Here is a 144179-nt window from a genome sequence, read left to right on the forward strand (position 1 = left end):
AGTGAACATTTCTTGCTTCTTATTCTACACATTTTGTCATTTCATGTAAACAATTAAATATGTTATTTTCCGAGGAGAGGAAGGAATTTGTGAAACGAAATATTTTGCCTTTAGTACTGTCAAGTTATATATTCACAGGAGTGTTGTTGAATAAATGAACATTTTCCCTTTTTTTACATTATGCTACCTTTATGCTACAAAGGTAGCATTTCCATTCTCAAGATATACAAAGATATTATAGAGTGGCCTTCCAATGATAGTCATACATGTAAATCATTGTCTCATTGGCAATCATATTACATCATCATATTGCTATACATGTATGTAAAAATTATGTACATGTATACTTTGTAAACGTAAAGAAGACAAATGAAGTTGAACACAAGATATTTATTTGCATTTTTATCCGTATAGTCTCTGCACAACTGCCACTTCTGTTTCAAATTCAACAGATTGAATGCGGAGTCTTGTATTTATTCTTAGTTCAATGATGTCACCATCACTTGCACAAAAATCGCATACACATGTACATCAAGTTTGGCATATGAACTATGATATTTGAACTACAATAATGTGGTGTTTTCACAGTCAGGATAAGCACATGTCATTTTCTCTCTTACAAAACCATTTTTTAGTATCACACTGATAGTAGTACATGTAATCGGTCCACTACATGACTGTGCAGTAAGATTTGAAAAAAGTCATCACTAATAGTTGTTCCTGTCTGCCAGGGAATCTTTTTTTTCAATCAGAGAGGCTAGGGAGTCCTACATTCAGCACATGTATGATATTACATATCTTGTATGCTGCACTGTTAGCTAAATTTGATCAACATCTTTGTTCTTTTATAACATGCAGGATCCTGTTAAAAAAAAAAATGCTGTCAGATACTGAATGTAAATATACATGTATATAAACTTGTAAATGTCATCAAAGTGGTGGAAATAATGAAAAAAACAATTTATATACACAAAACAGGTATGTCTTGGGAAAGTAATTCCTGTGATCAATGGTGATGGGTACATTTGTTCTTTAAAGATGGACAATTTTATAAACTGTAGCCATGGACAGGTGCCTGTCTTTATAATGAAGAGAATGAAAATGGCCGACAGCTTGAATGGTCATTTTTAATTGTAAATTGCATCAAAGCTGGTGAAAATATGGAAAAAACAACTGTTATACACAAATCCAGTATGTCATAAGAAAGTAATTCATGTGCTGGGAATAATTTTTCTCTAAAGATAAAAAAGTTTATTGACTGTAGACATGGACAGGGGCCTGTCTTTATATTGAAGAGAATGAAAATGGTCGACAGCTTGAATGGTCATTTTTAATTGTAAATTGCATCAAAGCTGGTGAAAATATGGAAAAAACAACTGTTATTCACAAATCCAGTATGTCATAAGAAAGTAATTCATGTGCTGGGAAAAATTATTCTCTAAAGATGAAAAAGTTTATTGACTGTAGACATGGACAGGGGCCTGTCTTTATATTGAAGAGAATGAAAATGGCCGACAGCTTGAATGGTCAATTTTTAATTGTAAATTGCATCAAAGCTGGTGAAAATATGGAAAAAAAACTGTTATACACAAATCCAGTATGTCATAAGAAAGTAATTCATGTGCTGGGAATAATTATTCTCTAAAGATGGAAAAGTTTATTGACTGTAGACATGGACAGGGGCCTGTCTTTATATTGAAGAGAATGAAAATGGCCGACAGCTTGAATGGTCATTTTTAATTGTAAATTGCATCAAAGTGGGTGAAAATATGTAAAAAACAACTGTTATACACAAATCCAGTATTTCATAAGAAAGTAATTCCTGTGCTGGGAATAATTATTCTCTAAAGATGGAAAAGTTTATTGACTGTAGACATGGACAGGGGCCTGTCTTTATATTTTAAAAATTGAACGTGGCCGACAGCGAGAATACTGAATTTTAATTGTAAATTGCATCAAAGTGGGTGATTTAATGAAAAATTCAACATATTTACACAAAACCAGTATGTCTTGGGAAAAGTGATTCATCTCATAAATGATTTTATTCCTTTTCGAATGAAAAGGTTTTAATAAAAAATACGTCCGTGTAAAAAATTTTCATAACGTCCATGTCGGCCAAGCTTTCCCCTTATTATTGACCACAATAAAACGTTAATCGTCACAATATTTTAACTAATAATTACTACAAACTGAATAAAACAAGGTAAATAATTTACGAAATTGAAATATATACTTACATTATGCTGTTTTGAAAAGCTTGATGTAAAATAAAAATCGAAGCGGTGGTGAACTTGTCATGATCAGATGCAAAATGGCGATCTCGTTAAAGTCTCGTGTGATGCGTGTTTTTAATTGGATTTCGCTGACCACTGTTACAGTTGCCAATCTCTGTGTATATATGTCTCTGGTTTAAGTAAACAGTTTTAACTTAAAGTTTATTTAAAAAATACATTGAACACCGTACTGTGACCTATAATGGTTTACTTTTATAAATTTTGACTTGGATGGAGAGTTGTCTCATTGGCACTCATACCACATCTTCTTATATCTATGACTAAGATTAAGAAAAGAAAGTAGTATTCTTTATATAGTTCAATGTAATTACTTTAAACAATTACATCCTTTAATAACATGAAGACGTAAATACATATTTCAGAAAAAGAAAGTAAAAACTTTAACTTAGGTCAAAGACGTATATACGTCCTTGCTTAGGTGAGACAGAACAAAAATGGACCACCTGTGGTCCTTGTATGGAATAGTGTGTATAATAATGTGGACATTTGTTCTAAATGAAGCCAAATTTATCAGATTTAAGCCTGGATATGAATATGAATATAAATTTGAATCAAGTTCAGAATTAACAGATTACGGAAATTTTAACATAAAAGCGAAGGTAAGTTTTCTAATAAGCATGCATCTGTAAAATGTATTTTATATTACATTGTATAAAGACAATAAAGTGTGTGATAAGGATCGTATTTGGCCAAAGTTTTCATTGAAATTTTAACTGAAAAAAGGAGTTTTCTTATATATCTATTAAAAATAGAAAACCGAATACATTTATGATAATTGACGGCACAATTTAGGTAGTTTTATAGAAAAGTTAATTTAGAAACTTTTTCTAAACACTATTTCCTTTATATTTTGTCACTTTTAGAATAAAAAATCGATCCGTACAATTCATTGAATAACTGAATAAATGTGTTATAGATATCAGGTTCGTTAATTCGTGTGTTCGTTTTTCTCACTCATAAATACGCATCAAAACTATGCTTTTTTGTCACCTTCTGTAGAATTTGCAATTTATATCATCTTTTAACAGACTATTCAAATGTTAAAAACAATGATGATATAACTAATGAAAAATACTATTATGTATGTCCCTAAATATAATGTAGCAGGAGCAATTCTGCTGGAGATTCGGGGATGCGGACCACAGCTTATTCTAGTTTGTGAACTGATTTATACGGAGACGATGGATGCCAAATGTAAAAGCGCTATAAAATATCTACTAGTATATAAAAGAAAACCAAAAACAGTGAAAACAATTTATAATTTAATCAACAATTACAACTTTTATTATGTAAATCCAAAGTAGAAATGGAGCAGTCAATGACTTCAATATTATACCCGTATTAAGAAGGCATATGGCAGATGCACTAACCTTGTAAAGGGTGGCTGGAAAGCACGGCTTTCTTATTTTTTTTTTTATAAGTTTTCCGAAGAAGGTAATTAAAGGTTCTGCAACGATGCAAATATTAAACTTTAGAATAAAGATAAATATCTTTAAACAATGAATTCAAATAGCAAAAGCTATGCAATTTAACAAATATATACTTAATAAGCTTCATGTAAATTATTTAATAATGAAATATGAAATTTAAAGTTTAAACAAGGGAGATAATGATTACATAATAATGCTGTCTGCCACAATAAGCTCAACATCCATTAAAGAGCAAGCATACAAGTCCCTAGTTAGACCATCACTAGAGTATGCTTGCTCTGTTTGGGATCCATACTTACAAGACATGGATAGCATTAATAGCAAATACAGAAACACCTCAAGCGTTGGTAACATGTAACAACAATGGCGCAGCCTTTCTGACAGGAGAAAAGATTCAAGATTGGTAATGCTATACAAAATAGAACACGAAAAGGTTGCAATACCTAAAAATAATAAATTAATTCTACAAAAAAGACTAACAAGACATTCAAATTCGAACAGCTTCCAAATTCCATCCTGCAAAACATAGTACAGAAAAGAATCCTTTTTTCCAGAAACTATAACCGATTGGAACCGTCCGATTGGAACAAACTACCTGATAACATTGTAAATTGCACATCAGTAGACTCTTTCAAATCCTCAATTTCAAAGCATCAATATTAACTCAACCATTACATCAAACTAATTATACATTGCATTTTTCATTTTTCCTCTATTTTTGATCAGTTGTATATATATCAATCCATGTCTTGCTGTAGGTTTCCTCCTGTGACATAATCTTCAATTTGTTGAAGGCGGTCTCTATTTGGTAAAGGTAGAAGAGTTGGGACAGACAAATAAACTTGTAGCGTGGTTGAAGTTGTCTTTTTTTATCTGTTTATATAAGTCGAAAAACAAAAGGTACATAAAAAAGGACCAATACAAATAACAGGATTTGTTTTTATCTTGATTCGCATATGCCGTAAATGTAAAAATCCATATCATTCCGTGGGTTTATACATCTATGCATATCTAAGCAGATTTACGAAATTTGTACGTTGGGAAAATAATGCTTCTTCTAATTTTGTTGGGAGTGGTTTCTCAGAAAAATATAAAGTGTGCACTTGTAAGTATATAATTAAAATCACTGAACGGAAATTAAAGGTCAAATGAATTAACATATGAGTATTATTTTCCGTTTAATGCAAAAACTGGTTATCAGTGTGACACTTGAGGCCAGTAGACCATCAACTAGTATTTCAAATGTTGTATGACATTATTTCATTAAACATGTAGAGCTACTTTCCTAATGCATGTAGTGTAAGAATTTGGTTAGCGTGTTTGCTTTGTCTGTATATAGTACAATTGTAATTGGGATAACATATATCAAATTTCAATATAATATAATATAATATATACAGGTTTAACTATACTTGTTTTCCGATGTAAATATTCTTTACAATGTTTGAGCTAACGTTTATACAAACAAAGCAAGCAAGCCAACCAAAGTCTTACTCTACAAGCATTATGAAATTACTCTAAAAGGTTCATTCAACCTATGCCAACATTTTGAAATTTAGGTATAAAATTGTATGAAAAAATGTTGGCATAGGTTGAATAATTTGTAACGGATTAAACGTTATAACAACATAAATTGATCAGGAGCTAATCAATTTACAACAAGTTTAAACTTAGCTTTTAATACCATTTTTGTTATTACATGTAATAGTAAAAATGTAGGTATAATTGTATTTGTTGAGGATCTCTATTTCATAAGGAATTGATATAAAATAATATATCAAAATAATGGAAAATAAGTGTTAATTTCTATAATTTTATTAAATGATCATCTATTCACATAAAATATATACCAGTGTCAATCTAATGAATTATATAAAATATTTGATAAAAATATTTAATTCTATTTCAAATAGATTCCTTCAAATACATAGAAATACTGACTATCATGACTATACTATATATAGTACACATGTACTATTGAAACACATAGTTCTGTATTTTTGATATTTAACTATTTTTTCATAAATACTAACTCGTGTAAAATATCTATTTTGAATGTTCATTATTGAATCCTACAATATTGACACAGACAGAGAATTGTACAAAGTTCACTATGATTATCTCAAAAGTCATACACTTATTAAAACGAAGAAGATATGATGCTGCATCTGCATACATAACTGCTGAGTACTCAGTCTGGATTATTGTAACCTCAATAACTGTTTGCTGTTTCTTCAGTAGTTTTACTTTGTGGTTGTCATGATTGTACCAATTTGGTAGTTTTGTAGGTATGTTATTGCGAGTATTTTAATGTTACTGGACAATTACGTGTAGTGCATATCGTGTATATTTTATCATATAGTCTGGATTTAACTCTGAACTGGTACCCACTGTGGATTAGATTCTGCTGCCTAGTCTATTGGTAACAAACTGAATATCTATATCTAAAACATTTGGTCTTAGATGCATGATTTTTTTTTATTAGTTGTTAGTGGCTTTGAACTAGCTGTCAGGAACAGCCAGTACTCTCAGATTTGTACTTAATGTCTTTTTGTTGTTGGGATATACAAGTACCCGGCCAAGTCCACTCTGTGTTTTTGTTAGATGTATTTCTATTTGTATCCATCGGATGAGTTAAGCTTTTTTCAACTGATTTGTTTAGTTAGTTCTTATGTTTTACTGTTAAGCCACTGTTCCAGGTTAGGGGGAGGTTTGGGATCCCGCATGTTTAACTGTATGTATGTGCCTTTCAAATATGTTTAAATAAAAAACAAACCGACACCAAGCACGTATTTCTAAAGTAAAACTAATTAAATAAAGGCTGCACTTTTTTACTGGAAAGCCGCTGTTAAATAATTGAAATTTTAAAAAAAAATTATTTGATACTTATTTTAAATTTCATTTTGCTAAATTAATTTGATTTAATACTATTTGTTATGGTATTATAATTGCATATAGTGTTGCTTTTTTATTTGTATGTTGCATATTTAGTATAAGAAAGTTTATCATGAAAATTCTCAAATAAAATAGCTTAATTTCATTCTTTTTCTGTAGTACTACATGTACGTGTTCATTTTTTTTGTATTTTTATAATTAATTTAGTATTTACTTCAACACAATTTTGCTAGAATCAAGTGTTCTATTTTATCATTTTAGTCTTTTTTTTTATTTAAATCATTTTTACTTAATAGTAACAAAACACTATTGCACATATTTTATTCTTGTTTTTTTTTTATTTTTCAAAGAGTAATATTTTAATGCTTAAAAATACTGACTGTATTTTACCTGTTACTAATTAGTAATAGTTATAACAACACCTATTGTATTTTGTTTGTAGGCATAGGTTGAATATATATTTATCAAATGTTGGCATAGGTTGAAGACACCCTCTAAAACAAGTTTTTGACCTCACCTAAGTCCCTAATTTTGGGACAGGTAACTGCATGAACATGCAGCGTGGTTGGAATAGTTTTTTTTCAAATCTTACCTGTATTTAAAGGTACACAAAAGTGGCACACCGTTAAAATGAAATCTTATGGTAATAATAGAGATAATTTATATATAATCTAATATCAATAGGCTAAGAAACATTTTTGTTTACACGTTTTTGTGTACTTTTATATAGGTTAGTATAAAAAACCTATTCAAACCACGCTAAATGTCCAAATTAGGGACATATTCAGTAGCTGTCTTTAATATAATAATAAGGAGATGTGGTATGATTGCCAATGAGACAACTACCCACCGAAGTTCAAATGAAGGGGATGTTGGCAATTTTAGTTATATATTGTGTCAAAAAGAATCCACCAATTATTGTATTATTGTATCAAACGAATGAACTACCATTTATTGTAATAAGAAGTTGGTTGATATTTGCGTAATGTAACATGGTCTGCTTACTGTTCTTTTCCCTCAGACTCTCAACAGACGAACTACATCTGTGAGAGCTGGTTCTGATTTTTACATGTTCGGGGAAAACTAGCTTAGAACAATGCCTTTGATGGTGTATGGCATTGCTGCCGATGTAAAGGCAGGCCGGGCGTTGTTGCCGATGTAGAGGCAGGCCGGGAACAATAACAGGAAAGAAAACCAAACTAGAATATCAAGAAACTCGCTATTATTTTAATAAAGAAAACATTGAAATAATTACAATATAATTTCAAAGTACAAAGTTTGAATGTCAAAATAAATTGAAAACAATAATAAAATACTACAAACAATTCAAATTAAATATCAAATAATAACAATAATAATTACTGTTAAATTCAACATTTGAATTAAAATATTAGTTACTTATAAACTTTATTTATTCTTTTTCCAAAATAAAATTAAAAGAAAAATAATTTAAAATCTAAATTGTTTTCAAAATCAAGAGACTCACCTAGAATATCAAGAAACTCGCTATTAATATTATAGCGGCTTGATCAGTTTATATACTAATTTCTGAATGTCCTAGTAACCTTTAACTGATTGCAACAAACAAAAGAATTTATGCTTTATGAGTTATAAATAAAGTTGCTGACGCAGGTTGACCGCTGTCTAACTTCTAAGGCTTTATGTTGAACTCTGCCAGACATACAACTGGAGGTCAGTCTGGCATCAGCCGAAGTTTTATAGAACAGATAAGTTCAATAGTTTATTAGTCTAAGAGTACTTATCTGACACATTTGAAACATCCTACACCTCTCAAAGTATAGAACAGTTAAACAATAATTTTATATAAAATATTTTACACAGTAGATCTTACATACATTAACTAATAAACTGCATGAAATAAAATAAATTGCATTTTTCTATAACAATAATATAAAACGTGATAAACATAAAATCGAAGGAATAATTGTAACGTCATCTATATCCAAAATTTATGTCAAATATCTGTCACAATATATATTTTTAAATTGAGAATGGAAACGGGGAATGTGCTCGACCAGGGTTAAACATGTTTTGTGAGATCTCAACCCTCCCCTATACATCTAGCAAATGAGTATGTAGAACAAGTTGCTTTCTTTAAAAAAAGAAATGCAATCGTAAACCCAAATGCTTGTTTGGCATTAGATATAAGGTAACTGTTTAAAAAAAAAAAGATTTATTGTTTTATATCATTTTTGTTATATAAGAATTAGAAACTGACAGTGACTGTTTACTTAAAGTAAATACTGTTCAATGTGGGGTGAAATATTCTTGTTAAAGGAATATTTTTATTCTCTCCTCTCTCCCGAAAGACATCATGTTAAGTCACCCACTTGATGTTCCATTCTAAGATGCTGGTTTTTGTTTTTAAATTAGAGTTAGTTTTTAGGCTAAAGTTCAAATGCAAATGTGAAGAAATTTAATCAATTGATGATTATATGTGTTTAAGAAATGCAATACGTGAACCTGTAAAATAGCCGTTTTTATTGGAATTTGAGATATGTTCATGGTTATTTGAACAATGGCTTGATATTGATCATTATTAAGATCCTTACACCTGCTCTGCAAGGTTTTTTATGCTTAGGGTAGCAAGCATTGGCAATTTTAAGTTCTGTGCTTTGTGTATGCTCTTAAAAGTTTTAGATGACAAACCTCTTTTGTTAAAAACAAACACTTTTAAAACCTTTAACTCGCTTTGAAGATATTTTCCGGATGTCCCTTTTTATTTTGATGTTTTCTTATATTTTGAATTGTGGGTCATGAAAAAAGGCCTGCAAGTTTAATTGTAAATATATACAATTTGAATCGCACTGTATCCTCTTCACCTTGATGACCGAAATCAATTCATTAAAAAGATATTTATAGCCTAGACAAAACAGCTTACACCTTGTACTTATAAACAAACAAACAAAATTGAAAACAACAAAAAACTAACATGGTCAAACCTGAAATTACCACTGACCAGTATACCCATCACCTAAATATGAGTTTGTTTAAAGGTCACATTTATGAACTGTTGTAAGGTGTTCCTTTTTGTCGAGCCTTCGACTTTATTCGTTAAAGCGAGACAAAGCGATTCTACATTCCGTCGGTGTCGTCGGCGGTGGCGTCCACAAATATTCACTCTGTGGTTAAAGTTTTTGAAATTTTAATAACTTTCTTAAACTATTCTGGATTTGTACCAAACTTGGACAGATGCTTGTTTATGATCATAAGATAGTATCCAGAAGTAAATTTTGTAAGAATAAAATTCCATTTTTCCGTATTTTACTTATAAATGGACTTAGTTTTTTTCTGCTGGGAAACAATACATTCACTCTGTGGTTTAAGTTTTTAAAATTCTAATAACTTTCTTAAACTATCCTGGATTTGTACCAAACTTGGACAGAAGCTTGTTTATGATCATAAGATAGTATCCAGAAGTAAATTTTGTAAAAATATTCCATTTTTTCCGTATTTTACTTATAAATGGACTTAGTTTTCTGCTGGGATACAATACATTCACTCCGAGGTTAAAGTTTTTTTTAAATTTTAATAACTTTCTTATACTATCCTGGATTTGTACCAAACTTGGACAGAAGCTTGTTTATGATTAAAAGCTAGTATCTAGAAGGAAATTTTTTGTCAAAATTTTGTACCTGTTTATCTGTATTTTACTTATAAATGGACTTAGTTTTTCTTCCAGTTAACATTACATACAGTCTGAAGTTAAATTTTTTAGATTTATAAACTATCCTGGATTTTTACCAAACTTGGACAGAAGCTTCTTAAAATAAAAAAAATAGTATTGAGAGGAATATTTTTATTGATGTTTTTCCTTATTTTTGTTGAGCCTGCGATTTACAGCAAAAGTAGGCGAGACACTGGGTTCCGCGGAACCCTTACGATTTTCTTTATCTGAACACGATTTTTTCATTAAATATTAAAGGGTGTCTTTTACATGGTAAAATTACACTACTGTCTTATGGTATGTATGTAAATTCTTTTAAACCAGGAGTATTCATAAGCACATGTCCCAAGTCCGAAGCATGTTGTTTAGTGGTTTCTTTTTTTGGTGCAGTTCATATTTGCTTTTTGTTTCTGGTTTGAAGTTAAATTAGATCTGTTTTTTTCCTGTTTAAATTGTTTTATAACAGTGTTTGGGGTCCTCGGTAGGATGCTGTCCAATGTGAGCCAAGCTTTTGTGTTGAAGGCTGAATTATAACCTATAATTGCTAATTTTGACTACACTGTGTTTTGATGGAGAGTTGTCTTCCTACCACATTTAAAAAGATATTCCCTGACATTTGACAAATCCATTAGAATAATCGAGATATTGAAATTGAACTGAAGTTGCCTAGTAGGTTTCTTACGTTGACCCGGCTATCCTTTTTCTCTCTTGCTGGATAGTTTTATACTGGTCATTTGGGGGCACTGTGTAGCCTACTGATCAGTCATGAGATGGCTCAAAATCTTCTTACACTATTTTACATTTTCGTACTTAATATATTAAAACCGAAAATTCATCATCTGATCGTCTTTATGAAATAATAATTATTTATTTTTATTTTGACGAACATTTTGAAGAGCATTAATTACTACAGGCCGAACTTATAGTTAGATAATGTGTTCCCTGACCAAGATAACTATAAATAGAAATTATTTTTTCTTATCTCTGCCTGCATCTGTCATCACTCGGTGTCTATTAATTAATAGGCATTTGATAAGGAAATAAAAAATATTTAAACAAAGAAAATTGCAATTTTAAAGAAAATAAAAACTATTCAAGGACGTATATCAATTTAGATTATATACGTCCTTGGTCTATCCTAGACGTAAAATTTCAATAAAGTGCTAGAAAGACTTCATTTTAATTTCAGTATTGTCCTTTAGTTAGTCCCACAAGGACGTTGAGGTATGAAAATTATGAAATAGCCTGCTTCGTACATTATGTACATTTTTCCTAGACTCGGAATCTTAAGTGAAATGCTAGTAATACTTCTTTTATAGATTTTAGTTTTAACAAATCTCGTTTCGAATATAAATCGCATTGTTTACGTGAAATCTTAACTCATATCTAAACACAGCTGGTTTCAACGTTTGACTCTAATTAGAATAACTACGCGTACATGTAAGGTAAATATTAGCAGCTTGTAATTGCGTGCAAGGGAGTATTCAAATGCTTACTAAAGTAGCTTGCGTCATAATAAATTTCGCATCATATGTAACATATCTCTATAGCAACTTTAAGATGCTAATGATTCAACAGGTCAAATAATAAGCTATTGCGCATGTATATGAAAGGTGGCCATAGAAAGAAACAGATGTATTCCGAATAACATCCGGTGTTCCGAAAGACTACGGACATCGTCCAATATATACTGCGTAAACCCTCAGGGGTTTACGCAATAAACAAACACATGTGCAATACGCACGGTAAAACTCAATTCAAAAGAAACTTCACTGTTTATGTGATTTCGGTAGTCTCTTAATTTTATTCACATTTTTTCTACACGCGCTGTGATTTGTAATAGCTTGACATATAAAATAGGCATGCAGTTATTGTTTTTGTCGTCCTGATGCTGTGATAGTGACGTAGGCTACACATTTCCCATTAGGAATATTGCATAAATTACTTCGACATGAACATTTATTAGCATATTATGAACCTTAAAGACCAATTTAATGATTAAATTGTTGAAAAAAAGTTTTTTCGGACGTTATTGTGGCTTTGTTTCCTTGCTATTTCTTTAAAAATAACGTGCTATATTCATAATTTTAAAATTTTTATAATTCAAAACTTGCAAATATCTTTCAATTATTTTCAAACAAAAACTGCAGTGATCTGATTTGGAATGGGACATATTCAAGAAAAGTGCAATATTTTTTTTCAGAGGAATAGTCTCACATATTTCGATATGACTAAAAGCTGAAAATAAAAATGGTATTCGTAAAAAAATTGTATTTCATTCTCTATACTAAATGATTTTCATTTTATAATCCCCTCCTATTCAGCTCGAATGTGACCTACAGAATTGATATACTCGGTAGAAATAATGGATGTAGTGACGAACTTTATAATTTAGATGTAAAAACTCATACGAGTAAATATCCCCCATCAGTTGGATGGTTCCAAACAATTTTTAATGAACCTTTTAAGCTTTGACGGTATGCAGAGATTTTCGATCGTTAAACAGGATGTGAACAAAACCAACTATCATCGAGAGATAACCCCTTAAGATAAAAGACTATCCATTAGATAATGTACATGTCAAGGGTTGAAGATGTTTTGTGCATTATGACTTAAAGTCTTTTAAATTAAAAAGAGTGAATTTTGCTTTTACTTTAAAAAAAAACCACCATGTATATCTTAACAAAGAAAAAAAATCCACAACATGAATATTTAAAGTTTGAAATGTATCTTCCCTAACAAGCAATTCTCTCAGTTAAGAAATTGTTCCTTTATCTAAGGATTTCCCAATATGATGAATAAAATGAGAAGAGTCTTTCGCTGTTTCATTTCTTTTAAATTGTCTCATGTGCATCTTTATTTTAGTTGTACAATTCTTCATAAGCTCAAATATGCTGTTTTGTTGTTTAAAGAGGAACATTATAGATATATTTTCGCCTCGGCGAGGACTTTAAAATTTATAATTTAACTATCGAGATTGGATATATACGATAATCCACGAGTTACTATGTAAGAATCTGTTTCTCTAATGATTAAAAAATAAATTTTCCTTTTTTGCTAAACTAAAATCCCCTTCGAGTGCCTTCCACTTTCCATAAAGTTGTCAATTTCATTAACACCTGTTAGCATATTTTGATGCATCCAGTGAGCTGAGAAAGGTTATGCCCGATACCGAAATAATTGAAAATCAAAATATTTTCGAAATGAATGAATTCTTGTTTGCAAGAAACAATAACATTCTTTTTAGTGATTCCACAATCAATGCACAACGAAAAAAAGATAAACAAACTTAACACAAGCACATTAATTTATTTCAAAATATATTCACTCACGCATTATTGCACCAAATCCTTTTTTAGACAATTCATGTCTCTTCATTGATACTCGATACCGAAATAATTGAAAATAATTAAAAATCAAAATATTTTTGAAATTATTCCTATCTTGATTGATTGCTTTACGCCACATCAACACAAAAAGGCTATATCGGCGGCGAGAGCTATTTTAATTATTATAACAAGACGGTTTTTTTTCACAAGAAGGCTTTCAATTTACTAAAACTTCAGTTTAAAACGAAAATACTTATTAGCAGATAAATATATATCATAAAGGATAACATGATAAAAAATCTAAATCATTTTAAACTAAAACAACAAATTCAAATTTTGGAATGTATTCAAAAATTTCGTTTAAAATGAAACAATTGTTTCAACAGGAATATTATTAAATAAATCATCATACATATTATTTACATTAAAATAGGTTTTTTCCCGGATATCGGAAAAGTCTATACATCCATGCAAGTAAAATATGTTTTATTGTATACTTGCAATCGCAAGATATACATACTGGTAGAATTTCGTTCTTTAAAAAATACTCTTTTGCTATTCTAGCATGACCAATACGACATCTAGATATAACACACCGATCTCTCCTGCTTATAAATTCGTTACAGCTCTTTTCATAATGCTAGCAAGACAAATGTTTGTTTGACTTGCTTGCTTTGTTTGTATAAATATTTGCTCAATCATTGTACTTAAGATTGACATCTGCAAACAATATAAGTAGGCGGAGTTAAACCTGTGTATAGGTAAATTTGATTATTTGATAATGTCCAATCAAATTTAAATATAATGTATTCAAGTTTAAATCCGCCTTTTTATGTTGTTTTCAGATGTCAATCTTAATTACAATGCTTGAGCAAACATTGATACAAACAAAGCAAGCAAGCCAAACAAACCTTTGTCTTGCTAGCATTATGAAAAGAGCTGTAAAAGGTTTGCATAAAGTTGGTTTTAATTTCATGAAATTTATTGTTATTCTCTTATATTATATTTAAAATCAGTATATGGTATTTCACATTTAGATATTAGGTCGTTCAGGGCATTCTCTGCTTCCTGATCTACGACTGTGTTTCCGTCAATAACTTGGCACCAATATAAATATAAGTTTCTTTATCGAGAATTTTAAAATTTCTCATTACGTAAAGGGTTTTTAGAATTAACGGGTTATTAATTTTGGTATTTTGTATTGCTTGAAGACATGATAGCGAATTAGAATTTTGTATTGCTTGAAGACATGATAGCGAATTAGAATTTTGTATTGCTTGAAGACATGATAGCGAATTAGAATTTTGTATTGCTTGAAGACATGATAGCGAATTAGAATTTTGTATTACTTGAAGACATGATAGCGAATTAGAATTTTGTATTGCTTGAAGTCATGATAGTGAATTAGAATTTTGTATTGCTTGAAGACATGATAGCGAATTATAAGTGTGTATTGGTTGAAGACATGATAGCGAATTAGAATTGGAACAAACTTTGATTTGTCAGAAGTAGCAATAAACTGTGAAACAGAATTATCGCCTTAGCTTCTGCAGTACAGATGGATGCAGCAGAAGGTAAGCGGAGAGTTGCAGCTCTGTCACAAAAGACAACAGCAGACGACATTTGTCATCCTTCAATCCATCAATAGTCTGTTGAAATCAAATGTTGAAAACTTAAATCGAATTTTGACTGTAAAATTCGAATGTTGAATATTGAAATCGAATGTTGAATATTGAAATCGAATGTTGAATATTGAAAAATGAAAGTTGAGATAAATAAATGTTGGCAATCAAATGCACAATATATTAAAAATCAAATACTGAGATTTGAAAGTTGAACGTTTAAACGAATTATAAAACATAACGCCAAAAACTCTCAGGACTGGTAAAATAAAAAATATGTACTGAAGTACATGTATTAGTTTGTGATTAGGTCAGCTAATAAGGGAACCACTAGTGGTAGGCCAATGATATTTGGTATGCATTCGCACATCTCATTTCAGTGGAGATTGTTTGGTCGTGTATCTTCAGTCATGGTTCATTGACTTTGAATATTTTTTTCATAATTTACATGTCATAGTATTGTTATTTAACTTCAACATTTGAATTTTACTATATCCTTGTGCCGTATATTTTTGATCAGACATAGATCTTTAATCCGGGCCGCCCCCTTATGGAGCTTCATTTATGCTTAATCCAGACTTTTGATATATATCAGCCCAATTGTGTCTAGTTTGGGGGCCCCGCGGCAGTCTTTTTCTTTGTTACCATAACTCTATAGCACAACCTGTAAGTTATCTGTAAATAATGTTTTCTTATTTGGCTATGGTATTGTATTTTCCATGATTTTTGGTTTATGATTGATATCTTAGTGTACCTTCTATCTCTATTATTTAGCACTTATGACGGACAGAAGCATCTAGTTTCACATCGATTATCAAAGAACGTCATAATTTGACAGCATTAGCCAAACCGTGCTCTTAGATAAAGCAATATATAAATAAGAAGATGTGGTATGATAAAGCAAGTATAACTTATTAGACATGCATAGTTTATTACTTACATTTTTGTCTCGTTTTCTTACAGATCAGTTTTACTAATATTGATGAAAAGTATGGCTACCAGGAGATTTTATTGAAAATCTATTCGTTTACTTTTTATGCAAATGATCCAGGTAAGGCATAGTTAGATTGTTCGTCTGACCTCTTAAAAACAAATATGCAAGTAAAACAAGACATAATATAATGCTAATATACAAATATATACCCCTAAAAAAACCTACAAACAAATATCCAATATTGAGTTAATAAGTTTTTTTTCAAAATAATTGCTTTTAAGTGACATCTTCGCATAGTCTGAATTGATTTTTGTCGTATTGTGAACCTTAAAGAATCGGGGACAGACATGACCGTTGTCTGTTTGGCATAAAGTGTTGATTTTGCAATGGTCCGTTAAGTATGATTAAGCTTAAGCATAGCCGCGTCGGCCGTTTGCTGAAGTTAAGTTTTGCGTTTGTGTTTGTCCATTTAACCAAAACCTGATGGTATCATTGGCATACCATTGCCACTGCAATAGTTTGTATAACAGTTCATAGTCAACATGGTCGGGACGGCCGTGACTTACATTTCATGGCTGAATAACTTTCTGTTGTCATGTCATCGTATATTTGTTCCGCCTAACAGAAGTTCCACTGGAAACATTGTTATAAACAATGTCATAATATCTGTTCCTGTTGGAACAAATATTCTATACCATTTATTCCGTTAGGAACATTTACTGTAATATTTATTCCAGTGGAAATAATATTCCAGAATATTGTTTCCATTTGGAACTTATATTATGAAGGAACTTCTATTCCGTGACAGTCATACATGTCCAAGGCTACTCCACCTGTCGATATCGTCGATACACAATTGGACCATAATTTTTCGATATGACTCGATGTCGTCGATATCATGCGACATCTTAAGCAGACGAACCAGCAGAAACGAAATTGTCTATGTGGATAACTGAAGCAGATAGGCATTCGGAACACAATATGTTGATATCGACAATATCGACGACGACATCTTAAACAGACGAACCAGGAAAAACTAAATTGTCTATATATATATAGATAACTGTAGCAGTTAGAATGTGAAACACGATTTATCGATATCGTCGATATCGAAACTACATCGTGTCTTGGACATACCTCTCTGTTGTTGAATCGTTCATTAACATGTGCATGGTCTTTTTTTAATGTTACATTGCGCTTATTCATTAGGTCAAAAATGCATTTTATGTCTGACTTATAAGCAGTGATCATTAATCATAATTGACATTGTATTACTATTGCAGATACACCTGGACATGATATGGACTTGAGTAAATGGTGAGTTACAGCGCTCTCAAATTATAACTATATATATACACAGAGAAATAAACCTATTATATTCATTTCTTTGCCATTTATAGGTGTCGTAGGTTTTTTTTACCCCTCTATCCTGTCTGGAAAGTAAACATCAGTACGTTGATGGTTTTCTGTAACTGAAGAAGAAGATACATTAAATTTGTATGCGTTACGAACGAATATAGTCCCTAGTGTGAACAGTGTATAACTTGCAAACTTTTTTCATACACTTTCCCTATTTATTTCTTGATATTTTGTGCATGAAATATTAAGTAAGGGGATGAAATTACATGTTTAAAAAATTTGGGTGCTGCATTTTTATGTTAAGTAATGACTCGGATTAGGTCCAGTTAAAAAAGGTCAAAAATTAGTATGTCTGAAGCTGTCAAACTGAATTTTAGACCCCCTTAACATAGAATTGTCCATATTTTGAGTTAGAGCTGGTAGACTTTCCTATAATTTTGATATTATTTGTCCCAATAGTAGTACACTGCACTGTAAAAATCTTTTTGAGATAGAGCAGGTGCGATTGTTTTTAATTTGAATTTATTGTCTAAAAGAAATGCACTACGAAATAACTGTGTTCCTGGGCCATTAACACATAAAGGGTTGTTATTTCTTTCATCCCGGATCTAAAAATTAATACTTTTAAGGAAGTTGAAGAGTTTGTGGTTGTCGGGATTTGATGGGCGATCGCTTTTTTGCAGTTTTACTGGCTAAGCAGATTCTAAAATCCACGGACCTTTTTTGCAGCTTTCAACTATTCAAGCGAATCTTTTTTTCTCAAAATCAGGCGATTAATGTTTTATGAGGGTTTGGGAAAGATTTGTTTTTAATCGATTGTTTTTGTTTTTGTTGTTGTTTTCTTTAAAGAAAATAAAAGAAGTTCATATGTGGGTGTGTGTTAAAATTTCCTTCAATGGGTTAAAAATTGTCATTCTATTTTATTTTTATATTTTTTGGGGAAAGAAATATTCACGAAGAATCGTGTTAATGTTTTATTTCGAAAACGCTTCATGCTCCGAAAAGTTTTATCGTTTTGAAGAGGTGTGACAATTTATTTTTGAGCTAAACTTTATATTCAAAACTATCTTATTATTTTGATTTTTTACAGTTTATTAGCGTGTACATTTGGGGTGCACCAGGCATATATAACTTTTTTAAGTAATCATAATGATCTCGAAATTCACTATGTATTTGAAATGTCCGAAATATTTGATTACACCTGAAACATGTTAGATTATGAATTTATATTTGTCAATATTTATGCTCAATATTAACGGTTATTCAATATTACTATTTGATCAATAATCTTAACTTTTGATAAATACGCGTGTAAATAATTCTGTTTCATGACCGGAATCAATCCGTTTTCCCCCCCTTTCTGATGACAAAAAGACACATCTGCTTCGTTGGAAAATCCGAACGCAGTTTAGTACTCTCGTTGGCAATACCAAAAAGAGTCCCCGAATAATGATTGAACTTTCCGAGTTTAAAAACCAAATAACGTTGATAACAACAAAGTTTGTAATATTGTTTTTGGTTTAAAATTACTGATTTTTAATACCGTCTCATTTCTTTATTTGGACTCTATTAAATAAACTGAGAGTTGGGACTTTACCAATTGGTTTATGTTTACTTGGATTAAACTGCCGTCTTGGATGTGATAGGACTATGATCTGGATTCCCATCCATTAAATGCACATCCTCTAGTAATGGACTAGCTTCTGCTAAAACCCAATATCTTATAATTGTTACCGAAACATATAACCTGATGTTACAAGTGTGTATCTTGTTTCCCCAGCATACATATCAACCCCACAAACGGGATCCCTCTCAAAGCCATGTCCGCAATGTTTACCAAAATTCTTTCCTGATACAGCATTTCCACCTAGTATGTACATAACCCACAAACGGGATCCCGCTAAAAGATGATTTCGGCAATGTTTATGAACATTCTTTCATGATACATCATTTCCCTCTAGCATCTTCATCCCCCCCACCCCACACACACGAACGGGATCCCACTTAAAGCCATTTCGGCAATGCCAGTTTATCAAAATTCTTTCTTGATATATCATTTCCCCCTTAGCATTTACACCCCACCCCCCACAAACGGGATCCCACTTAAAGCCATTTCGGCAATGCCAGTTTATCAAAATTCTTTCTTGATATATCATTTCCCCCTTAGCATTTAAACCACCCCCACAAACGGGATCCCACTTAAAGCCATTTCGGCCTCCAAATAAGAGAAAATATGGAAGAAACAGAAATTGAGCAAGCCACATCCAAATTATGCGAACTAAGGGAAACAGCTAACCTAACATCATCATCAAAGACAAAATTCAATGCAAAGCCAAAATTAAAAGTATGGACGCCCGAAATACAAGTAGCATTCAAAATTGCAAGGCAAAAATATAACGTTTGGAAACATCACGGGAGACCCAACAACAAAAGTAACGTAATGCTCCAGGAGAAAAATCAAACAAAGTAGGACTTTCGTCGGTCAATAAGAATAGAGATTGCTAAAATAAGAGATAAGGAGAGGAAAATATTCTAGAAACAAGAGTAAAGGATACAGAAATGTTCCATAAACTCGTACGTAACAATAGAAAGAAAGGAAATGTTGTAATCACGGAGCTAGAGGTTAACGGAGTCAAAAACATGGAGAGTAAAAATATCATTACTGGATTTGAGGAACACTTTAGAAGCCTCGCAACATTTAACAACCAGACAGACATATATAGCGCACATCATAACCAAGTTGAAAATGATATTCAGAGTATAAACAGACTTGAACAACGTTATAACATCAGAAACGTCACGCACAACGAAATTACAAACGCCATCAGATCAATAAACAGAGGTAAATCTGCGGATTTCCAGGGCATAACCATCGAACATATTACCCATGCAGGATCTGACATAGCAACATCGTTAGTCACACTCGTGGGATGTATCTTCAAGCACGGAAGTGTATCAGCATTGCTAAAAATGGGACTTCTAACACCAGTTTTTAAAATAAAGGAAGAAGACAGCAAGCTTCCAACTATAGAGGAATTACAGTGCTACCAGTCATTGGCAAAATAATTGAAACAGTCATCATATAGTAAAGAGCGTACGAACAACAAAGTATTAGAAACACAAAATAAAAGACAGAGAGGTTTCACTGCAGGATCGTCACCAATGAACTCGGCGCTGCCAATAGATCATATAGGCCTACCCAGGAATATTACTTTAATTTGAAGAATTTATATTAAATATCTTTTTCCTAACCGAACAAAGGATATAGAATATTCAGTTATCCCTACATGTACAGATATTATGATTCATTATAAAAAAGTTTCCGCAGAAGAACTTTAGTTTGGAGGGACAAATATAATTATGTTGACTGTTAGATGTTGGATGAGAGTCTAACCTCGGTTTCATTTACATAGCATCAGAGACATATAGGTACGTCTCTGATAGCATGATAAACTTTCTTCTGTTATATCTGTTTGTCTTTTTCTTTTTTTAGCCATGGCATTGTCAGTTTATTTTCGTGGATCTCATGATGAGTTTGACTGTCATCCTGGTATCTTTCGCCCCTCTTTTAAACTTATCATATTTCGAGAATCCCATTCTCACTGCCTAGTATTATTTATTTTTGATTTCGTTCTATTAAAACGGTTGTCTCCGCCAGGGAAAGTCTGTACTAATTTGCTTGTTGTATGTAGACTGTTTCTCTCGGTTTCCGATAAGGTCTCAACAGCAGCTTGTTTCGTATCGCAAAAACAATTCGTAAATTATACCAACGTATTGAAGCTGAGGAGTGGGAGTTGAAACAGGTTTCAGTTCATACGTGCATGTACCATGTGGAACGAAAATAAACTGCAGCCCATGTTCTGCAAAATTTTAAGAAGACCTGTGTAAAAATAAACTATTTATTTAAAGTTGATTAATAGGTACGTAAATGTGTGATCTCACGGAATGTTATGAAACTTTGCACACAATAGTCAATACTCATTATACTGTAATTACTGAACTAGCTGCCGAACTTCATAACTCTAAGACTAAGAGAGAGCAACCATTTACTTCAAAGGGGGTTTATGTTTTATTTTGTCTAAGTCAGAAAATTTTAACGCTATCAATCAAATTAGTTATTTCAATATTTAACAGTATAACAAGGTATGGAGAAATCTGGATTCAGAATAAATGTTTTTTGTCGTCTGCTTGACCAGATTATTTTTTTCATCAAATTGGGGATCAGAATATTTTTTTTAGTAAAAAACCATGATACCAATGGGGGGAGGGGGGTGGTCTTATATGCGCAACCATGGCAGTATAATCAGTTCGTTGATTGTGCCATTATCTGGCAGAAGCAGAAGCCCCCCCCCCTTTTGAAGTTAAATGTTTGTTCCCTTAGGCAGAGACATATAAATACAATGAAATTGATTGCATGAGGAAATATGGTACATTTGTACTTAACAGTCTTTTATTATAGAACACAATTTGCCAATGATTGAAGGATGCACATATATATATATATTCATTAAAATTTCAATCGACCATTGAAGTAAAATGTATAAAACGCATAATTTTTATTTTCTGTTTTCAAGTGTTTGATTTATTCACTAGAACAATGACAAATTAAAAATATAAAGCCTCTGTTTTATACAAATGATCATTGTAAACTGTGTTACACATTTACCAGATTCCTAATCTCATTTAATAATTTCTTTTTTTTGCTATATTTAAAAATGTAAGTTCTTATTTGATATACAATAGTTTGATGCATTAAATACATCCTTTGTCTTTACTGAGATTATTTCATTGTAGAATTTTTATATTAAAATTGAATAACTTTAATATAAATAATTATATATATTTTCCCTTTGTGTTTTAAAAATTAATTTCTTTAGGGCCTAAATGTTTTCATAATATTTTGAACTTATTTTAGTTATTTTGGGGAATATGATTTATTTCTTTTTAAAAAGATAGAATTTATAAAAAACTGTTGCTTGATTTTTATATTTTTTCCAAGAAAAATAAATAAATTTATAAATAATTACATTTCCCCTTTAATTGTGTTTTAAAAATTTATTTATTTTATCTGGTTTAAAAACATTTTTATATTTTTCCCCCTTCTTTTTTACATTATTTATAATAACTTCTTGAAAAATTAAAAACCTTTTTCATTCATTTTTGGAGCATAATTTATTTCTTTAATTTATTTCTAATTAAAAAGATGAAATAAAAAAAAACTATTTTTTCCCCCTAAGTTTACCTTTCAAATGTTTTCCATGTTATCTTGAAGTGTGTCCACGGAACCCAGAGATAGATTTTAGAATCTTGTCACAGTTGGGACATTTGTAACCATTAGCAACAGTTCCATCTGCACCTAAACTCTTGTCAATTACCTTGACTTTTTTGGGGGGGTGCACAACTGTCTCTAGAACAAAGTCGTCATCACTATCTACAATTGGGTCAGTATCTGTGTATTCCCCTAACAATATATCTAAATCTTAGTCGTCGACCCATGATAAAAAATCTGTCTTGGACATCGTGACAACAACCACCAAGCATCAATTTTAATATAAATATAGATATTGAGATGAAAGTTAATTTCAGAGGAGGAAATTCGCTTGCTGACATCTTTGACATTACACAGTAATTTCCTGTAAAGGTAATAATTTTCAATATACAAACCTAATCATGGGACCCCCCAATTAACAGACCGATTAATGCTACACGTGAACATTGTCATTATCATTTTCCTGCGAATTTGTTTACAATATCATTATCAGCTGATTTTAATTCTGAAAGTCTTTTTCCTTTTCCTTAATACAAAGAAAAATAACAGGATGTTCCGAGTGATTATTTATCGATTGTCTAGACTACCGCTTATCTCATCATATGATTAGAGGATGCTGGGTACGAGTTTACACGGGTGAAGTCAGCGAGATTTACAAGTCGCGAATCTCTTTAGTATACATGTCTCTGCCTTAGGTCTTTAATGATGATATTTTTTTACTATTTGCAGACTACAGCTGTGATCACAGCTATTGCATGGTCATGATGGTTAGGTTTCTTTGGAGAGCCACAGTTTTTGTAGTCCAAATAATGATGACGTCTTGGAAGGCTATTTTAAATTTTTGCTTTGACGCCTTCCTGCGTCGATGTAAGGCGTCAAAGAAAAAAATATAATAGCCTTTCAAGATGTCATAATTATTTGGACTACAGTTTTTGTATTGCTTGCGACATTGCAGAATGCAGAACATAGGGCAGGAGCGGATCATGCCATTTTAAAAAGGGGGGGGGGGGGGGGGGGGTTCCCAACCCAGGATAAAGGTAAGGGGTGGGGGTTCAAACTATATGTCCCCATTCAAATGCATTGATCGTCCAAAAAAAGGGGGGTTCTAACCCCTGGAACCCCCCCCCCCCCCCCCCCCCCCCCCCTTCTGGATCTGCCACTGTAGGGATTACAATCCTGTGATCTGTGATAAAAGTTAAGTTTTCATGGTCAAATCTCTATGGGTCAAGTCAGTATCTCAGAAACTAGAAGCAATATTGTTTGCCATAAAAGTGTACTGGGAAATACTTTCCACCCAGACACTTTTTCAGGAGTGAAAAAGTGTCCATTCAATTGGACATAATTTCATGATACAATACTATTATAAGTCTTATCAATGTTTATTTTCAATAAAAGGACACTTTTTCACAATTAAAAGTGTCCTCTGAAGGGAGATAATAAAAAAGTCACTAATAGTAATATGTTTTAGCTATATTTAATTTTCTATTACAAAACAAACCAATTAAGATCCAACCAGTTATAACTTGATATAAACAAAACTGGAATGTGTTGTATTCCAATGAATTTTTAATTGAATGAAATTATTTTAGCTATAAAGATGTTGACAAAAGTATTCACTAGCCTCAATTGACAATGAGAAAAAGACTATCAAAAGAAAAGCATCCAACTATAAAATAAAAAATGATGAACTGTACTTTACAACTATTGAAAAAAAAGAGAGAGTAGTGTTTATTGTTTAACTTATGTTTAATAACACATGGTGATATTTTTCATATGATATACATGTATTGTGCTTTCTTTGAAGGACAATTTTTCACATCTGTGGGCAGGATTTCATAGGTAAATGCAGGGGTTGAATTTAAGCTTTTTTGTGTACTGGCCAGCCGGACCAGTGGACTGAAAAATCTACTGGTCAGGCTCCAAATCTACTTGACCTGCAAAAATGACATTCATTTGACAAACACTAGTATAAATGAAAGATGTTTACTTTTATTTTCATGCTTTCTTTTACATATGTAAGACAAGAAAAAGAGAGAGTCTTTATCCTGATTTTGATAAAGGCTTTGATAATCTCAATGATTTTCTTTATCAAAATCAGGATCAAGGACAGAAACAATGTCAACATTGTCCTCAGGTGCTTTCCCCTCCTTTATTCCCGTACATTTTTTGTGCTGTTCTGATTGTTCATGAGCAAGTACAGGATCTAACTTAAAATTTGAAGATCCCGTTACAAAAATACATTTCTTATCTAGGTCTGTCACTGCAAATTTTTCACATGTTATACAATTTATTACATTGCAATCGGATATATAATTAAAACATTCACGATCTTTCTCCCAGAATTTTTTATATTTACGTTTCCTTTTGTCAATTTCATAAACTTTATTCTGATCTTCCTTTTGAATGTTACTTGTTTTAATTTTTTTGTCCGGCGGTTTAACTCCTTCCAAAAATTTCCACATTTTGTGTTGTTGTGAAGGACGCTCACCAAAGATATTAATTAACTTGATCAATTGTAATACTAAATACTACCCAGTACCGAAGGAACGGTGAGCTTTTGCCATCATGTCGTCTGTCTGGTGTAAACTATTTCAAACACCTCATCTCTGAAACTACTGAACCAATTCCAACCAGACTTAAGCTGAATGATTCTTAGGGTATCTAGAATAAAGTTTGTTTTTTATTTTCTGTTTCCTCAAAAAACATGGCCACCATGGTAAAAATAGAACATAGGGGTGCGGTCGTATATTGGTATGGCATTGTCGTCGTCCGGCGTCGTTGTCTGAAAACATTGATTTTCGCACAATAACTTTAGTTTAAGTGAATGAATCTCTATGAAATTTTACCATAAGGGTCAATACCACTAAAGAAAGGTTGGGATTGATTTTGGGGGTCATGGTACCAACAGTTAAGGAATTAGGGGCCAAAAAAGGGGCAAAAAACAAGCATTTTTCTAGTTTCATGACAATAACTTGTGTGTAAGTGTATGGATCTTTCTGAAACTGTCCTACAAGGTTCCATATCACAAAGGGAAAGCTGGAATTGAGTTTGGGGGTAATTTCACAAAACGTTTAGGAATAAGGGGCCAAAAAGGGGCCAAAAATACTCTTTTAGGTCATTTTTTAGTAGCAATAAACAAAAAAACTATGTCAATTGGACATGCTTTGATACTATATATGCCCTTGAATTTTTACTAGATAACATTTTTGTTCGCTTTGGAGATTCCGTATATCGTCAGGTTATCGGAATTCCAATGGGGACTAACTGTGCACCACTTATTGCGGACCTTTTTTTGTATTGCTATGAGTTACAATTTATGACAAAAATCAGCAAAGACCCATCGAAACAACATCTGATACACAAATTTAATAATACTTTTAGATATTTGGATGATATTTTGGCTCTCAATAATGACGACTTCAGTATGTATACTAAACAAATTTATCCTGTTGAACTTACTTTAAATAAAGCTAATACTAACAATGACCACTGCCCTTTCCTCGATCTTGATATCTATATCATTAACGGAAAGCTTAATACTAAAATATATGATAAAAGAGATGATTTTTCATTTCCTATCGTTAATTATCCATTTTTAGATGGTGACGTTCCCTTGTCACCATCTTACGGTGTTTATATATCTCAACTTGTACGATTCGCTCGTGTATGTAACAATGTTTTAGATTTTAACGAGAGAAATTTATGTATTACTGAAAAATTATTACACCAGGGTTTTCGATATCACAAACTAGTCAAAACATTTACTAAATTTTATCATCGGTATAAGGACATCATTCGTAAATATAGCTCAACATGCAGACTTTTTATACGTTCAGGTATTTCACATCCAATTTTTTATGGAAATATTCTTTATAAAGCACAAAAATGTCAGTATTCACCTCTGAAGCTAACAAAACCTTTAAATAGACTAATTAAGAAGGGATATAGTTACGATACTGTTGTCAGGTCATTAAAGATTGCATATTTTGGCGTTAATATTGATTCACTTATAGGGTCTTTGCATCGGCACTAAACACATTTATTTAAAAACCAGTTGTTGGCATGACACGGGTTATGTTCTTCTCATATATGTTATGATGGTATGATACTAAACCCCTAACGGGAAGGATTGTGCCTGATATTCATATGATGAAGACATAATCTTTCAATCAGTTTAATTGAAGTCTGGAGCTGGCATGTCAGTTAACTAATAGTAGTCTGTTGTTATTTATGTATTATTGTCATTTTGTTAATTTTCTTTGGTTACATCTTCTGACATCGGACTCGGACTTCTCTTGAACTGAATTTTAATGTGCGTATTGTTATGCGTTTACTTTTCTACATTGGCTAGAGGTATAGGGGGAGGGTTGAGATCTCATAAACATGTTTAACCCCGCCGCATTTTTGCGCCTGTCCCAAGTCAGGATCCTCTAGCCTTTGTCAGTCTTGTATTATTTTTAATTTTAGTTTCTTGTGTACAATTTGGAGTTTAGTATGGCGTTCATTATCACTGAACTAGTATATATATTTGTTAAGGGGCCAGCTGAAGGACGCCTCCGGGTGCGGGAATTTCTCGCTGCATTGAAGACCTGTTGGTGACCTTCTGCTGTTGTCTGTTTTATGGTCGGGTTGTTGTCTCTTTGACACATTCCCCATTTCCATTCTCAATTTAATAATGTAAGCATTTTTCTAGTTTCCAGACAATAACTTTTGTTCAAGTGTATGGATCTCTCTGAAATTGTACTGCAAGGTACCATACCACAAAGGGAAGGCTGGGATTGATTTTGGGGGTAATTTCCTCAAAATTTTAGGAATAAGGGACCAAAAAGGGGCAAAAAACAAGCATTTTTCTAGTTTCATGACAATAACTTGTGTGTAAGTGTATGGATCTTTCTGAAATTGTACTACAAGGTTCCATATCACAAGGCAAAGCTGGAATTGAGTTTGGGGGGTAATTGCCCAAAACGTTTAGGAATAAGGGGACAAAAAGGGGCCAAAAATACTAATGTAAGCATTTTTCTAGTTTCCAGACAATAACTTGTGTGTAAGTGTATGGATCTTTCTGAAACTGTCCTACAAGGTTCCATATCACAAAGGGAAAGCTGGAATTGAGTTTGGGGGTAATTTCCCAAAACGTTTAGGAATAAGGGGCCAAAAAGGGGCCAAAAATACTAATGTAAGCATTTTTCTAGTTTCCAGACAATAACTTTTGTTCAAGTGTATGGATCTCTCTGAAATTGTACTGCAAGGTACCATACCACAAAGGGAAGGCTGGGATTGATTTTGGGGGTAATTTCCTCAAAATTTTAGGAATAAGGGACCAAAAAGGGGCAAAAAACAAGCATTTTTCTAGTTTCATGACAATAACTTGTGTGTAAGTGTATGGATCTTTCTGAAATTGTACTACAAGGTTCCATATCACAAGGCAAAGCTGGAATTGAGTTTGGGGGGTAATTGCCCAAAACGTTTAGGAATAAGGGGACAAAAAGGGGCCAAAAATACTAATGTAAGCATTTTTCTAGTTTCCAGACAATAACTTGTGTTCAAGTGTATGGATCTCTCTGAAATTGTACTGCAAGGTACCATACCACAAAGGGAAGGCTGGGATTGAGTTTGGGGGTGATGAATCATAAGGGGGTTCAAAAAATTGGGGAGGGGGGGGGGGGGTCGTCTCCTTTTTTTTTCCCCTTTTTTTCCTTTTTTTTTTTCTTTAAAATTTTTCAATTTTAAGTTGGTTATTTTTGATTTATATATATTTAAGCAAATAATAATGATAAGGTTTGATTTCATCAAAAATTGAAATATTGGGGTTCTTTGATGTGCTGAATCTAACCGTGTATTTAGATTTTAAATTTTGGTCCAGTTTTCAAATTGGTCTACATTAAGGTTCAGAGGGTCCAAAATTAAACTTAGTTTGATTTTAACAAAAATTGAATTCTTGGAGTTCTTTGATATGCTGAATATAAACGTGTATGTATTTAGATTTTGGATATTAGACCATAATAGGTAAATTAAAATTTTTTAAGTTCTTAGACCACATTCATATTGTGTCAGAAACCTATGCTGTATCAAATATTTAATCACAATCCAAATTCAGAGCTGTATCAAGCTTGACTGTTGTGTCCATACTTGCCCCAACTGTTCACGGTTCGACCTCTGCAGTCCTATCAAGCTGTGCTCAGCGGAGCATTTTATTGGCTTACATCTCAAAAACCAAAGTATTTAGAGCAAATCTGACATGGGGTCAAAGTGTTCCTTTTGGTGAATTATCAGATGAATCTAATTACCCAATGTTGGGTTGCTGTCACTAAATTGGTAATTTTGAGGCAAATTTTGCAGTTTTTGGTTATTATCTTGAATATTATTAATGATAAAGATAAACTGTAAAAAGCAAAAATGTTCTGCAAAGTAAGATCTACAAATAAGTTAAATATGACCAAAATTGTCAATTGACCCCATAAGGAGTTATTGCCCTTTAAAGACAATTTTTCACAATTTGTTCATCTAGTTTGCTTACTTTAAAAAATCTTGTCCTTTGAAACTGCTGAATCAATTTCAGCCAAACTTGGGCTGAATGAGTTTCAGAGTATCTAGTATGAATTTTGAATTTTATTTCCTTGTACGTCAAAAAACATGGCCACTATGGCTAAAATGGAACATAGGGGTAAAAAGCATTTTTTTGCTTTTGAAGAAAATATGAAAAATATGACAGATACACAGAACATTTAAATGGAATTTTTAAAAAGCAAAAATAATCATCGATGAAAGATTTAAGCAAAAAATTACAGGTGAGCGATTCAGGCCCTTGAGAGCCTCTTGTTTTGTAAACAAACCGAAATTGTGATGCAATCAGTGATTTTATCAACAAATGTCTACTGGTCTGCCAGACCACCCGCTGACAAAATCTACTGGTCCGACGCAAATTCTACTGGTCTCAGATCTATACTATAAGTAATAGAGCAACTATATTTTGTGTATGGAATGATTGTAAGGTATACGTGTACATGTCTGTCTGGCAGGTTTCATATTTCATTGACCTCATTTTCATTGGCCATTGATCAGTTTTAAGTTTAAGTGGTTTGGTCTTTTTCCAAGTACTACATACATTAGCAATATGACCACAATATTTGATGTATGGAATGATTGTAAGGTGTAAATGTTTGTTTGGCATGGTTCATCTGACCTTGACTTATGTTTCATGGGATATTGATTATAAAAGTGCTTGTGATACTTGTAAAAAAACCTGTATATTGTAGACTTTCAACATAAATTCAATGACAAGTAAATTTTTTAAAGCAGACATTTCAGCATTTGCACTTTTGTTATAATATGTCATTCATTTTGTATTCATGCATGGCTTGTTTGCTTCAGTTCATTTAGAATTATTTTCAATTATTGTATAAATGATTTATAATAAAGTTTACATGTATACTTCATGAAAATGTAGTTACAACTTACATGTAGTTTGCCCAAACCTGTCTTTGTTTGAATTAGACTCAACATTGGCTTATGTTCTATTTGGTCGCTGTATCCTTTGGGTGTATCCTTACCTGATATAAGAAGCAAGTCAAACACATTTAACCTTAGCAGGGTGGCTGTAAGGAGGCAGTGTGAAAACACCATGGACAACATAAATAGCTGTGAAAATCTTATCAGTTTTCTTTGAGACTAAATCATTTGTATTTTTTTTTATTTGACATTAAAGAAATCTTTTAAAATAGGTAAATATATTCAAATATACAAAAAACGTTGACAGTATATATTTCAACAGATGTGAAGCACACTGGAAAAAGTAAAATCTACAGAACATTGACATGCTTATTAATGTTCACGAAAAGTCATCTTTTAGAAATGAGCAAATAAAATATGTTACAAAGCATCTATTTCTTAAAAAATGAATACTAAGCATGGACTAATGTCAAATTGTTCTAAATATTTAAAGAAATAAAACAGTACATGTGTTATTTGATTTTTAAGAATGTGAATTTAAGCATGGGTGCAATTTGGGTACTCCTTATTACAGAATAATGGATCGTTTGGAGGTCGGTTCAAACCCATTTTTTCTATGTACCAATATATGAATTCAAAATTAACTTGGTTTAACTATGGTATATAGTAAAAAAGGATACATCTACCATATCTACAAAATAAACACAGAATGGTAACTTTTGTCTCGATCGTAAAAAACATAGGTGAAAAAACTGTCAAAATTGGTGCAATTTGGGTACCCCCAGGTTACATATGTTTAAATGTTGTTCTAATTCCTTTATATGCCTGTTAATATAAGTCATGAGGTCAACACTTTTCATAAAATTTTTGAAAAATCTGGAAATGTGTTAGGTCTGACTGCCATAGTCAGTAACTATCTAATTAATGCTTTTCTTTTTAGGTTCTCTTTTGAGATTACACCTGTCGGCCAAATTTTACGTGTGTACCATCCAGAAGAAAAAGATGATTTGGTCTTGGCCACGAAGAAAGGATTTGCTGCTCTTCTTGCATCAAGACTTCATGAAGAAGGAGAAGTACATGTCACTTATATTGTTTACTTAAATACATAGAACTCTTTCATCCTTTTCAAATTTAATACATTCTAGGTAATATGTTAGCTATGGAATACCCATTCTTTTAATTCTGAAATTGCTAATTGTTAGGTAGCAGCTGCAGCACACTAGATTTTCATCTTTGAACATTAATGCTCAGTGAAGTTAAAACAATTCTCACTATATTTTTCTTCTACGGTAATATTGAAATATTTGAATATACTATCTTGTTATTTTTCAGATATCTGGAAGTCCATCACATGAAGGTTTTACTTACCAAACACAAGAACTTGGCCATGAAGGTAAATAATAATGATGTAAAATTCCAGAAAGTTATTAAAAGTTTATATATCGATAGATTAATTCACCATCTATCTTATTCACCAGTTTCAACGACAACCATTGATAATCAGGCTCTTGACTTGTAACATGCACATACAAAATGAAGTGGGGTTAACATGTTTGCTGGCACCAAACCCTCCCGCTTACCTGGGACAATGGTGTAACAATACAACATAAAAACAAACTATAAAAATCAGTTGAAAAAGGCTTACCTCATCAGATTGATACAAAGCAGAAAAAAAACCCCAAAAATTAAACAACATATATGAGCTTGTGCAATGCCAAAATATCGGTATCAACAGATTGAAGGACTGTGAATGAACATACAGTTGACTCACATTATCTCAAAGTCAGTTTTATATCAAGCAGAGTGTTCACTCTCCTTCTCATATATACTCATTGCTTGTATTATCTGTTTCATCGCATTTACTTCATGAATTTTAATGATTTTCTAAAAACTTTTAAAAACAATTTATGGAATGCAGCAGTTTAAAATTGAAATGATTTTAATGACTCAAAACGATAAATTTCTCCATAATCATCAATGCATCTTTTGATTTTGAAGACGAAATAAAAACAGGAAGTTTCATGTTATTACTTAGGTACAAGTGATTCGGTATTCATTTCCTGGATTCCTTTTGTTTATCAAATGACAGGCAATCAACAGACTTCGTCTCTAATTGTAAATAAAAAAATAATTTAAAAGTGGATGTGTTTATGATGTCAAGAAAGAAAAGAAGATGGTTTCAATAGTCATGTGGTAATTTTTATTCAGATAGCTATTTATCTGCACTACATTTTGCTATTCAATTTTTTGAAAATTTAGTTGTAAATATGCAATACATGTTCTCTCAGATTTTCCATCATTTTGTGAGCTATAATTTTGGTGTCTATTAAGTACAGATCTTTGATTGAATGAATGGAAAATAAAAATGATATATTTTCTCGGGTGACAATATTTTTATCTTGAAACTTTGATACATAGTAGTATATTTATTGCGATAACTTTTTATGCCCCATTTGTGGGCATTATGTTTTCTGATTATCGTCCGTCTGTTTGTCCGTCCGTCCATCCCGCTTCAGGTTAAAGTTTTTGGTCAAGGTAGTTTTTGATGAAGTTGAAGTCCAATCAACTTGAAACTTGGTACACATGTTCCCTATGATGTGATCTTTCTAATTTTAATGCTTAAATTAGAGTTTTGACCCCAATTTCAAGGTCTAATGAACATAGAAAATGATAGTGCGAGTGGGGCATCTGTGTACTATGGACACATTCTTGTTTTTCTGATGTCTAAATAATGCTGTGGTTATTGTTTTTTTTTCTTTATAGGACCTCATAATGCCACATACATTGTTAAACAGACAAGTACTGGACTGCAGTTCACTAAAGTACGACACGAACCACTGGTTAAAAACGCTGGTGGAAAATACCAAAAGGTTAGTGTCATTATTTCTTTAAAAAAATCATACCCTAAGCTTGGGCCATAACAAGATAAATGTAAGGTTCTTATTATTTTATCGGATTAGTTGACTAGGGAAAGTCATCTTGGAGACATTTTTAGTAAAGGAAAGATATTTGCTTAAACAGTAATTTTTCAAAAACTGGAAAGATTTTAGAGTTACAAGACTGCTGATAATTATACACAACACATTTTAAAGAAAACTTTTATTATATAATATACTATTCTAAACATCATTATCCAAATTAGATACCATTACATAACAATATACATTTCTATAACTTAAAATGTTACATTATTGGCTTTCTTGTGGCTACTCATTCATTGAAAAATTTAACCTTTGAATTTTTTAAACCTAATAAAATACATGTAAATTGAAAATGCCTAATGGTAAAATTATGTGAGTATTTGTACAAAAAAATTAACATAAATACCTAACAATGCTGGGGAGATCCCTGCAGCAAACTTAAAACTGTATGAAATTTCACCTGGGGAGATCCCGTCAGGTGTGAGTTTCTTGACTAGAGAATTTACCGACCTGTGGAGATTCAGGCAGGAATTAACCTATATGATGTATTATTGAATTTGGGGAGTATAATTCCCCTTGAATTATTAAGGCCTGAAGCAATTTATCCATAATATGAGTAGCCCCTAAATTAGTGAGAAAACAAGTCTAAATATACAATGTACATATATATGAAACTAAACTTAATGACTAAGATAGTTATTAATGATTAAAACAATTATTAAAGAACTAGTATCATAAAGTCAATATTATGTATAATTATGTGTTAAGTCTCGTGTGAAAAATCCCTTAGGTTCAACAAATAAAATATGAAGCTTCACTATCTATCTATAAACTAAACAAATACATACTGGTAAGATACAATTATATTATTTGAAACCCAGATTGTGTAGCTGGGGACGGTGGGAGGGATAGCTGATTAAAAAACATATGCCTAACACACGCATCAGCATGAAAGCTTGTTAATTTGACAATGAGGTCATCAAAACACATACCCCCTCTAGGTGTAAACAATAATAGAATCTAAAAATAAATTTACCTAAAAATAGATTGATGTACTTAGATAGAAGATACATGTGTCCTGAATAAACTATAATTTAATAAATCAAATTTACTTTGGTCAGATAGCTGTAATGAAGATGTTGTTATTTGTGCAATTACATGAAAAAGGTTTTTCTTGGATAAACAATACATATATAGATATAGGAAGATGTGATATGAGTGCCAATGAGACAACTCTCCATCCAAGTCACAATTTATAAAAGTAAACCATTATAGGTCAAGGTACGGTCTTCAACATGGAGCCTTTGCTCACACCAAACAGCAAGCTATAAAGGGCCCCAAAAAATTACTACTGTAAAACCATTCAAACGGGAAAACCAACGGTCTAATCTATATAAAAAAACGAGAAACGAGAAACACTTATGAACCACATCAACAAACGACAACTCCTGAACATCAGATTCCTGACTTAGAATATATCTTATAGTAAAAATTCTTTTGATATCAGATATTAGAATGTCCTTAATATCTAGCACAACATAGAATCTTGTTGATGAAAATTACAAAATCTATCAAATTTATAAGCTTCAACAATTTACTGACATATATAGTGTAAAATTAATTTTTAGGCAGTTAAGCTGCCTTATGCTACCACCCTAGATTTGTGTTCTTCCCACTGAATGGTGTAAAAAGTGCTATTGTTATTATCTAGCTGGTTAATATGTTATTAATAACTAATTGGGCACTTTTTTCATACTTTCAATTCTGGAATACAAAAAATATGACCAGAAAAACCTTAAATGATCGTCAAACCACCCAAAATTTTTGAAGTTGCACATAGGAAGAAGTGCTCAAAAGAAATCCATACGTAGTTTATTATCCCATGTGCTTTGGGCTAAGATGTCAAAGAACAATTGTATGAAATATTTCATCGCCGAAAATCTCTAATTATAAGTCGTTTACATTTCCCAAATGGCAAAAGGCGCAGGAATATTGTTCATGTACACCAAATCTCTATGATAGAGGAAATAAAGTTATATATAGTAGTCTAAGTTGGCGGTAATTTTAACTTACACGAAACGTAAGCTAGTAAGTATTCTGATGTTATAAAGTAAGTTTTGTTAATCACTATGTTCTTTTCGTTTAAGAAGGTTGTGATTATAAAAATTGATTTCAATTAAATGTATGCACATTTAAATTCCTTTCTTTTATTGTATTAATCCATTTATCACTGACCTTTCAAGACAAATAAAGTTGTTGTTGTTTTATGAATGAAAAAGATCCAAAAATCGACATTGATGGGATGTTTTAAGATATGAGGACAACTCGTCCACGAGACAAGTCGGACCGAGTCCACTCGGACCGTCTAAGTAGACAACTCGGACCGCTTGTCAGATTTACTTAGGGTTTCATAAAATGTTAGACTAACATGTCTAGCGGAGCCATCAATCTTTCGCTTGTGCATTGGGGTCTATTAAGGGGTATTTTGATTGGCCTAAATAAGGGAGGGGTTTACTATAGAACCCTATGGGATTTTATTTTTTTCAATTTTCAAATGACAATTACTTGAAAACAGTAAGTGATAGACACACACGGTCTTCAGTAATGATAACAGGACAATAGAACAAATAAAATAAAATATAGGGTGAATCTCTGGGGGTCATCCCACCCCCTTCAATTTGAAAATGTGCTTTTATGTTGTAAATGGTCGCGATCCCCACCCCTAAACCATATATATACTTGTACGGGACGATAAAACAAATCAAATGAAAATTTAGGGGATTCCCCAGCGTCACCCCACCCCCTTCTGTTTGAGAACTTGTAAACGGTCGAGATCCCCACCCCTACTGCATATATATTCTTGTATGTGACAATAAAACAAATCAAATGAAATATAGGGGAGTCCACAGGGGTCCCCCCTTCTTTTTGAAAACTTGTAAACGGTCGAGATCCCCAACCCTTAACTGTATATATTATTGTATGGGACAAGATAACAAATCAAATGAAATATAGGGGGAGTCCCTGTGGTCACCCCACCCCCCTTCTTTTCGAAAATTTGTAAATTGTCGAGATCCCCACCCCTACACCACATATATTCTGGTATGGGACAATAAAACAAATCAAATGAAATATAGGGGGAGTCCATGGGGTCACCCCAACCCCCTTCTTTTTGAAAACTTGTAAACGGTTGAGATCCCCACCCCAAAACCATATATATTCTTGTATGGAACAATAAACTAAATCAAATGAAATAAAGGGTGAGTCCCCTGGGGACCACTCCCCCCCTTTTTGAGAACTTGTAAACAGTGTGAGATCCACCCCTAAACCATATTTATTCCTGTTCGTCATTTCAAGAAGATTTGAATGACATGCAGGGTCAATCTCCTAGGCGTCACATATGCATATTACTTTACTAGACCTAACCAATTTGTACTGTACTTTGCCCAATGTCAGGCGACCATGGGAATGAGGAATTATGGGAGCTCTGTTTGGAAGACTTTGTAACAGCATCCTATTATTATTTTTATAAAATTTAATTGATGCAAAAATAAGTCTAGGTTAATTGAATTTACTTTAATTATTTTTTTGAATTATTTCTTGGCCTATAAAAATTTTCATTTATAGCTCATTTTAAAGAAATATAAATTTTTCAAGCAGTGTAAAGCCCAAGAATGTTTGACCAACTGTTTTATAATCACCTGTCATTTTATTCCAAACTTGGGATGGAGTGACATCAAAGACTTGGTGAAGGTAAGGGTCATTTACATTTACTATGGGCAGGTCAATCAGACCGCACCTTTGATCCCTGTAGTAGTAAACCTTTGGCTGATTTGTGTCTAATAACTTTTGTACTGTAGAACCCAAACTCAGTGTTCCTGCCAGGGAATCAAGTCCATTCATACTATTACAAACTCGTACTACGTCAACTTGTACCACTAAAAGTGAGCTGGTACCAACGTTAACTACCAACTAGAACAACTGCAATCATTGCGAACTTGTACCACTGCAAACTCATCATTAAAAATATACATTGATATATGCATTGCTTTTGAAAATCTTGATAAAATATTAATCAATTTGCCTTTAAATATAATAATCAATTCATTAAATAAACATACATGTACAATATATGAATGTTTAATGTTTGTTCTTTCAAATCTTTTTAAAAAAATGAAGCAACACTGCCAGTTTTCATAATTACATTTGCCTTGGTTTTTGGTTAACTGCCTATAGCGCTTACAGTGCTTTGATTTATAAATAGTGATGTGCAGGGGCGTGTTTTATTGGTCTCTTCGGTACATCTCCAGAATGTCTTCTGGTGAAGAGTCCAAAAAAATGAATCTGGACCACTTCTGGAGATATTCTATGGAAGATTAATAAAATAAAAATGCAATTTACCGCCGAATGTAGCAGATTTTTTGTTATGTTGGATGACATAAATGAAGTTTACAATGATTTTAAAGAAATTAAAATACGTCCGTACGTAGACATGACTGTAAAAGTGTGCTCTGTTCGTGACATTTTTCTTTGTTCTTTCCTCTAACTCAATTTTGCTAGACAAATCTGGCTTAAACACCCACTATTTGATTTTTAAGAATAATCTTAAACTGCACAAAAATTCGTCAATGTTTGTCTCGAATATGGTCAAAAAGGACGTCTTGTCTATCCAATTTTTTTTAAATGTACCAAACTGGATTATTTTTGTATAAAGCAAAGATATCTGAAAGTTCTCGAAATCATTTTTCTCTGGTGGTCCTTGAAGAAAATCTTCTGGTCCTAACTATTATTTCTATTTCAAAATTTCGATGGTCAAAACCTTCGGACCACCACTTTTCAAAAATTTTCATTGTATATGTATCAATATGCAAGTATACAATGTATACCAGACATTTCTCAGACTTTTTTTTTTTTCTTTTTTCTTTTTAATAAATCCGTTAGTTGTGTACTGATTGATACTTCAGTCTGGGAGAACAAGATTTATTTCAATATAAGTTGTTATAAGCTTTGAACAAACTTCCAGTAATTGCAAATACTCTTATTTCGGTGCTTTGTGTCTATTGTCTTAATGTAAGTTTTTTTTTCTCTTTTTTTGTGTGTCTCGTACCCGGATCTTTTGAGTTAATGTAATTGCAATTGATTTGTGCAGGTTGTTCTTATATTGTACTGTTACACCACTGTCCCAGCTTCGGGAAGGGTTGAGCCCTCACAAACATGTCCATGTACTGTTACACCACTGTCCCAGGTTAGGGGGCGGGTTGGGCCGGATCTCGCTAACATGTTTAACCCCGCCACATTCTGTATGTATGTGCCTGTCCCAAGTCAGGAGCCTGTAATTTAATGGTTGTCGTTTGTTGCTGTGTTACATATTTGTTTTTCGTTCATTTTTTTGTACATTAATCAGACCGTTAGTTTTCTCGTTTGAATTGTTTTACATTTGTGATTGCGGGGCCTTTTATATCTGACTATGCGGTATGGGCTTTGCTTATTGTTGAAGGCCGTACGGTGACCTATATCTGTTAATTGCTGTGTCATTTGGTATCTTGTCTCATTGGCAATCTTCGTTTTTATATCAACCCTGCCATATTCTTTGTGTGCCTATCCCAAGTCAGGAGCCTATAGTTTAGTGGTTGTCGTTGGTTCATGCCTCGACTCATATTTGATATTTTGTAAATTATTTTGTTATGTATAATTAGGCCGTTAGTTTTTTCGTTTGAATTGTTTCTCACACTTTTCACTTTGGGCCTTTTATAGACGACTTTTAATACAGTATGGGGTTTTGTCATTGTTGAAGGCCTTAATTACGGCTGCCTATAATTTCTTACATCCACTTCATATTTGAACTCCGGTGGATAGTTGCCTCATTAGCAATCATACATCTCTTCGTTTTTATATTATATACCTGACTTTTAAACTCGTGTTTTCCTGAACCGAGTCCTGAACAGGCATGACATATTTGTCACTGGGCGTTACTTGAAAAATTAGCAACAAACAATCAATCAATTTAAACTTGTGTTAAATAAGAAGAAAAACCATTTGATATTTATTCATTTATTGGGGTGGGGGACAGGAGGATTTCATATATGAATATGGTTGCCTGGTAAGAGCTGAAAAATAGACATAATTAGTGACAGATTAAAAAAGTTAATAGAGCCCTCTTCCCTTCCCCATCCTTCATCTATAAATTTAAACTGACCACCACGGAATAGCCCAACTTAGTGTTGAAAGTAGCGTTTAACAACAATCAATCAAAATCCCTTCCCTAGAATATCAAATAGTCCTCCCTGAACTGTTATTGTCCGTGTAGTTCTTATATTTATCCAGCTTATCGTCCTACAGGGATGTCCGACTAAGGCTGTCATACTATAAAAACGTTTATAACACAGCTCACATTCTAATATATCTGCATTCATAAATTTATTAATGTCATTTAGACTAAACGACGCCATGTTTTTTATGTGCCTCTGCCGTCTAAACTACCTATAAAAAAAGAAGAGGTGGAAGAGAGCCAGAAGATCTTCCCTATTCAAAAAAACAGAAGTGGACCTCTTCTGGCTCACTACCGAAGTACAAAAAAACACGGCCCAGTATTCTTCCATAAAAATTCAAATAGCATTCCAGGGGAATATAGAAACTTGTACCTGACATTTACCATTAAGTCCGATTATTTCATTCATCAAATAACTCTTTTCATTTGTAATTAACATAACATTAAATGAACATTCAGGAAGGACCAATTAACCAGCCAGCATCAGGTTAAACTCTGCTGAGTTCTAATGTCTCTTTACATGTTTTCTTTTTTTTCAGAATTTTTATACCCCAGCTTTGAAAAAGTGGGGGGAAACTGTTTAACCTCTGTCTGTCCATCTGTCCCTCCATCCGTCCATCCGTCAGTCTGTCCTTCAGTCTGTCCGTCCGTCCATCCCATAAATATTTTTCGTCACATCTTTCTCAGGAACTACATTACAATGATTTCTGAAATTTGGTTTGAGGGTTTATATAAGTCAGCTATACCGTGTGATGCATTTTCAGATTCATCACTCAACAACTTCCTGTTTACCGAACACTTACATCATTTTACACATGACATCCAAGTTGAAAATTTTCGTCACATTTTTCTCAGGAACTACATTACAAGGATTTCTGAAAGTTGGTTTCAGGGTTGATATAAGTCAGCTATACTGTGTGATGTGTTTTTAGATTCATCACTCAACAACTTCCTGTTTACCAAAACACTTACATCATTTTACACATGACATCCAAGTTGAAAATTTTCGTCACATTTTTCTCAGGAACTACATTACAAGGATTTCTAAAATTTTATTACTAGGTTTATATAAGTCAGCTTTACCGTGTGATGAGTTTTTAGATTCATCACCGAACACCTGTTTACTGTCAAGTATTTGGGCGAGGGTATCATCAGTGAGTAGTATCTCGCAGTTTCACTTGTTTTTTTCTCTCATTGCAGGTGATGCATTACCACAAAGACCTTGAAGTTATACACAGTGTTTTAATAGAAGAAGATTTCATATCACCTACTAAACCGTCTGCAAAGTAAGTACTTGTGATATAGCTGATTGATTGTTAGTTACTTGTGATATAAATCAAAGGAAGTATTTTTAGATATGATATAGCTGATTGATTGTTGGCTACTTGTGATATAAAAACAAAGGAAGTATTTTTAGACACAATATAGCTGATTGATTGTTGGCTACTTGTGATATAAATCAAAGGAAGTATTTTTAGATATGATATAGCTGATTGATTGTTGTTTACTTGTGATATAAAATCAAAAGAAGTATTTTTAGATATGATATAGCTGATTGATATTTTTCTTGTGATTTAAATCAAAGGAAGTAGGTTGCTATGCTGACATTCACCTCTTAAATACAATTTTCGATTATTTACTATTTTTGTGGACATTGATTACATAGGCGGATCCAGGGGGAGCCTGGGGGGATCAGGCCCCCCACCCCCCTTTTTGGAGGAAAAATTTGGTTGATTATATATGGAATCACTGAAGCATGACTGGAGCGGGCCCCCCTTAGATCAGTCAGCCAGCCCCCCTTTATAAAAAGTTCTGGATCGACCACTCTGATTAGACGTTTTGGTCTTCACTGGGTTGACTTCTTTTAGGTTTTGTCTTTACTTGTATAATGATGGGAGTATACGATCTTGGCTTTTGAATTGTATGACCTGCAAGATATAATTATGATTGACAGAAATACAGTATATGTATGATTTTCCTTTCAGGTTTGATGCCTTGCATGGAATGAGGAAAATTAAAGCAGTAAATGAATTTAGTTCCATGGGTATGTATTGCACTTTAACTGCCTTCTTTAGGTTATTATTAAAAACCTACTTGCATGAAATATTTTTTTGCAACTTTATAGGATTGCAGAAATATATTTTCACCAAATTATTTTATATGTGAATCCATGTTGTTTGCTAACGTTGTATTTGAAAACGTCACAATATTCAAACATCATGCCAAACCATTGCACTTCAGTGAAAGGACCACTGTTCTTCAAATTTTCAAAATATAAATTCATACAAAAGTATCCAATAAAGTTTTATTGTTGAATTTATTATGGGTTTGTCAACTCTGATGATGTGAATTTCTAAATCCTGCTCATGGTAAGGTGTGTTTGATTCCAGTCTTTATTGGACAAGGACTGCAGGTTTTGCTGTCAAAGGACTTGGTTGTTACGCAATATTACCGGTACTTTATATCAGGGCTTCCAAAACTGTTGTACTGTCCGGCACTTCACAATATCTTTCTTATTTAGATTCACCAGGTAAATTATATTTTTGACTTGTTGTGCCAAGCCTGAACTGGACATATAAGGTGGGTTTGCTATTTTAGAATAATTTAGAAAAAAATTGAAGTTTATGCGATTTTTTTACCTTGCATTATATTTCTATATTGACTAAAAGATATGATTCTTGCGTTCATCATTAACTAAGAATAAGTATATAACATTTATTGAATGACCGTAATATTTTTTTTTTGTCGATGAGGAAATAACCTAAAAAATGTGGTGCACACTCAGTCTTCATGCTGAACCACAGGCCCAGCAGCCCAGGCTTGTAAAATTCCTTTCGGGCCTGTAAAAATCATCCCTACAGGCCAACAGAATCTAACTAAAATTTTAAAAAAATTGAGCTCTGGGCCTGCAGATTTAAAAGTTTATCGTGAAGACTGCTGACACTGAATAAAACGAGATGCTGGTTATTTAAAAGTGTGCACAACATTTTTTATGTTATTTCTAATTGACAGAAAAAATATTACATTCATTCCTGATACTTTTGTTCTTAATTCAATTTTTAAAGAGAAAATCATGAAAAAAAGTTGACTTCACAGTCACATTACAAAATTATGTCTATGGGCTGAGAGACAAAATACTTTTAGCCAATCAGAAGACAAGGTTTCATCCAAAATAATTTTTTTGAAAATTGAGTGAAAATAAGAAATTTTGAAATTCATTTTAATAGATATAAGAAGATGTGGTATGAGGGCCAATGAGACAACTCTCCATCCAAGTCCGAATTTGTAAAAGTAAACCATTATAGGTCAAAGTACAGTCTTCAACACAGTGCTCATGTGACCCAAAATTTGTTCCTGTGAAAATAGTTCCAGTGGAACTAATATCACAGGAAATATGGTCTGGGAGAACTTTTTTAACAGATGATTTCTATATAATTTGTTCCATCTCTATAAAATAAGTTCCACACTTTACGTGGTGAAATAAGTACCGGGTTGGTGAAATTTGTTCCTTATCTGGTGAAATAAGTTCCGGGTTTATGAGATTTGTTCCTTATCTGGTGAAATAAGTTCTGGGTTTGGGAAATTTGTTTCTCACCTGATGAAATAAGTTCCTTGTCTGTGAAATATGTTCCACTGGTTAAACAAGTTATCTTATATACTGAGCATTTGTCATCAGTGAGTTTAAAGTTATCATTCAAGTGCATTATAAAAATAAGTATTATATCAATAATAAAAAAAGTAAAAAGTGTAAATCATCCAAATTGGATCCTGTGGAGTATAGCAAATGTTTAATTATATACTCCATAAAAAATATCAAAATGACACTTTTGAACCAGAAAAGAGTAGAATAAGTAAAATCAATCATTCAGAAAAAAAGTATAGTTAAAGATGAACATATGTACTTATTTGAAAAGGACAAAGTGACTGATCAGTTATATCAAAAGACATGTAGAAACAAAAGACACACTCTTTTGAAACTGTGCTATGACCTAAATACATGTATGACTAGAACACGCGGCCATGACAGTTAACAAAAACCAAGGAGGAATACCACATAAAACATAAATACAAATTAAAAACCAATTGTTCAGAGAACAATTGAAGGTCTTTCCACCCGAAAAGATCCATTTTGATACAAAAAAATTAAAATTCGGTTTAAAATGTTATTTCCAGCGTCAATGATAGCTTATAGTAAGCTGGTTTAAAAAAATATATGGTTTCTAGAAATTTTTTTTTAAATAAGGAAGATAATTTGTTACTTCTGGTTTGAAAAATGTCACTTCTGGTATTATTTGCTAGTTTACCTGACACTGATTCAAAAAATAAATGGTTCTATATACTTGTACATTACACAAGTACAAAAATAGCTACTTCTGGTTTACACAAGGTCACTTCCGGTTGACTTTTCCAAGGTCACATGGCTTGCAACCTTATGCATAAAGTCCCATGGCTTTATCATGTATACATATGAAGTAAAAGCAAAGGTCAAAATCTAGAACGTCAAATTTACCAATGACCTTGAGCTCAATTTGAAGGTCATAAATCAAGGTCCTAAAATCAAAAGACACTAGGTCTTTATTATATATGGTGAATGAGTTATATCACTATACGCGTAATTTTAAATCTAAGAGGGGAGAAAACTCCAATTTAATGTTAGCATACCTTTTCAACCAAAATGTATGTGTTACGACATGTCGCAACTAACAATTTAGTAAAAATATGTTGTTGATATTATATACGGTTTTTGAAAAGAAGTGTAATTAAGCCAAAATCTAAATTTAGAATATGACCTTGACCTCTGACCTTGACCTAATTTTCTTTTTTTTGGACCAAGGACCTCAAATCAAAAGACCTTAGGTCTTTATCACTTATGGTTTACCAGTTAGAAATGCATATCACTTATATCAAATGCATAAGGGGGAATAACTCTCATATGGAGTCTCCGGATAGCTTCAGTCAAAATAAAACATAACACCCTGATATAATGAGCATTTTGGAAAAATAAATTTGTTGCTTTCTTTTACGGTTGCGAAGGAGATCTCATAACAAGAAAAACAGTGTTTGGGGAGATAACTCTTACACAGAAAAGTGTTCGGTTCAACAGGGTCAATTTTAAAAGCCTATAGGCTGTATGATATTATATACAAAAAAAATAAGCGACATCTTTTGAAACAAAAATACAGCGCAAGAAAAAAATTTGGCGGAAAAAAAATAAAAAAATAATCAACACAAAACCAATAGGTCTTTCCATGGAAAAGTGGAGTGACCTAATTATGATACATTACCATCACTTTTATTTCTTATCTTCATCCTTTAGTTACAGTCATGCCTTCAATTGCAAATGTATTCCATGCAAGCACACTCAGTACAGCACTCAGCTTGCATTATAATTTAAATGTAACAAGAAAATATTTCGCTTGCAATTTGTTGCAAAGGTACTTATTTTCTGTGAAAATAGGTTTGAGGGAACTTATTCATTGATTTCTATGAAATATGTACACGTTCGTTTAAAACAAATATCACAGGAACTTATTTAACTTTTTAAAACTCTTAATATTAATTGGAACAAAATTCAGGGAGCTTTGATTTTTGTTCTGGAACTTATTTCACATTTGGTCATAAAATTAGTTCTGGAACAAATTTTACAGTGCTGGAACATATTTTCTGTGATTTAAAGTCCGGTGGAACACATTTCCTATGAAATTTGTTCTGGCGGAACAAATGTCACGCTGGAACAAATTTTTTGTTACACTCACTCCTAACAGCAAGCTATAAAGGGCCCTACAATAACTGGTGTAAAACCATTAAAACGGGAAAACCAACGGTCTAATCTATATAAAAAACAAGAAAGGAGAAACACTTATGAACCACATCAACAAATGAGAACACTGTGTAAGCGTAATTTCATTCCACCCTGTTTTTATTTCGGGTAACTGTTTTTCACTAGAGAATATTGGATGTAAATAGTGTAAAAGCGTTGATCTTGGTGTCATTGTTTTGTTTATATTAGGCCAATTTTTTGTTTACATAAATTAATAGGTTAAAATAAGAAAAGTTTGATTACTAATAGATATTGACATAGAAGATATGATTTTATATCGAAGTCTACCAAATCGCAAATGCACAGAAAAACTTCTGCAATCCAGTATACATGAATATTACAATTAGTGACAATTTAAAAGCTTATGATTTGATGGATTTGATTAGAAAAGTTATCAAAATTTAATTCGTAAATAAAGCATTATATTGTGTTATCATGTGTTCAAAGTGAGTACTAAAACACTTCATCATTGTATGAATCTTAAATACTAGTGTAATAAATCCCGGTTCAAAGTAACTAGTGCAATCATTCCAGGTACCCAATCACTTAGTGTTATAATTCCTGGTTCAAAATCACTTGTGTTATAATTCCTGGTTCAAAACAATTGTGTGAACATTTCGTGGATGAAAAACACTAGTTTACTTTGTCCGTTTTTTACATAAATCAGCTATGCAAGTTTTAGCTAATTCAAATACCCCCAAAAAATACCAAGCCCCATTTTTTATATATTTCCCCTTCAAAAAACTTTTTATAATCTTATCAAGAGTGGTGGATATTTTACACTGGACCCGGATTAAAAACCCTAGTGAATTTTTGTAGGTGGATAAAAAACACTAGGGATTTTCATCCTCCGGATAAAGTACACTGGCGGAATCAAACCACTGTTACACACTGAACATCAGATTCCTGACTCAAGACAGATGCAAACAAATGCAGCAGGTTGAAACGTTTTAATAGGAACCAACCCTCACCCTTATCTAATTCAATAGTGTAACATCACAACATTGGAAGACACACAATAAAATATCAATTGAAATGGCTTAACTCAATCAAGAGACATATTAACACAAGTGAACATACACTAATTTGTAACGTGTATTCCTTAATTTTATTTTATAGAATTTCCTGAGATGAAAACCATCAGTAAAGGAACTCTATCCTATCTGACGAGGAGGTTCGAAAGAGATTCTGTCACTAAACCAATGCTGGGATTAGAGGAATCAACAATCCATGTAACCAAGGTCAGAAACTTACAGTGTATATCAGGCTTAGATACCATTATATATTCTGACAAGGCCAACAACATTCCATGAATGGTTAATGAATTTGTTGTGGGATCCAAATATGAAATACTGTGGTTTCATTAATATTCGTTGGATACCAATTTTCGTGGATTTCGTGGGTACAGGGCAACCACGAATTTAAATGTTGAACGAATTACAAATTTTCTAAAGGAATGTATGCAGACTTTGCCAAAACAACGAAATTAAATATCCACGAAAATGCAAGTTTTCCTCAATCCACGAAAATTAAATGAATCCACAGTAGAATATATGAACAATATATGGTAACTCACTAGGGCTTATTCAGATGATACAGCAATTATACAAGTACAGTTATAATAAACAGTCAATGCAATCAATATACAATCAATACATGTGGTTAAAGGTAAATAGTCAGAATGTATCATTATGCAAACTACATCATTGGTTCATTGGTTCATGATGAGGTCCACATAAAACATGGACTGGTTTAGTAGTATACATTGGTGTTCACCACCACAAATTCAACAAAGATGACCAACAATAAAGTATGTAAATGGACATGAAAACTTAGACAGCAACAACTATTTGGTAGAATCGCATACTAATTTGGCCAAATTTTGTTGTTGTAAAGCTCATCATATATGGTAAGAATAGAGACATTTCATTTGATCTCCCAAAGGGCCAAGTGAGCTTTTCTCGTCACTTGGAGTCAGTCGTCCGTCGTTGTTGTCGTCAGTCGTTAACTTTTACAAAAATCTTCTCCTGAAACTACTGGGCCAAATTTAATAAAACTTGGCCACAATCATCATTGGGGTATCTAGTTTCAAAAATGTGTCCGATGACCTGGCCAACCAACCAAGATGGCCGCCATGGCTAAAAAAGAACATAGGGGTAAAATGCAGATTTTGGCTTATATCTCTGAAACTAAAGCATTTAGAGCAAATTTGACAATGGGTTAAAATGTTCATCAGGTTAAGATCTATCTGTTCTAAAATTTGCAGACATATCAGACAAGCCATTATTGGGCTACTGCCCCTGAATTAGTAATTTTAAGGAAATTTTGCAGTTTTTGTCTTGAATATTATTATAGATAGAGATAAACTGTAAACAGCAATAATGTTCAGCAAAGTAAGATCTACAAATAAGTCAACATGACCAAAATGGTCCATTGACCCCATAAGGCGTTATTGCCCTTTAAATTCAAATTTAACAATTTTTTGTAAATTTTTGTAATCTTTAACTTAAGTCTTTTCCTGAAACAACTGAGACAAATTTAACCAACTTAGCCACAATCACCATTAGGGTATCAAGTTTAAAAATGTGTCCGATGACTGAGCCCTGCCTGCCAACCAACATGGCAGACATGGCTAAAAATAGAACATAAGGGAAAAATGCAGTTTTTGACTTATATCTCTAAAACTAAACGAAGTATAATGGTTGCATTATTTCATGCATCAATTGTAAATAAAACTAGATTTGCCATTGCAAGCAATAGCGGATGTCACCCTTCCCCTAATTGCCTCTAAGCGGCAGCCATTTTGAAAATTTTAAACAGTGAATGGACATATATGCATGGCTTTACATCTTTCTGTAAATTTTCAGAACATTTGGAGCATTTTGAAATTTTTACACAATTTTGCTGTTTCCATGGCAACGACGGCCATTTTGGAAATTCCAAAGCCAGAAGTCTCATTTATACTTGCCAGTTAACATTTATATTAAGTTTCATAAAGTTTGGAGCATTTTGAAATTTTTGAACATTTTTGAATTTGTGCTATTTCCATGGTAACAGTGACCGATTCTAAAATCTTAAAGACAGATGCCACTTTGGCAGATGACCAGGAATATACCATGAAAGAATCATGGAATTTGACCTACCATTATAAGTGAGTAAATGCTACTTTTAAGAATTTCCCATAGGGGCTAATGGTAAATGTTTCTCCAGTTTCCATGGTAATGGCAGCCATTTTTGAACTTCTAAATATTGTCAACACATCTTGGCATGCCAAGCTACATTCCACTAAAGTTTCATCCAGTTGGGTCTCATAATGAAAGATTTAATGGATTTGCAATTTTTATTTTTTTTTCACATTTTTTCTGTTTCCATGGTAACGGCAGCCATTTTTTAGTTCCAAAGTTGCACTGCAACTCGAAAGTCAGGGTTCCTTGTTATAGTGCCCCATCATTTAGATTGGTTCCTTTGGCTCTGAGAAAACAGGCGGACAAAATTAGGTGGAAGAAAAATAATAATAACTAGATTTGCCATTGCAAGCAATAGCGGATGTCACCCTTCCCCCATTGCCGCTGAGTGGCAGCCATTTCGAAAATTTAAAACAGGGAAAGCACATATTTGCATGACTAAACATCTTTCAGTAAATTTTCAAAACATTTAGAGCATTTTTGATCATTTAAGATATTTTGACATTTTTGCAGTTTCCATAGCAACGTGGCCACTTTGGAAATTCCAAAGTCAAAAGTCTCATCTAGACTTGCCAGTAAACAATCACATTAAGTTTCATTAGATTTGGAGCATTTTGAAATTTTTTGACTGTTTTGCAGTTTCCATGGCAACGGTGGTCATTTTGGAAATTCCAAAGTCAAAAGTCTCATCTTACCTTGCCATTCAACAATTATATGAAGTTTCATGAATTTTGGAACATTTTGAAATTTTTGAAATTTTTGACATTTTTTTTCTCATCACTTGGCGTCCGTCGTCCGGCGTCCGGCGTCGTCCGTCGTCGTCCTTCGTCGTCCGTCGTCGGCGTTAACTTTTTACATTTTGAACTTCTTCTAGAGAACCACTGAATGGAATAAAACCAAACATGGCATGCATGTTCCTTATGAGGTGCTGACCAAGTGTTGTTACTTTGTAGCCGATCCATCATCCAAGATGGCCGCCAGCGGGGGACTTAGTTTAACATAGGACCCTATGGGAAATGCATACAAATGACTTCTTTTAGAGAACCACTGTATGTAATGAAACCAAACATGGCATGAATGTTCCTTATGAGGTGCTGACCATGTGTTGTTACTTTGTAGCCGATCCATCATCCAAGATGGCCGCCAGCAGGGGACTTAGTTTAACATAGGACCCTATGGGAAATACATACAAATGTCTTCTTTTAGAGAACCACTGAATGGTATGAAACCAAACATGGCATGAATGTTCCTTATGAGGTGCTGACCAAGTGTTGTTACTTTGTAGCCGATCCATCATCCAAGATGGCCGCCAGCTGGGGACTTAGTTTAACATAGGACCCTATGGGAAATACATAAAAATGTCTTCTTTTAGAGAACCACTGAATGGAATGGAACCAAACATGGCATGAATGTTCCTTATGAGATGCTGACCAAGTGTTGTTACTTTGCAGTCGGTCCATCATCCAAGATGGCCGCCAGCAGGGGACTTAGTTTAACATAGGACCCTATGGGAAATACATACAAATGTCTTCTTTTAGAGAACCACTGAATGGAATGAAACCAAACATGGCATGAATGTTCCTTATGAGGTGCTGACCAAGTGTTGTTACTTTGTAGCCGATCCATCATCCAAAATGGCCGCCAGCGGGGGACTTAGTTTAACATAAGACCCTATGGGAAATACATACAAATGTCTTCTTTTAGAGAACCACTGAATGGAATGAAACCAAACATGGCATGAATGTTCCTTATGAGATGCTGACCAAGTGTTGTTACTTTGTAGCCGATCCATCATCCAAGATGGCCTCCAGCGGGGGACTTAGTTAAACATAGGACCGTATGGGAAATACATAAAAATGACTTCTTTTAGAGAACGAATAAATGGAATGGAACCATACATAGCATGAATGTTCCTTATGAGATGTTGACCAAGTGTTGTTACTTTGCAGTCAGTCCATCATCCAAGATGGCCGCCAGCGGGGGACTTAGTTTAACATAGGACCCTATAGGAAATACATACAAATGTCTTCTTTTAGAGAACCACTGAATGGAATGAAACAAAACATGGCATGAATGTTCCTTATAAGGTGCTGACCAAGTGTTGTAACTTTGCAGTCGGTTCATCATCCAGGATGGCCGACAGCGGGGGACTTAGTTTAACATTGGACCCTATGGGAAATACATACAAATGTCTTCTCTTAGAGAACCAGTGAACTGAATGAAACCAAACATGGCATGAATGTTCCTTATAAGGTGCTGACCAAGTGTTGTTACTTTGCAGCCAATCCATCATCCAAGATGGCTGCCAGTGGGTGACTTAGTTTAACATAGGACCCTACGGGAAATACATACAAAATGTCTTCTTTTAGAGAACCTCTGAATGGAATAGAACCAAACATGGCATGAATGTTCCTTATGAGGTATTGACCAAGTGTTGTTTCTTTGCAGCCGATCCATCATCCAAGATGGCCGCCAGTGGGGGACTTAGTTTAACATAGGACCCTATGGGAAATACATACAAATGTCTTCTTTTAGAGAACCACTGAATGGAATGAAACCAAACATGGCATGAATGTTCCTAATGAGGTGCTGACCAAGTGTTGTTACTTTGCAGTCAGTCCATCATCCAAGATGGCCGACAGCGGGGGACTTAGTTTAACATAGGACCCTATGGGAAATACATACAATTGTCTTCTTTTAGAGAACCAGTGAATGGAATGGAACCAAACATGGCATGAATGTTCCTTATGAGGTGCTGACCAAGTGTTGTTACTTTGCAGTCGATCCATCGTCCAAGATGGCCGCTAGGGGGGTGGGGGGTGGGCTTAGTTTAACATAGGACCCTATGGGAAATACATACAAATGTCTTCTTTTAGAGTACCACTGAATGGAATGAAACCAAACATGGCATGAATGTTCCTTATGAAGTGCTGACCAAGTGTGGCTACTTTGTTGCTGATTTACTGTTCAAGATGGCCACCAGGATATTTTATTAAATAACGGGACCAATATTAATCCAAATTTGGCCTCAATCATTATTTGGGTATCTGTTATGATTTTTATCTATCTTTACATGATTTCTAAGACCAAAGTAGAGTCAGGTGAGCGACACAGGCTCTTGAGAGCCTCTAGTTTATGGTTCCTTTGGTAACAGAGACCATTCCCAAAATGTCATGACAGATGCCACATTGGAACACGGGAGGGAATATACCATCAAAGTTTCAATCGATTTGACCTACCATTTTAAGAAAGTAAATGCTACTTTTAGGTTTTTGGAGGACTTTGACCTGTTTTGCATTGTTTCCATGGTAACGGCAGACATTTTAGAAATTCCAACGCCAAATTCCACATCTACCAATGTTGCTCATCGTTACTGTGAAGTTTCATTAAATTTGGAGCATTTTGATATTTTTGAAATTTTTGGTTTAGTTTCCATGGCAACAAAGTAGTTCCAATGATTGCCAAAATCATCCAAAACCAGTATATAGTGGGCACCTACATTGTATTAAAAGTTTAAGCAATCTCAAATAATTCAACGAACTCCAAAATTATATTTTTTCATCATTTTTCAATTTCCATGGTAACGGCAGCCATTTTTTAGTTCCAAAGTTGTACTGCAACTCGAAAGTCAGGGTTCCTTGTTATAGTGAACAATCATTCAGATTGGTTCCTTTGGCTCTGAGAAAGCGGGCGGACAAAATTAGGTGGAAGAAAAATAATAATAATAATAATAATAGGGAAAAAGAAACAGAGGAAAAGCAATATGTCACCCGACATTGTCGATCGGGTGACATAATAATAGGGAAAAAGAAACAGAGGAAAAGCAATATGTCACCCGACATTGTCGATCGGGTGACATAAATATCAGGTGAGCGACACAGGCTCCTTAAAAAATATACTTGATCTGAACATGAATGAAATATTTGCCCCTGGACATTAGGCTACAAACAAAATCAATCAACCTACATCAGTTTTGGTTGATGCGGTCAAATATGGTCAGTTTTGGTTGATGTGGTCAAATTATTTTGTTATATGACTCGGTCTGAGATATCAAAACTACTGAAATTTGTTTACAATTCAAATTAAAAAAAGAGGACATGCTGGCACTCTAAATTGATGCAAACAAAATTTTGTAGTCATTGTGTTCCAATATTGCTATTATTTGTATTATACAATCCATCCTTACATGAAAATATTACTGATTAACTATGCAACTATAAGATTTACATAATAAAGTGCAAATATGGTCTGGTTTGGTTGATGCGGACAAATAATTTTGTTATACAAGTCAGTCTGAGGTATGAAACTACTGATATTTGTTTACGATTCAATATTTTGAATGAAAAGAGGACATGCAGGCACTCTAAATTGATGCGAACATAATTTTGTAGTCATTGCGTTCCAAAATTGCCATCATTTGTATAATACAATCCATCCTGACATAAAAATATTACTGATTTACTATGCGACTTTACGATTTACATTATAAAGTGCAAATATGGTCAGTTTTGGTTGATGCGGACAAATAATTTTGTTATACGAGTCAGTCAAGGTATGAAAACTACTGAAATTTGTTTACGATTCAATATTTTGAATAAAAAGAGGACATGCTGGCACTCTAAATTGATGCGAACAAAATTTTGTAGTCATTGTGTTCCAATATTGCTGTCATTTGTATTATACAGTCCAATGAGTCCATCCTGACAAAAATATAACTGATTTACTATGCGGCTATATCGATTTACTTGATAAAGTGCAAATATGGTCAGTTTTGGTTAATGAGATCAAGTAATTTTGTTTTACGAGTCATCCTGAGTCAGCCAGTTTGAGATGTGAAAACTGTTGGATTTTGGTGATGATTAGATTATTTGAATAAAAGAAGGACATGCTTCAACTATTTACTTGTGAAGAAAAAGATATTTACTATGATTAATTTCCAATTAATTAAAGAGGTGTAATTGCATTATTAATTAACTGTAATTGTCAATATGTCAATCCAAAATGACCAGTTGGTCATTTAATTTTGATGTACCTTATCATTTGATATTTAAGGTCAGTGTATCCAGGATACAATAACAATCTGCGTTAACGTGCGTTTACTTTTGCCGAAAATAGAAGATGCGCCTTTTTTCACGATAACGCGGAAGTAAACGCAAAAGTAAACGCTCGTTTACTCTTTACAAAATTGGAAGACTCACCGTTTTTGCATTAACGCGGAGGTAAACGCGAAAGTAAACGCCTGTTTACTTTTTATGTCTACTGAAATTTCAGAGTTAACACACAGTTAACGCGGCGTTGACATGAAGTGACAAATTTAACCAACTTAGCCACAATCATCATAAGGGTATCTAGTTTAAAAAATGTGTCCCATGACCCTGCCTGCCAACCAACATGGCAGACATGGCTAAAAATAGAACATAGGGGTAAAATGCAGTTTTTGGCTTATATCTTTGAAACTTAAGCAAAATTATAATGGTTGCATCATTTCATGCATCAATTGTAAATAAAAATATCAGGTGAGCGACACAGGCTCCTTGGAGCCTCTAGTTACAAGTAGCAATAATAAACTCTGGACTTATCTTGTCAAAGTGTATTTGTTCCGCCTAACAGATGTTCTCTTGAAGAAACTTTGTTATAAACAATGTCACAATGTTTGTTCCTGTTGAAACTAATATTCTATACCATTTATTCAGTAAGAATCCATTTATTGTAATAATTATTACAGTAGAAATAATATTCCAGAATACTTGTTCTTATTGTGAAATTATATTATGAAGGAACTTAAATTCGTGACAATCTCTTGGTCTATGAACTTCTTACAACCTACCTAGTTGATATATTGTATAGTTTGGTTTTGTTGTGAATATGCATGTAATATTTGCCCCTTGACTTTAGCAACAATCATTTATTTTTTAGATGACAAGACAAACTCCAATACTTGACAGGGCTAAAGCTTGGCAATACATAAAAGGGAATATAACCTGTATGTGGACCCAGCCGGAAAATGGTAAATATTATAATGACAGAAATAGTAACGAATCTCTTAAAAACAATGATTATTGATGCCCAAAGATCAGAAACTCAGTATTGGCATTATTTGACCACAGCTTTAATACAAATTACACATTTATTTATAAACACATATATCTAGATAAACAGTTAAGATATATATATATATAGTACGTGAATAGATAATTAAATGAATGTAGTCACCTTTCATTTTTGCAAACTACAAAAAGAAAACTAGATAACTAAATATTTATGATAAACAATAAGCATCCAATTACTGTAAATGAATCCTGGGATACAGAGACCCAAAATGTCAAATGTTTCAGATGCTAAATAAAATATGACGCAAAATGACGCATATTTAAAGGAAACACATCGAAACGTGCCCATAACTAAATACAATATGTTCATATAAATGGGTGTATTCAAGCATTGATCTACGTAATTGAAATGAAATATACAAAAATCTCTTAACTCTTGAAACAGATACATGATTAATTTGCAATACAAATTCTATTTTACCTTACTGATGAACAATGAGAGTTAACAAATTTTAAGGTATTACTGATCCTTTATGGAAGCCTTTGCTTTTAGGTTAAGCATTATTATAACATTGATGAACTGAAACAAGAATCAAATAGTTATGAAAATGATACCAAAATGCTGGCATATATTTGTAGCATTATATTTATTAATTTGTATTGCTAATTTTGTTTGAATTTATAAAAATATCACAAAACATTCCATCTTACCATTGTTCTTTTTTAATTTTCAGGTCGTACATTGGAAGCACATACTTGTTTCTTTAAGATAGTGGATGTACTAAAATCGATACCTGAAGATGAACTTGTGAAGCTTGCTGACTACTATTTCATAAAACTTAAACCAATGTAAGTCAGGTTCCTGTTCTAAGTTTTATTGTTTAAATGATTTACAAAAGTTATATGCTAGATAACTTATTTCTGCGAGTGATTTATTTCACGTTTAGAAAAACCATGCGAATATAAATCGTGGCAAATATTTTTGACTTGTATCTTTTCTTACTAAACTACATCAATTTAATTAGAAAATCGTGAAAATAATTAGCCACGAAGTGGACTAGAAAGGATAAGATGCGAAATAAAGCATCCACGAAAATAAGTTGGTTTACAGTAATCAAGGTTTTCTTTTAGCTTTACTTCAAAATCTTGATGTTGAATTGGAGACATGAAGCTCATTGGCTGAGGGGTGTTAGTATGTCATCTACAGTGATCACTAGCATGTCATCACTATTGTTTATCATGGCAAAGTGTGTTCGACTTCGATCTTAATTGACAAGAATTTCAGGTTTTTCTGCATTAGGTCTGATTTATCCAATTTTCTCCACCAACAAAAACAGGCTGCCATGATATTACCAAGAGTTCTAAAACACCAGGGCATTCATTACAGTTTAATTTTACAGTGTTTATTTTTATGAAAATTACTGCTAAGTTTTTTTTACGGGATCAATTCAAATATGTAATAAACAATATATCTTCATGTGCTATGTTTGAAAATGAACAGTTTTTTATACCCCTGTCAAAATTTTGACTGGACGTAAGCATGTCGCACCATAACTTGAGAACAACTTATCCAAATTTCATGAAACTTATATAGTTGTTTCTTATGATGGTCAAACGATCTGTATACTTGTTGGTGAAAATTAGATTAAAACTTTTTGAGTTACGGTACTTTGTAACTAAAACAGGGGTGTGTTTTTTTCACATGTCGCGCCGTATCTCAAAAACGATTTATGATTATTGCTTTAACTTTACACACTTCTTAGTTATATTAATCGTAAGATCTGTATACTTTTTGGAGTTGATTCAAAATTTTATTTTAAGAGTTGTTGAGTTTTTTTGTAAAAAAAAAGGGGGGGTTCACATGTCGCTCCATATCTCCGAAACTATTTATGATTATTGCATAAAACTTCATCACTTGTTAGTTATATTAATCTGAAGATCTGTATTCTTTTTCATGATGATTTTTTATTTTTTTTTTGAGTTATTATAAATTTTAGATTTTACGTTTCCTAGTTTTGTGGTTCTATTCATTACAAAAAGGGGAATTTCCAGTTTTTGAACAATTACTCAAAAATGCTTACAGCAGTTTTCATGAAACTTTAATTAATTGTTTATATCTGTTGTTGTAAGCTCCCATTCAACTCTTATATAAATTTTAGATTTAAGTTTTCGAGTTATGAAATTTTATTCATAAAAGAGGGGTGATTTTCAAGTTTTCGAACAATATCCTGGAGTGCTTTAAGCAGTTTTCTTTAAATTTTGGTGACTGATTTATATCTATTAAGATCACATACCTTTAGTTTTTTTATAAATTTCTGATATGACATTGAGAAGTTATTAAACTTTATTCTTTGAAAATGCGACGGGCGTATCATGCGCTCATGGCACAGCTGTTTATTTAGTTATTAACTCAAAAGTTTTGTTTTTTACATTCAATTCTTTATGAAATGTTTCATATTAACAACTTTTTTTTTAACATTTCTAACCTTAATGAAATACTTTATTATTTCAAAGGATATACACAAGCAATTTGTTTTTTTTATTTGAAAACTATTTGGAATATCTTCTTAAGATAAGTAAGCTCTAAATTTGTTTAAAAATTCTTTGGAAATAATACATACTTAATAAATTTGCAAGATTTTAGCAAAAAAATGCATTTTTTGCGGTATATTTATCTTATAAAAAATTCATCTGACTAAAGATTTTTTCATAAATAATTTGTACAGATAATCTTAGTACATTTTCCCAATATGTCACATTTTGATGTCACAAAACACATCATCTTAAGTTAGTAACTTTATTTCCTCCCATGTAAATGTATTGTATGCCCTAAAGTCAAGTCATTCTTATGTACTGTGAATAGTTTTAAAGAAAAAAAACTAATGGCTATTTACATAATCATAAACCCATTTAAGGCTGACACTAATAAGTGTCCTTACAAACAAAAGCATACGATCAAATATCTTAATTGCCTTATTTAAAGCAATCTTTTTTTTTTAGTCGTAGCAGGTATGTAGGAGCAATGAACATCATGTTGGATGCCTTTGGAGTCATCTATACAAACTTCAGTGAGAACCTCCTGGCAGATTATATTCTAAAGAGTCCTGATCCTAAGCCTACACTTATCTTAAGGCTGCTGACACACATTGTAGGAAAAGACAATCCACCACATGATGTATGTATTGTACTCGCACAAAGTTAATGATACATTGAAACACATAAGCCTACACTTATCTTAAGGCTACTGACACACATGGTAGGAAAAGACAACCCACCATATGATTTATGTATTGTACTCACACAAAGTTAATGATACATTGAAACACCTAAGCCTACACTTATCTTAAGGCTGCTTACTCCCATTGTTGGGTAGGCAATCCACCACACGATGTATGTATTGTACTTACACAAAGTTAATGATACAATGAAACACCTAAGCCTACACTTATCTTAAGGCTGCTTACTCCCATTGTAGGGTAGGCAATCCACCACACGATGTATGTATTGTACTCACACAAAGTTAATAATAATTTTGTGTGTTACTTTTGAATTTTGTGTTGATTGCAGATGTTCGATATTCTCTGATAAGTTATTCCCAACTTTTTAGACTATGGTTGATTTAAAGCCTGAAATATTTTATAGACACCTGTCTATAAACATATTTACCTTTTCGGTATTTAGCCATTATTATGTCTCAGAATGATCCTAGATCTATGACTGTCTCCAAATAGCCTTCTGAAGTCATGCACCAATACTTTTTGATAATGACGTCAAATGTGTTTTATTGTGATGCTATATTTTGCGTGAACTTGTGTGGTTTTAAGTAATGGCAGACAAATTTGTATACAAATCAAAATATGTCTGCTGTTTAGGATTGTAGATTGACCTCTAGATATTTTTGTTTAAAGTCAAACCTCTTTATGTTGAAGTGAAAGGGACCAGAAAAAAGTATTCGACATATCCAAGGTTTGTCTCATCAGGGGTTGAGTGTATCATTATAAATTTGGAGTGAATGAAATACGGCTTGAGATTTGTATAAATTTTTAATTTGAAAAGTGTGCCTTTTTGATGTGACACATTATGAGCGTGTATTCAATTTGAAACTTCAAGACATGGGGTCAATTTACATTAACTTTATATCAACAGGACTATAAAATTTACTTGACTTAACCAAATATTCAAATAAATCAAGTCCAACTCATCAGAGGTAAATATTCATTATTCAAACTGGAATTTTACCAGGACCGAGAAATTACTTCGACTTATCTGAGTTTTTGACACAACCTAGTTGGACACAATGATATTCGACTGTATTTGGTTGACCCACTGTCTCAGTGACATATACCCAGCATATCATCTTATTTATTTTAAGAAAGTATACACTGTAGGTTGACTCTTTCATATTTCAGAATATGATAGCTGCATTGGAAGACCTTGTATTTAACAAAGATAACCATCCAGAAGAGATGTACAAAGAGGATCTCCATGAAAGGGTCTTACTCTGTCTGGGTTCAGTGTCTCACAAGTTATCAAAAGCTGGACGGGTAGAGGAGGCTATCAAAATAACTGTACAAGTTCATCAATGGCTTGGAATACATGGTAATGAATTCAGAACTTGATTTGTGTTACAACAATCTGTGTATAAATTTGTGTTTTCTAAATACAAGAAAGGAAGAGCTGTTCCATTTAAACATACATGGGATCCAGGGAAGGCTTTTCCAAATCTCAACTATTGGTGGTTGTCATCTATGTTTTTGCATTGTGGAAATGCCAGTGAAATTTTAATTTGCCTCTATAGGTGTTTACCCCATTTTAAAGTGCCTTCCATGGGTCCCATGTCTGTTTTAATGGAACAGCCCTAAGGAAATATGCTTTCTTGTATTTAGAAAACACAAATTTATACACAGATTGTCATAACAGCCCTAAGTTCTCTTTGTCAAGTTCATCCCTTATTCAGAAGAAATCTTTCCTAAAAAATGAAGTGATAGGGTTTAATTTATTAGCATTAGCTTAATCTTTAAGAAATGCTTTAATAGCTATAAAATCCGGAGATTGTACCTCCATTTAGAAACCCTATTATACAGTGGTAAGAATACAGATTGGTTAGCAGACTGGCAGTAGACAATTTTTGTGTAAATTACCCAATTTAGTCTAGAACTTACTGTTGCAATTTGTTTCCTTGTGCAAATGATATGAACAATTTCAGTCCTAATGTACTACAAATGTCTGAAAGTTGAACGAATGGATCACAAAAATGCATGAGATTCTCATTCCAATGAGAAAATCATTTAAGCAGAATTCAGGAATTATTGCAAGTATTTTTTAATATGATCTTTGATGAAATTGTGGTATAAATTATTGCGATTTCAAAAAAATCGGCATACAGATATATGTTTCTGATATCAGAATGTGAGTTCTTATTAACATTAGCGAAAACCTCACAAGTTTCTGTATTTCCATTACATTATAATTCAGATTTTAACATGTATATTTTATATTTTGTTAGATCCATTTAAATTCAGAAAGAAAAGAGAAACTCAGAGTGAACAAGAACAAATTGATTACGATCATTGGAGAGTGATTCTGTTAGAAACACTAGGAAATGCCAGAATGGACTTCTCTTTTGAATATATTGTTTCACATATCAACTCGACTAACTCAGCTTGGATCAAAAGAGCTGGAGTTCATGCTCTAAGGAAATATGAACATGAAATGGTGAGTTGTTTGTAATGAGACATCAAGCAAAAAAAACATGTTTACCTATATACAAAACCAAGCATATTACCTATTTGCACTATTTCTTATCCCATTTGATTGCCTGACTGAAATAGAAATAATGTATTTTAATATTTATTGACATACAGGCTGTTACATAAACACATACACTGGACCCAGGGAAGCCTAGGCACTTTGAAATCTCCCCTATGGGTGGGTGTTGAGTACAGTTAAAATTTAAGTAACATTATAATTTTCTTCTGTATTTGGTTACACCCTTTTGAAAGTGCTGTTCCTTGGTGGTAAATAAGTTAAAATGGAAAAGCCCTAAGTCATAAGGTCTTAAAAGGAGCACCAGCTGTATATTAGACAAAAAAATAAAATATGATTCTTTTTGTTTCAAGTGTTAATAAAAGCAGAACTTTGAAGCAATATTTCATTGTAGGCAGATCCTTAGGCCCTAATTATGCCCCCGCTGTAGCGGAGGGGGCATTGAGTTTTACCCTTGTCCGTCCATACGTCCCAAATTTAGTTTCCGTTCTCTAACTTTAGTTTGCATTGACCAAATATTATGAAACTTATACACAATGCTTATTACCACAAAACACAGGTCAACTATGAATTTTGGTGGTGTCACTTTTACCATTCTAGAGTTATGCTTCTTTACAAATGAACAAATTGCTGAATTTTTGATTTCCGTTCTCTAACTTTAGTTTGTCTCAACCAAATGATATGAAACTTACATCCAATGCTCATTACCACAAAACATAGATCTAGTTTGAATTTTGGTGGGGTCACTTTTACCGTTCATTTTTAAAAATAAATTAAAAAAGCATTGCTAATGTATTATTGACTTGCAAGTGAATAATTTGACCTCATGTGAATCCATATTCATGTACTTCAATTAAACCCCTTAGCTTGAGATGGGTTATGCAATGTACTGGGGGTGTTCAGCTATTAAAAGAAAAAGAATGTCAACATTGAAAGTGCAACAAGGATGAATCATTTCGTTGACTGATTTGATCCACAAAAAATCATTTTTTCTCGGGGGAAAAATGATGATCAACATATTTTTTTAACCTACAACATGAAATCAAACAGACCCAGAAAAATTCAATTGCATTAGGTTGCTCTCTATTTCTTTTTGTACTTGTGTTTATATTTGGTTGTATGACTGGCGGCAGTCTTTGGAGGTCATCTCAATGGTTTGTTAGACAATGTCCGGATTCAAATTACATGAAATTCTGATATATATTAAGTGAGTCCATGCATTTATAATTGTTTATTTTAGACTTTGAAATTTCAATACATGTTTTAGTATGTAAAAAATCAAATATGAGAATCTGAATCAAATCGTTGAATATGAATTTGACAGTTAATGCCCCCATAATATTGTGATAATATTAATGAATCTTTGTCATTAAAAAATTATTTTTCAGGCTGCTGATGAGATGTATAAAACTGCCATGTATGATGAAGATGAAAATGTCCGTTACGAAGCTTTACTGCAGTATCAAGCACATCCTCAAGCTAGGGTTATTGCACCTCTTAATGCGTAAGTAATTAGAACTAGAAATAAGGCCTTGGAAAGTAAGTAAGTTGCTCATTGAAATTTTAATATCAAATCACTTGCCTCCCACTTGTCAAATAATTTCTTGCATAGATATTTATATTTACTAAATTTCAGTGATTTTATTCTGTTTGATGTTTCCAGGCAAGAAAGTGTTAATGGAACTGGTATTATTGATCCCTATGAGTCTGGAATCATGGAAATGGCATCTCAACTCAGAGAAAAACGAGACTTGGGAAGTTTTCTAAAAAAGTTTCCAAAGTTGAACTTTAAACTCGAGGCTCCAAGTGTTGATTGGAGAAAAATGTTAGGATCTGAGTCTGTAGGTGCTGCCTTCGGTATCATCATGTATAATATGCTGGATCTGAAAATTGGTAAGTTGATTCTTCCTAGAAATATAACAGTTACACTTCAAAGTTTTAAGACCTCTGATATTGCAGGGATCACATACGCTTAAGTACTTGAAATTAAGAGCACAATCTGTCAAGAAAAATAAATACTGTTCAAATCAAGGAAGCAAGTGACTACTTATTATTGAAAATTTCTAGATTTTATATTTTTTAGAGTGCATGTTAGAATTTAAGAACAACAAATCAATTTAATGATATGACTTAGATTCAACATTAAACCTAAAATATAGGACTATGAGTGAACGTAATATATTTTCAATGTTTCAAAGCATATGAATACGTGGTTGTCTTCTATGAAAAAGTAAGGTTGTAGTTCAGCTATAATATGTGTATTTACTAAACATCTGTGTAATATTTTGTAAACATCAATGTAATATTTTTTTTGTAGAACCTCTAAGTGGTCATTTGAGAATACATGTTCATGATGAGGCCTATGCCAGAGTGCTTCTTGGTATTTTGGATACAACCTTGGATTTTTTTGTAGCCAGACTTTGTTTTAAAGGAGGCACCCGGTACAATCTGAATATTCTACAAGTATGTTAATTGAAATTTAGATGCCAATAATAAAAGGCACTTTGAAGACTCTACTTTGTAGTGACTAATGCATACAAGGGATTTGCTTCTGTCTATGTTTAACCCCACTCTCAGCACACTATTTTAAATCGTGGTGGCCAGGATTTGATTAGGATTCACTTGAAAGTTTTTCTGTCGAAGGTGGTGATTCTCTCTAGGTATTCTGGCTACCTTTGTCGTTATAAAAACTGGACACCACGATTTAAGATAATGTGCTGAGAGTCTGGTTTAACACCAACATAAATCAATCAATCATGAGTTGATATAGTTATAATTGACAGTCACTTGTTTTTGTTTCTTTATAAACTTTTATTACTCAAAAACAACTTATTTTAAGTACACAATTTTTTCACAGAGTTTAGTTTGATTATAATATTGTTTGAATTCATTAATATTTTCCACTTGTATAACATGTTTTGGAAATAGTTCCCAAACAAGATTTCAAGGAGGCTGCAACATCAGAAGAATACATCCTTAAATAAAAACACATTATGAAACCAAATGGACTTATTCAGATATGCAATTTCTATTGTACATTATTTTGTGCATCCTTGTTATTGTTTTGTCCAAATTAAAATGTTCAGAACATGAATGGTATCACATAATTTATTATATATTGGTGTTAGATTGTCTAGGAAATTGTAATTGCTGTTTGCTTTCAGGAAAATGACATGAAGAAGATTGTTCAATTGGCCACACAGTTTGACAAGAAAGTGAAAGAGATTGTTGAGGGCATTGCAACAGGAGTGCAGATGTTTAAAGACCTGATTGGTGGTCAAATAAGCATGAAAGAAATTGTTAATGAATTCATAGATGCCTTGAAGGAGTTGCCGGTCAAGGTAAGTTGATTTCTGACAAACATTGTTCCTATTGAATTTTGTTTTTTCGTGTTTGACTAATAAGGACTGGAAAATGATAATGTTTAAATTGAGGTCTTCTTAATCTTAAATGTATTCTATAACTAAACAAAAACAAAATAATTCAAATTTTAAAAGGAACAATGCTAAAAAATTTGTCAGAAATCAACTTTTTATGTTTGAACATAACCTCCAGGATAAAGTCCAATAATATTTACAAATAATATAAAAAATAATATAATCAACTTTTTATGATTAAATTTTGAACAGATTGAAAATATATCATTGATATTTAACACAAGCAGTTTTGTGAGGTGAAACATGTATTTTCATCTTTAAGAAGATATTTTTTTTTTACTCAGATGAATTAATCAAATAGTAATGGATTTTTGTTAGAAGAAATTTAAAGGTCCCAGTTAATAAATTACACAGAGAACAATAGCTATTGTTTCTCTTCAATGGAACAATATAGAACTGATGGAAAAGTTTCATTTGGTTGGCAATAATTATTGTATTTGTTGATTCCTAATGTGGTCTTATGATTTTCTTGATTTTTAAATCAGGTTAAAGATCTTAGAAACAAAGCAGCCAATGTGATGAAAATGTTAGGACAGCTTGATGAGGAAGAGTTACCTCCCTTTTTAAGACCACTCAGAAATCTGATTGTTAAAGTAACAACAGTCTTTAATGATGTTAAAACAGACATCATGAACTTTTATAATGTAAGTTGCTATTTAAGAAAACTGATGAATACTTAACATTCTCAAGCATAAATTTACTTATGTAAGCATTTATCAAAGAATAAAAATCTTTCAGTTAGCATGACACTTGACCTGATAAGATTTCCATATGTAAAGAAGATACCAATCAGAAACCTAATAAAATTAAGAAAGAGAGTATATGCCCTGATAAATATAAAAAGCATAAAACAAAACAATTTTCCAAAAAGCATTGTACAGAAACAAGACTGAGAGCAGAAGTAATATCTAGATGAAAAAAATAATTTATCTATCTTTGTAACGTTGATTTTTTAATCCCCACCTATGATAGTGAGGGGCATTATGTTTAATGACTTTGCATGAAGTTATCGTCTCTCAACTTTAAAAGTAGTACACATTTCTTTATCATGTGAACTTTTATTAGCTCAACTGACCCTTTAGTGAGCTTTTCTCATCACTGGACGTCCGGCGTCCGGCTTCCGTGGTCCATCGTTGTCCGTTAACTTTTACAAAAATCTTCTCCTGTGAAACTACTGGGCCAAATTTAACCAAACTTGGCCACAATCATCATTGGGGTATCTAGTTTAAAAAACCAACAATGATGGCCGCCATGGCTAAAAATAGAACATAGGGGTAAAATGTAGATTTTGGCTTATATCTCTGAAACCAAAGCATTAAGAGCAAATATGACATTGGGTAAAATTGTTTATCAGGTCAAGATCTATCTGCCCTGAAATTTTCAGACAAATCGGAAAACCTGTTTTTGAGTTGCTGCCCCTGAATTGGTAATTTTAAGGAAATTTTGCAGTTTTGGTTATTATCTTGAATATTATTGTAGATAAAGATAAACTGTAAACAGCAATAATGTTCAGCAAAGTAAGATCTACAAACAAGTCAACATGACCAAAATGTTCAATTGACCCCTTAAGGAGTTATTGTCCTTTATAGTAAATTTTTAACAAATTTTTATACGACCGCAAAAAATATTTGCAGTCGTATATTGGTATGATGTTGGCGTCGTCGTCGTCGTCATTGTCGTTGTCGTCGTCGTCCGGCGTCGTCCTGCGTTGTCCGAAGACACATTGGTTTTCGCACTCTAACTTTAGTTTAAGTGAATGGATTTCTATGAAATTTTACCATAAGGTTCAATACCACAAAAGGAAGGTTGGGATTGATTTTGGGGGTTATGGTACCAACAGTTAAGGAATTAGGGGCCAAAAAGGGGCCAAAAATAAGCATTTTTGTAGCTTCCAGACATAACTTGTGTGTTAGTGTATGGATCTCTCTGACATTGTACCACAAGGTTCCATATCACACAGGGAATGCTGGGATTGATTTTGGGGGTAATTGCCTCAAAATATTAGGAATTAGGGGCCAAAAAAGGGGCAAAAAACAAGCATTTTTCTAGTTTCATGACAATAACTTGTGTGTAAGTGAATGGATCTTTCTGAAATTGTACTACAAGGTTCCATATCACAAAGGGAAAGCTGGAATTGAGTTTGGGGGTAATTGCCCAAAACGTTTAGGAATAAGGGGCCAAAAAGGGGCCAACAATAAGCATTTTTCTAGTTTCCAGACAATAACTTGTGTTCAAGTGTATGGATCTCTCTGAAATTGTACCACAAGGTTCCATATCACACAGGGAATGCTGGGATTGATTTTGGGGGTAATTGCCTCAAAATATTAGGAATAAGGGGCCAAAAAAGGGGCAAAAAACAAGCATTTTTCTAGTTTCATGATAATAACTTGTGTGTAAGTGTATGGATCTTTCTGAAATTGTACTACAACTTCCATATCACAAAGGGAAAGCTGGAATTGAGTTTGGGGGTAATTGCCCAAAACGTTTAGGAATAAGGGGCCAAAAAGGGGCCAAAAATAAGCATTTTTCTAGTTTCCAGATAATAACTTGTGTTCAAGTGTATGGATCTCTCTGAAATTGTACTGCAAGGTACCATACCACAAAGGGAAGGCTGGGATTGAGTTTGGGGGTGATGAATCATAAGGGGGTTCAAAAAATTTGGGGGGGGGTTTCCATTTTTTTCTTTTTTCCTTTTTTTTTTTCTTTTAAAATTTTCCATTTTAAGTTGGTTATTTCTGTTTTATATTTAAAAGCAAATAATAATGATATGGTAGGAGATACACACCAAACAGGATGTGTAAATTATTATATAATAAGTATTGTGCAATAGCAAGAAATTTTCAATTGCACAGTATTGCACAATAGCAAGAAATCTTCAATTGCACAGTATTGCGCAATAGCAAGAAATCTTCAATTGCACAGTATTGTGCAATAGCAAGAAATATCCAATAGCACAATATTGCGCAATAGCAAGAAATTGTAAATTGTACAGTATTGTGCAATAGCAAGAAATATTCAATTGCACAGTATTGTGCAAAAGAAGATACTTCGTATAAATTGCTTATTTCTTGACCAATTTCAATGGGGTTTTATTCTTGAATTCTTGGGGTTCTTTAATATGCTGATTCTAACCGTGTATTAAGTTTTTGGATATTGGGCCCCGTTTTTAAATTGGTCCACATTGAGGTCCAAAGGGTCCAAAATTAAACTTTGTTTGATTTTAACAAAAATTGAATTCTTAGGGTTCTTTGATATGCTGAATCTAAACATGTATTTAGATTTTTGATTATGGGCCCAGTTTTCAAGTTGGTCCAAATCGGGGTCCAAAATTAAACTTTGTTTGATTTCAACAAAAATTGAATATATGGGGTTCTTTGATATGCTGAATCTAACCATGTATTTAGATTTTTGATTTTTGGGCCCCTTTATCAACTATGTCCACATTGAGGTTAAAAGGGTCCAAAATTAAACTTTTTTTGTTTGATTACATCAAAAATTGAATTCTTGGGGTTCTTTGATATGCTGAATCTAACCATGTATTTAGATTTTGGATATTGGACCATAATAGGTGAATGTCCAATTTAAAATTTTTAAGTTCTTAGACCACATTCATTCTGTGTCAGAAACCTATGCTGTGTCAAATATTTAATCACAATCCAAATTCAGAGCTGTATCAAGCTTGAATGTTGTGTCCATACTTGCCCCAACTGTTCAGGGTTCGACCTCTGCGGTCGTATCAAGCTGCGCCCTGCGGAGCATTTTATTGTAAATTTTTGTAATCTTACAAAAATCTTCTCCTCTGAAACTACTGAGACAAATTAAACCAAACTTAGTCACAATCATTTTTAGGGTACCTAGTTTAAAAAATGTGTCCGATGACCCCGCCTGCCAACCAACATGGCGGACATGGCTAAAAATAGAACATAGGGTCAAAATGCAGTTTTTGGCTTATATCTCTAAAACTAAAGCATTTAGAGCAAATTTGACATAGGTAAAAATATTCATCAGGTTAAGATCTATCTGTCCTGGAATCTTCAGATGAATCAGACAAGCCGTTGTTAGGTTGCTGCCCCTGAATTAGTAATTTTAAGGAAATTTTGCAGTTTTTGGTTTATCTTGAATATTATTATAGATAGAGATAAACTGTGAACAGCAATAATGTTCAGCAAAGTAAGATCTACAAATAAAACAACATGACCAAAATAGTCAATTGACCCCATAAGGAGTTATTGCCCTTTAAAGTCAAATTTAACAATTTTTCGTAAATTTTTGTAATCTTTTACAAAAGTCTTCTCCTGAAACAACTGAGACAAATTTAACCGAACTTGGCCACAATCAGCATTAGGGTATCTAGTTTAAAAAATGTGTCCGATGACCCTGCCTGCCAAACAACATGGCAGACATGCCTAAAAATAGAACTTAGGGGAAAAATGCCGTTTTTGCCTTATATCTCTGAAACTAAAGCAAAAGTATAACGGTTGCATTATTCCATGCATCGATTGTAATGAAAAATATCAGGTGAGCGACACAGCAAGGAGCCTCTAGTTTTAACTCTTGCCATACAGGGCCGTAATAACAGGGTCATATCTATAATACTGTTATTTGGCTCCAATGGCTCGCCATACTTTTTTAGGTTCATCTTGAGCTCGAATACAAACTTCGAAATTAGAAATCAGATAAAACTGGATCTCCTGGAGGGGTGGGCTTCCCTTTGATGTCTTGACACATGAAGTTCAAAAGCTGAAAACTTCAAAAAATAGTGTAAACCCTCAGGCTTATAACTACTGATCATCTTTATTATTGATATAGGCCTAGGAAATAACTACTTCCGGTTGCGGGACCAGTTGTAGTCAAAAATAAAAAAAAATCAGGAAATTCATGATTTTTTGTGGAAATTACCTTCTTTGGACTGCTGTACCTAGATCAGTTTCACTCCCAACTAAGAGCTGTGGTGGTTAATGTGTTCATTGGGGTTCACTCTACATGTAGACTACAGTTGGATACATCTATCAGTATCCCTCAGTCTTTCAGGTCAAGAAATAGGACGATTAATCATCAAAATTGACGCTTTTTGCACCTGATGACCAATTTTTGGGGCAAATTCCCATCCACCCACCCCTACTTCCTCACCCAACCACCCCATCCATGCAGTGATCACCTATATTGGCTTTAATAGGTACAGCTCATTTGCATGTAACTCTCTTATTTTTGCAAATAAACAAAAATTATACATTTTCAGAAAACAGTTCAGCATATATATTAAGGGTTTAATATCATATGCCAAGTTATGGTTTTGGTCCTTATTTCATGCTTCATTGAACATGGAAAAAGTGTGCGTGGGGCATTGTGTCCTATGGCCTCATATTATTGTTCAATAATTTTTAATAGAAAAAGTTTCACTATCTGATTTACCCATGTATTTAGGCAGGTGGATATATACTTCAAGACTGGATGTTTATTTATGATTTTTATTTCATTTTTCAGACATTGGTTCAGACCATCACTGTTATAATTCCACAGAATGCCAAACTTATTTATGAAAGTATTGTTGATATCATTGATGCCTTTAAGTTAATAATGAAAGATCCTAAAACTGCATTAACTAAGATTGGTAAAGGTGTTGTACAGTGAGTAGAATTTTTTTGTTTAGGGTACTTTGATACTGATATAAGAGATGATTCCATTTCTCTTTTTATTGTGTTTCCCCTATTTTTAACCTCAATTTGTGCATTATTTTCTTTATTTAGCATAGTAATTGTCACCTGTTTCTGTGTTTATATTTGTTTTTTTTATAAAGAGTAATATGTAGAAAGACGGGTGTCATATGATCTTGACCTTAGTTAAGTAGTTAGTTGACCTTCAATTAAACATTTGCAGTATAAGTATTCAAATATTTCTGAAATCTGGCTAGACTTTTTAGCTCACCTGGCCCACAGGGCCAATTGAGCTTTTCTCATCACATGGCGTCCATCGTCCGGCTTCAATCATTAACTTTTACAAAAATCTTCTCCTCTGAAACTACTGGGCCAAATTTAACCAGACTTGGCCACAATCATCATTGGGGTATCTGGTTTATAAATTGTGTCCAATGACCCAGCCAACCAACTAAGATGGCTGCCATGGCTAAAAAAAGAACATCGGGGTAAAATATAAATGTTGGCTTATATCTCTGAAACTGAAGCATTTAGAGCAAATCTGACATTGGATTAAAATTGTTTATCAGGTCAAGATCTATCTGCCCTGAAATTTTCAGACAAATCGGACAACTGGTTGTTGGGTTGCTGCCCCTGAATTGGTAATTTTAAGGAAATTTTGCAGATTTTGGTTATAATCTTGAATATTATTGTAGATAGAGATAAACTGTTAGCAGCATAATGTTCAGCAAAGTAAGATCTACAAATAAGTCAACATGATCAAAATGGTCAATTGACCCCTTAAGGTGTAGTACCACCATTGATTTTCCCCTATTAGTCTTGTTAAATTTGCACTTTTCAAAAAATTGTGCAGAATTTATCTTTATTTCAAATAAAGAAATACTTGGCATGAGTAAAGTTTTATCCTGTCCAGTACTATAGAAAAAATTTCACATACATTTCATTGCACAAAAGAAAATAACCATCACTGGAAGTTAACCAATCAAATTTTCCCCCTTTTTTAACCTGTGTACAAGCTTTAGTAACCATGTAACCTCAAGTTTCCAAAATATTCTATAGAAACCCCAAATAAAGAAATAATGGTGCTTTGAAATACCCAAGATATATGTTTATGACTCAGAAATGTTTTACTGCAATGAAATGTAGGATCAATTACCTACAACTGTCAAATTCAAGGGAATATTTTTTTCGACCTATTTTCGTATGCAACCGGATGTGACGTACTATGATTTGGTGGTATTACACCTAAAGAAGACTTTTTTGTTGAATAAACTGAATGTGACTTTTTTCCTTTGTAATACTGGTTATTTCAAGCATTCCTGTCAAGTTTTGTCATAATCAGTTCAATAGTTTGAGAAAAATCTAGTATAATGTAAGACGACATCTACAGCGATTCGAGCAAAATTTCTTCGAAAAATTCAAACCAAGCCACATCATGATAGAATATAGTGTGGACCAATAAATGACTAAATATTTATCTCATCTGCCTACAAACAGTTGAATATGATACAAAAGATGACTTTAGGATGATAAATACTACTAATGGACCTCTTATTCTTCCTTATAAAGTCTCTTTTGGTCCATTTATACCTCTCATTTCCTCAAAATTTCTACTTTTTAGGCCAATAAATAAAAATTTTGATGTAACTTTCACTCATTTATGATAGAAATGTTATTATAAATGATTAATTGAAGTATTCAAGCTGCTTGAACTATCCGTATAAAAGTTTACTGTCTCCAAGGAGGTTTCAATAAGTCCTTGCGTAAAACTTAAATTTACGCCGCGTTCCAGAGAGGGACATAAAAAACTTCTCTTTTGGTGAATAATTTGTTGTTACTACTTTAAAAATAATTTCATTTACTTAAAACTATATATTTATTAAAGTATTTCCTAGGAAAATTTTTCTAGTATAGCAGAATATAAGAAATAAGGAGAAAAAGCTCCCCAAGACTCTAAGTATGGCTTGTTCTGTCAACTAATATTCATGGTAAAGTCCTATTTCAAGGAAATTTTCTCATAAAATGTATTTTGGAGACTCAATCCACTCAGAATATTTCATTATTTGTAATATTTCACTTAAATAGCAAGAAATTTTAACACATGAGAGTACTCACAAGGTCAAAGGTGCATGTACAGCTTCCCATATTAAAGAAGACTTTTTTGTTGAATAAACTGAATGTGACTTTTTTCCTTTGTAATACTGGTTATTTCAAGCATTCCTGTCAAGTTTTGTCATAATCAGTTCAATAGTTTGAGAAAAATCTAGTATAATGTAAGACGACATCTACAGCGATTCGAGCAAAATTTCTTCGAAAAATTCAAACCAAGCCACATCATGATAGAATATAGTGTGGACCAATAAATGATCAAATATTTATCTCATCTGCCTACAAACAGTTGAATATGATACAAAAGATGACTTTAGGATGATAAATACTACTAATGGACCTCTTATTCTTCCTTATAAAGTCTCTTTTGGTCCATTTATACCTCTCATTTCCTCAAAATTTCTACTTTTTAGGCCAATAAATAAAAATTTTGGGGTAACTTTCACTCATTTATGATAGAAATGTTATTATAAATGATTAATTGAAGTATTCAAGCTGCTTGAACTATCCGTATAAAAGTTTACTGTCTCCAAGGAGGTTTCAATAAGTCCTTGCGTAAAACTTAAATTTACGCCGCGTTCCAGAGAGGGACATAAAAAACTTCTCTTTTGGTGAATAATTTGTTGTTACTGCTTTAAAAATAATTTCATTTACTTAAAACTATATATTTATTAAAGTATTTCCTAGGAAAATTTTTCTAGTATAGCAGAATATAAGAAATAAGGAGAAAAAGCTCCCCAAGACTCTAAGTATGGCTTGTTCTGTCAACTAATATTCATGGTAAAGTCCTATTTCAAGGAAATTTTCTCATAAAATGTATTTTGGAGACTCAATCCACTCAGAATATTTCATTATTTGTAATATTTCACTTAAATAGCAAGAAATTTTAACACATGAGAGTACTCACAAGGTCAAAGGTGCATGTACAGCTTCCCATATTAAAGAAGACTTTTTTGTTGAATAAACTGAATGTGACTTTTTTCCTTTGTAATACTGGTTATTTCAAGCATTCCTGTCAAGTTTTGTCATAATCAGTTCAATAGTTTGAGAAAAATCTAGTATAATGTAAGACGACATCTACAGCGATTCGAGCAAAATTTCTTCGAAAATTCAAACCAAGCCGCATCATGATAGAATATAGTGTGGACCAATAAATGATCAAATATTTATCTCATCTGCCTACAAACAGTTGAATATGATACAAAAGATGACTTTAGGATGATAAATACTACTAATGGACCTCTTATTCTTCCTTATAAAGTCTCTTTTGGTCCATTTATACCTCTCATTTCCTCAAAATTTCTACTTTTTAGGCCAATAAATAAAAATTTTGGGGTAACTTTCACTCATTTATGATAGAAATGTTATTATAAATGATTAATTGAAGTATTCAAGCTGCTTGAACTATCCGTATAAAAGTTTACTGTCTCCAAGGAGGTTTCAATAAGTCCTTGCGTAAAACTTAAATTTACGCCGCGTTCCAGAGAGGGACATAAAAAACTTCTCTTTTGGTGAATAATTTGTTGTTACTGCTTTAAAAATAATTTCATTTACTTAAAACTATATATTTATTAAAGTATTTCCTAGGAAAATTTTTCTAGTATAGCAGAATATAAGAAATAAGGAGAAAAAGCTCCCCAAGACTCTAAGTATGGCTTGTTCTGTCAACTAATATTCATGGTAAAGTCCTATTTCAAGGAAATTTTCTCATAAAATGTATTTTGGAGACTCAATCCACTCAGAATATTTCATTATTTGTAATATTTCACTTAAATAGCAAGAAATTTTAACACATGAGAGTACTCACAAGGTCAAAGGTGCATGTACAGCTTCCCATATTAAAGAAGACTTTTTTGTTGAATAAACTGAATGTGACTTTTTTCCTTTGTAATACTGGTTATTTCAAGCATTCCTGTCAAGTTTTGTCATAATCAGTTCAATAGTTTGAGAAAAATCTAGTATAATGTAAGACGACATCTACAGCGATTCGAGCAAAATTTCTTCGAAAAATTCAAACCAAGCCACATCATGATAGAATATAGTGTGGACCAATAAATGATCAAATATTTATCTCATCTGCCTACAAACAGTTGAATATGATACAAAAGATGACTTTAGGATGATAAATACTACTAATGGACCTCTTATTCTTCCTTATAAAGTCTCTTTTGGTCCATTTATACCTCTCATTTCCTCAAAATTTCTTCTTTTTAGGCCAATAAATAAAAATTTTGGGGTAACTTTCACTCATTTATGATAGAAATGTTATTATAAATGATTAATTGAAGTATTCAAGCTGCTTGAACTATCCGTATAAAAGTTTACTGTCTCCAAGGAGGTTTCAATAAGTCCTTGCGTAAAACTTAAATTTACGCCGCGTTCCAGAGAGGGACATAAAAAACTTCTCTTTTGGTGAATAATTTGTTGTTACTGCTTTAAAAATAATTTCATTTACTTAAAACTATATATTTATTAAAGTATTTCCTAGGAAAATTTTTCTAGTATAGCAGAATATAAGAAATAAGGAGAAAAAGCTCCCCAAGACTCTAAGTATGGCTTGTTCTGTCAACTAATATTCATGGTAAAGTCCTATTTCAAGGAAATTTTCTCATAAAATGTATTTTGGAGACTCAATCCACTCAGAATATTTCATTATTTGTAATATTTCACTTAAATAGCAAGAAATTTTAACACATGAGAGTACTCACAAGGTCAAAGGTGCATGTACAGCTTCCCATATTAAAGAAGACTTTTTTGTTGAATAAACTGAATGTGACTTTTTTCCTTTGTAATACTGGTTATTTCAAGCATTCCTGTCAAGTTTTGTCATAATCAGTTCAATAGTTTGAGAAAAATCTAGTATAATGTAAGACGACATCTACAGCGATTCGAGCAAAATTTCTTCGAAAAATTCAAACCAAGCCCCATCATGATAGAATATAGTGTGGACCAATAAATGATCAAATATTTATCTCATCTGCCTACAAACAGTTGAATATGATACAAAAGATGACTTTAGGATGATAAATACTACTAATGGACCTCTTATTCTTCCTTATAAAGTCTCTTTTGGTCCATTTATACCTCTCATTTCCTCAAAATTTCTACTTTTTAGGCCAATAAATAAAAATTTTGGGGTAACTTTCACTCATTTATGATAGAAATGTTATTATAAATGATTAATTGAAGTATTCAAGCTGCTTGAACTATCCGTATAAAAGTTTACTGTCTCCAAGGAGGTTTCAATAAGTCCTTGCGTAAAACTTAAATTTACGCCGCGTTCCAGAGAGGGACATAAAAAACTTCTCTTTTGGTGAATAATTTGTTGTTACTGCTTTAAAAATAATTTCATTTACTTAAAACTATATATTTATTAAAGTATTTCCTAGGAAAATTTTTCTAGTATAGCAGAATATAAGAAATAAGGAGAAAAAGCTCCCCAAGACTCTAAGTATGGCTTGTTCTGTCAACTAATATTCATGGTAAAGTCCTATTTCAAGGAAATTTTCTCATAAAATGTATTTTGGAGACTCAATCCACTCAGAATATTTCATTATTTGTAATATTTCACTTAAATAGCAAGAAATTTTAACACATGAGAGTACTCACAAGGTCAAAGGTGCATGTACAGCTTCCCATATTAGGTGTAATACCACCATTGATTTTCCCCTATTAGTCTTTGTTAAATTTGCACTTTTCAAAAAATTGTGCAGAATTTATCTTTGTTTCAAATAAAGAAATACTTTGCATGAGTAAAGTTTTATCCTGTCCAGTACTATAGAAAAAATTTCACATAACATTTCATTGCATATAAGAAAATAACCATCACTGGAAGTTAACCAATCAAATTTTCCTCCTTTTTTAACCTGTGTACAAGCTTTAGTAACCATGTAACCTCAAGTTTCCAAAATATTCTATAGAAACCCCAAATAAAGAAATAATGGTGCTTTGAAATACCCAAGATATATGTTTATGACTCAGAAATGTTTTACTGCAATGAAATGTAGGATCAATTACCTACAACTGTCAAATTCAAGGGAATATTTTTTTTCGACCTATTTTCGTATGCAACCGGATGTGACGTACTATGATTTGGTGGTATTACACCTTAAGGAGTTATTGTCCTTTATTGTAATTTTTTAACAATTTTTCAATCTTTTACAAAAGGTTTCTCCACTGAAACAACTGAGACAAATTTAACCAAACTTGGCCACAATCATCATTAGGATATCTAGTTTCAAAAATGTGTCCGATGACCCTGCCTGCCAACCAATATTGCTGACATGGCTAAAAATAGATCATAGGGGTAAAATGCAGTTTTTAGCTTATATGTCTGAAACTAAAGCAAAAGTATAATGGTTGCATTATTTCATGCATCAATTGTAAATAAAAATATCAGGTGAGCAACACAGGCTCCTTGGAGCCTCTAGTTTATTTGTCTTATGTTGTTTTCAATTAAAGAACTTAATAATGTTATGGTTACTTATTTGCATATTTTTGTTGCAGGATTTATACGTCTATAAAGGCTTTACTAGATGTGAAGAATAAAACACAAGAGGCTTGCTTCTTCTTGAAAGGTAAGTAAATATACAAGCAACAATATTGTCTTCCCAATGCAGACAGAGCATATAGATTTAACTTAGTCTATCCTCTCTTCGTCATTGTCAAGTAAAGGCAAGATTTATTACACTGTTAAAGTTACATAAATGCAGCTTTTATGAATGAAATACTGTAAAATAAAGACCTTAGTTTATTTGTGTAGGCAGTATGAATTCCTGAGGTAACACTTGTAACAAAGTTATCATCAGATATAGTTTTAAGCTCACCTGGCCCGAAGGGCCAAGTGGGCTATTCTCATCACTTGGCGTCCGTCGTCTGTCGTCCGTCGTCCGTTGTTGTCCGTCGTCCGTCATCCGTTGTTGTCCGTCGTCGTTAACTTTTTAGCTCACCTGGCCTAAAAGGCCAAGTGAGCTTTTCTCATCACTCGGCGTCTGACGTCCGTCGTCCGTCGTCTGTTGTCCATCGTCGTTTACTTTTACAAAGATCTTCTCTGAAACTACTGGACCAAATTTAACCAAACTTGGCCACAATCATCATTGGGGTATCTAGTTTAAAAAATGAGTCCAATGACCAGGCCCCCTAACCAAGATGCCTGCCATGGCAATAGAACATAGGGGTAAAATGTAGATTTTTGGCTTATATCTCTGAAACCAAAGCATTTAGAGGAAATCTGCCATTGGTAAAATTGTTCATCAGGTGAAGATCTATCTGCCCTGAAATTTTCAGACAAATCAGACAACTCATTGTTGGGTTGCTGCCCATGAATTGGTAATTCTTAGAAAATTTTGCAGGTTTTGGTTATTATCTTCAATATTATTATAGATAGAGATAAACTGTAAACAGCAATAATGTACAGCAAAGTAAGATCTACAAATAAGTCAAACATGACCAAAATGGTCAATTGACCCCTTAAGGAGTTATTGCCCTTTATAGTCAATTTTTAACAATTTTTTGTAAATTTTTGTAATCTTTTACAAAAATCTTCTCCTCTGAAACTACTGAGACAAATTTAACCAAACTTGGCTACAATCATCATTAGGGTATCTAGTTTAAAAAATGTGTCCGATGACCTGGCCAGCCAACCAAGATGGCCGCCATGGCTAAAAATAGAACAGGGGTAAAATGCAAGTTATATCTATTATTTTAGCTCACCTGGCCAGAAGGGCCAAGTGAGCTTTTCTCATCACTTGGCGTCAGTCTTCTATCGTCCGTCGTTGTCGTCGTCCGTCGTCGTTAGCTTTTACAAAAATCTTCTCCCCCGAAACCACTGGGCCAAATTTAACCAAACTTGGCCAAAATCATCATTAGGGTATCTAGTTTAAAAAAATATGTCCGATGACCCCGCCAACCAACCAAGATGGCCGCCATTGCTAAAAATAGAACATAGGGGTAAAATGTAGATTTTGGCTTGTATCTCTGAAACCAAAGCATTTAGAGTAAATCTGACATAGGGTAAAACTGATAATCAGGTGAAGATCTATCTGCCCTGAAATTTTCAGACAAATCTGACTACCCGTTGTTGGGTTGCTGCCCCTGAACTGGTAATTTTAAGGAAATTTTGCAGTTTTTGGTTATCTTGAATATTATTATAGATAGAGATAAACTGTAAACAGCAATAATGTTCAGCAAAGTAAGATCTACAAATAAGTTGTCATGACCAAAATTGTCAGTCGACCCCTGTAGGAGTTATTGCCCTTTATAGTCAATTTTTAACAATTTTTCGTAAATTTTTGTAATCTTTTACAAAAATCTTCTTCTCAGAAACTACTAAGACAAATTTAACCATACTTGGCCTTAATCATAATTAGGGTATCTAGTTTAAAAAATTTGTCCGATGACCCCGCCTTCCAACCATCATGGCTGATATGATTAAAAATAGAACATAGGGGTAAAATGCAGTTTTTGGTTTATATCTCTGAAACTAAAGCATTTAGAGCAAATTTGACAGGTGGCAAAAATGTTCATCAGATTTAGATTTATCTGCCCTGAAATAACCCGTTGTTGGTTTGCTGCTCCTGAGTTAGTAATTTTACAGAAATTTTGCATTTTTTTGTTATTATCTTAGATATCATTATAATATCTAATATCTAATACTGTTAATTATGATTTTAACCTTATTTTACATGATTTCCAAAGCATCAGTAAATACAGGTGAGCGACACAGGCTCTTGAGAGTTTGAACAGTTATAAATAGAGAAAATCTGAAAGGAGCAAAAATGTTCAGAATAATGAGCTCTACCAATTGTCCATATACGTCAAAACTGTTAGACGAATTCTTAAAAACCCAAGTAGAGTCAGGTGAAGGGTACATGTCAGTCTGTCAGATTTCATCTGACCTCGACCTCATTTTCATGGCAGGCCTCAGCCAAATGTTGTCCGTGCATTTACTCATGAAACGTTCAACCAAAGCTTTTAAAATTTTAATATGTTGTTACTGACAACAAAATGGAGGTCAAGTTTAATAATGACGATTTTGACTTTTACCGTTCAGGAGTTATGGTTCTTCAAAGATTGAAAAATTGGGTTTCCAGTCGTGTCCATGCATTTACTCATGAACCGTTCAAACAAAGCTTTTCAAATTCAAATATGTTGTTACTGATGACAAAATGGAGGTAAAGTTCGATGATGTCGATTTTCACTTTTCCTGTTCAGGAGTTATGGCTCTTGAAAGATTGAAAAAGGGCGTTTCCAGTCATGTCATTGCATTTACTCATGAACCATTCAACCAAAGCTTTTCAAATTTTAAAATGTTGTTACTGATGACAAAATGGAGGTCAAGTAGGGTAATGACGATTTTCACTTTTACCGTTCAGGAGTTACGGTTCTTGAAATATTGAAAAGATGATATTTTGAAGTTCATTACATTACTAATAATTATATATATATGTAATGTAGAGTACTATATTAAACCATAGTTCTGTTCAAAGGGAAATAACCCTTCACATTTGCAAGTATGATTTTCATTATTAATTTTATTTTTATTTTTTTTTTGTAAATTGTTTGAAGAATTTTATGGTGTGTTTGTTATTCTGTAAAAACTAATTTTCTGAGTAATATATGTATACCATTGTTTTGTTGTGTCTGTTAATTTTAATTTTTACTTGGTCCTGTTTGGGGTTCCAGATTCAAAAATTCATTAGATAATAATCTATTATTTATAAGTTAAAAAGTTAAAGTTAAGATAAGATAAGTTGCAGATCTATATTAGTATGTTACAAATCATATTTAATTTTAGATTTACATTATTGGTTCATGGAAATAAAGTTTGAGTTATTTCCATTTGAACAGAAATGGTTTAACTAAGAAGTATTTCATCAAAAATTGAATTCTTGGGGTTCTTTGATATGCTGATTCTAGCAATGTACTTTGATTTTGGATATTGGACCATAATAGGTAAATGTTCAATTTCAAATTTTTCAGTTCTATTAGGTGTAATACCACCATTGATTTTCCCCTATTAGTCTTTGTTAAATTTGCACTTTTCAAAAAATTGTGCAGAATTTATCTTTGTTTCAAATAAAGAAATACTTGGCATGAGTAAAGTTTGATCCTGTCCAGTACTATAGAAAAAATTTCACATAACATTTCATTGCATATAAGAAAATAACCATCACTGGAAGTTAACCAATCACATTTTCCCCCTTTTTTAACCTGTATACAAGCTTTAGTAACCATGTAACCTCAAGTTTCCAAAATATTCTATAGAAACCCCAAATAAAAAAATAATGGTGCTTTGAAATACCCAAGATATATGTTTATGACCCAGAAATGTTTTACTGCAATGAAATGTAGGATCAATTACCTACAACTGTCAAATTCAAGGGAATATTTTTTTTCGACCTATTTTCGTATGCAACCGGATGTGACGTACTATGATTTGGTGGTATTACACCTTGACCACATTTATTTTGTGTCACAAACCCATGCTGTATCAAATATTCAATCACAATCCAAATTCAGAGCTGTTTTAAGCTTAAATGTTGTGTCCATACTTGCTCAACTGTTCAGGGTTTGACGTCTGCAGGAAAATCCGGTTTGCTGTCTCTCTGACAGCCTCTTGTTATGATTTTATCTGTTTTTATGATACTACAAGGAATAGATCAACCATATTTGGAGAATGAATTCATTATTAGGTGTTCCTATTCATATAAGATATTTATGACAAGGAAAAAGTCAAAGGTATAGTACTTATGTTTAATTTTAGACAATGGAATCTTAATATTTTGCAGATGAAAAACCATACTGGTGGGACATTTCAACAGTTTTTGAAGAAATTTCTGCACTTGCACAACAAGCTGTAAAAGCATTGGCAACAGGTGGACCCACCTGGATATCAGCTTCTGCTATGAAAGGAGAAGATCCAGTTGCAATATTCACCAAAGGCAAAGTTTCACAAGTAAGTTATACTTATTATTCCTATTATGTAACTTTCTAGGTTTTTTTTAAAGATAGTATATTTTCAATGAAGCTGATATCAAAGAACCTGCACAGGTGGTGCTGTTTTGCATCTAGGCAATTAAACATTTCATTATCTAGAGGATTGTGGGTAATTTCATTGTTTGTACCCCAATATGAAAATAACATCATGTCATTGGTTGAATACCCATATTTTAGGACTTGTAAGCCAATCACAATGTTATGGTGTAAGCTTTTGAAAATACTACCCAGAATTAATTAGATTCTGAAACGGTGAATTACTGTAAGGTCTTCAATGATGAAATAAAAAAAATCACATCTTACAGTATCAACTGAAGCATGGACTGTTAAATTTTGTAATATACTTTTCAAGTGTTTTTTAAAAATTTAATTAGAATATGTTTTGGGGCGAAAAAAGAGTTGATAAAAGCTTAATTGTTATAAAGCGTGGAAGTATGCAAAATATATGTATGGTTTACATTTTACAATTTAATAAAGCTTCAAAAAGGAGGCATTAAATTTTGTATAATTACAATTATATTCTACAACAAGGAAATATAAGTTAAATCACACTTTCTGTTTGTTTTGTTTTAAATATTCCTGCACATTAATTAACATTGTTATGGAGACCTTGTGTAGTCAATAAATGTTTTATTGAATTGGGGAAATAAGTATCACTTTCTTATACCACATAGATCATTGTTGTCAGCCAATCAAAATGATGGAAATCTTATGATATATTATTTCCAAAGAACAAGCCTACATGACAACAAACAATACAATTGATTGGTAGAAATTCCTTGCTACCAGAAATATATGTAGAGCTAAATGTGCTGTATAGATCTATTGCCAACTGTACCTAAAATACTTATAATTATATATGGCTTATTGAATATTCTTAATCTTTTATTTACAGCAACAAATAAAAGAACAGATAATTGATAATTTAACTAATGTTATTGATCAACTTCTAGAACCTTTTGATGGACTGAGGGGAATAGCAGATAAATTTATAAATAAATATATGAAATTCTTTGGGCTAGTGAAATCAGTGAAAGAGGCATATGTAATACTGAAGGACGGGTATGTTTAATTTTTATACAACTGTATATTGGTATCACTTCCTCGTCGTCATCTTCGTCCGCGTCGTCCAAAGACATTTGGTTTCTGGACAATAACTTTAGTATAAGTAAATTTAAATCTATGAAATTTAAACACAAGTTTGATGACCACGAAAGGAAGGTTGGGGTTGATTTTGTGGGCTATGGTCCCAGCAGTTTAGGAATTAGGGGCCAAAAAGGGGCCCAAGTAAGCATTTTTCTAGTTTCCAGACAATAACTTGTGGAATAGTGTATGGATCTCTCTGAAATTATACCACTAGTTTCCATACCACAGAGGGATGGTATATAAGAATTGGCTTTGGGGGGTTATGGATCAAACTGTTTAGGAAATAGGGGCAAAAAGGGGGAAAAACAAGGGTTTCCTAGTTAATGGACAATTACTTAAGTACAAAACATAATTTAAAAGCAGTGTAAGGGAGGTAATTCAAACACAACATTGACAATATTGTGTTTGAATTACCTCCCTTACACTGCTTTTAAATTATGTATAAAGAAATGTTGTATTGTTTTGTGGTGATTAGCTGTCAATTTATTTTTAGAAGCCCTTTTTTTTTTTGGGGAGGGGGTAGGGGGTAGGGGGTCAATTCGCAACAGCATGGTATATTGCACAAAAGCAAAAAAATGAATATAAATTCATATCACATAGCCAATTCAAGTTCTTTGACTACAGTTATTCTGTGTCAGAAACCTATTATGTGTCAAATATTTAATTACAATCTAAATTCAGACCTGTATCAAGTGCAAATATTGTGTCCATTTTTGCCCCAACTGTTCAGGGTTGGACCTCTGCGGTCGTTTCCAGCTGCCCTCGGCGAAGCAATTTTTTTTTTAATGATTTTTAAGAGACTAGTTTTTATGTAGGGTTTTGATTTATCAGCTGAGGTCGCAAACGGACCATTTTTGATATTAACAAACAATATAGAACAAAGGGATGAGACAGCAAGAATGATGATCTTTTTAAATTTAGTTGTCTCAAGTCAAAATTTCACAGCAGCAGCTAAAATGCAAGTATGGAAAGTATAAGTCCGCTATTTAGACAGCTGTAGTTTTCCCAGATGTTACTCCACTGACTACAACAAAACAGTTTAATTTCTTACTAACCTGAAAGCTTACATTTGTTTATTGTTTACATAAATATCTTACCTATTTTTAACTGTTAACAAGAACATTACCAGTAGGTTTCTTAAGGATATCATCGATACATATATTTTAAAGGAACTATTTAATATTGTTTTAGATATGAATTAGGACAGTCTATTATAAACTCACTTTTTGGACCCAAATGCCACATAGACTTTCCAAGACTGTATAGATTAAATGCAGGGCCTTGTAAAGGAGAAGGATTTTATCCTTCAAAGATGGAAATATTTGGCCAAGCAGAATACGCTGTAGCAGGTGTGGACCTTGAAATTGATGTTGGACGGATGGTAAGAAGCTGTAGGGCTTTTCTTTAAGAATAGGAAAAAACATTTTATTTTGGGGTGATTTTGATATAATAGAAAAACAAAGGATATGGGATATCCATCCATGACACAAAATATGTACATGCACAGCAAAGAGCAAAGGAAAAGTGTTATTATTCATCCCAAAGTCACATTGAGGCCTTCCAACATGGAGCATAAAAAAAAACCTCTCACCTCATTGCAAGTTTACGATGGCCCCTAGCATTGGTTTGAGTCAGATTCTTTGCAAAATGATTCTTATCTTTTGTAAGATGTAACAACACCAACACGGGTCCTGTCAAGAAAGAACATACTGGAAAGTACTACATATTTAAAAAAAAAAATAGTTCCATCTAACCCACCCACATCCATTTTAAGGAATAGCTATCATTTTAGATGGAAAACTGTTTGTATCATTTGAGCTGCGTTGGATAGAAAATGACCTTATGCAAGTGCTCTAATATATGTACATGTGATACGATGATTTCCTGTCATTTGAAAAACAGAACAAATCCTGTAAATTAATCAGGCATCACTCAAAATTTAATATTCAATTGAAACTTCTGGTTTTTAATTCGTCTTCAAAATCGAAGAAGCATTTGTGATTCCTTAGAAATTTACCGTTTTCAGTCATTAAATATCATTCTTTGTCACTTTAAACTTTTTGAGCTCAGTTAATTTCATTTAATCATTTTCAAGTGAAAAATTGATTTAAACAAAACTACTATTATATTTCTTTTACAGGTGGTTGCTCCTTTTCCTGGGATTGTTTATAAGGGAGACAACCCTGATGAGGTTATTATTGAGGCAAACACAGCTGCCTTAAAGGGAATAAAAATCTATGTAAATGGTGTTAAAGTCAATACAACTATTCTGCATCCATCAGACGAACTTTACATTGAAAACAGGGTAAGATTTATTTGAAAAGCTTCAGACAAACCAATTTAATTTCTGGGTCATTTGAATTTTTAAAGATAAAGAGAAAGAAACTGAATTTGTTCTTAAAACAAAAAGATTTTTTTTTATAAAACAGTTCCAAAATGACAAGTGACACAACATAACAAAATAAAGACAAACAATATTAACAAGATCATTAATGTCAAGGGTCCCCTGTCCTCTGTTCTATAGACTGTTACAAAAAGGATCCGAGCTCATTTACGTGAATGTGTGATCTTGGGTTAAGTATATTTGTAATTTTATCTATATCATTTAAATCTGTAAAGTGTGTTTTCTCTTTTATTAAAAAATTAAGATAACTTTTCTAATTTGAATTTTAATATAACAATATCAAAAGAAATGTCCAAATAAACAATATTTCTGAAATTAGTAAGAAATCTATTAATGAAATTAATTATTAGAAATCCATGAATTTCTTCATCAATTTTTTGGACTTTTTTGCATTATCTTTCTTCTCTTTGCATTTTTGTTGAGCCTGCAACTTTTGTTGCAAAAGCGAGACATACTAGTGATCCTACATTCTGTCGTTGTTGGCAGTGTTGGAGGCTTTCACAAATATTCACTCTGTGGTTAAAGTTTTTGAAATTTTAATAACTTTCTTAAGCTATCCTGGATTTCTACCAAATTTGGACAGAAGCTTGTTTATGATCATAAGATAGTATCCAGAAGTAAATTTTGTACAAAAAAAAATCCTTTTTATTCGGATTTAATTTATAAACGGACTTAGGTTTTCTGCCAGTTAACATTACATTCACTCTATGGTTAGTTAACATTACATTCACTCTATGGTTAAAGTTACCAAACTTGGACAGAAGCTTGTTTATGATCAAAAGCTAGTATCTAGAAGGAAATTTTGTAAAAAAATATTTCCTGTTTTTTCTGTATATTACTTATAAATGGACTTTGTTTTTCTTTTAGTTAACATAACATAAAGTCTGCAGTTAAAGTTTTTAAAACATTTATTAGATTCATAAACCATCCTGGTATTTACCAAACTTTAACAGAAGCTTCTTACAATCAAAAGATAGTATCTATAGGAAAATTAAATAATTTTTTCCTCATTTTTGTTGAGCCTGTGACTAATAGCAAAGGAGACGAGACACTCGTTTCCGAGGAACCCTTACAACTTTTTTGAATCCAGAGTTAATTAATAGATTTCTTACTAATTTCAGAAATATTGTTTATTTGGACATTTATTTATTCAATTCAACTAATGTAAAGTAAAAGATGAGCTTTTAAAGTCACCTAAAGGCAGAAACAATACTTTTGAGCAGTATTATTTTAGTATTTTAAATCTAGCACAGATCGTCAATAAATATAGGTTAAGTAATTTCTGCTGATCAATACAAATTTACAAGAATCTGCTACATTGCACTTTAGTGTTTCTATCACTTAATTTTTTTTAAAAGATTTCAAAGGATGGAACTGGGACAATTAAGTAATTTCTCTCTAAACACAAGTAGACTAGTATGAATAAAAAAATATAGGAGACCAAATGAATAAACACACACATAATATAGAAAAAAGAAGATGTGGTATGATTGCCAATGAGACAACTCTCCACAAGAGACCAAATGACACAGAAATTAACAGCTATATATAGGTCACCATACAGCCTTTAACAATGAGCAAAGCCCATACCGCATAGTCCGCTATAAAAGGCACTGAAATCATAATATAAAACAATTCAGACGATATTACTAACAGCCTAATTAATGTAAGTCTATTTTTGTCATTTTATTCCTTTTTGAATTAAAAGTACACAAACTTCATTGTTAACTTACTTTGTACTTTCCTGAAATATCCTCTCAATTTCTATTGCAAATATTCAAAATACCTCACCTTTTTATCTGTATTGTACACCCTCAAAGACATGTAATGAGCTTTCTTCACAACCTCTAGCTTCAAAAAAGGCATGGTGACCTATACTTTGTTTTATATTTTTTAAAATAGTATGTCAGAAACCGGTTTAACAAAGAATGAAAATAAAATTATCAATTTTTAGCTCACCTGGCCCGAAGGGCCAAGTGATCTTTTCTCATCACTTGGCGTCCATCGCCTGTCATCCGTTGTCCGTTGTCGTTCGTTAACTTTTACAAAAATCTTCTCCTCTGAAACTACTTGGCCAAATTTAACCAAACTTAGCCACAATCATCACTAGGGTATCTAGTTTAAAAAATATGTCCGATGACCCAGCCTGCCAACCAAGATGGCCACCATGGCTTAAAATAGAACATAGGGGTAAAATGTAGATTTTGGCTTATATCTCTGAAACCAAAGCATTTAGAACACGGGGGTAAAATTGTTCATCAGGTGAAGATCTATCTGCCCTGGAATTTTCAGACAAATCAGACAACCTGTTTGTTGGGTTGCTGCCCCATAATTAGTAATTTTAAGGAAATTTTGCAGTTTTTGATAATTATCTTGAATATTATTATAGATAGAGATAAACTGTAAGCAGCAATAATGTTCAGCAAAGTAAGATCTACAAATAAGTCAACATGACCAAAATTGTCAATTGACCCCTTAAGGAGTTATTGCCCTTTATAGTCAACTTTTAACAATTTTTCGTAAATTTTTGTAATCTTTTACAAAAATCTTCTCCTCTGAAACTACATAGACAAATTTAACCAATCTTGGCCACAATCATCATAAGGGTATTTATTTTAAAAAATGTGTCCGATGACCCCGCCTGCCAACCAACATGGCAGCCATGGCTAAAAATAGAACATGTGGGTAAAATGTAGTTTTTGGCTTATATCTTTGAAACTAAAGCATTTAGAGCAAATTTGATATGAGTAAAATTGTTCAGCAGATTAACATCTATCTGCCCTGAAATTTCCAGAAGAATAAGAAAACCTGTTGTTAGGTTGCTGCCCCTGAATCGGTAATTTTTTAGGAAATTTTGCAGTTTTTTGTTATTATCTTGAATATTATTATAGATAGAGATAAACTGTAAACAGCAATAATGTTCAGCAAAGTAAGATCTACAAATAAGTCAACATGACCAAAATTGTCAATTGACCCTTTAAGGAGTTATTGCCCTTTAAAGTCAATTTTTAACAATTTTTTGTAAATTTTTGTAATCTTTTACAAAAATCTTCTCCTCTGAAACTACTGAGACAAAGCCACAATCATCATTAGGGTATCAAGTTTAAAAAATGTGTCTGATGACCCTGCCTGTCAACCATGGCTGAGAAGGCTAAAAATAGAACATAGGGGTAAAATGCAGTTTTGGGCTTATATCTCTGAAACTAAAGCAAAAGTATAATGGTTGCATTATTTCATGCATCAATTGTAAACAAAAATATCAGGTGAGCGACACAGGCTCCTTGGAGCCTCTAGTTGTTTCTACTAACTGTAGTAATTACAAACCCATATAGATTCCTCAACAGTATGTAGCTAGTGATCAATTTTGAAGTACTAAAGAATCTAAATGACCCTATATTTCATCTGCTGAACCCAAATGATATTATGAATTTGCTATTATAGATTGGTGCAGGACATCCCATCGGTACTGCAAAAGAGTCACCTTGTTATCCATTTAACCATATCCATTTTGCCATGAAGAAAGGAAATGGAACTGTCGATCCTACTAAGTTCCTGTCTCCAAGATTCTTTGAAGTTCCAAAGTGGATACAGACATGTGATGACTACAAATTAGTTTATAAGGTAAATATAAAATACTGATGAAAGCGTTCAAAATCAGTTTATTTTTATAAAACTTTGTATGGAGGCCAAACAATAAATATTTAAAAAATTATATCTGATGCATTCAGATGGGAGCATTGTTTAAAACCATTTTATTTTTTTACTTTTTATGATATTTATTTGCCTTGAATTTAATTGCTCAAGTCTAACTATTCTGAAAATTGAGCACATGGATTTGTTCCTATAAAAATATATACAGTTAACTCTTGTCTCAAACTTGGTTGACTCAATTTTGAATGAGTCGAAGTTTTTCCTATAAAGATTTATATTTTGAATAATAGCATTGAGTTGTTAGGACTAAGGACTAAGGTTGATATGGTCAGAACAACACAAGCCCTAAGTTAGTAGTAATATAAAGTTTGATATTAATTTTCAGTTTAATACAATAGCAGCTGGAGTAATTGTGGGACTTGGTGGACAGGCTCAAAATAACACAAGTCCAGACTTGGACCTCAGTAAGATTTCACCACCTGTTGCACTAGCTACTAGTGAAGACCCAGGGCAAGGAGTAGACACCATTAAAAGTATGTTACCACTGCTTCAATAAATTTTTGAAATCATGAAAAAACAGGATGATGCAAACCAGACTTTATAACTCTTTGAAACCACAGAATAGTATTTTATGAAACTTGGTTGATAATGGGACATAATTATAATGCAGATGTACATTTCGACAAGAAACGTTTTATCAGTTGACTTTTGTACAGTTATGAGTCTTTGCACTTAGGAATCTGCTGAAATTGTGTGTGCCCTATGACAAAGTAGGGGTGTGGGGTATGTGATCATACTCTCAAAGGTTCTTTAATTTCAAATCAAAAGAAAAATAAATTCAACAAACAATATTTAATAGTAATCAGTCTTGGGGTTCATGTACTGTAAATTCAGAAATTATTGTGTGCATTTATTATTGCGATTTTGTCATTTTAGACTAAAATGCGATTTTAAATTTTGCGATATTGAGAAAAATCCTGTTTAATTCATATGAAAAATTTCAAAATGCGAGTTTAAATTATTGCGATTTTAACCCTGTCGCATTTTTCATAATAATAAAAACATCGCATTAATTTCTGAATTTACAGTATTGCTTTTCTTTCTTTTTTTTTTAAAGAAAACAACTTGTTTTTACATCTTTTATGCTTTTATTAGTTATATACTTTATTTGATAATTTACTCTATGCTCCATACTAACCGTATCTTTTGTTTCAAACACTAAAACAAAAAATGAAGATACAAAATAAATTCTTGGAGAAGATTTGTAAAGTGTTAAGCAGGAGACAACATTTACAAGATGTTGAAAATAAGACAGAGGATATCAAGGGGACAATCAAAAATCATAAGCTATAGGAAAGCAGACAATATCATGGCCAAAAAGAAAAAAATAATGAAAAGACAAACAATATTCTACAAATAGTGCACAGAAAACTAAAGACTGAGCGACATTGAACACCAGGGTTGATTTTAGGTGCTCAGGAAGGGTAAGCAGATCTTACTCCACTGGTGGCACTCCTCATGCTGATCTTTGGAAGTAAAACTTTGGTGGTAAGTCCCATTCCTTTTGTCATAATCAAATAAAAGAGGACATTGTGACATGAAATTCCATTATTGACCAAATCATGGCACGTGTAAAACTTTTGAAGAGATGACTTCAAACTACTGAAAGCAACCCTTGATTCAATACCTTCATATGTTAACAATATGGTAGTTAGTTCAGTAAAACATATAGAAATAGATATATATTTCCAGGTTTAAATTTTTTTTCAAGTATCTATACTAATAAAACGTTTACATTACATGTATATGCAAATTTGAAAGTTTCTGGTGTTTTGAATACACATGCATAAAATTTTATAATGAAAAAAAAAAAAAAAATTTATGCATATCTAGATATCTAGTATATTTATGTTATTATAGGTGACACAAATGGAATGTATTCAAAAACTAAGTCTAATCCAAACTACCTAACTGATGACTCCAAAATCAGGAAGAAAGGTAGGTTTGGTAACAAACAATTGAATATGCAATAATGTTATTTACATGAAGTAAAATGATATCATTAAATATTCATATAGCACTATGTGAAACTTTTACCAATGGAAGTAATAAAAATCAGTCAAGATAATATTTAGTTCTGAATTTTATTTACTTTATTTAAAAATTGTTTGCTGAATTTTAGCTTCTGAATGTCAGAACTACTCTTAAACTGTTACGAGTGTTCCACTTGAGTAATTTTGGTTTTAGAAGCCAATAGGTATTTGAAAAAACAGTTTTTTACAAAACTAAGAGGATATCATTTTGCCAGAGTTAACTAACACCTGTTTTGTTGTAATGATTTGTAAGAAGTTTGTTTAATTAGAGGACTATAAAATGGAATCAACAAGAGAAGACATTGAAGCATTTTTCAATTTTTTAGAAACATTTTATTTTTCATTTACTTCCAACATATATTATAATTATTTCATTATGTATAATGTTTAGATCCATTTACAATCCTGATGCGGAAAGCAGACAGCTTCATGAAGAAGTTTTCTCTACGTAGACTGAAAATGGGGACTATTATGAATTTTTTAACAAAATTGGGAATGACAGACAGCAGGAAAAAGTTTGTTCAAGCTCTCAAAACTTTGGAGGTAAGTAAATATTTATAATATCCCAGTTCCACAATCAGGAACACAAGGATTTATTTTAGCAATACCAAAAAGATATGAGCTGGTGTGGTGGTCTAAAAACATTGGGATTAACATAAATTCAAGAGATAAGTATTAAAGGCGATCTGGGGTAATCATAAAAATACAGAAACCAAACAATTTAAATAATTAAATAAAAAAAAAATATACAAGTCATCATATTGTCGTATTTGTCTCTTGATATATTTACAAATATGGTCATACTTCAAGTGTTCTAGTTGGAATTACCTGCTTTATCATTAATGATATAGTTAATATGAATGAATTCATGCTCCATGCAACACACAGCTCTATTTGGAGTTGTAAGAAAGTTGTAAATACGAGTGAAAGCAAAACATGTAAAGTAACAATCCTAATAATAAGTCCAAGGAGAATGAAAGTCAGTGCAAGATCGATCAGCTAACCTCTGTTTAACTGTGAAAATTACTGTTTCAGTTTGTTTTTTTAAAAATCGAACATTAGTCTTAAAAATAATAAATTCTTGTTATCATTTCAGTTCAGCTGTTGCAATTTTTTTGAAAATAAAGAAAATCTTGCCCCTTTTGTGTTTGAAATTTAAGAATTGACAGTAAAATTTGAAAACTGTTTCTTAAATTCTATTATCCAGCCTGTGACTTTTGTCGCAGAAAGCTCGACATAGGTATAGTGATTCGGCAGCGGCGGTGGCGGCGGTGTTATCTCACTTCTTAAAAGGTTTATATTTTAGAAGGTGGAAGACCTTGATGCTTCATACTTTGTATATAGATGCCTTATGTTACGAAGTTTCAGTCTGTAATTTGTCCATTGTCCTTAACCTCATTTTCATGGATTAGATACTACTTGAAAAAAAAGTTAAGCTTTTTTGTAATGTTAATTTCTCTCTTATTATGAGTAATAATCGGATAACTATATTGAGTATGTGCCTACCTTGTTAGGTTCTCATGCCGTCAGGCAGTTTTCATTTGACTTCGACCCCATTTCATGTATCAGTGAACAAGGTTAAGTTTTGGTGGGCAAATCCATATATCAAATACTGTATAGAATAGTTCTACTATATTTGGTGTATGGAATGATTGTAAGGTGTACATGTCTAACTGGCAGGTGTCATCTGACCTGAACCTCATTTTCATGGTTCAGTAGTCAAAGTTAAGTTTTTGAGTTTTGGTCTTTTTTTCTAATACTATATGCAATAGGTCAACTATGTTTGGTGTATGGAAATATTTTATGATGTACATGTCAGTCTTGCAGGTTTTATTTGACCTTGGCCTCATTTTCATGGTTCATTGCTCAGTGTTCAATCAATCAATTAATCCGTGTTGAGTTTTTGTGTTTTAGTCTGTTTTTCCTCAACTATAATCAATAGGTCAACTATATTTGTTGTATGGAAGGATTGTAAGGTGTATTTGCATTGTCTATCTGGCAGGTATCTTTTGACCTTGACCTCATTTTCATGGTTCATTGGTCAATGTTAAGTTTTCATGGTAAAGTCTGTTTCTTAGATACTATAAGCAATAGGTTAACTATATTTAATGCATAGATTGATTGTAAGGTGTACATGTCTGTTTTGCAGCATGGTTCATCTGACCTTGACCTCATTTTAATGGTTCATTATAATAATAATAATAATAAATTCTTTATTTAAAGAGGGTAAACTCAGTTAGTTACAATAAACTAATCTTCCCTGAGGCCCTCACATACAAATTACAATACAATCAAAAACAGATATTTACACAAAGTTAATTTACAGTCAATTAGTTCAATGTAATATTACTAACATGATAAGATATAAGGCTGTTCAAGATGTACATGTAGTCAAAAAATCAAATACAAATAAAAATAAAAGAATATACAAATACATTGTAGAAAATATAATCTTATCAGGACTGTGTTAAGTACTTCTTGATACTTTGTTTAAAAGTATAAGTGTTTTGAGCTTTACGCATTTTGTGTGGTAGTCCATTCCATAACACTGATCCAGAATAAACAAAAGATTTCTTAAATAGCTCAGCTTTTGGCTTAGGAACTATCAGATTACCTTGAGTGATGCCTCTCAGGGAGTAAGGATTTTTATCTGATTTCAGTTTAAACTTTTGAACTAGGTACATTGGTGCTTCCATATGCATACATTTATATAGAAGTAAATATTTGTGGTATTTTATTCTATTGTCAACTGTCATCCACCCAAGTTTTTTAAATAAGGGGGCTGAGGGGGATAAAGGATCTGCATCTAGAATTAATCTTGCTGCCCTTTTTTGGAGTTTTAAAATTCTTGCTATCCCTTCATTTTTACATTGGTCAATGTTGTTTTTGTTATTACTGTTTCTTTACATTGGTCAATGTTGTTTTTGTTATTACTGTTTCTTAGAAACTATAAGCAATAGGTAAACCATATTTGGTGTATTGAATGATTGTAAGGTGTACATGTTATTCTCGTTTGGTTTATCTGACCTTGACCTAATTTTCTTGGATCATGTTAAGTTTGTGATACTTGTAGTAAAGCTTTATATTAAGGACTAGCAACAGAAAATCAATAAATAGTAAAGAAGGCGAGACATTTCTCTGTGTGCTCTCTTGTTTTCACAAGATTTTTGACCAATTACATCATTATTGATGTATATCGGACATCATAAATGTACGTCAATTTGTGAAAGCCTGATTTTTTGCATAATTTGGTGAAATTTATGTCAGCTTTCTGAAAAATTAACAGTTGCGCCACCCCTCACCAACTAATAATTTTTCTTGAAATATTTAAAATATACCATATTTGTATTTTGTAAATGTCAGCTGGTATCATTTCTGTATTGGAATTTTGCACCAATAAAATTATTTGATTTGATTTGATTGTATTCATTACTTTTCAACCAAAATGTCAATGGGCGAGGGGTGGCCCCACACATGAAATGAAATAAGGATTAAAATGAAATTTATACCTATTTCAGGCTAATATATTTATAATATATAAAGCAGATATTCATTTCTTCTAGTTAAACTTTCAAAAATAATACATTTAGCAATACATACATAGTTAATTTACTAAAACATTTGAAGTTTTAAAAATGCACCTTTACATGGCTGTTTGTAGGGGTTACTGGCTTTACTCCTTAGTGATTTGTGGGAATTAACAAAAATTGACAACCAACAAGCTTCAAACTTCTATCATGTTCAGGCAATTGTAAATTTAATAAGGTTTACCTTATCTGACAGCTTTGACAGGTGATTTTCCAACCATAATAAAAAGATATAAATAAATTCCATTTAAAAAATTGTGAATTCCATTTTTTTCAGGCGATAGTTAACAACAAGCCATGTTTTAACCCGCATGAACTGACAGATGAGCAAATCAAACAGACCCTACAGGAAAGAGGGAAACCAATCAATGGAACTAGAGCCCAAATGATTAAAAGAATTATGGACCATGATAACTGTATGTAACTGTTGTTTATAGACTTGCTACAAGTTGATTGTTAATGTTTTCCTTAACTCTTTTTACATTCATGCTAAAATCAAAGTGATTGCCTTGATATTAATTACCGCATACCTCAAATGATAGCAATATTCTAGGGCAATCAGTATGAAAGTCTGTTATTAGCAATCATATCATACATAAATTCATAATAGATGTTTTAACAATTTGCAGATCAAAAACAGTTTATATTACTAATGCAACTGGCAAAATATTATGAAAATATTTGTATTCTTACTTTCACTTCTATGTCTTACTTGCTGGTAATTTCTGTAGTCACTAAACCACCAAAAACAAAACAGAATCACCAAATCAAACTATATCATATTATCTTTTTAAAAACCCAATTTGTAAGAAATAAATTTTTGTTATTAACTTTAGTAAAAAATAATGTATTTGTTGATTTGACAAACAAATTATCTTCAAGTTATTTTATATTTGCAATTTAATGAGACTGTTCTTTATTAACTTGTGCAATATTTGTCTTAATGTGAAAATTTAATTTTTGCAGAATGTCCGTTGATGTCTTTCACATTACCAAAGAACGTATACTGCATCTTCTCCAGTGACTGTATGGCTGTGGAATGCTGCATGAATGTAAAAATATCCATGTTTGTCAGAGTGGTTAAAGCTTATGTTAATTTTAACCCATGTACTTTCAAGTTCAGCTATGGTTTTGATGTGTTTAAGGATGTATTACAGATTCCTAAACTTGATTTTGATGGTATGTTATACTGTTATATCAGCCAAATAGTGAATTTTGTCATTTACATAGCTATTAACCATATAACCAATTAAAAGAGATGTTGGGAATATGTCAATGATACAGCAATGTAACAGCACCATAAAACCCAAATGCATTACTGCATTGGCTACAATGAATTACCCATTATTTCTTAAGGAAATAAAACAGATAATTTCACATGTGTAATAGCTTCCATGATTTCACTTCTCTTACTTCGTACGAAATGGGTGTTGTCGAGACATTGTCAATTACATTGCATCAATGCATAGAAAAAGATAAAGTTCCTTGTATTTTCTACTTTATTATACGCCCGTTTACGGGACGTATTATGGTATACCGTTGTCCGTCTGTCCGTCTGTCCGTCTGTCCGTCCGTCCGTCCGTCGTCAACATGTCGGACATTAACTCAAAAACGTTTAAACCAATTTGCATAAAACTTTGGTGAAATGTTTATATCTATTGACGTGAGCTCCCTTTCGTTTTTTATAAATTTTAGATTTTATGTTTCCGAGTTATGGGGGTTTATTCATTAAAAAAAGGGGGGATTTTCCAGTTTTCGGACAATAACTCGAGAATGCTTTCACCAACTTGCAAGAAATTTTGGTTAATTGTTTATATCTATTGTCATGAGCTCCCTTTTGATTTTTATAAATTTTAGATATTACGTTTCCAAGTTACGGGGTTTTATTCATAAAAAAAAGGGGGATTTTCCAGTTTTCAGACAATAACTCAAAAATGCTTTCAGCAGTTCTCATGAAACTTTAATGAATTGCTGATATCTATTGATATAAGCTCCCTTTAGAATTTTATAAATTTTAGATTTTACATTTCAGAGTTATGGGGTTTAATTCATTAAAAAAGGGGGGATTTTCCAGTTTTCAGACAATAACTCAAAAATGCTTTCAGCAATTCTTATGAAACTTTGGTGAATTGTTTATATCTATTGATGTAAGCTCCCTTTAGAATTTTATAAATTTTATTTGTTTATAGTCTGACAACAGATTTACTAAGTATTGCGCAACAGCATAGTGTATTGCACAACAGCAAGAAATCTTTAATTGAATATAAATTCAATTCATATAACCAATTTCAAGTTCTTTGACTACTTTTATTCAGAAACCTATAATATGTCAAATATTTAATTACAATCCAAATTCAGACCTGTATCAAGTGCAAATATTGTGTCCATTTTTGCCTCAACTGTTCAGGGTTGGACCTCTGCGAGCGTATCCAGCTGCACTCAGCGAAGCAGTTTATTTCCATTTAATATCACACGGTCAACTTAATAAAAAGAATAACTAATGGAATCATTTGGAATTAAAATGTTGTTTGGTCACTTGTTGAATATTTTTTTATATTTGAATTCTTCCATTGGTTATTCCATAATTAATTGTCATTTATATTGAAAATAATAACAGATAGAGAAATTATTACTTAGCCAAATTGCTCAGATTGTCAAGATCTATCTGTTTTCAATTTTCATCAAACTTATTTTAAAAAGAGTTATTGCCCTAAGATTATGATCTTTGTCTAATTCTCATGTGTTGCTTATTACCTCAAAATCCATATTAGGTAGGTGTAAACTTTAAAGGGGAAAAAGATCAGCAAAAATGCCAAATGACAGGCACTATTGAATGACCCCTTCAGTAGTTATTGCCTGTAAATGTGCCTATTATCCCAAAAAACTATTATATAGAAATAAGGCGATGTGGTATGATTGCTAATGAGACAGCTATCTACCAAAGTTCAAATGAAGTGGATATAAGCAATTAGAGACAACCGTACAGTCTTCAACAATGAAAAAAAACGTATAGATGGTTATAAAAGGCCTCCACATAAAAAATATGAAACAATTCATTTGAGAAAACTAACTGCCTAATTTATAACAAAACAATTTAAGAAAAACAAATATGACAGACATGAACTGACGACAACCAGTTAACTACATGATCCTAACTTGGTACAGGCACATAAAGAATGTGGCAGGGTTAAACATGTTAAGTTTTATTGTTGATTTTCACCCCATATGTACCAAGTGTTAGATTGGTTTTATTGATATTAAAGAAATTTCTTGGTATTCCTAAACGGAAGATTTTATACACACAGAAGAAGAAGTATACTTAACAACAAAATTATTTTCATTTACCTGTGTATAATATGACGCAGGTTTCTTCAAAAGTGATGATTTTCTAAAAACTGTTTGACATTTCACAGTGATATCATACTTTCACTTTGTTTAAACCTGTTTATTTACGTTTGACTTTAATTATTTATCGCTTGTAATTTTTTATTAACTGTGTATTTGCATTCAGGTGTCACAGGTCAAATTTATTCGTTCATTGTGTGTTAATTTACGTTTTTTGATTGAGTTAAGCCTTCCAATTGATATTTTATAGTGTGTTTTTCTATGTTGTGATGTTATACTATTGTTTCAGAAAAGGGAGAAGGTTTGGTACCATTAAAACGTTTAATCCCGCTGCAAATGTTTTCACCTGTCCTAAGTCAGGAATCTGATTACAGTAGTTGTCGTCTGTTTATGTAGTTCATACGTGTTTCTCGTTTTTCGTTTTTATATAGATAAGACCGTTGGTTTTTCTGTTTCAATGGTTTTACACTAGTAATTTTTTGGGGCCCTTTATAGCTTGCTGTTAGGTGTGATCCAATGCTCCGTGTTGAAGGCCGTACTTTGACCTATAATGGTTTACTTTTATACATTGTTACTTGGATGGAGAGTTGTCTCATTGGCACTCATACCACATCTTCCTATATCTATTGTTAGCACTGACTACTCTCCCTTAACCTGGGACAGTGTTGTTACAGTACAACATAAAAACAATCTATAAAAATCATTTGAAAAGGGCTTAACTCATCAGATCCTTACAAAGCAGAAAGGCATCTAACAAAAAAACAGACCAGACTTGGCAGGGTTTTCATGATACATCCCTAACAACAAAAAAGTCACAAAGTACAGGTCTGAGAATACTCACAGTTACTGACAGCATGTTCAAAGCTAATAACAACTAGTAAAAAAATCATGTATCTAAGACTAAATTATCAATCAGTTCACATCCAACATCCAATAGATTTAGAGTAAAGATGTCATTAGCAGTCAGAGAATAACATGACCTTGTGCAATGCCAAGTATAGATATTGACAGATTGTAGTACTGTGAATGTGAAGTGCATGTGTATGACAATAATATTTAGTTTTAATTTACAAAATCAATATTTATACCAATACAAACAATATTCAAAGATCTAATTACAGTGTTGAATTGTTAACCTTTTAAAATTAGTTTTTTTTAAAGGATTGATAAGTTTACCCAGATCATATCTAAATTTCCGGACTCTGTAAACAACATCACTGTAAAAATTAGGATGTGCTATTCGGTTTGAAATAAGTTTTCAACAGGAACATTCTACATTCTATAGAATAGTTGAAACTGTAAACAGCAAAATTAATCAAAAATACAATAATGTTTATTCTTTCAACCAAGACCATTGAGAGACTCGTATCTATTAAATGATGAGTTTTGACGAATTTTGGTGTTTTTGGAAAATGACGCTATCAGCGGCATGTTTCCGATACCATTGACCAGAACTAACGGAAGTTGATTATGCCTCCGCCTACCGCACTCGGTTTCATATTTACTATTTTACATACTAACTGGAATCTGCTTGTATTACGCTACACTCGAACAAAGTCTTTGTTAAAGTGTTGTAGTCGGACGGGAACCAGTTTACATACGTTATTTTATTTACCAAAAAGATATCTTGACCTGTCCATATGTTTTTTGTTATTAAATGGTATTTGGAGCTATCCCTTTGTTATATTTTTCATATTTATTCGAGCTTTCACTTTTATGCACATGTCTTACAATCGTAAACAATCGGTATGTATACATGATAAATAGATCCGTTTTGTTATGGTGTTGGACTTTTTACCCTCCAATGATCAGCAATCGCTAGACAAAATAGTTCTCCTAAATAATGTCAGCCTTTCATGCCATTTCAACTTTACAATCATTAAAAAAGTAATAATCAGAATCATTTTGATATCCATTGGATAGAAACTGGTCTTTATCAAGATTTACGAAGATTTTAATAATCGGAAATTAGTAATACGGTTATACCCACGCGGTGCGTATGAATCTTTGTTCACAAAGTTATAGCAGCAGAGTCTGTAACTGTATCATTATTAATTAACTACACTGTTATTGTACTTAAAATGATGAAAACTGCATATGCAATATAAGATGTCAACTCGGCCAATAGATTTTTTTTCCGTATTGGCCGAGTTCTGATCCGGCAAAAACAGGATTTCGGAACGTCTCTAGTTTTTAGATCGTAAGTCACGATAAACTCAAACTGAAAGTAAACAGTTGTTTGTACGACGCAGTTTTTATTTACTCACCATAATTTAAACAAGCTGAAACGTTCAGTATGGCATATTTTTTAGGTTAAAGACGGTCCCATTCATTTGAAAAGCATTTTGAAAGTAGACGATGGAATTATTTCAGGTTTAGGGAACGAGTAAATTATCACAAAGTTCATTTCTTGACGACCTCATAATTTCATCATGTCGATTTTTACTGTTCACTTTCGCTTCTCATGTTTTGTAAACGGTCTTTTATTTTTAAACCCGAACCAGGCATATGCATTCTGTAATTGCGCAAATCTTCGTTCTTTGGTCAATTGGCTTATGGATAGTTGTATCAATTTCAACTCTTACATTATTTTTTTTAAAAATATATTTGCATTACACATGCAATGGCAGTACCTTTCCAATTACTATTTATGTGTTGTGTCTAAATTAAAGTTGTAACACTTTATAGTGACTGGAAAGGGTAGAAAAATTCATCAGATGAGAAAAGGCTGAAGATGCATGGAAACGGCACCAAATCATTAGATATTGCATCTTATAAAAAGAAACTGAGATTTGGATAGTTCCACTTCAAGGTAAAAATGTTTATCTCTTGTGAAATGAAATAAAAAAATATTGTAACACTGTAGTTAATAAATAAAGATACTATTACATGTATTTCTGTATTGGCCTTATTGTTGGTCCTCGGCCAGCAGTATTGGCCTTCGGCTTCGCCTCAGACCAATACACCAAGACATGGACCAATAACAAGGACAATACAGAAATACTTACTCAATAATATTATAGAATGACAGTATGGTTCAATAGCGGGAATCAGCCCCTCAACTACTTTTTACATAAATATTAACTTCTGGCTTCAACTCCTTGTTCGTCTTGTCTGGAGATCTTGTTGTAGTTCCAGTTAGGCAAGCATTTTAGAGACGTATCCCGTCCATCCTCTCTTGACTTGTAATTTCTGGTGATAGATTTTGCCGCTTGACGTTGTATCTTTTCAAGCTTGTTTTTTTTTTGTTACCGTGTAGGGGTCCCATACTATGGCTCCATATTAAATTGTAAGATCCATTCCTAAAGGTCTAGATCATTGTTCTAATCTGACACAAATTTCAATAACTTGAATGCTACCCGAGTTGAATATATGGTGACCTACTAGAACAGCATTATCACTATTGGAATTGTGTTTAATACCATGATTGTTCAATGTCGTTAACTTAAATGGAGACAGACATTTGACCTGAAAGGTGGTGTGGGAGTGCAAAATCAAAAACTAACTGACTATGATATATGGTTAAAGAATGAATATCAATTACATGGGTCAACATGGTCAAGGGCAGAGTTGTTATGAAATAACAATATGGCAGAGAAGTGGTTTCAAGTTTCATATAAAGCGACCTGACTGACATGAAATAAAAAATCAAAGGAGTATCCCTATTTGTCTAATCTTCAAGGTGAAATAAAACTAGTAAAACAATATTATACTATTGTCTAAATCTTAACAGAAATATAATTTGCTTCAAGTAACAGAAATAACTAGGTCACTAGTAACTTATTTAATGAGTATGTGGGGTATAGGAGCTTGATAACAACAGGCTCTTCATAATCATTTGGTTTGAAAAGGATACTAGTAGTCTATATTCTTGATTTAGAAAAATGTAATTGCAAGACAAAAATCACATTACTTAGAATACTTTAGATCATTCAGGTAGTCTTTATTTATATGTACAAAAGAACAGCCAGTAGTCATTGGATATTGTAGATCATTCAAATAGTCTTGACCTATTTATTAGTACAAAAGAACAGCCAGTAGTCATTGGATATTGTATCATTGTGGTAGTCTTGACCTATTTATTTATAGAAAAAAACAGCCAGTAGTCATTGGATACTGTAGATCATTCAGGTAGTCTTGACCTATACATTTGTACTAAAAAAACAGCCAGTTGTCATCTTCACATAACACACACACATATACGAATATCAACTATATGCTTATGAGACATGTTGGAATGTTAAACTAATTACGGTATGTGAAAATCAAGACTTGCATAAAAAATATCACAATATTAGAGACAGTGGCGTTATTTTTCCTCAGAGCTTTCAGCTCTTTGATTGCTAATTATCTCTAAAATACATAGATGGGTAGAAACTGTTAACAGCAAAAATGATCAACCATTTAAAATCTACAAAAATGCAAACATGAGACAAAACCAATTGGATGACGCATTAAGGAGTTATTATCCTCAAATGACTATTTTTACTTGTTTTTCGTTTTTTTGCCAATTATCTAAACACTATAATAGATAGATAGAAACTTCAAACAGCTAAAAAGATCAGCAAAACAAGATCTTCAAGATTGCTCTATAACTGAATTCTTTGGATGACTCCTTATAGGAGTTTTTTTTACCCCAGATGACAATTTTAGACCAATTTTTAGAAAGATTGGAACTTGCTGTAAATCTTTTCCAAGGCATTGACCTCCCTAACAACAATAGTTAAACAATGATAATGATTTGTACAGAGCAAAGCTGACAGTTTTCAGCTGTGGCAAGTATAGGTAGTAGAAAAAATATAGATATGATTTAGTTAGCACTGTATATAATTTATTTACTGTTTTGTCCTGATATAGGTTATTTGAATTGACAGGCATGTATATATGATGATAAATATTGGTATGATATAATTTTTAGCCAGTTTTTTCCTCATATGTGTTATTTGAATTGACAGGCATAGATAAAATAATGAATACTGGTATTGTCTTCTCTGTCCCAGTAATAGGAGATCTGGAAATTGTTGTCTTGTAAGTATGCGTTTATTCATATTATACCCCTATTATAAAAGTTGGGGCCATAATGCATTCACCTTGTTAGTCTGTCCGTCTGTTTGGTCGTCCATTTATGTAAAAAAATATTTTTCAATTACGCTTTTTCTCAGGTAGTACTGAACAATATGACTTTTATGTTTGGTCAGAAACTTGGCAGTGATAAGTTGTATTATTGAGCATTTTCAGTTATACTTCCTGATTGCTGATTATTTGAATTTTTTTAATGTATTGAATGAACTTAACATTTTTTCTCACACTTTTCTCGAGTACTTTTTAACAAAATGGAAGTGATGAGTTGTGAGCTCTTTTCAAATCTGGCCAGACACCAACGTATAGTTTGCGTACACTTTAAAAAAATTTCAATATGTTAAACTATTTTTTTCAAACTTTTGTCACACTTGTCTCAAGTACTACAGAATGACTTTGTGCTTGATCAGAAGCTTGGCAGTTACGAGTTGTAAAGTGTGAGAATTTTTCTGGATATATCAGATACCTGCTTCCTGTAATCTGTTATACTTTGAATAACTGTATATGTATTTCTTTTGCGTAATATTTATTTTCACGAATTTCAGGGTAGGTATCTTCTTGCAAAAATACATGCACACAAATTTAAAGCCAGATTCTATGCAGATGAAAATATTAAAAACCATTGAATAAATATTACTGGAATTTATAACTATACATACATGTTCACCTTGTTGGCTATAGATTACCTCAACTGAACCGCGAAACTGTCTATACAACACCGGTTATCTTTACACAGAAATTCAACTAAGAATGAAAGGACAATAGTTGAAAAATAATAGTCCAAGCTAAATATGACAGGTATATGACCTAATCTGATTGTTAAACATCTATAAAACCAGACGACTGTTTATGATTAAATAATCTTTGTTTATTTTGTTTCATATTGTTATAAATCAAATTAAGACCTAATTAAGGAAAACAATTAGAATTATAAGTATGTTATTTTTGTTCTGATATTTTTGGAAACACCGCGAAATTAAATACATGTGAATTCATCAACAATAAGAAAATTGTGAAAATAAGTACTCATGAAAAAAGTACATATACAGTAGGAGTAGGGATATGCTAAGCACGACATTCTTACTCATAATGAAACACTAAATCATTGTCAGTACTTTTAATTAATTATTCTAAAAACGCATGTCTGCATTAATCTTATCTAAACAGTTGAATGTTCAAATCAATAATGAAGTTGAAGAGCATTAAAAACCAAAGACACATATACTATACTATGGAATCTTTTAAAACTTCTGAAATGGAAAAAAATAACTTGCATTTCTATTCTTAAATTTTCAGTAGCAAAAAATGGGTTTTTTCCTTATGATTGACCAGAGTAGTATTACAGTGTGGAAACTATGATGGCTTTTTTTTGATATGGTGAAGAATTATGGAGTTTTGTATTGAATTTAATATAGAAAAGTATATTAATAACATATTATTCCTATGTATGTAGCTTAAAGATAGAAAAGACAGACTTGGAAATTGTTGCAACATTTGGAGGTGCTCTCTGTGAACCTGAATCTTACCCTAATAAAGAAAATTGTTTGGTTACAATCAACCTCCTGGATCAAGCTGTGTTACCACTGCCAATATGTTATCCTGATGGAAGTTACTCGTGGCCTAACAGTAAGTTATATCATCCTCATGGCTTGATGGTAAGGAATCATAGATTTATTCATACAAGGAAGTTCCAAGCATGCTTGGAGGATGATCAGAGCTTTTTAAGCTTCTAATAAGCAGTTAATGTATCAATCATTGTCATGTTCCTCTAAGAACAGCTGGATATGTCAATCAAATCCATATAACTTCTATAATCAAAGTACTGAAGTACTGAACATCGGATGACTGAAAGTTCTTGTGGATGGTCACATGTACTTGTCTCAGAAAAAAATATCACATCTCTATATACCTGAAAGTGAGGTTAAGGTACATAGATATATTTTTTTCTGAGACAAATTCTTCAGTGGATGATGAATAAATGACAGGGAATTCAACCTCACCGTAATAACTATTATATTGTAGTGATACAAATCAGTATACCCTGGTTTGTTGTTATATATTTTATCAATATTTGTATATAACAGTTACATGTATATATTATTTTCATCCATTTGTATATCATTCTATTCTACGATTCTAATAATAGTGCAGTGCAAGTGCATGGTGGACACTCTTTTGTAATAATTCGATTTTTCTAAAAAATTGGATTTGAGTAGGCATTCATATTTTCCTGCAAAACGTTCTTGAGATATTCTTCTGCATACATTAACACAAATTTTCAATATTCTTGATTTGTTATTGATATACCGGTATATATTTCTCATGACAAAACATTTTCAAATCATTTGTCTATGTTCTTAAAAATTGTTTTTCATGAATATTTATTGATGAAATTGATATATTGTGATAAGGAATGTTATTTTGCAGTGGGTTATCAGTCAAAAACGAAAGTCACATGGGTAGAATTGTCTATGGCAACAATACACTGGAATGCCCTCATGGTCATAGGATGTAAAAAGGATAGTAAAGCATTATAGAGGACCTAAATTAACACCTGTGCAAACCAAAAAATCTGGTCTATATTCATCATATCATTTTACCCATAAGCTCAATTGTTTGTTGACAAGTCTACATTGTGTGCATCACCATCTCCTTCACTAGAGAACACATCTGAATTAAACTTCGGAAAATTAAAATTCTCTGCTATTCTGTTATTAGAGACATGGCAAATGTAAAACAATTCTGTATTCAATCCTGATATCTATGATGAGTTTATTCATATCATCAAATATATTAAGAATGAAATTAATAAAAATATTGTCCTATTTCAGATAACTCTGAAGTACATATGATAATAAAAGTTAATTTGATATGTTATCCTAATGACAGCTTCTTCTAGCCTGACAGACAGTGACCTTGATATGTTATACTAATGACAGCTACTCATGGCTTGACAGACAGTGACCTTGATATGTTATCCTAATGACAGCTAATCGTGGCCTGACAGACAGTGATGTTGATATGTTATCCTTACGACAGCTACTCATGGCCTGACAGACAGTGACCTTGATATGTTATCCTAATGACGGCTTCATCTGGCCTGACAGACAGTGACCTTGATATGTTATTCTAATGATGGATACTCATGGCCTGACAAACAGTGACTTGATATGTTATACTAATGACAGCTACTCGTGGCCTGACAGACAGTGACCTTGATATGTTATGCTAATGACAGCTACACATGGCCTGACAGACAGTGACCTTGATATGTTATCCTAATGACGGCTACTCGTGGCCTGACAGACAGTGACTTGATATATTATCCTAATGACGGCTACTCGTGGCCTGACAGACAGTGACCTTGATATGTTATCCTAATGACGGCTACTCGTGGCCTGACAGACAGTGACTTGTTATGTTATCCTAATGACAGCTATTCATGGCCTAACAGACAGTGACCTTGATATGTTATAAAAATGACAGCTACTCATGGCTTGACAGACAGTGACATTGATATGTTATCCTAAAGACAGCTAATCATGGCCTGACAGACAGTGAACTTGATATGTTATCCTAATGACAGCTACTCATGGCCTGACAGACAGTGACCTTTATATGTTATCCTGACGACAGCTGATCGTGGCCTGACAGACAGTGAACTTGATATGTTATCCTAATGATGGCTACTCGTGGCCTGACAGACAGTGACCTTGATTTGTTATCCTAATGACGGCTCATGTTTGCCAAAATTACTGACTTTGGACTTTGATAAATTGTTGAAAATCACAGTTTTACAGACTTTTTTTCTATATGCTTCAGATTTTGTGCTGATTTTCATATGCGAGACTACCATGATGAGTTACAGATCAAGTTTATGTTTCTTTCTGCTCTGCTGATTTTCATGTTGTTTCAACACATCTTTTTAGATCTATAGTACATCCACTTCCTGTTTGCTGATAGTTTGAAATTTAACTTCTCATTGACCAAGGAAATTTTTCATCAAACTAGTATTGGTCTTGGGAACTGGATACTATCCATGCATGTTTGTGTCCACATGTGTTGTTGAAATTGCAAATTTTTCATTTTTTTTCCACAGGGCCATTTGTGTTGTTCAGATACATCTAGTTCAGACACGAAATTTTATTATTTATAATTACAGTAAACTGGGCAACATACTTTAGTAAAGAAGCTGTCTTGGAAAGACTAAAACAGGCAGGCAAAAAGGCAGCTAAGCAGTTGGCAGGCAATCTAGCTAAAGAAGCATTGGCTGCTCTGGGTTTACCTGCAGTAAGTTTTTTTAGACAAAGTAATTGTACTCTTTCAAATTGACATTCCAACTTTTTAGCTCACCTGGCCCAAAGGGCCAAGTGAGCTTTTCTCATCACTTGGCGTCCGTCGTCCGTCGTCCGTAAACTTTTACAAAAATCTTCTCCTCTGAAACTACTGGGCCAAATTTAACCAAACTTGGCCAATATCATCATTAGGGTATCTAGTTTAAAAAATGTGTCCTGTGACCCGGCCAACCAACCAAGATGGCCGCCATGGCTAAAAATAGAACATAGGGATAAAATGTAGATTTTGGCTTATATCTCTGAAACCAAAGCATTGAGAGCAAATCTGACAGGGTAAAAATGTTTATTAGCTCAAGATCTATCTGCCCTGAAATTTTCAGAAGAATCGGACAACCCGTTGTTAGGTTGCTGCCCCTGAATTAGTAATTTTAAGGAAATTTTGCCCTTTTGGTTATTATCTTGAATATTATTATAGATAGAGATAAACTGTAAACAGCAATAATGTTCAGCAAAGTAAGTTCTACAAATAAGTCAACATGACCAAAATGGTCAGTTGACCCCTTAAGGAGTTATTGCTCTTTTATAGTCAATTTTTAACAATTTTTCGTAAATTTTTGTTATCTTTTACAAAAATCTTCTCCTCTGAAACTACTAAGATGAATTTAACTAAAGTTGTAAACAATCATCATTAGGGTATGTAGTTTAAAAATTGTGTATGATGACCCGCCCTCAAACCAAGATGGCCGACATGGCTAATAATAGTACATAGAGTAAAATGCAGTTTTTGGCTCATATATCTAAACCCAAAGCATTTCTAGCAAATCTTTCAAAAACAAAATTGTTCATTAGGTCAAGATCTATCTGCCCTTAAATTTTCAGACCATTCAGGCAACCCGTTGTTGGGTTGCTGCCCCTGAATTGGTAATTTTTAGAAATTTTTTCAGCTTTTGGTTATTATCTTGAATATTATTATAGATAGAGATAAACTGTAAAGAGCAATAATGTACAGCAAAGTAAGACCTACAAATAAGTCACATGACCAAAATGGTCAATTGACCCCTTAAGGAGTTATTGCCCTTTATAATAAATTTTTAACAATTTTCATAAATTTTGTAAATTTTTACAAAATAATTTCAACTGAAACTACAGGGCCAAGTTCATTATAGATAGAGATAATTGTAAGCATCAAGAATGTTCAGTAAAGTAAGATCTTCAAACACATCACCATCACCAAAACACAATTTTGTCATGAATCCACCTGTGTCCTTTGTTTAATATGCACATAGACCAAGGTGAGCGACACAGGCTCTTTAGAGCCTCTAGTTTTGTATTGTTTGTTAAAGGGGCACTAGCTGTCAAATTCATGTTCACTGATTTGACTCAAATTCTCATATTTAATTTATAACAATGTAAAACATTTATCCAAATTATTAAAAGTCTAAAATAAGCAATTTACAGTGCATGGGGTCGATAATATGTAGCTTTGTTTCGTGTGTATTTTAGTCTAGACGCCATCTCATTAACTATCGAGTTGACCTCGGAAAACCTCTGATGGCCATATTAGGTATATAAACATAAATATAGATATAAATAGATCATCAAACTTGTGCATTGGATTTTTCAGGTCCATTTAATTTCATATAGATTAAAAATATATGTTATTCTTGTTTTTACCTGTATAAGAATGCCTTTTTGTCGATTGAATCAGTCAATCAAATGATTTACCTTTGTTTCACTTTCAATGTTGACATTCTTTTCCTTTAAATGACTGATCACGCACGATTTGTGCATTATCCATCTCTAGCTAAGGGGTTAAATTGAAGTTCACATGAATACAGATTCAATGAGGTCGAATTATTCACTTGCAAGTGAATAATTAATCTTCAATGTTTCTTAGCTTATTTTGTCAAAATTGAACCATACTTGCTGCTAAAAGCGAATTACTATTTCACTATTTAACTTTCATTGATGATTGAACAAAAAAAAAATCCTTTTTTAGATTTTTAATATATCTCGTAGCTAGTGCCTCTTTAAGATTGATTTTTATCAAGGAAGTCTTGGAAAAATTGCGTTAGAATTTTTAAAAAAATAATTGGGCTCAGCTATTTTGTATTAAATGAATTACTGTAAACTCAAAAGTTTTACCTGTATTTATTTTTGCTGTTCTTATAATGCCGCCAAAATTTAAAAGGCAAGATTTTATTTCTGAAAACCTATCCTGTTGCATTTTTGCAATATAAGAAATAATTGTAGTTATTTACAGTTAACTAAAGGGCTGAAACTTAAATTCGCAGATTATCAAAGGGCGGAAACTTAACACTTGACATAGCTTTAGGTTAATGGAATCAATAGAATTTAGAAATCGAAACTGTGAATGTGTCAAAGAGACAACAACCCAACCAATTAGCCAAAAGCAAGTACATATGAAATTAACATTCTACTGAATGTAAAAAACAATGTGTACTTTGTAAGTTTGTGAAGGTAAAATAATTATTTTGCTATGATGTCTAACAATATGATTAACATACCTATATATCTTTGTAGAGTTTACTTGCTGCTACTGGACCATGCCCAAGACCAGAAAATATGACAATGGCCTTATTAAAAAGCAAGATGATTGATGCAGGGCTGAGTACTATGGGTACAAGACTTGTTCTAAATTCCAGATATGAGGTGTATGATAGAAGTAAGAAATACTTAATTCTTATTCAATTTTTTCAAATAAGTGGAAGGCATCTTATATCCACAACTCTAGCTATCATCCTGAACATGCATCCAACTGATTCATAAAAACTTAGCACATAAGAAAAATATGTCATAGACATAAGAATAACATTGAATGTGCATATTCATTCCTTGTTATGACTGATACAGATCAATATAACCAAAACCACATGCCATAACTATGCCAGTCTTCTTTTATTTTAGGTGCATGTACCTGTACAAAAGGATTAGGGTTCATTTTATGGTTATGGCTAAGTTGGGGTTTGTTTTTGGTTAGGTTTAGGGTTTTGGATAGGTATAGTGTTAGGATTAGGCATGGTTTAGGTAAAGGGAAAGGGTTAGTTTTGTATAGCTTTTAATGGATTGGGACCCCAAAGTAAAAGAAGGCCACTACCATATATATATTAAAGAAATGTTTTTTTTTCAGCTTGTTATTCATCTCTGACCAATAAAACCCTTAGTCTACCAGCCATAATTAACCCCACACTGAAAAAACATCTGTATTACCAAATGTCACCAAACTGTATGCGATTTGATGCTTGTGCTGATGTAAACATCAAGGCCATAGACTACACCAAAGCATTGAAAGCCTACGTAGAACTGGATCCCTGTCACTTCGTCCTTTATGCTGGTTTTGAGAAATGGGAACGACAGTTTATTCTGATTTCTTATGAATGGGGTATGTGTTATGAATGTTGTAATATTACACTGTAATATAATACTTGAAAGAATACCAAAAAAATTATTCTCTTGTAAAAATAATAGCAAAATGAATGTGGCAGTTTCTATTCTCTTTTGAAATAAACGTCATCTACAGTAACCAAACATATATACCCTACAAGAAGATAAAAGATATACATCATGTGGCATGTTGGTTATGACAGTTACATTGGACTTTCCCAGATTGAAGGATAACTCTCTAACTTATGTCACCCAAGTAACATAAAAAATTCCTTATATTTCAAATATGTGACACCCAGCTCAAAGAAAAAAAATTATTGCATGTTCCCACCATCCAAGGTAAAATAAATCTGAAAAGGTCTTACTTCTGCTGTCAAAAAACAAGGCCAATACAGTCAGAATGGATTAATACTGCAGCAATACACAAACTAGATGGATACCAGTCAGAATGTAAACAACTTTACATAGGATACACCTAACAGCCCTCAAAGTAGCCTCTGAAATGAAGTTGCCAACTGGCCATCAGACATGAAAATTTAGTGGCCAACTCAAAATTTCAGTGGCCAGGAAATAATTTTAGGTTGCCTACATTTTTTTCTATCTAAACAACCCTTGTGAAACAAAAGTATAACGTTTTTGTTCTGTGTTTTTTTGCTGTCAAGTGTTGAAAATAGTTTGTATAAATCAACTGTTAAATAACCACATGATTTATTTAATTTTTATTCGTTGTACATGTTTTAAAACAGTCTGCGACGTTAACCGGTAGTCCGAAGCCCCAGTCTAGTAATTATCTTATTGGACTTGTGCAGAAGCACTGGTGATTGCCCCATCGGTCAAGTGAACATCTGAAATCGTTTGCGAAATTGTAGCCAGTATTTTTTTGAATCTATAAGAACAAATTACAAAATTGTCGCCGACATTATTTCCATCCGTTTACTGATGAAATCGAGAACAAGGCTCGACCATTTGCTTTCAATAAACACAATCTATAAATTCCGATGGTTTTCTTTCAAACAGCACGCAATAGTCAAAGTTCTGACTGAGTGCAGAAATATGAAGATATATATATAGATGGATCTGTACCATTTTCAGTCAACGACAACAAATCGCTTACAAATGAACTACAGTTACCTGATGCAATAAAGCGCTGACAAGATCAAGCTTAAATCTAAAAGGTGCTTGAAATACAGTATTCATTTGTGTTACTGTCAAGCGCTCAGACGATTTTTTAAACCCGGCTCTGATCAGGGCAAAATTTCCGAAAAATTTATGGTCGCCAGATTTTCAATATTCTAATAGCCTAAATGGCGACCAGTTATGAATTTTTGGTATCCAATCAGCTTTTAAAGTCGCCCAGGCGACCATTTCAGTAGACTAAATTGAGGGCTGCCTAAGCAAAAAAATCAAAAGAAACATAAACTTGACCAACAATGAAATACAAACAGTACTGCTTAATTTAGAATTTTATATACCTTTACCAATTTATTTTTATGCCCCTGCCGTAGCGGAGGGGGCATTAGTTTTACCCTTGTCCATCTGTACGTACGTCCGTACATCCCAAAGTTGGTTTCCGTTCTCTAACTTTAGTTTGCCTCAACCAAATGTTATGAAACTTATACACAATGGTTATTACTACTAAATACAGATCAAATTTGAATTTTGGTGGCGTCACTTTTACCGTTCAAGAGTTATGATCCTTTACAAATGGAAAAATTGCTAAATTTTTCTTTTTTTTTTTCTAAATATCAAATCATTTTTGTCGAGCCTGTGACTTTTGTCGCAGAAAGCTCGACATAGGGATAGTGATCTGGCGGCGGTGGCGGCTTTAGCTAACTTCTTAAAAGCTTTATATTTTAGAAGGTGGAAGATCTGGATGCTTCTTACTTTGTATATGGATGCCTCTTGTTATGAAGTTTCCGTCAGTCACATGTCCAATGTCCTTGACCTCATTTTCATGGTTCAGTGACTACTTGAAAAAAAAGTTAAGATTTTTTGTAATGTTAAATTCTCTCTTATTATAAGTAATAGGATAACTATACTTGGTATATGCATACCTTGCAAGGTCCTCATACCCGTCAGACAGTTTCCACTTGACCTCGACCTCATTTCATGGATCAGTGAACAAGGTTAAGTTTTGGTGGTCAAGTCCATATCTCAGATACTATAAGCAATAGGTCTAGTATATTTGGTGTATGGAAGGACTGTAAGGTGTACATGTCCAACTGGCAGGTGTCATCTGACCTTGACCTCATTTTCATGGTTCAGTGGTTATAGTTAAGTTTTTGTGTTTTGGTTTGTTTTTCTTATACTGTATGCAATAGGTCTACTATATTTGGTGTATGGAATGATTGTAAGGTGTACATGTCTAGCTGGCAGGTGTCATCTGACCTTGAGCTCATTTTCAGGGTTCAGTGGTCAAAGTTAAGTTTTTGAGTTTTGGTCTTTTTTTCTAATACTATATGCAATAGTTCAACTATATTTGGTGTATGGAAATATTTTATGATCTATATGTCAGTCACGCAGGTTTTATTTGACCTTGACCTCATTTTCAAGGTTCATTGCTCAGTGTTAAGTTTTTGTGTTTTGGTCTGTTTTTTCTTAAACTATAAGCAATAGATCAACTATATTTGTTGTATGGAAGAATTGTTAGCTGTACATGCCTGCCTAGCATGGTTCATCTGACCTTGACCTCATTTTCATGGTTCATTGGTCAATGTTTAGTTTACTTGGTTAATGTTAAGTTTATGTGACAGTTGTAATAAAGCTTTATATTTAGGACTATCAACATAATATCAATGATTAGTAAAGAAGGCGAGACATTTCAGCATGTGCACTCTTGTTAAAATTGGAGTTATCTTCCTTTGTCCATGATTATAGTTGAATCAACTACAATCAATGCTTTATACAATGCAATGTTTAATTTTGCCTTCCACTGATAAATTAAAGCAATTTTTACCCTTCATTTCTAAAAATATTTTAAAGTCTTCTTTGAAAATTGGAGTTATCTTTCTTTGTGCATAATGGTAGTTGAATCAACTACAACCAATGCTTTATACAATGCAATATTCAATTTTACTTCCTACTAATTAATTAAAGCCATCTTTACCATTCAGTGCTTACAAGCACCTTGATTACCATTCTAGAGTTATGCCCCTTTACAAATGAAAAAATTGCTGAATTTTTCGTTTCCGTTCTCTAACTTGAGTTTGTCTTAACTAAATGTAATTTCTAAAAATATCAATGTCATTATTCAAGTAATTTTTAAAATTGGAGTTAACTTCCTTTGTCCATGATTATAGTTGAATCAACTACAATCAATGCTTTATACAATGCAATGTTTAATTTGGCTTCCACTGATAAAACACAGATCAAGTTGAATTTCGTTAGTTTCACTTTAACCATTATTCAGTTATGCCCCTTTATAAATCGAAAGATTGTAAAATTTTTAGTTTCCATTCTGTAACTTAAGTTTGCCACAACCAAACATTATGAAACCTATACACAATATTCATTACCTCAAAACTAAGATAATGTACAATTTTTTTGTTTCTGTTCTCTAATTTTAGTTTGCCTCAACCAAATGTTTTGAAACTTATACACAATGCTTATTACTACATAATACTGATCAAGTATGAAATTTGGTGGCGTCACTTTTACCATTCATGAGTTATGTCCCTTTATAAACATAAAAATTGCTGAATTTTTATTTCCGTTCTCTAACTTTAGTTTGTCTCAACCAAATGCTATAAAACTTATACACAACTGTTCTAGAGTTATGCGTGTTTACAAATAAAAAATTGCTGAATTTTTAGCTCACCTGGCCCAAAGGGCCAAGTGAGCTTTTCTCATTACTTGGCGTCCGTAGTCCGTCGTCCGTCGTCGTCGTTGTCGTCGTCGTCCGTCGTCTTTAGCTTTTTACAAAAATCTTCTCCTCTGAAACCACTGGGCCAAATTTATCCAAACTTGGCCACAATCATTATTAGGGTATCTAGTTTAAAAAATGTGTCCGATGACCCCACCAACCAACCAAGATGGCCGCCATGCCTAAAAATAGAACATAGGGGTAAAATGTAGATTTTGGCTTATATCTCTGAAACCAAAGCATTTAGAGTAAATCTGACATCAGGTAAAACTGATTATCAGGTCAAGATCTATCTGCCCTGAAATTTTCAGACAAATCTGACAACCTGTTGTTGGGTTGCTGCCCCTTAATTGGTTATTTTAAGGAAATTTTGCAGATTTTGGTTATTATCTTGAATATTATTATAGAAAGAAATAAACTGTTAACAGCAATAATGTTCAGCAAAGTAAGATCTACAAATAAGTTGTCAAGACCAAAATTGTCAGTCGACCCCTTTAGGAGTTATTGCCCTTAATAGTCAATTTTTAACAATTTTTTGTAAATTTTTGTAATCTTTTACAAAAATCTTCTTCTCTGAAACTACTGAGACAAATTTAACCATACTTGGCCATAATCATTATTAGGGTTTCTAGTTTAAAAAATTTGTCCGATGACCCTGCCTTCAAACCATCATGGCCAACTTGGTTAAAAATAGAACATAGGGGTAAAATGCAGTTTTTGGTTTATATCTCTGAAACTAAAGCATTTAGAGCAAATCTGACAGGTGGCAAAAATGTTCAACAGTAAATACAGGTGAGCGACACAGGCTCTTGAGAGCCTCTAGTTAGTTTCTGTTCTCTACTTAAGTTAGCCTCAACCAAATGTTATGAGACTTACACACAATGCTTAATACCACAAAACTCAGATCAAGTTCAAATTTGGGTAGCGTCACTTTTACCGTTCTTCAGTTATGTCCCTTTATAACTATATGATATGCAAGCGGGGGCATCATCTGTGTCCACATGTGGACACAATCCACATTTATTTGTCTATTCATGCACTCATTCAGTTTAATCCACTTGAAAAAAACATCAAACGGAAACACTGTTCACAGCAATAATATTTATTGGTTGATTCATTTAATAGAAAATGTGGATTTTGTGGCTCCTCAAGCCAAGATTCTTACAGAAATTCACCAGTCTTTATTACATATATTCTCATTTTAATATTTTAAACATAGGTTACTCACTTTTTAGTTCATGTTGTGTTAGCCCTTATTGTTTACAAAAAGCCTTAAACAACCTTTACAATAAAAATGAAACCTTGTGCTGAGTCACAAAAGTTAAGCACATATTTTTAGTTGTTATTACTAATATCTTTACTTAAAGCTAGTTTTAAGGTAATCATTGCTAACACTGCATGCAGTGATCCACTGTTTATTAAGTTCATATTTGTAAATATATGAGCACAAGGGAAAAGCCTGTGTACTTTTTTTGATAAAATTCCCATATTTATGTTTAGCAAAAGGGTATATAATCCTCAATGTTATTATCTATTTCTTCAGGAAAAGAAGAAGTACTAGAAATTACACCTGAGATAAAGGTGATGTAAGTATTTGTCAAGATTTTTTATTGGAAAACTACAGTAAGTCTCCATTTAGAATAACCTGCCTGAAAAAAAGTGATAATTGCAAATATTTTTTTCCAGCATCCAAATTTTGCAGTTTTGTTTTACATACTGTGGATTCATTAATATTCGTTGGATACTAATTTTCATGTATTTAGTTGGTACAGTAGAACCACAAATTTAAATGTTCAACAAATTACAAATTATCTTAAGGAATGACGTATGCAGACTTTGCCAAAACCATGAAATTAGATATCCATGAATATGCAAGATTTCCTCAAACCACGAAAGTTGGTACCCACGAAAATAAATGAATCCACAGTATGACTGTTGGTAAACAGTGTCATAATACTGAAATTTCTTTACAGTTATAAGAGTTTTTCAGGATTTTAGAACCACTGTAACAACTTTTAACTGATACCTAATACATTTACAAGTTAAAAAGTTTTCATGACCTGCATTGAGAAAGAAATGTCAGCTCATAAAGTGTACACATTTTTTTCAGTTTAATTTTAGCATTTAGAGGATTTCTTTTATGCCCTCGCAACTGAAACCTTAACTATAATAAGAAATCAGATTAAGGTAATGTGTTCCTTTAAATAGGAGGAAAATAAAGAGAGAATTTGTAGAGCACATGGATTTTTGTCGAGCCTTTGACTTTTGTCGAAAAAGCGAGACATAGCGATCCTACATTTCGTTGGCGACGGCCACAAATATTCACTCTGTGGTTTAAGTTTTTGAAATTTTAATAACTTTCTTAAACTATCCTTGATTTCTACCAAACTTGGACAGAAGCTTTTTAATGATCATAAGATAGTATCCAGAAATAAATTTTCTAAAAAAAAATCCTTATCCGTATTTTACTTATAAATGGACTTAGTTTTTCTGCCAGTTAACATTACATTCACTCTGTGGTTAAAGTTTTTAAAATTTTAATAACTTTCTTAAACTATCCTGGATTTCTACCAAACTAGGACAAAAGCTTTTTTATGATCAGAAGATGGTATCCAGAAGTAAATTTTGTAAAAAAAAAATCTTTTTCCTATTTTACTTATAAATGAACTTAGTTTTTCTGCCAGTTAACATAACATTCACTCTGTGGTAAAGTTTTTAAAATTTTAATAACTTTCTTAAACTATCCTGCATTTCTACCAAACTTGGACAGAAGCTTGCTTAAGATCAAAAGTTAGTATCCAGAAGGAAATTTTGTAAAAATATATTTACTGTTTTTCCGTATGTTACTTAAAGGGAAAGTCCGCGATTTTTTACTTATCATCTAAATATGTTCATCTTAACATAAAAAACACATTCACAAAGTTTTAAATTTATATTCTTTCTAATAACGGAGAAAATCAAGTATTTGTAACTTTTTTGGTTGACCTACGTCACTGGGTTGTGACGTTTTAACCCGATTTGTTGAATCATGGGAAAAAATAAAATCTGTTAAAGTCTTAATTGCTTATCAGAATTTTACGTAATTAAAAGCGCACCGATGACTGTTGGTCGTAGTTAATAACCACAATATAAGAATGAAAGAAAATGAATATGTGTGTACCGTTTTGTATTGATTGAATAAAACTTCCTATATGAAGTTATCTAAATATAAATATTTTCGAATTAATTTCATAAATTATTGAGATTTTTTCATAAAATATCTATAGAACATTTTTACTGATATTGAAGTGAAAATATTTTCAGTTTTATTTACCGTTATAACTTTGATAACCATTTCAATGCAAAATATTTGTGAACAGAGTGTGTATATTATTTGGTAAAGTCATTGTTTATTTCTCGATTTGAGGAGAATTCGTTTGAACTTTACCTTGCAGCAATTTAGCCTCAGGCGTACACAGGTGTGAATTCAAGCATACACAGGTGTGAATATTGTCATTTTGAATGGATTAACAGAAAGAGTATAGCGTGTTTATTATACCCAGATGAAATACCCGATGACAATAGAGAAACAATAATTAAATTGTATAAATTAATTGAAAATTAACATTCAACTTTTTAATTCCGGAAGTGTTACAATATTAAAATGGAACAATTTTCGGTTACGGTCTATGCAATTAGCATAAAGTTAAGATATGAAGTTAAAAGAATAGTACTTTTAATCTTAAAAATTAAATGCTACATTTCCCAATTAATAATCATTGCACATCTGTTTAATTTACTTTACCGGAATTCTTTAACTTGTATTTAAATCTGGCGATGTTTAAATGCTAACAATCGTAAAACTATCGCAATTTTAAATTTTTAAATTAAAAAAATACAACAGTACAACATGCATGATTTTTTTTAATTTTCTTATTAACATTTCATTCTTACATAATTAAATTCATTTGACAATCACTTAGACAAATTATTTGTGAAAAGAATACCAATTATCGTTTATTTCATTAATGAATATACATACATTATAAATCTAAGCTAATACATTAATTTGTTTGAGGATTTTTTTTTGGATAGTCGTCATTAATCCAAATTAGTAATACAGTTGTTGTAATTAAAGGCATATCTTAGTAATGTATTACTGATATTGACGATTTTAGAACAGTTCGTCCCAACCTCGTTGTTCTTGAAACAATCTTTACTAGTATACTTGTAAGTTTCCTGACGTATAAGCGCCATTGAGGATGAGCTCCAGAGATAACAGACTAGTAGCTTATTTGTTTGTTGGGGCAGGAGAGGCCATGCAACCACTTGTACAGATAAACAAGCTTATGTTGTCAACACTATCAGAAAGAGTTCCCATCATCAGATGGGGTATATGAAGGTTCCAAGAATGAACTATTGACATGTCTGACTCTGAACAGTTAGTAAACGGGCTTAACAATGATCTATAGACATCGACCGCTTGTTCTTTGATATTTGAAACTGCATGCATATATACGTTTATGACAGTGATTATTTATCATGTGTCTGACGAAAACTAAATGCCTGCATGGTTATATCTTGCCATACGTTTGTATTGGTTTGGTGGGTGTTCACTCAAAATCGTAATTCAAAAATTGTGTTTGTGAGATGTAGATTCACTTCAATACTGAATTTCGTCTATATATTTCACAAGTGTATACCACGGAGAAGATCTGAAGGTATATTACTTCCATTTTGTTTGGGTGTGAACTATCGATGTTTACAGCAATATTTAATGAATAAGATGATGATGGTAGAAAGAACTATGAGCGCCATGTGGCAAATATTACATGCATGTCGGACCATGAGTTGTCAATCTGTATAAAAAGATTTCCAATACAACCATACTGAGTAGGAATTTTTACATGCTATTATACTCTCGTACTAGTATTACAGGGTTCTTTTGTCGTTTAACTCAGACACACATCTTTTACTTTAAGATGTATGAAAGGTTCTAAATATATATATATATCTTAAACGTAAGAATAATCAAACGCCTATAGGCAAACACTAAAATGGTATGAAGTTTTTATACAGATTTGTTCTTATTTACACAATCATAAACAAATTAAATAAATTTAACAAAGTAACACCGTGACACTACGATATAACAAATGGGATACTAATTATTTTAACCGTGCTATGCAGAAACTTAACACATCAGGCAGGAACATATATATTAATATACTGTTCCCAGCATCAAGTTAGTGCACGTGAATACCAATAAGGAACACGATGTGTGATTTTGTATAACTAAAAATATCAAAGCGAGCAATAACTTTGTCAAGCAAACATTTTTTTCACTATGCCTCTCTTTATCTCCGCTCCTTTACAATAACTATTTCGCTTTTCGTCGATCATTCAGGCGCGAATCCAGAGCTTAAAGCGGGGGGGTTTTGTGAGAAACGTTTTTGAACATTAATATATATTAGAGAAGTTTTCTTGTTATAACAAACCTCATATTTTTTCAATAATTGGCACACTTTTTGTTCACCTGGCATATGATTACTCAAAATAAACTTTTTAGATTTGTTCAATTATTTAATTACAGATCGTATCCACCCGTTTAGCAATTGCTGTATCAGCCCTTGCATCTATTCCACTAGCCGACTTATTATGTGTGTTGGTAAAGTCTTGTGATCTTAATAAGGCTGTTTGGTGGTGGTTTTTTTTCGTGAGATTAACATTCACCATTTGCCTTTACCCAATTCTGAACGGGTTTTTTTAACAAACTTTCCGGGGTTATCGTCAGTAGCGAACAAAACGCAAAATTTGCAGTAAATTTCATCCTGTGAAGTTGAATAGACAATGCATGGGGAAAAGTGCAGCCAAGCATATTTGAAGCATCTTTTTAACCCGTACAGTTCTCGTTTTAATTTAGAATGCTACACATTTGAGCACGGTATGGATGGGGAATAAAAGTTTGCAATATCCTTAGATTCAGCAGGTGTCATTTAAAAAAACAATCTTATGGATATGATAGGGTGAAAAGTAATTTTCTTCAAATCAAGCTAACAGAAAACGTCGTTTTAATCATAAAACCCTTAATTGGATTGTCTTAATTAAATCCTTTGATCCTCTAATTATCAAGTTCCCCTTAGGCATTTAATTGTGACATGTGTATATTGAAAGGAGTGTAGCGACAACGTGTCACCCTATTCAGTGCTTGATATTCAAATTATAGTAAAGATAACATTAAAGCAAGAAATGATTAATACAAAAATTATTTTAAGATTTCCAAGTGGGGGGTTTTTGCGACCCCCCCCCCCCAAACCCCCCTAAATCCGCTAGTGTCATTTTCTATATTGTTCTCTATTCGGTTATTTTTTTTTCACTATGCCACTCTATCTCCGCTCCTTTTTCCCCTGTCGTCCTAATCCTTATAAAGATAGGGACATTAGACATAGAAGGGGCTCTCTTATCTTCAATGATAATTGATAGTGACTATAAGTGCTGCATTACTTTATATATCTGCATGTTTTCCAAACGACAAAAGCTTGTATTTGCGTGAAGAATTATTTTTCTTCAAAAATATGGTCCAGAATCATGACAAAACAATATTCATTTCACAAAAATGTTCCAAGGTCATGTTTTAAATTTTTTTCAAACTTATTATCAGCAAAAATAGTGGATAATATTATTATCAGAGCATCATTCATTAAAAGGTGGAATTGTAATTTCAAACACACACAAGATAAACAACGTTAGACACAAATATATGGTTCAATAAATGTTACCTGTGCACACCGGGTACCTCAATAAAGAGGCCATGCATGAGCCTGTATTATATAATTGTGTAATACGAATTTTTAGTTGACAGGATGTCACTGGAATACCCAGGGACGTGTATCTAATATACGTCCTTGGAATACCTAACTGAATGTGTCGCTCTGACACGACATCTATCAATAATTCTGACATTCCTATTATCAATTCGGGAGGAAGCCAAAATATATATATAATAAGATAACGTAAATAAAATTGAAAAAAAAAAAAAACCTATAAATTTTTCACCGAACATACCAGATAGAGTCACACATTTAACTGTAAAGCTAAGTGTCTTTATAAGTGACCGTTCCGAATTGATCCCGTATCAATTTGATATAATTTAAAGATTAGTTAAAAAAAACTACTTTGAATAAAAAAAATTGATATGTCCGATATTTCGATATTTACATATCTATATTAAACCTGGGAATATTATACTATATCAACATATTATGTCCCAGCTAAAACCTCTTCCTAACATTGCTCCTTGTCAATAGCCGTTAAATATCATAATTAAAAAAATGTTATTTTATATCGTATAACTTTTTTATTGAAAAATTATCTTGTCTAAATACGGAACTATTCTTTATACAAATCAATGCACTTTATATAAAAGAGGCATACTAATGAATCTTCTGTAAATCAGTGATTGTTACAAGAACACTGCATTTGTCTTTCTTATAATTGAAACTGTTCTTCCTCAACAAATCTATATTTTTTTTATTCAACGAGATCTTCAGTATCATATAAGGATTTGATAACTATAGCTATCAGAACTGCTAGGTTATTTTGTTATTAAAAAAGGATAATTACCATCGAATCTCCCTCGAAACAATATTGTTCAAAATGGTCTTCACACACCAACTTGTGCTTGCTATAGATGCAACTATTTGCTGTTAGTTTAAGGTTGTACAACCATGTCTGATACAATTCTTTCTTTTTTTGTGGGATTGGGAAAACTATGTAGACTTTTGTCATAACCTTGTCTGAAAGAACAACCGTACGCTTGACAAGACATTTTGACACTGAATAACCGTCTACGGAAATCCCCAATTGATGATGGGAGTTTTTAACGCACGGTCGGTGAATCCCCGATTCTTTTTGTTCTTTGTGGTTTATAGATATCACGTGACTTTTTAGATCGAACATGCCGACAAGATGGCGATATGTCGAGAACTGACAGTGAATTTCAAAAATCGATTTTGATCTCTTTACATAGAGAATAAAAGTTTTTTGTTCATGAACATGTGGTTTTTTATGCTTAAAGAACAAAATATCAATTTTTCATTTTTTTGCGGAGTTTCCCTTTAATTATGTACGTAGTTTTCTTCCAGTTAACCAGGGATCTCCATGACCTGTTTTATGATGGCAGCCCTCCATCATTAAAATATCAGCCGCTACCGTCAAATATACGTGCCATCGTTAAATTATCTTCCGCTATTGTCAAATGATACCTGCCATTATCAAAATTTGTTTTCGTTTTTAGCTCACCTGACCTGAAAGGTCAAGTGAGCTTTTCTCATCACTTGGCGTCCGTCATCCGTCCTGAAATTTTCAGACGAAACTGACAACCCGTTTTTGGGTTGCTCCCCCTGAGTTAGTAACTTTATGGAAATTTTGCAGTTTTTTGTTATTATCTTAGATATCATTATAATATCTAATATCTAATACTATTAATTATGATTTTAACCTTATTTTACATGATTTCCATGAAGCATCAGTAAATACAGGTGAACGACACAGGCTCTTGAGAGCCTCTATTCTAGCCCCTGCCATTTTTAATAGCAATTATAATCAATTAATCCTTAGGTTATTGTATTATAATCCAAAGGGTACTCCTAATTATAGGTTTCAAGCACTGAGGGATATCCGGCTGAAGATCACTAATCACTTGTACAGGTAGATCGACACACCTGACAGGAGGACAAGATAGACGACTGATTCCATTATTTAATTACCTTTTCAGCAAATGGAAATTTTGATTAAAAAAAATAAATTTTTAATCCAGATATAAAGAAAAAAGTTTTAAAAGTCTAACATGTGCTTATATTGACGACTTACCCAATCAGCATCCCCCTTTTTAGACGAGTACAAAATAAGACATTAAACTGAACATTACTCATGCCATATAACATGAGCACAGCAATTATCAATAATATTTATATCTTTACAAGTTTAAAAGTAAATACATGAATATTAACTACAACTTGATAACATCTGAAGAAATTTCGTATCGTAATTTCGAATTCATTCCGTAGTTTACAATCATATTGATACATCCGGTCTTCCGGTTTTCATTCAGAATTGAAAGATGAATGTTGCATAGTATAATACTATGAAATTAGCTATCTAAAGTCATTAAAAAAAATTAAGTTGTAAACGTTTGCCCTCCAAATCTTTTCTTCAGCGTTTTCGTTTTACAAAATGAGTAAGAAACTTCTGGTAGTTTTAATGCTGCAACCCATACAGAAAAAATGATAGGATGGCCAACTGCATTGCTCAACTGGCCGCCAGTTGAGCAAACAGTTGAGGGCTAGCTGGCTGTCAGTTGACCAAATAGTTGAGGGCCAGTTGAGGGCTACATGGATTTTTGCCATGTAAATTAGGTAGCCCTCAACTATCAATGCTCAACTTTATGCAAATTAGTTGAGCAAGGTTGAGCAAAATATCATAGTTGAGGGCTAGGTGTCCAACAGTTGAGCAATTAGAGTTGAGGGCTACCTGGCCAACAGTTGAGGACCAGGTCATTAAAAGTTGAGGGCTAGGTGGCCAATAGTTGATGGCCAGGTCATTAAAAGTTGAGGGCTAGGTGGCCAATAGTTGAGGGCCAGGTCTTTAAAAGTTGAGCATTAGCTGGTCATTGCAAACTGATGACTACAAATTGTAGAAAAAATGAATTTAAATTGTGTATTTTATATAGCCAAAATACTGCTGAAAGATCTAAATTCACAACAGACTACATGACAGCTTTATCCTTGCTTTTTAAATGTTATCTAGTAAATAAAATCTAGTTAATCCTGCAGCCATATTACTTTTTATGCAAGAAGAAGTAAGATATATATTGAAACAATGTTTAATGTTGAAAAATCCTTAATTGTCCTTTTCTTTCTTTTGTAATATCTTCCTTCCACTGTACATTTTTTTATTAATTGCATGTGTGACATCTGTGGACAAATTAACATCTTGAAATGGATAAGACCAAAGTCTGAAAGTAAAAAGAAATTAAACCTATATATATATATATATAATTATAAATGTGACAAAACACTGTTTGTAAAATTAATAAGATGACATAATCATATATCATATTTTTTCTGAAACATTGGCATCAAAAGTCTGTTCTGTATTGCCTACCTTTATAAACCAATTATACAAATCAATTAATTTAACTAAACAAATGTGGATAAATGCAAGATAAGAATGTGTCTGATACTTTGCTTTACTATTTGGGAAACAAGGTTACGAAATTGTTCTTCCCCACTATTTTAATTTGTTGACTGTCAGAGTGCCTCATTAAAGCAAAGTATTGTAAAAATAATTCTAAATGCTGTTTTCATGATTGATCATTCTATAGGTAAAACCAGGGACTAGTAAAATTTATCTAGCTATGTGTCTAAGCAAAATTGTTTTAAATTTTAGTTAAAGGCCTTAATTAAATTTCAATTACCCTATTAACTGTATTAAGTGTAACTGCTCATTTAACCCTAAAACAATTTTCTTTCCTTAAAAATTTCTACCCCACCCCCCTTGATAAACCAAAATGGCTACAGTCAGTACAAAGGGGGTATTCAAAGTGCACATTGCAAAAATACTCAAAACAGAAAGTGTTTTTCAACCATAAAAAAAGATATATATATTTATCTGTCATTTGTGGATAGATGTCTTATTGGCAGTCATACCCCAGATCTCTAGTTTTATACCAAATTCATTATATTAGAAGATTCTTATTTTATTAGTAATACTTTCTAAAATAAATTGTCTTAATAATAAAAAAAAATATGTCTCCTGTCTTACACATTTTGATAATAGTCTAATTTTTTTCTTCACTCTAAAAAGTTAAGAAGACACTTTAAATATCACTATTTTGAACTAAAAGAGTATTATGCACTTATTCAAAATGGTGGAAATTCTAATCCAATGTACTTACCAAAAGATGTTATCCATAAATATGTGAAAACAGCAATCTTCCTAAATCCAAGAGTCATGTCATCATAAGAATACATCTGCACTAATCAATGTCAATACAGTTATTTGTAACTTTTTAATCTACATCCATTGTAAAATCCATATTTTGTTCATGATAGCTAGAAGACATCTTTGCTTGCCATGTGTATGCTCATGCCAGTTCAAATTTTATATTTGTTTGAGGTTGTTTAGGGTATTGTGACAGTGTGATCCCTTTGAAATGTGCCCCTAATAATAACTGTTAATTACCTAAATCTTGAATATTTGATATATATTATGATAAAAAAATGTTGTTTGTTTTTTATCTTTATCTTTATGTTATGAGTTATAATAATTACAGAAAAATGTATAAAAACATGTGCTTCCCTTAATTTGGCCTCAAACTCTGTGTACATTTATAATGATACATCCTGTCTTCTTGCACTACACAAAGATTAATGGAAAACAGATGGCACATAACATTTATATCACCGGCTCATATTTCTAATTGCTCAACTTTTGCTCAACTACATGAAAACCAAAGATCAATTGCTCAACTTTTCCTCAACTATAAAAAAATTAGTAAGGGTTTCGCGGAACTCAGTGTCTCGCCTACTTTTGGATAGTTTATGAATCTAATAAATGTTTTAAAAACTTAAACTGTAGACTGTATGTAATGTTAACTCTAAGAAAAACTAAGTCCATTTATAAGTAAAATACGGAAAAAATGGAACAAAATTTTAACAAAATTTCCTTCTAGATAGTAGTTTTCATCATAAACAAGCTTCTATCCTAGTTTGGTACAAATCCAGGATAGTTTAAGAAAGTTGTTAAAATTTTAAAGAAAAACTAAGTCCATTTATAAGTAAAATACGGAAAAATGGATTTTTTTTTTTACAAAATTTACTTTTGGATACTATCTTATGATCATAAACAAGCTTCTTTCAAAGTTTGGTAGAAATCCAGGATAGTTTAAGAAAGTTATAGAAAGTTATTAAAAAATTTCAAAAACTTTAACCACAGAGTGAGTATTTGTGGATGCTGCTGTCGCTGTCGCCGACGTAATGTAGGATCGCTATATCTCGCTTTTTCAACAAAAATCAAAGTCTGAATGCTCAACTTTTTCTCAACTACAAAAAAATCAATGTCTGAATACTCAACTTTTGCTCAACTACGAAAAAATCAAAGTCTGAATGCTCAACTTTTGCTCAACTACAAAAAAATCAAAGTCTGAATGCTCAACTTTTCATCAACTACATGAAACCAAAGATCAATTGCTCAACTTTTCCTCAACTTAATGGCCAGCTTCAGTTGAGGGCCAGTTGAGCGACATCTATCCAACATACAGTGCTTTGCCAGGTTTGAGTTGAGCTAAATTGCTCAACACCTAGCCCTCAACTGTCCGCCACATGGCCCTCAACTGGCCCTCAACTTTTTTTTCTGTAGGGGAAATCGTTGATACCAGTTCTGACTTTGACAGTGGAAAAATTATCCAACCAATTTTTAAGCCCTATTCAATTACCAAAATAGTAAGAAAACAAAGTAGGAACCCCAAGGACAGCACGTCATTCTTGACTAAGGGGAGCAATGTAGGCTTGGCATTGGAATAGTTACAATTGACAGTCAATGAAAATATTGGTTATTCTATGACTTGTATTGAACTTGATAAATGAAATAAGCAATATATCAGCCTGTTCACTAATCCTTACATGGAAATGAAGGAATGAAATGTTTTCGATCATGCCAAGACGTAGAAGCGGGATTTTGTCATGGTGAAAGTTCCTCCATCGTTCAATTTTCATCCATGGAGATCCCTGGTTAACATTACATACAATCTGCAGTTAAAGTTCCTAAAACATTTATTAGCTTCATAAAGTAGGCGAGACACTGGGTTCCATGGAACCCTTACAAATTTTTAGTAGCAAGAAAAATAATGGTTAAAATAGTTTAGAGATATAGGTACTTGAATCTCTCCAACAGATATATGTATAAAGAGGGTCAAATTGTTTTAAAATGATTTTAATAGGATAATTTTACTTGCAAACAGCTAATTTTATAAATCTGGACATAACATTTATATGCCAAGCCTGACTAGCTTCAACCTTTCTCGGGTACAATTACCCCAAATAAATAGCAAATTGTTATTTTATTTCTATCAAAATAGTGTCAAAATTATGTTTTGATAGCTGTTAATCATTCAATTGAGAGCAAATTTTTGAACTTCCTTTCTGGGAAGAATTTCCGTTTTGCTGATTTTCAGAGGAAAATCTAGCATTTTAAACAGGAAATTCATGGCACTAGTACACAGGTGAAAACAGGTCATTTGAGGAAATACCAGGTCTATTTTAAATCCAGCCATGCTCACAGGGTCAATGTGATCACTTTTGATTTTAATGAATTGTACATTCTGAATTGAAGAGTAAGGTTGTGTTTATGAGTCTTGCAGAAAGATTTAACACCATTTTTATCATCTTCTACCAACTTTTGACATGTTATTTTCCCTTAAAATAAGATAAGAGAGGTAAAACAACTACTTAATTTTAGATAAATACTTGCAATTGCATGTATAGTTCCTTTGAAAATCAAAATTAACGGTTTATGAATTAATATTAAAGGCCAAGGGAAAGATGTCAAAATTAAGCAGTTGATTTAAGAATTATAAAAGTATTATTTCAGTCTTGCTTAAACAAAGTTTGGTGCAAGCTGTTTATGTCTATCAAAGTGGATTCCCACACTTTTTATGGGCCAAGTGAGCTTTTCTCATCACTTGGCGTCCGTCGTCTGTTAACTTTTACAAAAATCTTCTCCTCTGAAACTACTGGGCCAAATTTAACCAAACTTGGCCACAATCATCATTGGGGTATCTAGTTTAAAAAATGTGTCCGATGACCTGGCCAACTAACCAAGATGGCCGCCATGGCTAAAAATAGAACATAGGGGTAAAATGTAGATTTTGGCTTATATCTCTGAAACCAAAGCATTAAGAGCAAATCTGACATGGGTATAACTGTTTATCAGGTTAAGATCTATCTGCCCTGACATTTTCAGATGAATCAGACAACCTGTTGTTGGGTTGCTGCCCTTCAATTGGTAATTTTAAGGAAATTTTGCAGTTTTTGGGTATTATCTTGAATATTATTATAGATAGAGATAAACTGTAAACAGCAATAATGTTCAGCAAAGTAAGATCTACAAATAAGTCAATATGACCATAATGGTCAATTGACCCCTTGAGGAGAAATTGTCCTTTATAGTAAATTTTTAACAAATTTTCATAAAATTTTGGTAATCGTACAAAAATCTTCTCTGAAACTACTGAGACAAATTAAACCAATCTTAGTCACAATTGTCATAAGGGTATCTAGTTTTAAAAATTTGTCCGATGACCCTGCCGCTCAACCAACATGGCTGACATGGAGATAAATAGAACATAGGGGGAAAATGCAGTTTTTGGCTTATATCTCTAAAACTGAAGCATTTAGAGCAAATTTGACATCAGTAAAAATGTTCATCAGGTTAAGATCTATCTGTCCTGAAAATTTCAGACGAATTGGACAACCCATTCTTGGGTTGCTGCCCCTGAATTAGGAATTTTAAGGAAATTTTGCAGTTTTTGCTTATTATCTTGAATATTATTATAGATAGAGATAAACTGTAAACAGCAATAATGTTCAACAAAGAAAGATCTACAAATAAGTCACACATGACCAAAATGGTCAATTGACCCCATAAGGAGTTATTGCTCTTTAAAGTCAATTTTCATAAATTTTTTTAATCTTTTACAAGAGTCTTCTCCTCTGAAACAACTGAGACAAATTTGACCAAACTTGGCCACAATCATCATTAGGGTATCTAGTTTAAAAAATGTGTCCAACGACCCTGCCTGCCAAGCAACATGACAGACATGGCAAAAAATAGAACATAGGGGTTAAATGCAGTTTTTGGCTTATATCTCTAAAACTAAAGCAAAAGTATAATGGTTGCATTGAATTATTCATCAATTGTTAATAAAAATATCAGGTGAGTGACACAGGCTCCTTGGATCATCTAGTTTTAAGTTCTGTTATTCCTATTCTTTCTTAAGGCAAGGGTATTGATACAATACCAGAATGGTTGACAACTGTCATGATTTAGGAACATTACACTCAGAGGTGTGAGTATTAATTGGAATATACATCAATTTGAATAAAAATTAGTTATAACATATTTTGTATGGTTAAAAAAAAAGATTTAAAAAGTTTGAGAACCTAGCTTCTAAAATCATGAAAATTGAATTATTAAAATAATTTGTGTCAATATTGTGAAAATCTTTAGATGAAGATTATGGAAATGAAATTAACCCTATAAACCATTCATCTTCAATGTCACATGTATATTTTTTTTTATCAAAAATCAATAAATAATATAAAGATGAAATAGAAAAATGGTATACCTATGTTTGAACTTAGAAATACTACTAAAACAACCATTTAGAGCAGCAAGCTTTTTATCAACTAAAAAAATATTGTTATCTTTCTGATTAATCTCTTAATATATGAGGATCCAGTCAACCCAATGTAATTAAAAACTAATCTCTCATCGCATGGGACATATCAGAAAATGGGAGCGATGAGAGATCGGTTTATTATTAGATTGCAGTAAACAAACCCTGTAATACCCTCCACAATTGGCACATGGACAAAACACTGCTTCTTCTCTGCCTCCAAGTGGAATATAAAGCAGTGTACATAGAAAGTAAACATATGATGGTTGTGATAAGTAGAATTACTTTTTTTTAGAGAATTAATAATGAAGCGATGTTCTACACTTAAATTCTTGCTGTTGCATGTTGTCTGTTTTTATTTGATTTGTAATTGTAGATGGTCCCTTGATATTATTTTTTTTAAATAGAAATTGTGCTCCAACACAAAATCACTTATACCAAGTTTTGATGGCTGTCTTGAAATATTTTACAGTAATTAAGGAAAAAATTATGGAACATGATAAGATCAGTAAAAATGTTTTAAGAAGCCAAAAATTTGACTGGGACACTGGACCCAGATGCTTTGATTAAATGTTTTGACAGTAATTTGAAAATGACTTTATTCTGAATATTTGAAAAAATGATTTTAAAAATGACCTTCTGTTGCAGGATAAAGATAGATCGTGATGCTGACGTAAAGAAAGTATTCATTGTGAACTTTGGACTCAGGATATGTATTGCTGGGGATTGTGTCATTGACGAGTATTTCGTACAAGATTATGAAGTTCCCATACCTCTGTGTAATGAAAATTTCACATTACCAGGTTAGTCACATGAAGTCATGGATTAAGGAAAAATTTCTGTAATTCTATGTTAAGTTTTTGGTGACTTAAATGGATCTTTTAATCTATCAAGAATTCACCCCTCCACCTTCATTCGTAGTTTTTCAATTTGAGAAATTATGATTTAAAATAATTATTATGTTTTTCGTCTGTTTGTCCATCCATCCCAATAATTACTTGTATATTTCATAGGTGGTGGATCACTGACAGACTTTGCTAAAACTTTGGGAGGAACTATTACAGCTGAAGCTTTTAACCTCATTCTAAGGAAGTTAAAATTAGACGTAAGTAGGATTCAGAATGTTAGAATAAGATGTAAGTTACAGTTTGGTGTAGATGATTAAGACAAGCCAACCAAATGTTAATGCTTTATAAGAAATGCTATACAAAAATAGTTTTATTTAACTTCTTTTACATGTTTTTTCATCAAAGTGAAACAATTTTTTATTGTGAAACAATGGCTCTAATCAAATCTACTTCTTTACAGCTTTTTATAAATTTCTGTTTTAGACTATATTCCAGAAAGGAAGCTGTTCAGTACCTCCTGGACCAACAGGTAGACATTGTTACTATTTTGAATATTTCTATTTTATGTTAAAGGGAAAACTTGTGATTTATGAATTATTCCCTAAATATGATCATTTTGATTTGAAATACATATAAAAAAAAAGATGTGGTATGATTGCCAATGAGACATCTTTTCACAAGAGACCAAATGACACAGAAATTAAAAAATTATAGGTCACTGTACAGCCTGCAACAATGAGCAAAGCCAATATCTCATATCCCATAGTCAGCTATAAAAGGCCCCAAAATGACAATTGTAAAACAATTCAAACAATACAGCTAAGGGCTTAATCTATGAACAATAAAGTGAACAAAAAATGACAACACTTGAATTACAGGCTCCTGACTTGGACCTTGCATTACCTCTGGCATTTGATTCTTTTTCATCACCCTAGCAATTGTCTGATAGATAATCAAAATTGATAGGAAAAGGGCTGTGTATGGTATCTTACCATGGATGTTGGCTGAGTCATGTATATCTAAATAGTAAATATCTGGCAGTTAACTAATAGCAATATGAGAAAGGTTGATTTTTTTTTTATGATTCCTACCCATTTTTAGCTCACCTGGCTCGTTGTCGTCGTCCGGCGTCGTCTGTTAACTTTTACAAAAATCTTCTCCTCTGAAACTACTGGGTCAAATTTAACCAATCTTTGTCACAATCATCATTGGGGTATCTAGTTTTAAAAATGTGTCCGGTGATCCGGTCAACCAACCAAAATGGCCGCCATGGCTAAAAATAGAACATAGGGGTAAAATGTAGATTTTGGCTTATATCTCTGAAACCAAAGCATTTACAGCAAATCTGACAAAGGGTAAAATTGTTAATCAGGTAATGATCTATCTGCCCTGAAATTTTCAGATGAATCGGACAACCCGTTGTTGGGTTGCCGCCCCTGAATTGGTAATTTAAAGGAAATTTTGCGGTTTTTGGTTATTATCTTGAATATTATTATAGATAGAGATAAACTGTAAACAGCAATAATGTTCAGCAAAGTAAGATCTACAAATAAGTCAACTTGACCAAAATGGTCAGTTGACCCCTTAAGGAGTTATTGCCCTTTATAGTCAATTTTTAACCATTTTTCGTAAATTTTTGTAATCTTTTACAAAAATCTTCTCCTCTGAAACTATGTAGACGAATTTAACCAAACTTGTCCACAATAATCATTAGGGTATCTAGTTTAAAAAATGTGTCCGATGACCCCGCCTGCGAACTAAGATGGCCGACATGGCTAAAAAATAGTACATAGGGTAAAATGCAGTTTTTGGCTCATATCTCTGAAACCATAGCATTTAGAGCAAATCTGACGAGGATAAAATTGTTCATTAGGTCAAGATCTATCTGCCCTGAAATTTTCAGACCAATCAGGCAACACGTTGTTGGGTTGCTGCCCCTGAATTGGTAATTTTAAGAAAATTTTGCAGCTTTTGGTTATTATCTTGAATATTATTATAGATAGAGATAAACTGTAAACAGCAATAATGTACAGCAAAGTAAGATCTACAAATAAGTCAACATGACCAAAATTGTCAATTGACCCCTTAAGGAGTTATTGCCCTTTATAGTCAATTTTTTACAATTTTCATAAATTTTGTAAAATTTTGTAAATTTTTACAAAATATTTTCCACTGTAACTACTGGGCCAAGTTCATTATAGATAGAGATAATTGTAAGCAGCAAGAATGTTCAGTAAAGTAAGATCTACAAACACATCACCATCACCAAAACACAACTTTGTTTAATATGCACATAGACCAAGGTGAGCGACACAGGCTCTTTAGAGCCTCTAGTTTTTTTATGATTCCTTCCCATTTTTCATTGTTTCCTTGTTTGGTTTCTATAGGGTAAATAAAAATAAAATATATTGTTCAACATTTGTGAGTTTTTTTTAATTTCATATATCCATTGATCTAGATTGTCCATGGAATATTGATGTAAAATCCTACCTACCAACTGCTGTAAAACATCTTGTAACCTGTGAGATGCCTGAGAACTGTTTTGGATTAGACTGTTGTATAGATGTTAAGTTCCAATTACCAGCGGCTTTGGGAGGCAAAGTATTAGCATATTCTGTTCGTTTCTGGTTCAAAATGAGTCCTTGTGACTTTACCATTGATGTTGGACTTGGAACCTGGACTTACAAGAAGACTCTCTTTGAGTATACTTGGGGTAGGTTTGTCAGCTAAAACCTTTTGTATGCCCCTGCCGCTAGGCGTTGTGGGCATTAAGTGTTACACTTGTCCGTCCTGTCCATCCTTCGCGTACATTCCCAAAATTGGTTTTCATTCTCTAACTTTAGTCTGCCTCAATCAAATGATATAAAACTTGTAAACAATGCTTCTTACCACAGAATACAGATCAAATTCTAAATTGGGCAGATTAATTTTTACTGTTTATGAGTTATGCCTCTTTATAAACATAGAAATTGCTGAATTTTTCGTTAGTTTACTAAAGTTTTCCTCAACCAAATGTTATAGAACTTAAACACAATGCAAATTACAGCAAACACAGATCAAGTTGGAAATTGGGTGGGGTCACTCTTACCATTTATGAGTTAATACCCATTATGAACATAAAAAGTGCTGAATTTTTTGTTTCTGTTCTCTTACTTTAGTTTGCCATTACCAGATGTTATGAAACTAATTATGCACAATGCTTATAATCACAAAATGGTCTTAACTATGTGAATCCTGCATCTGTATGTGGAAGTTTTCATGCATATTTACAAGCAGGGGCATCTGTGGCCTATATTAGACACATTCTCCATTTATTTGATTCCATTTTAGCTAAATATAGATATAAGAAAATGTGGTATTTTTAATGTCGCATAAAAGGTAAAACTTGTCAGTAAATAACACATATTAGATCCTTTCTTTTATTGTTCATGTAATTATATCTTCACTTAAAGGGAGGGAGAATACTGGTCTACCTTTGTCTGTTCACCCAAATCTGCATCCATCTGTAACACACTTCTGTTGAATTTAACTCGGCAGCTTATGCTTTTATATTCTGATATTTTGTCCCAATCTTTATATTTAAGTCTCCCAAACAAAGTTTGGGAAGACTTATTGTTTTTGCTCAGTTCTTATTATTAAGTCTCCCAAACGAAGTTTGGGAAGACTTATTGTTTTTGCTCAGTTCTTATTATTATTATTATTCTTCTTCCTCTTCCTCTTCCGCCGCTTTTAAATTTGAACTTGTCCGCACCCCTTCTCCAAAACCGCTTGTCTGATTAACTTAGGGTTTCACAATATGTTAGACTAACATGTCTAGTGGTGCAATCAGGGTTTTGTTTGTGCAATGGGGTTTATAAAGGGGTACTTTGAGGGGCAAAAACATAAGAGGGTTTTACTATAGAACCCTATGGGATTTTATTTTTAAAAATTTTCAAATGATTATAAATTGAAAACTGTTTGTGATAGACACAATCTTTTTAATTGAAAATGTTCTAAATGATAAAACCCATTAAATGAAATACAGGGTTAGTCCCCAGGGGTCATCCCACCCCCTGCCATTTAAGAAAGTTCTAATATCTTGTAAATGGTCGAGATCCCCACCCCTAAACCATATATATTCTGGTTTGTCATGATAAAGCAAATCAAATGAAATACAGGGTTAGTCCCCAGGGGTTACCCCCACCCCCTGCCATTTAAGAAAGTTCTAATATCTTGTAAATGGTCAAGATCCCCACCTCTAAACCATATATATTCTGGTTTGTCATGCTAAGATGGTTTGAATGATATACAGGGTTAGTCCCCAGGGGTCATCCCCACCCCCTGTCATTTGAGAAAGTTCTAATATCTTGTAAATGGTCGAGATCCCCACCCCTAAACCATATATATTCTGGTTTGTCATGACAAAGCACATTAAATGAAATACAGGGTTAGTCCCCAGGGGTTACCCCCACCCCCTGCCATTTAAGAAAGTTCTAATATCTTGAAAGTGGTCAAGATCCCCACCCCTAAACCATATACATTCTGGTTTGTCATGCTAAGATGGTTTGAATGATATACAGGGTTAGTCCCCAGGGGTCATCCCGACCCCCTGCCATTTTAGAAAGTTCTAATATCTTGTAAATGGTCGAGATCCCCACCCCTAAACCATATATATTCTGGTTTGTCATGATAAAGCACATCAAATGTTATACAGGGTAAGTCCCAAGGGGTCACCCCACCCCCTGCCATTTAAGAAAGTTCTAATATCTTCTAAGTGGTCAAGATCCCCACCCCTAAACCATATACATTCTGGTTTGTCATGCAGAGATGGTTTGAATGATATACAGGGTAAGTCCCCAGGGGTCATCCCGACCCCCTGCCATTTGAGAAAGTTCTTATATCTTGTAAATGGTCGAGATCCCCACCCCTAAACCATATATATTCTGGTTTGTCATGATAAAGCACATCAAATGAAATACAGAGTTAGTCCCCAGCGGTTACCCCCACCCCCTGCCATTTAAGAAAGTTCTAATATCTTGAAAGTGGTCAAGATCCCCACCCCTAAACCATATATATTTTGGTTTGTCATGCTAAGATGGTTTGAATGATATACAGGGTTAGTCCCCAGCGGTCATCCCCACCCCTTGCCATTTGAGAAAGTTCTAATATCTTGTAAATGGTCGAGATCCCCACCCCTAAACCATATACATTCTGGTTTGTCATGCTAAGATGGTTTGAATGATATACAGGGTTAGTCCCCAGGGGTCATCCCGACCCCCTGCCATTTTAGAAAGTTCTAATATCTTGTAAATGGTCGAGATCCCCACCCCTAAACCATATATATTCTGGTTTGTCATGATAAAGCACATCAAATGTTATACAGGGTAAGTCCCAAGGGGTCACCCCGCCCCCCCCCTGCCATTTAAGAAAGTTCTAATATCTTCTAAGTGGTCAAGATCCCCACCCCTAAACCATATATATTCTGGTTTGTCATGCTGAGATGGTTTGAATGATATACAGGGTAAGTCCCCAGGGGTCATCCCGACCCCCTGCCATTTGAAAAAGTTCTTATATCTTGTAAATGGTCGAGATCCCCACCCCTAAACCATATATATTCTGGTTTGTCATGATAAAGCACATCAAATGAAATACAGGGTTAGTCCCCAGGGGTTACCCCCACCCCCTGCCATTTAAGAAAGTTCTAATATCTTGAAAGTGGTCAAGATCCCCACCCCTAAACCATATATATTTTGGTTTGTCATGCTAAGATGGTTTGAATGATATACAGGGTTAGTCCCCAGCGGTCATCCCCACCCCTTGCCATTTGAGAAAGTTCTAATATCTTGTAAATGGTTGAGATCCCCACCCCTAAACCATATATATTCTGGTTTGTCATGATAAAGCACATCAAATGAAAAACAGGGTTAGTCTCCAGGGGTCACCCCCACCCCCTGCCATTTAAAAAAGTTCTAATATCTTCTAAGTGGTCAAGATCCCCACCCCTAAACCATATATATTCTGGTTTGTCATGCGAAGATGGTTTGAATGATATACAGGGTTAGTCCCCAGGGGTTATCCCGACCCCCTGCCATTTGAGAAAGTTCTAATATCTTGTAAATGGTTGAGATCCCCACCCCTAAACCATATATATTCCTATTTGTCATGTCTCAAACATTTGAATGACATATACGGTCAGTCCCCAGGGGTTCCCCCCACCCCCAATGTTCTAATATCTTGTAAATGGTTGAGATGGCCACCCCTAAACCATATATATTCCTGTTCGTCATGTAATGAACATTTGAATGACGTATAGGGCCAGTCCCCAGGGGTTCCTCCCCACCCCCAATATTCTAGTATCTTGTAAATGGTCGAGATCCCCACCCCACCCCTAAACCATATATATTCTGGTTTGTCTTGCCAAGATGATTTGAATGATATACAAGGTTAGTCCCCAGGCATCACTAATGCATATAACTTTACTGGACCAAACCAATTTTCACTGGACGTTGCCCAATGTCAGGCGACCCTGGGAATTACGAATTATGGGAGCTTCGTTTGGGAGACTTCGTAACAGCATCCTGTTACAATCATTTCTTGTTATTATTATTCTTCTTCTTCTTCCGCCGCTTTTAAATTTGAACTTGTCCGCACCCGTTCTCCAAAACCGCTTGTCAGATTAACTTAGGGTTTCACAATATGTTAGACTAACATGTCTAGTGGTGCAATCAGGGTTTTGTTTGTGCAATTGGGTTTATAAAGGGGTACTTTGAGGGGCAAAAAGAAAAGAGGGTTTTACTATAGAACCCTATGGGATTTTATTTTTTAAAATTTTCAAATGATTATAAATTGAAAAGCATTTGTGATAGACACAATCTTTTTAATTGAAAATGTTCTAAATGATAAAGCCCATTAAATGAAATACAGGGTTAGTCCCCAGGGGTCACCGCCACCCCCTGCCATTTAAGAAAGTTCTAATATCTTGTAAGTGGTCAAGATCCCCACCCCTTAACCATATATATATTCTGGTTTGTCATGCTAAGATGGTTTGAATGATATACAGGGTTAGTCCCCAGGGGTCATCCCGACCCCCTGCCATTTGAGAAAGTTCTAATATCTTGTAAATGGTCGAGATCCCCACCCCTAAACCATATATATTCTGGTTTGTCATGATAAAGCACATCAAATGTAATACAGGGTTAGTCCCCAGGGGTCACCCCACCCCCTGCCATTTAAGAAAGTTCTAATATCTTGTAAGTGGTCGAGATCCCCACCCCTAAACTATATATATTCTGGTTTGTCATTATAAAGCACATCAAATGAAATACAGGGTTAGTCCCCAGGGGTCACCCCCACCCCCTGCCATTTAAAAAAGTTTCTAATATCTTGTAAGTGGTTGAGATCCCCACCCCTAAACCATATATATTCTGGTTTATCATTATAAAGCACATCAAATGAAATACAGGGTTAGTCCCCAAGGGTCACCCCCACCCAATGCCATTTAAAAAAGTTCTAATATCTTGTAAATGGTCGAGATCCCCACCCCTAAACCATATATATTCTGGTTTGTCATTATAAAGCACATCAAATGAAATACAGGGTTAGTCCCCAGGGGTCACCCCCACCCCCTGCCATTTAAAAAAGTTCTAATATCTTGTAAATGGTCGAGATCCCCACCCCTAAACCATATATATTCTGGTTTGTCATTATAAAGCACATCAAATGAAATACAGGGTTAGTCCCCAGGGGTCACCCCCACCCCCTGCCATTTAAGAAAGTTCTAATATCTTGTAAGTGGTCGAGATCCCCACCCCTAAACCATATATATTCTGGTTTGTCATTATAAAGCACATCAAATGAAATACAGGGTTAGTCCCCAGGGGTCACCCCCACCCCCTGCCATTTAAAAAAGTTTCTAATATCTTGTAAGTGGTTGAGATCCCCACCCCTAAACCATATATATTCTGGTTTATCATTATAAAGCACATCAAATGAAATACAGGGTTAGTCCCCAAGGGTCACCCCCACCCCCTGCCATTTAAAAAAGTTCTAATATCTTGTAAATGGTCGAGATCCCCACCCCTAAACCATATATATTCTGGTTTGTCATTATAAAGCACATCAAATGAAATACAGGGTTAGTCCCCAGGGGTCACCCCCACCCCCTGCCATTTAAAAAAGTTCTAATATCTTGTAAATGGTCGAGATCCCCACCCCTAAACCATATATATTCTGGTTTGTCATTATAAAGCACATCAAATGAAATACAGGGTTAGTCCCCAGGGGTCACCCCCACCCCCTGCCATTTAAAAAAGTTCTAATATCTTGTAAGTGGTTGAGATCCCCACCCCTAAACCATATATATTCTGGTTTGTCATTATAAAGCACATCAAATGAAATACAGGGTTAGTCCCCAGGGGTCACCCCCACCCCCTGCCATTTAAAAAAGTTCTAATATCTTGTAAGCTGTCGAGATCCCCACCCCTAAACCATATATATTCTGGTTTGTCATTATAAAGCACATCAAATGAAATACAGGGTTAGTCCCCAGGGGTCACCCCCACCCCCTGCCATTTAAAAAAGATCTAATATCTTGTAAGTGGTTGAGATCCCCACCCCTAAACCATATATATTCTGGTTTGTCATTATAAAGCACATCAAATGAAATACAGGGTTAGTCCCCAAGGGTCACCCCCACCCCCTGCCATTTAAAAAAGTTCTAATATCTTGTAAATGGTCGAGATCCCCACCCCTAAACCATATATATTCTGGTTTGTCATTATAAAGCACATCAAATGAAATACAGGGTTAGTCCCCAGGGGTCACCCCCACCCCCTGCCATTTAAAAAAGTTCTAATATCTTGTAAATGGTCGAGATCCCCACCCCTAAACCATATATATTCTGGTTTGTCATTATAAAGCACATCAAATGAAATACAGGGTTAGTCCCCAGGGGTCACCCCCACCCCCTGCCATTTAAAAAAGTTCTAATATCTTGTAAGTGGTTGAGATCCCCACCCCTAAACCATATATATTCTGGTTTGTCATTATAAAGCACATCAAATGAAATACAGGGTTAGTCCCCAGGGGTCACCCCCACCCCCTGCCATTTAAAAAAGTTCTAATATCTTGTAAGCTGTCGAGATCCCCACCCCTAAACCATATATATTCTGGTTTGTCATTATAAAGCACATCAAATGAAATACAGGGTTAGTCCCCAGGGGTCACCCCCACCCCCTGCCATTTAAAAAAGTTCTAATATCTTGTAAATGGTCGAGATCCCCACCCCTAAACCATATATATTCTGGTTTGTCATTATAAAGCACATCAAATGAAATACAGGGTTAGTCCCCAGGGGTCATCCCGACCCCCTGCCATTTAAAAAAGTTCTAATATCTTGTAAGCTGTCGAGATCCCCACCCCTAAACCATATATATTCTGGTTTGTCATTATAAAGCACATCGAATGAAATACGGGGTTAGTCCCCAGGGGCCACCCCCACCCACTGCCATTTAAAAAAGTTCTAATATCTTTGTAAGCGGTCGAGATCCCCACCCCTAAACCATATATATTCTGGTTTGTCAATTAAAGATGGTTTGATTGATATACAGGGTTAGTCCCTAGGGGTCATCCCGACCCCCTGCCATTTGGGAATGTTCTAATATCTTGTAAATGGTCGAGATCCCCACCCCTAAACCATATATTTTCCTGTTTGTCATGTCACAAAGGTTTGAATGATATATTGGGTCAGTCCCCAGGGGTTCTCCCCACCCCCAATGTTCTCATATCTTCTTAATGTTTGAGATCCCCACCCCTAAACCATATATATTGCTGTTCGTCATTTCAACATGGCTTGAATGATTTATAGGCCAGGTAAAAAATCTTGTAAATGGTAAAACAGATATATACCTTTTTGTCATGTCAAAATTATTTGAATGATATATAGTGTGAAGTGTTAACAATGATCCCTTTTCCTTGCTCTCTGAGAATTTTGTTTTATTTGTTGACAACGTGCTGAATTCGGTTTGAGTCTAACCATGAAGGAAGCATCATGACGGAACTAAAAGGTAAGAAATTTTATTATTTATAAATGCTGTATGTATAAATGTCACTGTTTTATTATATCAGATGGCACCAAGTAAAATTTGAGGTTCATGAAATTTTTTCTGCTGTGCTTTTTTTAACACAAGTCTATTTTTTTATTAAGTTAACATAAAATTAAAATTAGGAAACAAGTAACCTCAACTTTTGCTTCATGAGAAACTTGGCTTAAAAGAATTTAATGATACATTTCACATTAAATATGTTGATTTTCTTATAAAATTGAAACATTTTAATTTTATTATCAAAAAAACTTTTTCTTGGAAGTTTGCTTTTACCAAGGCCAGGTTTCACAGTGCATGGTTAAGTCTGCATGTAAAGAATTGTGTGAGCTAGTGCTTCTTAAAATGCTTTATCTGTAGACCCTCCTCGTGGTGGTGCCGGATAACACTCATTCACATCCTTATTTTTTGCACGCTGCCACATTATTTTGTCTTCTGTGTGACATACACTATAGAATCTCATATAAAGTAGAATATTTCAGATAAACAGATAACCTATATTTTGTATATTTTGAAATTCAAATAAAATAATATAACACAGAAGTTATCATTACAGTTATGTCCATTTTCACATTTGCATGTTTTTCTACAAATTTAAACAGAAATCAATATGATTTACTCATTACCATTATTTAACAATTCATTGATATAAATCTTCCAGAAACTCGTAAATATATGCACAAGTCAATAGCTAAATTAAGGATGGGTTTGATTGGCCAAATTAACCATGCAATTTTTAATTAGATATTAGCCATATTTATAATATAAAACTGTTCACACATGGTTGACAGCATCATCTTATCCAGAGATAAAGATGTAAAATATATATTGAAATTTTGTTTTGCATAATTTTCTATAAGTTAAATTCAGTTGCTACTATAATTGATGGATTTTTTTACTTCTATTTATGAACTGTCCTTTATATCAAGTGCAAGGTAGGCCACATGATCCAAATTACTTGCATCTGCTCCTGTTGAAGTAATATATAAGATAGGTTTCTATTTATTTCCAAATTATTTGAAAAAGATACTTTCTGACAAACAAGAAACATCTATAATCCTCCATAAAAAATGCCTTTCTGACATTTCATTCATAATTAAAAGTTGCTTATAACTGCCTGTTCATATCTTTATGAATGAAAGTTTTTTGTAAAGCAATTATGCAAGATTTCATTATCATATTTAAATGCTGTTGGATTTAATTTTAATTCATTTAAAATATTTATATATACATATATATGCTAGTATTATAGTATAAGTTTGGTGTTCATTACTTGATATCCTTGTATATTGCCAGTTTTCACTCAAGTTATCATTCCCCGCACAATGCATTGCAGGAGGACATAGAAATACCTGGCATATGTCTTTCTGTCCATCTGTGCCTCTGTCCTTCCATCCATTTGTGCTTCATTCCGTTCGTGCGTCTGTCCAACAGGTCTTGTTAGCCCTCTCACGTGTACATTTCTTGCCAGATTTTAATAAAACTTATATCATATGTTAATATCAGCATTGTCTCAGACAATTTGAAAAATCAGTGCCGATCAACAATTTTTATACGAGTTATGCCACAAAATTGCATTGTTAGTGCTCTCACATGTAAAATTCTTGCAAGATTTTTATAGAACTTATATCATAGGTTTATATCAGCTGTCTCTGTCAAGTTTGAAAATCAGTGCTGATCAATTATTTTAAAAAGCGTTGTGCCCCTTGGAAATATAAAACAAATATTTTTGGAATACTTTTCTCAGAAACTACTGAACAGAATGACTTTATATTGGTAAGCAAGTTGTCTGGAATCAGTTGCAACATATGAGCACTTTTTTATCTGTTGGACACCTTCTTCCTGTTTTTGCATGTTACTGTTTTCTGGACACTGAAATTGTTATGGCGGAAAAGATTTATTTCTAGGAGCAGGCAGAGGAAATTCATTAAATTGATTTTAATTGGCCACATTTATGTACCTGTTAGGTAATACTTACAGCTGTTGAATTTTGATTAAATTTGCAGGAAAACATGCAACAGACATATGTAAACATGAAGAGAATGTCAGAAGAAATGAAGGCCAAGGCATATCAATTACAAGGATGCTTTTCAAAATTTTCTAGTAAAGTTCCTGCTGAACATAGTGTTTTTTTCACTAAAACCATTGATGATTTTCTACAAATGGGGAATAAGCTTTCTTGTGATGCAGACGTACTGCAGACAGTAATTAAAAAAAATGAAAACACAGAAAGCGAACGTAGAAAAAAGATGTCTGAGACATTGAAGCAAAACTACACTCTCAAAAGAAAACTAGAGGAGTATGAAACAGATGAGTTTGATGACTCATTAATGTCATCCCAGGATGCATCCCAGGATGATAGACCAAAGGATGAAAAAAAACCAGCAGAAGTATCTGATCCCAATGATCCTGGGACATCAGCATCACACTCTTCTGAAGCAAATGACTTGAACTTAAAAGAATCCGAACAGAAGAAATTATAAAATAAACAGTGTTATCTAAACAATTTAAGACACTTTTTATGATATTAATTTTGTAATGTTCTTATTGTTTAATATATATATTATTCAGAGCAGAGATTCTGTTGTTTTCCTGGATAGTTAACTTTTATTCTGTTATCAGTATTTTGTGTATTTCAAAATGATGTATTGTTGAAATAAAGTTTTTTTTTTTTTTAGGAATTGTCAACACCATTATTACCAATATAAGAACAGTTGCTCAAGTGAAGAATATTAGACTTTAATTAAAAAAAGATATTGTAGTCAGGTATGAAAGCATGATATTCTTTTTTATTTAATCAAATGTATGTATTTTCAATATTACAGAAACAACAAATTATATAAACAGCAGGTAAAGCACTACCCATGCATAGCACATGAGTTAATTATCAGTGTTGTTCGGTCACTCGTTGAATATTTTTCAATATTTCAATTCTTGGATTAGTTATTCTTTTTATTATTATCACTTTTTATTGGAAATTGAGTCAAAAATGAAAGGAATAATATCTTTTCTACACATTCTCAATTGTTTTGATGCACAGGCACTGTTGTATAATGTCAGAGGAGTAAAATTATCCGTTTTAATTTCAATCAAAAATCATTGGGATTCGTTGCAACCAATGTCATAATTATTATTATAGACATCTGTGTAGAATTTATTGTATATATTTCAGAAATATATCAACATGGCAAGGAAAAATAGAGCAAAAAGAACACAAGACAAAAAACGGAAGCAGCAATTTAGAGAGAAGGTATGTAAGTTTAAAATATAAGCAACAGTAGTTTACCAATGTTTGATTCTCATCTATTGATTGAAAAGAAACAAAAACAAAAAAGTAAAAAGATCAAAATTAACTATTTAAAACTTCAATGTAATATACACAAAAGTAAAAAGAAATTAACTTGAAGACAACAACTGGGTTGTTCCTAGTTGTTTTGATATTAAAAGGTAAAGAAGCTATATTAAAAGAAAGGGGTTTTGTTTTACAAAATTTACAAACATACTCACCTCAAAATAATTATAGTGCTGTAGCTACTCAATATCTGTTTACAAAGACCTTTGAGTTTGCTTTCAAATGTTTTAATGTATTTCAACATTTTTCCCACAATCATACCTGATAAATGTTATGCCAGAAATGTGTTTAAACAGAGTATTAATGCACAATAACATGATAAGTTCTGAAACTTTGTATTCTTGATATTTTCAGAAGAATATTATGTTTATTAATATATAATTCATCACTTTATACTTTACAGATTTCTTCATCTTATGTCTACTTTCCTGTAAATACAGTATGGAAGGAACGTGTACAGCTACTATTAAACCTAAAACCTACAAAAACACAGAATAATAATCAAACAACAGATGTTTTATCTTTACAACTATCTAGACCAGCTACATATCAAACCATTACTGGTGATGGCAACTGCTTCTTTGCAGCATTGTCATATATAATTTGTGGTCATCAGACATTTCATGATATAATTAGACATAAAATTTGTAATCATTTTATACAAAATCAAAATGACTTAAAATGTTATTTACCTCCAGAGTATAAAGGAAATGCTAATACCTATTTACTAAAAACTGGAATGAGAGAAAATGGAACCTGGGCAACAGAGGTTGAAATTTTTACAGCCAGCCATTTACTTCAAACGGATATTTACACCTATACAAAGTCTGGAGTACATTGGGTTTGGCTCAAGCACAAAACAATAACTTTATCTGACAATAGAGGAATATATCTTTATCACAAAAATCAAAATCATTATGATGTTGTTCTTACCACCACTACTCAACCTGTTTTGCAGAATTTTTCATCAAGTTTACAAACATATTTGTGTGATCAGCTGAAGAAAGGAACTCAAAAGATGAGAGATGTTGAAGACAAGGAGAAAGCTAGAAAAAAATGCACCACAAACCAACAGAATATGGAAAATAAGAAAATCAAAGCAATTAAGAACAAACTACACAAG

At 32.8% G+C, this 144179-nt stretch overlaps 1 protein-coding gene and 1 long non-coding RNA gene across 2 annotated transcripts; one reads left to right on the forward strand and one right to left on the reverse strand.

Moving 5' to 3' along the window:
• Positions 1-375: 375 nt before the first annotated feature.
• On the reverse strand, positions 376-2395 carry LOC127719735 (uncharacterized). The gene is made up of 2 exons (XR_007990469.1): positions 2238-2395; positions 376-862 (listed from the first exon to the last, which is right to left on the reverse strand). It is a non-coding gene; the product is annotated as an uncharacterized LOC127719735 (long non-coding RNA).
• A 167-nt stretch (positions 2396-2562) lies between these two features.
• On the forward strand, positions 2563-76062 carry LOC127720827 (uncharacterized). Its single transcript, XM_052227576.1, has 19 exons — positions 2563-2893; positions 16222-16309; positions 17476-17509; positions 31210-31342; positions 31602-31662; positions 33033-33139; positions 40656-40741; positions 41441-41499; positions 41977-41985; positions 46396-46517; positions 54378-54468; positions 55246-55360; positions 57512-57686; positions 58921-59110; positions 62595-62740; positions 63442-63618; positions 64200-64358; positions 69199-69341; positions 75984-76062. The coding sequence occupies exons 1-19, from the start codon at positions 2729-2731 to the stop codon at positions 76060-76062; spliced, it is 2139 nt and encodes a 712-aa protein (XP_052083536.1). The 5' UTR covers positions 2563-2728.
• Positions 76063-144179: the final 68117 nt, after the last annotated feature.

The sequence above is a fragment of the Mytilus californianus genome, unplaced genomic scaffold, assembly GCF_021869535.1.
Source record: "Mytilus californianus isolate M0D057914Y unplaced genomic scaffold, xbMytCali1.0.p SCAF_11, whole genome shotgun sequence".
Taxonomy (NCBI): domain Eukaryota; kingdom Metazoa; phylum Mollusca; class Bivalvia; order Mytilida; family Mytilidae; genus Mytilus; species Mytilus californianus.

Bases quoted from the DNA above. Each gene is read 5' to 3' on its own strand.
- LOC127720827 (XM_052227576.1), top strand. From the start codon at position 2,729: ATGGACCACCTGTGGTCCTTGTATGGAATAGTGTGTATAATAATGTGG. The intron at 31,663-33,032 runs GTAAATAATAAT...TTTTCTTTATAG, and splicing joins ACAAGAACTTGGCCATGAAG to GACCTCATAATGCCACATAC. The intron at 55,361-57,511 runs GTAAGTCAGGTT...TTTTTTTTTTAG, and splicing joins TTCATAAAACTTAAACCAAT to TCGTAGCAGGTATGTAGGAG.